This window comes from Amblyomma mixtum, chromosome 9 (assembly GCF_055824585.1).
Source record: "Amblyomma mixtum isolate Tamu chromosome 9, ASM5582458v1, whole genome shotgun sequence".
NCBI classification, from domain to species: Eukaryota; Metazoa; Arthropoda; class Arachnida; order Ixodida; family Ixodidae; genus Amblyomma; species Amblyomma mixtum.
The window spans coordinates 49399117-49543295 of NC_143020.1; the positions used below are offsets into that span (position 1 = coordinate 49399117).

Sequence of the window (144179 nt, forward strand, 5' to 3'; positions counted from 1 at the left end):
AATCCTGAAAACTAATATCACTTAAGATGTATTTCGTGTTGTACGGTTTTCGCCCGTGTATTTATCGATAACGCATGAATTGAGAGCAGGTAAAAATATGACCTTGTTAATGTCGTCCGTAACTCGCAAAACGCTGGTGATATGACGCACCTTATTTTATTAGTTCTAATTAAATGCTGCGCAGAATGGCGAACTTTGCCAGCGGTCGGGTTCAAGCTGCGATGTCTGTAAATTCGTGACGCGAGAAACTGGTCTCTGGTACGTTAAGGAAGCCCACTTGGCAGTGGAAATGTCTGAGTAGTGGACAGATTTCTAACGAGGCTTAACGCGACAACACTTTCTTAGCAGCTCCGCAGGTTAACGCAAGAGAAGTGTTCTGGTTCTTGGGTCTCAAATACAAATAAATACATGAACCGGTGGAAGGCTTAAACTGATCCTAAACCTTTGTCGGTACATGATGTGCCTGGTAAACGTCGTGCAGTGGCTGTAACGGTTCACCTAGGAACGCTCAACTAAATCTTGCCACATGTTCCTGGCTTAAGCGTTTAGAGCTATAGCTGTTTATTTATTTATTTATTTGAACATACTGCTAGCCTCACATTTGAGGCCGTTGCAGGAAAGGGACACATTACACATTGAAAGCAACAAACTTGAAGTAGGCACGGTCATAAGCAATTTGAACTGATGAGGCAGTAGATGTACATTCTATCTTGGTTTATACAAACGCTAAAAATTGCAATAAGAGGAGTAAATGATAGGTTAGAATATTTAGCACACGAAAACAGAAACAAAAAGCTAAAAAGTGAGTACATATTCAAGAAGCAAATGATAAGACGCATCATCTTTTGACAAATATCAAACAAAGAAACAGACAACGAAATCAAGAAGCAACATAGCGCGCATGCGTCTACTATACAGCATTGCTTGATATGTAAGCGTTGAAAGTTTCGAGTGATGCGCAATTGACAGCATCGCTAGCCAAGCTGTTCCACTCACGGATCGCTTGTGGGAAAAATGAGTATCGGAATATGTCGTTGTGGAATCTGTGTTCACTTAAATGTTTAGCATGTTTTGTTCTGGTGCTACGTGTATTTGATTCCAGTAAGTACTTACTTGTATCGATTTTCATGCAGCCATTAAAAAGAAGGAGAAGAAACTTGAGGCGCAGTAGTCTGGCTCGACTTTGTGTGGTAGGAAGGTTGGCTTGCCTTAATAGTTCTGTAGGTGAGTCATGACGGCGATACTTGTTAAAAATGAATCTAACCGCTTTCCTTTGAACACGCTCCAGTTTTGTTATGTTCTCTTTGCGGAACGGGAACCGACATATTATTCCATACTCCAGTATAGAGCGGACAAGTGACGTGTATGCTAGGCGCTTAGTATCGACTGATGCAGATCTAAGCGAGCGCTTGAGCGAGTAGAGAGCTGCCATTGCTTTATTAGCGATATATGTTACCTGTTTGTTCCATTTTAAGTCTGATGAAATTATGATACCTAGGTATTTATACTCTTGCACGTTCCTTAGCATCCGTCCTTGTAGATAATATGGGAAGTTCATGGGTACTTTCTTATTCGTCACTGTCATACAAACCGTTTTTTCTACGTTAATTCCCATCTGCCATGTTTGACACCATTGTGTTATATTATCAAGCGCACTGTTTAAAGTTCTCTGGTCGTCACGGCAGGTTATTTCTTTGTAGATGATGCAGTCGTCTGCAAACATTCTTATTGTTACGTCAGTGCTATCGTGCAGATCATTGATGAAAAGAAGGAATAGGATTGGTGCTAGAACGGCACCCTGTGGAACGCCAGACAACACATCGCCGCAGTTCGAAGAATGTTCTTTGTAATGTAATATTGCCGTCTACCTGTAAGATAACTTTTCAACCATTTGGTGATCATGTTGTCCCCGAGGTAATGGATAAGTTTCTGGAGGAGCTTAGGATGGGAAACTCGATCGAAGGCTTTGGACAGGTCTAAAAATATGATATCGGTCTGGCCATTTTTATCCATTGTTAGTGCTAGGTCGTGAACTGTCTCAATCAGTTGAGTTATCGTAGACAAACCTTTTCTAAATCCATGCTGGTTAGGAACAATTAAGTTATTTTCTTCAACAAATGATACAATATGCTTGAGAATTAGATGCTCGAGGATTCTGCAGGCCGTACAAGTAAGGGAGATTGGTCGGTAATTTGATGCATTGTGGGGGTCACCTGATTTATGTATAGGAATAACTTTAGCAATTTTCCATTTCTCCGGAACTTCGCCTGTTAGCAATGATTTTGCAAAAATTAGGAGCAAGAACTTTGACATCCATTCCGCGTAACGCCTGAAAAACGCATTTGGTATGTTGTCAGGGCCACTAGGTTTTTTAGGATCTATTTCAAGTATGAGGGAAAAAATGCCCGATTGCGTTAAGATTAAATCGTCCAGTTTTGGTGAGTTGCTCGGAAATATGGGGCACCTTGCACCTGCAATCACGCTTAGCTCCGCTGGCCATCTGAGGGCTCCGCCCACACGGAGGTATACCATCTTCTCTAGCGTATAGTTTATAGAATACAGAATTTATAGACTGCATACTATAATATAGAATATAGTGACGGGTAGCTTATCCAGGGGGTTTTAGAAGGCGTGCCTCGGCCTACATCCGTCGTCTTGGGGTGGTAAACGCGCTCACCTGCGATCACGTGACCACTTGCTGCCCGCCTCCCGATTCTCACGCTTCTCGCACCACTTGCTTATCGGATGGGACGCGTGGTCGTCACACGCGGTCAAACGCTTCGAAACGCCTCTCGGACGCCGCACGAAGTCGGGATCGTGATGTCAGTGCACGTTAAAGATCCCCAGGTGGTCGAAATTATTCCGGAGACCTCCACTACGGCCACTCCTCTTTCTCTCTTTCTTCTTTCACTCCTACCTTCCTCCCTTCCCTTACGGCGCGGTTCAGGTGTCCGCCGAGATATGTGAGACAGATACTGCGCCATTTCCTTTCCTCAATAACCAATTTACCAATTTACCAATTTATTAGCCCGCAAACATGCGGCGACTCGTACACAAGGAGCACACGCTAGGAACGCTGCTCGTAAGAACGCTGCCCGAAAACATCCCATAGTTAATGGCCAACCAGTCATAGACAGTACTTGTATCCCAAGCAGCACTGGTACTCGACCCAATAATGCAAATGAATGGCTTCACTCTGGTCCTTTGTAGGACCAGCCTTCGCAAATATATTTCCAATATTGGACTAATTAGGCGCGCTGCTGGAAAACATGACCTCGCAAAAATATCGACACAGCCCGCAGATGCAGCGCACCTCTCGCAAATTTTAGATTTTTACGCGTCATAGCGTAAATTTTGTCAGTTTGATTTTTTTATTGCGAAAGCAATACCACTCCCAAGAACGGCTTTTCGCGTAGCGGCGGCCACTTGGCACGTTTGACCTTTACAACGACCCCTGACGTCATACCATGCCTAGTGACGCCACAGCGTGACGACATACCAGGAGCGAGAGACGGGCTACCAACTCGGCTCGTCGGGTAACGGCGGCCGCTTGGCACGGCGCGCCGTGCTCTTCCCACTAGAGGCGCTGCATATGCAGTATAAAACACCTGCTTTTGCCACCTACCAGGCTTATCCTAAGCTGAGCCCCCGCCAAGTCTTTATCTAATAAAGACGCTTGATCGTCATCTTCCCAAACGATCTCTAGAGCTTTGTATGGGGCCAAGCGAGGATCAGTGAACGACGCTGCGCGGCGTTGTGCCTGTCGCTAAGCGAGTTGGCGGTCGTCCTTGTCGAATGCTTACAAGTACGTTATCGGAGCGAACGGTGTTGTGTTGTTGAGCTTCGCGCTAAGTGGTGAAGGGATGAATGGACGGCTTCTGAGGAGCACTTCATGGACGTAGCAACTGCGAACGTAAAGCGCGTTTTCCGCACAGGTATCGCGAGACCGCGAATCTTCGTTCCTTGCGGGATATTGTTGATACTAGACGTTGTGGAGAGCAGCTTTGGTTTGTCGTTTGACGGCGTAAATTATTTCTCTGCGCAGTCGGCGTGTCGAGACTGTCCTCGTATTTTCGCCGCAGTCGAGCCGTTGCGGAGGTCCTTCATTCCACGGTTCTTATCTTACAACAAGTATGCGACTTGTTTACGTCGTCGCTTGGCTTTGACTCGCAGGCATCAAGGTCGGTAAGCAAGCAGAGCTCTCTTTAGTGGCGGTGATTGTGTCGCCATTCGAATGCCTGTTTCCCGGCGACAACTTGGCTAAGAATGTCTCCATCACGTAAAGGTTCTTCACCCATGTTGAGAAAATAAGAGGAAACGAAAACAGATGAGAGATACACTGAACAATGGATCACCAAAAAGCGTGCAGGGTAGGGGTGTGCGAATATCAAATTTTTCGAATACGAATCGAATACGAATACTTGGTTCCGAATATCGAATCGAATATCGAATAATCAAGGACAGACGCATTTAACCACTACAAAACATTTATTTGAGCACCCAAGAACATCACAGTTCAACTATCAGTGATGAAATGAGCACAAAAGGTGTGTGTGGCTGCACAAAAAGTATCAAAGTCTCGAACATTGTTTTTAGAAGAGTAGAAATATCATAGAAGATGGCTGGTACACGGCATTGATCAAGGCTAGCTTGCCATAAGCACAAAAGCGCGTTGCTAGGATGAACATAAAAGGTTGTCGTGAAGGAAAACCGGCTGCTCCACATGGTCAGGCAGAAGTAGTTCCCTTCTAGCTGAAACGACTTCTCCAGCCACAGAAAATGCCCTCTCAATCGGCACTGAACTGGCTCGTATTGCGAGGTATTTCGTGCACAGCTCTCACTATACCAGCTTCGCAGGTATAGCCACAAAGAAGCTCACCAGTGCAGTCAGCTACTGCATGGCCCAACGTTACTCATTGCTCTGGGCGCCGCCATGTTGTTATGCCTCTGTCGATAGGACTTGCGGACCGAAATGAACGCCGGTGCTCGCAATAGAATATTCGGCTGGATCGGAATATTCGCGTCGTGTCGAATATTCGAAACAACACGAATACTTGGACTTCGAATCGAATACGAATACTAAAAATATAATATTCGAATTATATTCGAAAATTTCGAATATTCGCACACCCCTAGTGCAGGGCTAAAGTGAACTCCAAAACGTCCAGCGTCATTGTTCTGCAGGCTCTTTTGTAGTAGGGTTGATTATAAAAGGCGTCGCATTACGGGGCGCTTACGACAAAAAAAAAACAAAAAAAACATAAGAAAATTCTTGCTGCTGCCAAAAGCAATAGCTGTGTGCTTCCACATTAAGCCTCGAGAGCACAGGGAACGCGTACTGCAGAGTTTCAGAGTAGTGATGCGTACCTACGCGCCGTTTTGACGATCGATAAGACAGTCTCTGGGCGCTGCTTCGGGAACATCTCTACTTACTGCTCCACGACAGCGCTCTACGGGGAACGCTGGAACATAATGTGGATGATTCCGATTTCGTCCTTGTTTATTGCAACAATGCCCTAAACGCTGAACATTGTAACTAGTCTCAGTCTACTAGCTTTCCATCTCATTTTGGAAAGAGAAATTCTGATTGTTCAAATGACGGTTACGTTGTCTGGCTGCGAACTCTATTAACAGAAGACTGACTTCTTTCTCATCAATTTTTTACTGCCGATATTCTCACTGTGCCAATTTACATTTTCATCCCAACTACCCATGACCTCTTTCTGACATCCGATTTCGATTTCCCTGCATTCAATCCTAATCCCCCTTTTACCGCAGGATATCAAGGGAGTCTTCCAGTACCCGCTTCCAGCAGGGGTTTCGTGATAGCTTTCTGCCGTAAAGTTTTATTTTGAATGCTTGAGCATTACTGGGGACATATCGCGGAGAAAGGGGTGGATGATTAAACAAAATACCCATAACCTGTTTCCGACATCCCATTCCGGTTTCCCCACAGTCAGTCCCAATCCACCTTTTACCGTAGGATATCAAGGGAGCCTTCCAGGACCCGTTTCCAGCGGTTGTTCCGGGATAGCTTTTCTGCCGTATTGTTTTATTTTTAATGCCTAAGCAATACTTTCTTTCTTTCTTTCTTTCTTTCCTTCTTTCTTTCTTTCTTTCTTTCTTTCTTTCTTTCTTTCTTTCTTTCTTTCTTTCTTTCTTTCTTTCTTTCTTTCTTTCTTTCTTTCTTTCTTTCTTTCTTTCTTTCTTTCTTCTTTCTTTCTTTCTTTCTTTCTTACTTTCTTTCTTTCTTTCTTTCTTTCTTTCTTTCTTTCTTTCTTTCCTTCTTTCTTTCTTCCTTTCTTTCTTTCCTTCTTCCTTTCTTTCTTTATTTGAGACAATTTGCTACAAATTGGCTCAGGAGGCAATAGCAAAAGGCCCGGATGGGGCTTGATTAGGCTATGCCCCCCTGACAGCACAGGCAGCACAAGGACATGTCGCGGAGAAAGTGGCGGATGAGTAAATAGAGTGAAGCCTTAGGATTGAATCTCTGCCTACTAGATTCAGATCAAAATCAAATCAAGTCAAATCAATAGATTCTGAGCAATGTGCCCACTATGGCAGGTTGCAGTTAAATTAATGATTGGTTGCAAGTTGCCCGGAAAGAGAAACATAATGCTCACAAGCTCCGCCGATGACAGCACCTGCCATCGCATAGCAGTGGCACATTGCGCCACGATTGATATGAGAACTCCAACGGATCTGTGAACGTAGAGTAGAGAATGACCGATGTCGCGGAGTTAAAAGCAGATGACGATAACAAAACTCCAAGAATAAAAATAAAAGAAATTACAATGAAATCGCTGCGTGGTCAATAAGCCTAGTTCATAACGGTGACCGCTCACGCATTTTTTTATTTTTTTATTATTTATTTATTTAATACTGCAGAGTCGCTCGACTCCAAGCAGGCATGAGCACGGGCATGAGCACAGATACAAATAAAAAACACAAGATATGCACAAACTTCATGCAAGAGCAAACGATAATGCGAAAAAAGAAACCAAAAAGACATGGGTTTCACATAGAAAAGGCTCTCAAATTATCAACAAAGGTTTCCACATTTGGGCTGTTCACTACGCACTTCGGCAATTCATTCCACTCTGCTATTGATTTGAAAAAAAAAATGAGTGTTTTACTGTGTTAGAGTATGCACGAAATTCTTGCAGCATTTTTCCATGGTTATAACGCGTACTTGCTCGTGAAACAGGAGTAATATAATCATGGGTGTTTATTCTAATCAGATTATTATATATTAGGAACAAAAATTTCAATCTTGCTTCAGTGCGCCTTGTCTGAAGAGATTCCAGGCCAATAGAATTGGCTTACGCGTCATGTCGCCCAAGCGAACGCCATTGAGTTTTTTACCTTCGGGTGTACGAATTTTCCGCATGCCTCCTCTTGGAAGGATTCACCTATTTTCGCTATTTGTTGAACACTCCTATTCTTAGTGATATGGGAAGATGCAATTTTATTCTTTTTTCTTTTTACAACAATTCAGCATAACAATATTGATGGGCTTAGTCTTCAAAACGATTGACTCAGTGAGCTGACTATTAGCCAACAATTCTGGCCAAAAATATTTCTGAACGGGAACTAGTTTATGAACGCAATTTTTTTCATATATTGCAATATTTCACTATAACAGTCAAAATAACTGCACACCTCCTGTCGGCAGCTTGCATTTTTTTGCTATTAACGTTTTTGTTATCGTCAAAAAGCGTTGCCCATTTCTTTTCTATGGCAGCCTTAACTGCGCAGTACCAACGATGGAAACGCTATAAAAGAAGGATTTTTATAGACATCGGGTGAATGGAGCATTACCTTCAATATTTCACCTTCAAAATTTGTGTCCATAAATGCTGTACATGTTCTCGCAAGTTTGTACGTACATACACAACTTTCACGGCTATCTCTTCCTGTTTCGTGAAGTTTTCTTTCTGCTGATCACGCTGTCAGTGAGTGATGGGAATCCACAAGGCTTCTGCTCAACGGTCAAGTGCGAGGGGACCCCTGACAGCTCCTTTCTTCTTGTCTGCAGGTTCGACAGACAACACCTGGCCCTCGCCGATTTTTTGGCGGGCACAAACTTTCCTCTTCTACTTTGGAGAGGTGCGTACCTGGAAGCGAGTCCACTTCGATATCTAGAGGCGGTTGCCCGATTCCAAATTTGAGCTCCGCTTCCAACGAAGCGGTTCGGAAAACTTTCCGTCCACTCAGCGCGCGAAATGTTTGCCCTCGGGTGCTGATACAAGGCTCCTACCCGGTCTTTGCCATGTGTCTAAAAAGAGCTACTGACTTGTTTTATCTTCTCCTTTCTGTTCGTTCTGCAGCACGGATAACAGACTTAATAAAATAAGCTTGTACCAACCTGTGGATTCCTTGTCATATTAGTTGTTTCATTTTCACAAGCAGGCTGCACAAATGCAACGATGAACGTGCTTGTTTTGTAAAGGTTTACTGTTCTTTCGACGAAGAGGAAATGGAAGGGCTCGGACACGGCAGTTCTTATGCTAAAAATGGCATAAGACTGCAAAATAAGAGAGTGAAAATATGTCTTGAAAGCACAAACATTACTGTATGTAAATATTGGAGCAGGCTTGCACGCCTTACCGGAACCTGCCCGTAAGGGCCGCTCGGCAGAACGCTGATGCTGAATATTTTGAGCCTGGAGTGCAGGCATGTCGCTGTAGTTTGTTAGGGGTGAAGGTCATATCTAGTGCCTTTAGATGCCACCGCATCCAGTTATACGTCAGACATAGAGTTTCTTACTATTACCTAAAGGGAGAGCTGGCAACCCGTCTATGGGAGTTTGCATGGAGGTCCCCCGAGACCACTTCAGCCACCATGGGCGCTCAAAGCATCATGGGGCGGTGAGCTACCGACTGCAGAACTACAACTTTTGGGCGAAAAATAATAGAAAAATAAAGCTGTTCGATAACTACGAATGTCCTAACATTCAATATCCTGTCCGTAAATGGCAACAAACGAGCAGAATAGAAAAGCATTTAAGTGCAAAGTTTCCCCAAAATAAGAGGTGGCTAGCTTTCCTATTGACCAAGTAATGAACACTACAAAAACTAATATTCCATAATTGACAGGCGCATTTTTAAAAGTAAATATGTTATTTAAAAAAATGTTGTTGCTTAGATATCTTAGGAGGTTTTTCAATATTTCGGAAGAGTGAAACCTTTTATTGGCGTCGTGTGTCGTTGCGTTTTTACTACTATGGCTTTTGCACACTGCGTTCGCGCGAAAGTCGTCTGCGCACACAAGAACAGCGCTTTCGGAATGAAACATTTCAGTTGTGCCACTCCGTGTTCCCGACAAAACACGACTGTCCCGCAACAAGTAGCTCACCGTCCCGTGATGCTTTGAGCGTCCATGGTGGCTGAAGGGCAGCGCCGCCAGCTTTCCCTCTAGGTAATAGTAAGAAGCTCTATGACGTCAGAAATAGTGAAAAAATGAAAACAATCATAAGGACCCCTGAGTACAATATCTGTTGGCGATGCGTTAGCATTACACGCTGTTGATGACTTTACATCGAGTTTTGTGCGATTCGTGCACGGTTGTGTTTTGCGGACCCCTGCACGCCTACCTGTACCTAAGCAGACATCTCTTCGGGTCATCGTGCTGGTGGTAGACGTCTCTCCGCAGGTGTCTCCGTGTGGCGACACGGACGTAGAGTCCTCGCTTCCTGTCTGGCGATGTCACTTCCGGTCTAGTGACGTCCATTTCCGCCAGCCAATCCGCGAATTTTATGACTCATGACATGGTTTTTTTCTGATGAGGCTTCTAATGCACTTCCGGTTTATGACGTCAATTTCCACCAGAAAAACAGCGAATTTTATGACCGAAGACATCATTTTTTCTGATGAAGCTTCTAATGCATCAATAAAATCTTGCCCAAACAGGGAGCACGCGCCCTGATACGGACAGGGCAGGAAGGTTAAGTACCCCAGAACTTGCTTGGAAGCAGGGGGGGGGGGGGGGATGAAGTTACCCGTGACGATATCAGACCAAATTCAATAGGTTTGAACTATACAAGAAATCGGCAGGCGTGGTGCGCGCTGCCTGTGAACATGGCACTTTCTCTTACTCCTTCGCCAACACAAGTGGCATTTGATGCTTAAGTGCGTGCAAAGTGATAACTATGCCTTTGCTGCACGGTACGGGCGCACATCTTTAGAGTTACTTTGCAGACACTAAATGCACTGCATGGCCACTGATGGTCTACACTAGCAAGTGCGCCAACTCATGACGTATCATATTGGTGGTGTGCACCTTTATAAACTTTCGCCATGATGTTGTCAGCTTGTAGCGAACGAGTCTGCAAGGCAACTCAGAAGGTTTGCGAGCTTAGTCCTGTGCTATACGAACCGAGCTATGATTCTGCACGCACTTGGCCGCCAGACGCCATTAGCGTTGAGGCAGGGGTAAAATATTGCCATCTTCCCTCATGTTATGGCTGGTGGATCACCTGGCTTTGGTTGCTTAGGCGCAAGGTCTACTCGACGCTTGATACTGTCTTGAATGACGTCTTATGCTTCCCATGACGTCTTATGCTGATAGTTACGGCGCATTACTAATGAAAGGCAGTCCCGCCGCGGTGGCTCAGTGGTTACGGCGCTCGGCTGCTGACCCGAAAGACGCGGGTTCGATCCCGGCCGCGGCGGTCCACTTTCGTTGGAGGCGAAATTCTAGAGGTCCGTGTACTGTGTGATGCCAGTGCAGTTTAAGGAACCCCCGGAGGGCGATATTTCCGGAGCCCTCCACTACGGCGTCCTGAGTTGCTTCGGGACGTCAAACCCCAATAAACCAACCAAACCAATAAAAGGCATTTTATTTTCTTCAAATTTAAACAGCGCTAACTTTTCAGATGTATACACAGATAGGCATGACAGGACGGGTGACAGAAAAGAAAATGCATCACCAACTAGCCCCGCAGCGTGTTTTACCAAGAAATAAAAGGCAGTGCAGCTTTGTTAAAAACATAAAACATATAGTCGAAGTAGTTTGATTTTAATTAGAGGCTGTACTGTCTGGTGCCTATTTTTGAACATTCGGCGGACTTGTTGGGGCTGAGTGGTTAGGGCGCTCGGCCATTGAACCGGAGCTCCGGGTTTTGAACCTGGCTACAGCGGCCGCGTTTCGATATAGGCAGTACGCAAAAGGCGCCCGCGTGCTGTGCGATGTCGGTGCACGTTAAAGAACCCCAGCTGGACGAAATTATCCCGGACACCTCCACTACGGCACCTCTTTTTCTCTTTCTTCTTTTACTCCCTCCTTCTTCCTTTCCCTTACGGCGTGGTTCAGGTGTCCACAGAGATATGTGAGACAGTTACTGCGCCATTTCCTTTCCTCAGAAACCAATTTTACAATTTCGGTGCTTATTCAGAAGGTAGTTTTGGTAATTTTTCGCCGAATAATATCTTCTACCGGTCACATATTGTTTTATATAATGTAGTATTCCTGTGCGGTAAAATGGCAATTTTATAGGCACCAGCTGAAGATTTATAAGTAATCAACACACATATGCTCGTAGATACAGCTTCGCTTCCCGAAGGGAATAATATCCGCATGTAAAAACCATTAGAAGTTACATAGAACCATTAGAGAAACGCAAAGTGAAATTTATTTTTAAAAGCTTAGCTGTCATTTTATTGTTCGGCTGTTGATCTGGGTCCACCATGCTCTGTGTTGGTTGTTTGGCTGGCCTCAAATAAAATTGCGCATACCCACTACGGGGGAGGGGCCAAGACACAGGCGGTGAACTGATGGAAACAGGAGCATTTATAGAGGAAAGGGAGTAGTAAGAGGGTATAGGCTGACAGATTGGACGACGCAACGACAGGTGGTGGTTGTGAGAAAGTTTAATATTCAAAGAGAGTTTGAGGGTCAAAAAGCCCTGCTGCATGGTCGGTATCCTTAGTTCGGGACACCGCACGACGAGGCCCCGTCTCGCGCCCACTTTACTAGAGCCCTTTGGGACTCCAGTGTGGAGCAGTTCAAGAGGGCAGTCTCCCATGCCTCTCGGGTGGGGGTGGGGGAAGGGGGAAGGTGAGGATTCTGAGTACATGCCCACACCATGTGAAAGATATCGCAGATCTCTCCACAGTGCGGGCAGCGCCCATCTGTGTTCGGATCGAAGTGTTTTGCTATGGCAGGAGAGAGAAGAGTTCCTGTCGGCCAGCGCCGCAGAGTTCGCTCCTCCGCCTTACTCAGCCCCTTGGCAGGTACTGGGTAGAGACGGTGGCTGTCGCAATAATGAATTAGGATTTCTCGGAACCGCAGAAGCGGTTTATGAGCTTCTGAGCCAGGAGAGCTAGGATGAGGAGCCCGGTGTGTGAGCGCTCGGGCGGCTGCATCAGCGGCCTCATTGCCTCGTAGACTCTGGTGGCCAGGAGCCCAGACCACTTTGGTACGAGTTGGATCGGCGGGAGCGCGTCTTGGAATTTGGGAGGCAAGAGGTGATATTTCGCCTGCAAGATAATGTTCACAGGCCCGACGAGAGTCTGTGATAACCGTTCTCGATTTTGGATCTGCGGCAGCGAGAGCTATTGCGACTTCCTCAGCTCGTGTTGAATTTGGGGCCCGAAAAGATAGCCCATCGACATTCATTCCCCGGTGGACTACGGCAGCCGTGAAGAATTCCGTGGGCGACGGCCCTGTGATGTCCACGTAGTAGACGCCCTCTTTATATCCATACTGCCGCTCAAGAGTGCGAACCCGCGCTTGTCGTCTGCCTTCATGTGAAGCCATGTCCATGTTACGCGGGAGCGGAGCGACCAAGAGCATGTGGCGCCACAGCACCGGGATGTTCTCCGTCCCCTCTGGTATGCATGTGTGTTGGATGTGTAAGCGGTTTAGGAGGCGGCGCCCAGGAACCGTCTGCGATAGCCGCGTAGATTGGTTCACGAGGTGGGCCTCCCGCAACTCCTGATAGGAGTTTACCACTGCCAACGCCTTCAGTTTGGCGTTGGAGGTAGCCACCGGGAGGTCCAGTGCTTGCTTTGTTGCCTTCGTGATGATGGCGTCAATGCGCTCGTCTTGTTGTTTGGTGGTGCGTAGGTACGGCACGGCGTAGAGGATCCGGCTGGTCACGAAGGCATGGGCGAGCCGTAGCGCGTCCCTGCCCCGCAGACCACCCCGCTTGTTGGAAACACGGTGGATCATGCGCCCTACCTGTTCACCTATGCTCTTGAGTTTCGCTATAGTAGAGTGCGGCTTAAGTTTGTTATTGATGAACAGACCCAGGATCCGGAGCTCTGCTACTTCTCTGATTGGACCGCCCGATAGAGATATGTGTAGAGACGTGTTGTCCTTGTGGTTTGTCCTGACGTGTAGAAGCTCTGATTTGGCGGGAGCACATTGGAGACCACAGTCGGCAGCATATGCATCGACTATGGAGGCGGCCTGCTCAAGGTGGTCCTCCATCTCCCCAAGGCTTCCCTCGGTGGTCCAGATTGTAATATCGTATGCGTAGAGTGCGTGTTTTATGCCCTCCACCTGAGCCAGTCGGCCGGGCAGGTGCATCATGGCGTTGTTGAAAAGGAGCGGTGATGACACCGCCCCCTGTGGTGTACCTCGTGTACCCATAGAATACGGTCCTTATTCCTCGTCCTCGATCCGGAGGAGTGCTTGACGCGCAGAGAGGAAGTCTCTGACATATGCGAAGACCTTCGCCCCGCTGTTAGTGGTGTTCAAGTTAGAGAGTATGATGCCATGTTTAACATTGTCAAACGCCCCCTTAAGATCGAGGGCGAGAATGGCCTTGTCGTTTTGTTGCATGGCTGTGGGTCGATTTATGTCCCTGTGTAGTTGGAGTAGGACATCCTGTGCAGACATCTGCGGGCGGAAGCCGAACATAGTGTCTGCAAAGAGGCCCTTACCCTCCATGTATGGAGAGAGGCGATCCCGAACCATCGTCTCCATGAGCTTTCCCACACACGAGGTCAATGAGATGGGTCTCAAGTTGTCCGTAGTCACGGATTTACCTGCTTTGGGGATGAACGTTACAAGCGATGTTTTCCATTCGAGTGGGAGTAAACACCCATCCCAGATCTGATTTATGTATTGTAGCAAATGGAGGTATGCAGAGTCGGAGAGGTTCGCCAACATTTTCACTGTTATGCGATCCCGACCCGGTGCCCCAGCTCGGCGCATTTTAGCCAGGGCCGCCTTAAGGTCATGCAACTCAAAAGGGGCGTCTAAATACTGATTTGGCTTGCCGGAGTACGTGTACTCGGGGACCTGTTAGCTGGGAGATCGAAGGCGGGACGATGGCTTAATGTGGTGGTGGTGGTGAAAAATATTTATGGGCAATTAAATTTTTACAGAAAGGTGATTGGGGTAGGACCCTATTGGCCCTTTCCCTTACAATACTAGGTGGAGCCCCTATTCCGGTGCCCCATTGGCAAGCAACGCCGCCCGCGTCCGTTGAACCAAGGCCTTTTGGCTCTTCAGGTCTTGACAGTCGAGCAGGGCCGCCTCCCAGTCCTCTCTGGTGGGGTTGGGGGGTATAGATGGGTTTGATTGACACGCCCAAACCATGTGGAAGGTGTCAGCCACCTCCCCACAGAACTGGCACGCGCCATCAAAGGTTGTATTGAAATGTTTAAGTACCGCCGGGCACAGTACAGTGTTAGTAAGAATTTTGATGAGGAGGCGCTCGTCAGCGCGATCCAGACCCTTTCAAGGGGCCGGGTGGCGCCGGTGCTCCTCCTTGTAGTAATCGGTGATTTGTTTCAATGTAAGGGCCAGATTGTCTGATTGGAAGTACCCTCCCAAGGACAGGGAGATAGCTCGGGGAGAGAGTGCGCGGGCGGCCTGATCGGCCTGTTCGTTTCTCCGGAGTCCGTGGTGACCGGGGGCCAAAATCAGGTTGCGTGGAGTTGGATCTTCGCATCGACAGCTATATTCCAGTATGCGCCAGGCAAGCGGGGGAGCCCAGCCCAACTCATAGTTCCGACAGGCCCCTCGCGAGTCGGTGATGATGTGTTTTGACTTGGGATTCGTGAGAGCCAGAGCAATGCTTCGAGAAGCCCACTTAGTCAACCAATACACGCGTCTTGCACAGACTACGTCCGGTCGCCGCCTCTTGGACCGGCTACACATCAAACATGACTACCACATTGAGGAAAGGGAGAGAGTGCCAAAACACTGGAGACGCGCCCTCCGGGTCCGACCCCTTCCCCGCAACATGTCCAGAGAAGACCATAGCGGTCGTCGCCAGGCGCGCGCGGAAGCGTTGGCGTGATACTATGGTAACCAACAACACGTGTATTAAGTGGACGTTGCCGGCCCACACCAGGGGGGGGGGGGGTGGTACACGGCCGCAGTCGTACACAACACAGACACAGTTAACGGGCTCACTTTCAAAGCCTACAGCGCAACACACGCGGAGGAGATTGATGTGCAAATTGGAATGCAACGCATGTAATGGTTCAACTTTGCACTGACTGAAAGAGAGAAAAAATAATCGGTTAAGCGCACAGCGGGTCATCAAGTGGCCTGCGTGCTGACAGCAGCGATGGAACTGCCGCTGAACTATTGCCGTAGACAGAAACAGTCCTTCGTGATGCTTATGCACGACGCTTATACATGCTGTACAGCAACCTACTTAACCTATTAACTGCCCTTAGCGGATGATAGCAGTGAGCGACACTAGTCTAGCGGGCTACCTTGACGAAGAGCGGAGCATTCCATTCACCAGTGGCATATAAGGTTTGGAAGTTTTGAATTGAAGTTTATTTTCTTGCATTTCAACAGAAAGAGGGAGACGAGGCAAAAGGCCAATGGGCTTGACGAGGTCCCGGCACCTGAAGTAGGGGCAGCGGCGTGCAGTACATACAAAAAATATCCAAGCATGATAACATTATGACAACAAAATACAAAGAATTCGTGACATTATGTACACAAAACGAGATGGAGAAGCACTGTATTAGAAAGTGTGGCCGCGGTATATAATACACAGGAGATATAGTCTATATAATATAATATAATATAATATAATATAATATAATATAATATAATATAATATAATATAATATAATATAATATAATATAATATAATATAATATAATATAATATAATATAATATAATATAATATAATATAATATAATATAATACAGAAATGCAATGGCATAACAAAAATGCAAGAAACACTGCATGCATTAAAGACAACGTCAGCGGAACACAATATGCACAGTAATTATACAAAAAAAGGTGCACAAGCACTGCACGGAAAACATAAACCATGCAAACATTGAATATTTGAATATTTTTTTAGAAGGTAATGAAGAAATGCCTGAAGACACACAACTGTGCCATTAAATTCAACGGTGACACCGTCTCACCACCGCCCATGGCTTCCATGCAGTTAAACAGGAAGTTTTGTTCTTCTCTTCTGCTGTCGCTATTCAGCCGAACCCCAAAGACAATTGACGAGTAGAGAATTTGTTCACATCTATGTGCGATTGCCATACACCAATTTCTAGGACAGGGTGTGGCCTGTTGACACGGCACCTGTGTCTGTTTTCTCCTGTTGTATCCCTGCCTCCAATGCGCCTCCTCGAAAGCCTCTCTTCCCCTAGTAGTCCCCATCGTCCTCATCGTTGTCTCCCCTGCAGACGACAATGCAAGTACTATCAGCGTCAAATGAAATGCGAACAAAACAACTCAAACGCAAGCACAAAAAATCAAGCATATTAGAGGCTGGAGATGAAATACAGGCGTGGGCTGTTAACATTTCAGAAGAGCGGTCTCTTCAGCTTCGATGGGAAAATCAACTGCTCATGTATTTTGCCTCCCTAGTATAATATCTGAGAGTTGTGCTGTTCGCGTTTCAATTGACTTGTTCGCGTTTCAATTGACGCTGATAGTACGTCAAATTACTGGAAAGCCGTGGCCGTTACACACATTTGCCTCGCTTCGCAAACAGGCTTGCCCCGTTGGGGATGGATGTGGGAGTGTAGTAGTGAAAACATTTATTTTTTTTTCAAAAGGAAGAGTTAGGGAGTAGGGGGATGGGGATAGATAGATGTGGAGCTTCAGTGGTCGGTCTTCCCTAGTCCAGGATCCCGTTGGCCTCCGCCGCTGCCTTGGCCCTCGTCACCAGCATAAGCTGTGTGCTCGGGTCGGAGTCAGCCAGGAGGGCCTCCCACTGCTCTAGACTAGAGCTATTTACCTTTGGTAGTAAAGGGCTTTTTTCGCAGCCCCAGGTGGCGTGGTACGTTGTGGCGTAGCCCCCACACCACACGCACTCTTTCGCGTATCTGTTCGGCCACATTTTGTGATACATGGCTCTGCTTGGGTAGGTGTCTGTTTGTAGTCGTCTGAGCGTGGTGGCCTGCTCTCTGTCGAGGATATCCGCCGGAGCCGAGTACTTCTTGCGCGCTCCCAACAACGCCTTCATTGCCTCCCGTAAGATTCTGGCGTGCTGAAGGGTTCGACCGGCAAACCCGCCCTCCGGTTCGTGAACCCTCGGACAACGGTGTCTGCCATTAGATTTCCCTCAACCCCAGTGTCAGGGACCCAAATGATGGTGTGTTGAATGCTTGTGTTGTTTGATCCATGTCTGTGTTGTTTTTGTTCGAAGAGGATACTCGCGGCTTTTCGGCCGATACTTCCATCTCTGTATGCCCTCGCTGCAGCCTGAGAATCCGTCGCTATCCAGTAACTCAGTCCCTGCCGATTGGCTTCAGTCAGGGCTAGAGCTATGGCGATCTCTTCCGCTGCTTGTGTTGTCCTTGTGGGAGGATCAGGCACCCCTTTCGAGGGCGGCACTCTTTCTCGCAATCCTCGTCGCTTCTCTGCTGCTGGCCGTCCGACCGGCGCCGGCTTGCCGAGTGCGTCACAATTCCGAACAATCTTGCGGCACGTAGCGGCTTAAACATATGGCCTGCAGGTGTACACAAACACATGCACAGCCCTCTTTCTGCCCGCTGTCGGGAGCGACGACGGCCCACGCATGATACATACCCTGTTATTGTATGGTTTGGGTGAGCATAACTTGTAATCAGTAGCCGACAAACTGTGGACCCTAGGTCAAGAATTGTCATATTTTTCTGTTAAAGCCGAAATTAAAAAGCTCAATTCGGCCTACTTTCATCGTTTTTTGTAAAATTTAAATCGGAATCTAGAACGACTAAGTTCAGCAAGGCGGAAATTTGGGCGAATTGGTAAGTAATCATGAATTTGTTCACAGCGCAAGTGCGTCATTTGTCACCGTCAGTACCCTGCGAGTTGGGGGTGGTTATCAGGTCCCCTTTTCATGCGGTGCCATGCACTATACATTGGCCAAACTGGCAGGTGTGTCAATAAGCGTCTATTGGAGCATGAGAATACAAGAAAAAATGACCCCCTTTCAAACACAGGCGCCCACTGCAGGAACTGCCAATGCAAGCATGTGATAGATCACGCAGAAAGGAGAGAAAAAGGTGACCCCCTTGCCCAGTCCACGTTTCTATGCAAGGAGTGCAAATGCGTATCCGATTATAAGGACACGCGCATCCTATTCCGACACAGCGATAAAGTCACACGCGAGATAATGGAGGCATTTTATATTCACCAGAAAGGTACTTTGTGTATCAGCAGCCATATGATTGCTTTATTCGAGAGGGAATTGAGGTATCTAAACTCCAACGTGCCTTCCAGATAACTTCTGTGTTCTTGATAAGTGTTTTAATGTTTGTATATATACGCCTTTCGTTCTTCAATAAAAAAACTAGTTGACAGTCAGCGCTTGTTTGTGTCACTCTTACGCCTCCTGTTCCGTTCTTGTTGCGCTGTGAACAAAATCATGAACGACTAAGTATAAGCTTTGTAGTGAATGTTTTGCACTACCCGTTCAAGCCTTGAGCTCAAGAGGAAAAAGAGGAGAGGACTAGATAAATTTGTAAAGCAGATGAATAAAAGCGAGCCACGCAGCAAAGCCCAGAGACAAACCTGGAGAATCTTAAAACACAAAAAGAAACTCCTCAAAGGACGAGGCACAGGAAAGAAGCACACGGGACGAGCGTCTCGTCCTTTGCATAGTTTTTTACGCTTAAGACAACTGGCTCCCCACCGCACTCTTCCGGAAACGAGGTGAGCTGCATGATAACCCTTTGTTGCCGATATTGGGAAGGAATCAAAGAAAAAAAAGAGCACTTCTTATCTACTTATATAAAAAATGTCAGAATTTATTTAGCGCCGCTAAAATTTGAAAAGACACTTCAACAATTAGCACCACTTAGCATTCGGTACATTTTTAGTATCTAGTCTGAGTTGTGTAATAGAACAAACCGAAAGCCCAGGGACAGCACAGCAGTTTTCATCAAACAAATGTCTTCCTAATTTTCCCCCAAAAGTTGCTCCCTGGAGTGGCTGACATGATTTCTCCTAAATAAAATTTTTTTTTGCTACTGCTTAGAAAATTAGAGACGAAGAGCTCTTGGACGCACGCTGAAAATCTTACCTTCACGCCTACAATTTGTTCCTACATCTTGCTCACAGCGACGGCAAACACTTTGGCAGGGAACCGCTCGCTGCTGAGAACATGTTGACATCATACTTTGTATGCAAGCTCGATTTAGTAACGAAGGCACGGAGTGCAAACGGTTTGTCACGAATTCGCGACAATGAACATTGAATGGTTTAAACAAAGGCTGTAAATTCAAACAAAGGCAGTACATAAAAAAGAAAAGAGAACATTCACACAAAGACGAATGAATGACACAGGGATCCACTCATGCACAATGCATGGGTTTTCGAGGTGTTTGGAGAGAACACACCTCAGCTGAACGCTTGCGTCTTTTTGTCCGCTAACAAGCGCAATCCTTCGAAAATTTGCGAGGTGAATGATCTCTTGTGTGCACTGTGTGGAACGACTGTGACATTGGAACGCCTATCTGTCGTTCCCTTAGGTTCTTTGAAAGCATGTCTTACGTATGTCTTATTCCTGTACAGCATGACTGTGCGCGACCTCCTTGCAGGATCTCTGGTCACCCGACTTACGTTCGGGGCTATGTTTGATGTAATCAACTGTACAGGCTTAAGCACTCATCCGTGATATAGTTGGGTGTAATATTTTTCAGTTTTAGTCATTTTTCATCCAATGACCTTTAACGCCCAATATTTGTATTGTTTTGTTCAACGGCACGGAAGAGACATGACCCTAGCACACAGAATGTTCCTTGGCACTCATTCATTCATTCTCTCCAGCATCTATATCCCGATGAGTACATCACCATTTAAGCCATTAGTACTGCCTTCAGAAGATAATGCGTACACAGTGATTAAAAGCTTCTAGTTTACAGATGAAACAACCTATTAACATTGTAACCCATTATGTTGGTTGACTGCCTTTGAGCTCTTGTGCACTACGTCTTAATGTGAAGGCTTAATACACAGCGCAAGCGGTACAGATTTTTTTTTTTTTCAGGTACTGCAGTATGAGCCCTCCAGCGTAGATACTCGAGCGATGCAACTGTCACGTCGGCCGACTCGGAACTGGAGCGACCTTTGGGAGAGTCGCGACCTGTCTACGTGACACAGTTGTACGGCACGATGACGTAGAAACTCGATACGAGAGTGGACGAGAAGGATGGAGAGTAGAATGTTGCCTGCACTCAGTGCTAGTCTCGTAAAGAGTGCCGTCCGAGGGCCTCCTGTTGCAAGGAAAGAGTGTGGCTGCACTGCCGGGGCCCAGTTCTCGTCAGAGGTCCGGCGGAGCGTTCCGCGCGCTGGTTTTCACCGGTTCCCTCCTAGCCATATCTTCGTCCCCTTATCTCCGACGCCAACACTTCTCGCACATTCCGCGGCGATCTGTCAACACTTTCTTTCAGCTACGGACATCCCTGAGCGACGAGTGCCTGGGGCGAGTCCCCCCACCCTCTCTCTTTTTTTCTGAAGGGGAAGAGGCGATGGGAGCTGATAGAAAAAGCACGTGGAGCACCTACTCGAGTTCTTCTCTCACCATCCTGTCCTCTTGACCCTCGCTGCGCTCGCGTGCTTCTTCGTCGACGGCAGCTATAAAACCCCCCGCACGAGTCTCAGTTCCTCGTCCATTCAAGCCGCAGATAGGCCGGCGGTTCTGGGGTCCGTTGAGACAGGCAAGAGATCGAGCGTGTCCGCGGGCTTGTTCCTGCTCCCGTGAATCGCAGGTTGCAGGCAGTCTTCAGCGCTGTTCGCGACACCTGATGAAAGAGGCAGTCTCATGAGCTCCCATTCTTCTACACGCTGGGGTTACTTCCTGCATCTGCCTTTTGTTCTGCTAAAAGGACAGCTATCAGTCCAAGCAGCAGACATCTTGCGACATGCGTACGTCACAAGGCTCTCAGAATGACTGCAATAGTTCCCTTCACTATAGTTCCGTTCTCCACAGCACGTTTTAAGAAGAGCCAGGAGTATCTCCGGAGGAGACAAGAGCTGCCAATTCTAGCGTTTACGAGGGTTATAGAACACAAAAATAGAGGCCCTTTGCTGTGAACTGCCGGAATGCATGTTCTGCATAACTTCCTGGTCAGTGCTTGCTGGCTTGCAGTGTGATTAACAGCGGGATACGAGGACTCTGAACTCCGCAGAGGGAGACATTCTTTAGCTTTCGCACTGATCCTACAAGAACTGCTCCTGCGATTGCGTTTGAATTTCCCGGAACGCGTGAGCTAGAGGCCTACTAGGTCGCGTCCGTTGAGCTCTTACAACACTTCCTTTTTAACCGACCATCTCAGTAGATACAGACATCCGCGCGAAAAGACAGGAGATGGAAGTGGCCGAAGACTGACGTCATTGGAGACGTCACGGAAAAAAAGAAAATGACGCCATCATCGCGTACGCGCGAACGTGTGTGCCGTTGTAGAGTATTCTCGAAGACTTGTATCGAGCATCGCGCCGCTCCCGCTGGTCGCCGCCTCTTCCCCGGCTGTCACAGCCGCCATGCCCCGAGAGGCAAACCGCGTTCAAGAGCCCCTGCAGCCGCCGCTGCATCAACAAACAAACCGGCCCACCGGGTGAGGAGCGCCCAAACGCGAGCAGCGACGTAGCAGCACCCGAATCGGCGCAGCAGCAGCAGCAGTCTGCCCGCTTCTTCCAGCACCGACGCATCAGCGGCGTTGTTAACGACGACGCAGTTGGAAGACTTCTTCTACTCTTAGGACTCCCCATTCGAAGACACCTCCGGCCGCCGAGCACCTTTAGTGTTGCTTTAGCGGGTAGCGTGGTGTGCGCGTGTGTTGGGTGTTGTCGAGACGGGTGGCGAGGAACCGGCGTTTGTTTTGGCTGCGAGCCTCGGGTGTTCGTGCGTCGGACGAGACACGAACGCTTTCCCCGGTGGAGGGTAAGGGGACCCGGGACACGGGGTGCACTTTCCCGCCGTCTACCGCCCAGGACTCAGACCGCGTGTTGTGCGCCGAGTGAGACGACGTGCGTTTGTGTGCGCACGTGAGTTTTTCTGTCGCCGCAGGAGAGACTTGATTCTTTGCCGCTACCTCCGCCGTAGCTCAAGGACTGCCTGTAGTTTCGTGATCGTCTTCGAATGAAGCAACCTGACGGCAACCCGGCTACCGACGCCGGCATGGGTCGCCGATTGTCGACCGGCGCCGTGCTGCTGATCGTTGGATATGTGGCATCGATGCTTGCACAAGGTGAGATTGAGTTCTCGTAGTAACTTTCCCTTTTTATTTTCTTATCTGGGAGGAATTACGAAGCTTTGACATGGGCTACAGACCAGAGAGACCGCGCGAAACGTGAGCGTAGCCCCGTAACAAGCAGTAATCAGAGCATTCAGATGAAGATGGGCGAATAATAGAATAACGTGTTCAGATAACAACGCATGAAATTGTCCCCGTTTCCGACATCTCATTTAGTTCCACTGTACGCTCAACTGGTAGCTGATACCTACTGGAGCAAACTACAGTTCTTCAGCCTCAGAACAGGACTGGCTACGAGCTTTGTCTGGGGTAGAGAGACATCGATGCTGTCTGTAGTATTTACCACGTTTGCGGTGCAAGTGAAAGACGACTCCGGGTCAGTCTTCAGTGATTGTTTTCTTGTACTATTTTGCAATAATTTTTCCAGAATAGCACCTTATCATTTGTCTCAAACTTTGCCTCAAAGGAAGGTTAGTATGAAGTAAATATTCAGCGCCATTTTAAGCTGATGCATTGTAGCACACTTAGCTGTCTGTCTTCGGCAGTAAGCGTACTCCCTAGCTGCAACATTGTTTTCGTCGTTTGCAAGGAAGCCATGCGCAAACGACAGTCACGTAACAGAAGTGATATTCTGACTTTATAACGGTGTATTCAAAATAATTTTTGAATGGTTAATTAGGTAAAAGCATTAACTTCTAGACAATTGCGCCCAGTTCTGAAGGATTTGATATTTGGTCTCTGACTGATAAACTTAATTCTTGTGTCTTAGATCATGAAAAGGGATGTTGTTAGAACGTTCTATGCTTTTTACCGACCAGCACAGCTAATCGGCTCAATATTGGAAATGTATTGGCGAATGCCGTTCCTACAAAGGGCCGGCGTAAAAGCATTCATTTGCAATATTGTGCCGTTTACCTCTGCTGCTTGGGTTCCAGCATTTTTTATTAATTTTGCTTCAGAAAACCATGAATGCTTCGGCGCTCGTAGAAACGGTTCACTTTAGGTGTATTTTTTCTCTCGGTGAAATCACGATCTCCGAGAATTGAGCAATGGAAAGCTTTGACCATGCTTTCCTACGCAGTGTTTTATAGTACTGAACACACTGCTATATTTTCACTTAAGTGATGAATGTACCCGGTGTTTCTGAGCTGGTGTCCGCAGTGCTACAATATGAAGGGGTTTCAAAGCGGCGACTAACGTGCATTACTTTATCCATGATATTACAAATCATCTCGGCCTGAAATCAATCAATCAATCAATCAATCAATCAATCAATCAATCAATCAATCAATCAATCAATCAATCAATCAATCAATCAATCAATCAATCAATCAATCAATCAATCAATCAATCAATCAATCAATCAATCAATCAATCAATCAATCAATCAATCAATTAACGCTTGCAAGACAGATGTTTAATGTGGTCCTCAAGAAGCAATAGACTCCAAAAACCCCGAAAATTTCAGAAACCTGCGCAGAGTGTTCTTTGTTAACCTAAAAAAACGAAATGTTGCGTTTTCTGTTCAAGGGTACGCGGCTTGTCGCGGTATACACGAACCTGGTGTGGGAGATATATAGCGCTTGCGGGATTGGGTGTTTCATTAATATTTAGATTTACAGCGATAGCTCTTGATACGATGGTCTTCAGGAGTGCGTGGCCGCTGTCCGCATTGTAAAGGGGGGAGAGCAGGGCCACCAGTTGTGACAGCACACCTGCCTCACTTTACCTTCGTCACCTTTAACATGGGAACGCGTTTACCCATTATCACGTGACCACTCCGTACGCGCAGCCAGTGCACTCCGTTGAGCACGTACGCATGTCAAAGATGACGAAGGTAAAGCCAGGAAGACGTGCGGAGTGGTGTGCTGGTGTGCGTGGTCGTAAGATGCCTCGAGACACCTCTTGAAAAAGCATCCAGAAATTCGTCACATCCTTCGTCGTGGGTTTAGACTGTACTTCGCCAATCGTCTTTGCTGCCTACTCCTATGCCAACCTCATGAAGTACAAGCAGTTTGTAGTCGATGCAGCATAAGAGGGCTTCAGTATTAAACAATTCAGACCTAGTTGACTATACCACTAAAGAAGTACAGCGATTTGAGGTTTGTACGAAGTTTGGAAGCGATTGGGCCCACACGACACGCATTGCCCTTATGACGAAGCAGGCAGAATAAGGTGGCAAGAAACAGAACGGCGCAGAGCCAGCGCTAGCAAAATTGGCTAAACGCAATAACACGTACCAGAGTCCGCGCAAGCGTAGGACGGTTTGAACCCATGGAGTCCACGCTTGGGACATGCCACTGTAATGCGCTGGTCGATAACATCCGCAAGTTTGTGGCCACACATTTCATAGGTAGCGAGCGCACAGTGGGTGGGAAGCGGCCTTACAGTGAAGGAAAGGACTAGCGAAGGGGGTGAGGGGGCCAGAGATGACTTGCACATTCCAGCCGGTGACCCGGAGCTTGTTTTCTTGCTTCGCGAACCGAAAAAACATGCTTCAGTCTGTGATCTGGATTCGAATCCTAAGTACCGCCTGCGGATCAGGAGGAACTCGATCGCAGCGGATCGTGCCGTCTTGTTCAGTGCAGCCCGACGCGCTCCTTCGGTTCCACTGTCAGTTCGAATTTCCCGTCACCGCGACGGATTTTGTGGTTGTTCGCAGATTCAGGGTTCTGCCCCTCTTCGCCGACTAGAATACGGTAGTAAAAGAAATGACGAAGTTGGCGCCAGCTGTCGCTGAATTTCACGATGTACAGGGTCGGTCAAAAGTTTCCAGGCCACAGGGTCTGCTTTAGAGCGCTATAGATGGGCAGCTACGACACCCCTGGAGCCAAAAATCTCTGTAGAGGATAGCAGAAGTACCATTCTCATCTCTGAGAACCTTGATGTTTTTGATGCTATCGTAAGTGGCAGTATACGCCGCTTGAAAGCAGTCCCTGTGTCCTGGGAACTTTTGACCGACCCTGTACTTATAAGGAGCGCGAACATTGTCAGTTTTGCAGGGATTGCTATATCTGCGACATCCCCCGACACGCACGAGAAAATTTGTCCGCGATCCCTCGATCACCCCCCCTGCCGACGACACGTCCCTCGTGCTACCGTTGTCATGTCTTCGACTGAGGCGCGCACCCATCCGTGATCGCCAACGGTAGCTTTTCCTTGCGATCAAGTTTGCACCGCGTGCCTGACGCATCGTCTAACTTTTGTTGTCACTGGGTAGGACGCACGGTCGTAAGATAATGCCAAACGCTTCGAAACGCTTTTCGGACGCTCTTCGCAGATGAATGGGCGTTCTACGTAGCTAGGTAGGGTTCTACGTAAGGGTTCTACATAGGGGTTCTACGTAGGGTTCTACGGAGGGTTCTACGTAAGGGTTCTACGTAAGGGTTTTACGTGGGGGTTCTACGTAAGAAAAAGTGCGGTACCGCTCTTACGGTGATTGGACGGACACCTGGACTGCACTGGGAAGGGAGGCACTAATGAAGGTACGAAAAAAGGCAGATTATAAAAAGGAACAGGCAACTTTTACGCTAGAATTTCCTGAGCTTTGTGAGAGCAAGTGGAGCATGGTGTAAGCGTTGTCAATTTTTTTTCTCTGCACTATTGGGGAAGAAAACAACCCTCATAACTTCAAGGAAGCCTCATTACTTGGAGGTGACATTCCTTTGAATCGTTCCGTAGAGCCCTTGTATAATGGAGTGTCGGGTGCGGGAATTCCCACAACTGACCACAAAACATTTGCGTTGTATCTCATATCTGAAAGTAGGTGATCACATGTGTTACTTTGCAGGAGCTCCATGGCCCACTCTAGGACGGGTCATGGATGGTGCTTGCCGCGATATTTGAATCGGTCTCGAACGTTGCAGGCGTGTTTGGCACGGTCTTGGTCCGATTTTATTCCTTGCTGTTAGCGACGTGTTCGGCTTCCTTCTTGAGTTCACGTGCGGCCGCATGAAGTTGCTGTTGCTGATCAATGAAGCGGTTCTGTGCATCGGCTTCCATCAAACCCTATCAAACCCTATCAAACAGTGCCGCAGCCAAGCATGTGGACGTGCAGGATAATCGTATGAGACATGCATGGTGGCGGATGACGATGATAATGATCAAAGCCGTTCCGCTCTCTGTGACTGAGTGTCGCACAGAGCGAGTATCGTACCCCGAAATAATGGACACACTCTTTTAAGCGACGGCTTTGGCTGTTTTCAGCAGCGAGGTGCGCGTAGCCGCACTCATTGTGGTCCCTTCACGAAGTGCATGGAGGTACCTTTTAAAACTCCTTCGAGCCCAGCGGCGGTGGCCGAGTGGTCGAGTCAGTCGAGCCGGTTGACAGTTTGTACTGTAGTCGATTGAAACCTAGCTTTGGCGACCTTGGAGATTGAATTTTTTGTAGGACGTTATGCCTAACAGCCGCTTGACATGGTCGTATAGAAGACCCTCAACCAGCTGTCGACTTAATGTCAGGTTGAGAGCTACGACTCGAGAAGCTTCAACAGGCATTGGGTCCACATTCTAGAACGGAGCAGAGCAAAACTAGATAGAGATTTCGAGGAACTTCGAGTGATACCTGCGGACGCTCTACGATGAGGAATTTTTTTATGCTAGGAATTTTGTCATGCTGAGAAACAAAATATCTGAGAAATCATTGTTCTGAGAAATGTACCCTGCTTTGGAGATATAAGAGGAGCCCGGCTACAAAAAAACAGCAGCGTATAAATCGCGACCACGGTCTGCTGAAAAAAGCGCGCGAATCCTGCTATAGCTTATCAAAACAACTCAGCTGATGTCAGGTCAGGACAGCAGCTTGGGCATGTTGGTTATTCATTTTTGACGGAACAGCGCAAAACACCGGGACAAGAGACAAGCGATGTCAGGTGCCTTGAATAACCTGTTTTGTAGCTCTTTTAAGTTAAACTTGCGAACGAACTCTGAACAAATGGGAAGACACGGGTGGCTACGGAAGCTCCGGAAGCGCTTGATATGAGATTTTAAAACACCTCGATGGCGACAGAGTTTGATAAATAGTATATAGCGCGCGCACGGCTCCGAGTTAACTCATGACTGAGAACCTCAAAAACACTCAAAAGTGAGAATGAGCCGGCTATTCTGCATCTGTCTTTTTTTTTAAACAGTGTGAATCTCTTCAGTACTCACCGATTCTTGTTATTGTGTAAAACGCCGCATTCAAATCGCATAAAGCGCAAGGTGCCAGAACGCTCTCGCCATCGCGTTCTCGGTCTTAACAAGCAGGACTGTACATTTCCAGAAAAGTAGACCTGGTAGGATAGGTTAACACTGTAATCGTGACTTGAAAGCTGTTTTTACAGTTGTGCTGTAGTTTTCGAAGCACGCTGTGGCAGGAGCAAGCAGGCAAAGAAGCCATAACATGTGCTACTTTTCAGAAGGTAACTACCACATAATCATCATCGTCATCAGCCTGACTACGCCCACTATCCATGTCTATCCAATTAACCATGTCCTTCGCCAGTTGCGGCCACCGTATTCTCACAAATTTCTTAATCTCATCCGCCCACCTAACATTCCGCCTCCTACTACGCTTGCCTTCTCTTGGAATCCACTCATGGTTTATGGTTTATGGGGTTTAACGTCCCAAAGCGACTCAGACTATGAGGGACGCCGTAGTGGAGGGCTCCGGAAATTTCGACCACCTAGGGTTCTTTAACGTGCCCTGACATCGCACAGTACACGGGTCTCTAGAATTTCTCCTCCAAAGAAATTCTAGCTGCCGCGGCCGGGGTCGAACCCGCGTCTTTTGGATCAGCAGCCGAGCACCATAACCACTGAGCCACCGCGGCGGCTACCCTTCCGCTCATCCACTCAGTTACCCTTAAAGGTGCACTGACGAGGAATCTAAACTCGTATTTTTACCGCGGAAACTCGATCTACACGTTCCGAGCGTTCTTCGAAACTCCGAATTATTGCCGTGTGCGGCCCATTTCTCTAATTTAAATCCAATGAAACGTCCCGGCTCCCGCCTTTTTTTTTTTTTGATTCCCCGCAGACGGTGGGAGGCGTCAACCAACCTTTCCACCAGTCCCGTGGCGGCTTGTTGCTCTGCCATCGGCGGAGTGATACGTAGTGATCGGCGAAAACAACGAGTGCACGCGTATTTTTATTTCCGTGTGCCTAATTTGCAGCTATGTGGTCTCTGGATCTATTTATTCGCGGAAACATAAAAAAAAACGAAATAAAAGCGAAAGCAACGCCGCCACGCGATTGCATGAAAGGCACTCCATGCGTTGGTAGACTCCTCCCACCGTCTGAGGGGAATTCAAAAAAAGGTCGGGATCCGGATGTTAATCTGATTTAAATTAGTGAAATCGGCTGCACAGGGCAATAATTCGAAGTTTCTAAGAATGCTGGGAACGTGTAGATCGAGTTCCCGCGGCAAAAAGACGAGTTCAGATTCCTCTTCAGTGCACCGTTAAGGACCCCTTCGCATTATATGCCCTGCCCAAGCCCACTTCCTCTTGATTTCAACTAGGATGCCATTAACCCGCGTTTGTTCTCTTACCCACTCCGCTCGCTTCCGATCTCTCAACTTTACACCTATCATTTTTCTTTCCATATACCGGGCCCTTATATTTCTGCTATACCATCTTTATCTCGCAGTTATTTTATATTCACTTTCATTTAAATAATGAATGGTGCAGATAATGTGGTACTGTGTCCATAAGAAGCTTGATTTACACAACAAGTTTTAAAGAAAAAAAAAGGAGAGAGGCAAAAAAAAAATGCAGAAGAGGCACATTGTGCCGACCGCTGTTGCGGGGTCTTTCGGCCATGCAAAAACTCTACTAACCACAATCTTCAGAGCTGCTTTTAATTCCATTACGCACGTGAGTACATAACAGGCGAATGCAGGTCTCTAAGGACTTGGACCGAAATGCATTGCTTTCAAGGCGGGCGATTTCTTTATACCTGTAGCCAACACGACTGCTTATGGCTCGTGTTAATCTGCGTCGATCAAAAACGTCGCTCCGAAATTCTATAGGGCCCGCCATGAGAACTTCCTTTGAGACTTCTTGCACTAATAAATTGATTTATTTGAAATGATTCTATAACCATTATGAGAGCTTGCAACATTGTTTGCTTTGTCTATCCACAAGGCTAGTGTCGTCCGAAACAAAAACACTCCGAGCCGATGGTAATATATATCGCTCACTGTAGAAATCTAGGCGTTGAATAGGTTCGCCTTTTGCTTCATACCAGTGTCGTGACCAGCTTTAGTAGGATCGGCTAATGAGTGTCCAAAGCCAGTTAATAGCAGCTTACCGAAAGAAAGATGCAGAGATGTTTATGTGGACTTTGAAAGGGCAAGCATGATATTTTTCCTTAGTACAGTTGCCTTCATAAAGACTCTGCAGCAGCTCTACCGCTTATCAACTTCTCCTTTGATTGGAATGTACTGTAGAGCAACGCATGATGAAAACGCTCTCACTCATACGCGTGGACATGATCTAACATAAATGAAGCCACACTTTAAAGTCAAATTTGCTTTTGTTCGCAGAAATAATACACCATTTTTCGCTCTAAACGTGCTTAGAGCAGCGTTCGTACTTCGATATACACCAGGTCATTATATATAGAGACAAGAGACCGGTGGTTATAATTGATATTGCAGAATACTGAAACGTTCAAGAATTCTCACCGTCTGAAAGCCGGGTATACAGAGAACGGTGTGGCTAAGCGGCTTTCTGGCTTATAGGTAACAGCGCTTTGCCTGCACCATCAGGCCAATACTAGACTGAACTGTGCCGTCCAAAGATAGTATTGCTTCATCTTGCTAATTTTGCTCGCGACAGTGATCTCGGCCCTGTTCGCCAACGCTAACCTCACGTAAATGACACTTTTGGCACCAGGAGCCCCGGGGTTTCCCGGCCCGTGGTTCTCGGAAAACAAGAAAGGTGACATCTCGGTTCCTAAAACAAAACCTACCCGCGGTTCGGTGGGATCGAGTTTTCCGGGACTCAGCGCTTTGCCAGAGAGAGGGGAGACACCGAGCAGACGACACTTCCAAGGACACTTGCTCCGAAGCCCGCCGTCTTGGTCGCACCAGACGATGGAAAAACAAACAAACGGTCTAGCGGTAGCGAGGAGCGACCGTTGACAGAAGCGCGTCTCTGTGCGTGGTGCGGGTCACGTGCTCCAAAGTGTCGCTCTCAAACGCCACGCTACCACTGCCTCGCCCGGAGCTGGCCAAGTCAGCGCCAAGCAACAAGTAACAAACCTTTTAAGCTTCGATGCAGACGCGTAAAGGGGGCAAAGCCATCGTCTCTACGCCTCGTCGGCGGACTTGGCAGCCGAGCCAAAGAAAAGACGCGGGGCCGAACGACGCGTCTTCACTCAACGAGAACTGCGTTGCGAAAAAGAACGCAGTGAACAGGAGTCGTTGTAGGTCCGTTGAGCCGTGTGAGGAGCCGCTCGTCAGTAGACGAAAATAGACACCCCCGTCCCCCCTCTCTGCCGAGCGGACGGGAGACCGAACTCTGGTCGGTTCAAAGAGCGTGGCACCACATCACAAATCACTGCGAGGTGTCGCTAAACCCTGGGGGCTCCTTCTACGAAGCGAGAGACTGCACGCCTCCTGCTGCCAGTTGCGCTTGTAACTGGCGTGGAAAAGTGCCCAGTCGGTCTCTTCTTTGTTCAGTAGTTTGTGGCGGGTTTAACCGTGATGTGAAAAAAAATGGACAGGTGATCATGCAAGGTGATTCTAGACATCTGCATTAGCAGTATTGGTTGTACATTTCGCGTTTTCATTGATCACCTGCCCACTGGGTTTTTGAATTTGATTTAGCCGTCACTTTAACGTTCCGCTGCTGTGTGTGCTTCAGGTGGGTGGTGGATTCTGGAAGGTAAAGGCGGGTTGTTTGAATGGAGTAAGGATGAACGCTCGTAAGCAGGAGATGGCCAGAGGTGCCCCCACTGGAAGGTGCCGGGATCTGCCTAGATCCGGAAGAGGTGCCAGGGGAGTCTAGGCTTCACACACAAACGCACTCACACCGTTATCGCTGAATGAGGAGTTTACTACTCACTCCGTAAGCTATTCACTAGATCAGAGTGGATGTTTGGGCGAGTTGGTTGCTCATGATGAAAAAACTGTAGCGCTCGAGACAAGGACACAAAGAAGAGGCATGTGTTGTCGTGTTGGTTGTGTCCTTGTCTCGAGCGCCACTCACTAGGATGAGTAGTATACTAGAATGAGAGTAGAATGAGGAGTATACTACTCACGCCGTAATTTGCGTCACAGAGTCAATGTTGGTTCGTTAGATCTTTGCCGACCCGACGCGAGCTGCGTAAGGTGGTCTGGTGACTGAAAGTAACCTTTGTTGCAGTAGTAGTGGCAAATAATGTTCACACTGCGATTGAGTAAAGCCATCTAGAAAAATTTCTACAAAGTAGCGCATTTGTGCTGTGGCAGCGGCACGAACTCCAGCAGCCATGTACCACGCGAGATGGAACTTGTCCTATTCTCAAGTAACAATCCGCCGGGTAACCTGCTGCGTGAAGTTCAGTCGTGTCTCTTTAGCCGAAGCTGGCATATCCAAGGGATGTCCTGCAAATGTAACGGGCAGTGGCGTAAATGCATCGTGAGGTGCCGTGAAGGCGGTGTTGCGAACACTCATTCGTTATGTGGCTTCGGCTAGAACATGTGGACGAGTTTCCGAAAGTTTCAGCACGTCAAATTCATGATGAGGTCTTTTTAACCTACTAGTTCAGCGTTTGCTTTGCATGTGGTTAAATGGTCGGGGGGATTGAGGAGGCAAAAACATTTGCCAGGGCAGAAAGCGCTCGAATGAAAGGGAGGAGAAAAAGAGGAATGAAGCTGGTCCACTGAATGCGGAGATCGCCCATCAAGAACATATTTAGAGATATAGCAAAGCCATCCCATAAGCAAGACTTGTCGTACCTTGTCGTACTACGCAGGTCTTTCATGCAAGTTCTTTTTGTGCTTAAAAACAAATAAAATAAGGAAAGGAAGCTCCAGAATTAAACAATGCCTGTCCTCGTAAGTAGGTTTTTGAAAATATATACACCAGCTGTCGGCCACTGTGACAAGGTGCTTTTTCACGCTATGGCTTTTATGCTTCGAGACGGGTGTTACTGAAATCTAAGCAACCATATCTCAAAAAGCCCGCGAATAGAATGAGTCAATTTGCAACTAGTTCACTCAAGGACGAATGAAATCTTTGTTCGGCTAGCCTTGCCAAGAGCAGAGACAAATAACGTTCGAGCAGGAAGAACTAGAACTGCGCGTGGCAGTGCAGTCAATCATATTACCGCTGTAGGTTGTCCTCTTTTCAGGGGATTTTAGTTTGTAGGCTCAACATGGACAGCTACGAAGAAAAGCTGATAATATTTTTCGTTTGCAAACATCAAGAAGAAAATAATATATGCATATATGAAAAATACGAAATAGCCTATTCGCCAGCGTGTGATATTGCAAAGAAAATTGTTGACGCAGCTATATCAAGGGGCCATTTCGCTGAACTTAAGTCCTGCCAGTGGTGCACGTGGCTACGCATGGAGGTATACGCTGTAAAAACTAAACTTGAGCATAGCTAGCCTGTTTTAAGGCCCGGCTATCATTTAATGGTTACTGTAACAAGGTACACATGTGGGCTAGTTGGTGTAAATCTGACATAACTTCACCAGCGAAAGTACGAGACACCAGCAGAACACAGGACAACGCTAGACTAACTGAAGTTTAATCGAGAAACGGCCAACCTAGTTCACCAGAAGACGCATGCGTATCAGACATACTAAAAAGAAACAAACAAATACATAAGTGGCAAATCACAATCAAATCGCTTGGTGATTTGCCACTTATGTATTTGTTTGTTTTTAAGTGTGTCTTATACGCATGCGCCTTCTGGTGACCTAGGTTGGCGTTTCTCGATTAAACCTCAGTTGTTAGTCCAGCGTTGTCCTGTGTTCTCCTGGTGTCTCGTACTTTCGTTGGTGAAGTTATGTCAAATGGTTACTGGTTTCTGTTAATTCCAAATCCAAAGCAGTTACTTTCTAGTATTTCAAAAGCGCGTACGGCTAAATGTGGCTTCACTCGCTTAACAAGGCCGATGGAAATGTAAACGCCCTAGACAGGATGGTTGGTGGAAAACAAACGCCCATCTGTTCCCGTTCATTTGGCAGTTTGCCGTTCAGAGCCGCTAGACTGCCATCGGTTGTTTCAATCCTTGCGCGCGTGCGCTGCTGAAGAACATACATGCAAATGCATACACGCTTGTGCATTGTTTGGAGTTTAAGAAACTGGTGATGCTACAGTACTTCCGTCGATACCACTTTGTATTACTTAACGAACACTGAATGTGCAAACAAATTGTCCTGAAGTTATTCTTTACATGAGGTTAAAAATTGTGCACAAAAAAGGGGCAGTTACTTCAAGCAGCGTTCTGGCAGATCCATATTAGCGGCATTGGTTTGTTTTCAGGACGAACATTAGTGAAGGGGGAAAGGATACGCTTTCAGGGTAAACGGCTCATTACGCAATATGTCTGTTATGACTCAAGTCAAGTTCAAGTCAAGTTCAAGTTTATTTCCTTTCTTACAAAGGAGGAGCCGGGACTAAAAGCTGTGGTAACAGCTTGACTGAAGGTTCCAACTCCTTGAGACAGTGGCAGTACAGAAGGAAGGCGAGGGTCACATCATTTACATCAATTAGTAATGCCATGGGTATGCGATGCAGATCCACATTTACGCGAAGCGCGAACACACATGCAAAACGAAAATCGCAATACACACATGTACTCAAAGCAAATGTTATACATAACTAGAATATACAGGATAGATGTGCCAAGCTTTGGACAAAAAAAAATCATGTCTGCTTCTTTCACAGACTGAAATTGTCTCGGCAGTAGTCACGGATATTGTGTTTTGAATTTCTGGTAATATCAAAATTGTCATGAATTAGTTTGTTTAGGAAGACGGGAAGGTTGTAACTTAAGAACTGGTTCATAGAGTAAGTTCTTGGTGTTGGAGTGATCCAAGTTTCTTTGTATCTAGTGTTACGGCAGCTGTTATTTTCTCTCACTTGTCCAAGTACAGTGAAGGGATTATCACGTTGTTGTGAAGAGTATTTATAGCATAATAGAAGCCTGTAAAAGTATAACGCGATGATTAGAAGGATATCATACTTCATAAAGATATTTATTGTGGGGAAAGGGAATGGCACATTTGCTATGGACCGGACAGCTTTTTTCTGCAGCAAATGCAATCTATGAAGATTTGTTACGCCCTGTTGTTACCCAAACCAAGCTGTAGTATTGGATATGAGTTAGTACTAACGCGTTGTAGAGCAACATCTTTACCCTTATTGGAAAAATATGTCTAAAACGACCAAGTATACCTAGAGCTACTCATTAACATACCGCATTTCCTCCACTGTTAGCACGCAGAAAAGCATGATAGCTTCGATCAAAAGTGTCTTGAACGGGAGCTTGCCAGTCTTGCGGCACAATTTGTCGAGTGTGAAACCCCCGCAAAACTCGAAGAGTAAAGCCATCCAAAAACATGACCAGGAATACCAAATGAGCTTCTTAATTGAGGCCTTATTCAGCGTGACAATGTTGCAAAGTTTAAGTGGACACGCCGGCAATAAGAAAAACCTGGCTGAGGATGTCACTGAACTGCCACCTGAAGCACTGAAGCTCCAATTTCATAATACCTAATGACCATCTTAGCTGCACCTGTACAAAGTACACAGCAGCTTCGGCTTGCCGGGAAAGGGCTCCTTAAAAGCTGAAAGAACTGTGAAAACACCATGTAATAGAAGGCACTGCGTATTTTGATTGTATTTTTAACAACACTAAGACGACGATCTCTCTTCAAATAGCCACTGCCGTTGCCGAGGAAAGGCAAAGAAACTTCAAGGTCAGTTCCTTTTCCACTCCCAGAACTTCTCAATAGACTGGCACAAACGAGGACTACTTTAGCTTTCAGCGGAAGCCTCTCCATAATCTCACACAAAAGGTTGCCGTGGAGGCGAGTGACAGTTTTAGGTTTGCAATCGTCACCTTCGCGAAAAGAAGGCTCCAGAAGACAGGGGAGCCTCTGGCTTCGGCACTATACTTCGGGTTCAACTTCGAACTTTCTTTTTTTTTGCTGCTTCCTCTACGCATTTGCGGCTGCTTTAAGCCAGTGCTGTTAACGTCACATTTCGCCATAAATCAGTCAGCGGCTCTGCTGGGCGGTCGTTATGAAAGCAAGCGTTGTTGTCGCAATCAAAATAGGCTGTTGTCAAGTGTATGAGGCAAGCTTTTTACGGCCCACCCTTGGAGCTAAAGAAAGAGCAAGACAGTACTCGTGCGCAGGGTTGCCAAACGTTCGGCAGTAAGCCTCGCCTAGAAGAAGCAGGTTCGCGAAGCAAAGTGCCTCTGCTGACACTCTGTTCGCAGAGGGCACGTGCAGTCGGGCATAAAAGTCTCTGGACCGCGCATTCTACAACCGAAGTCTATAGCTCTGTTTGCAAACTGCCAGATGGAGACCACTCTTCTGGAGATGAAAGGGTAAAAGTTTGACTTTTACCTCCGCAAGTGTGGTCTACAGCCGCCATCTAATAGTAGAGTTATCGGCTTCGTTTGTAGTACACCTGGCCCAAAGACTTTTGTCCCCGACTGAACAGTCGAGAGCAAACATGGAGTGCACTACGCATTGTTACGTGGGAAAAAAGAACTGCGGGAAAGAGAGGCGGAGACGACGAAGAGGCTAAGACGCGCACAAACGCAGCAAGGGGTTGCGACGTTTTTCAGAGTTTTCTCCAAAACAAGGAAAGCCATGGATAGAAACGAGACTATTGTCATGCCTGCGCACTCGGAGCCCTAAATGAATAAAAATAGGTCGGGGGTTAATAATTAGCGAGACACTACATTAACACAGTCATTAACACACTACTTTAGCACACTCAGAAGGCCGCCCACTACTACATCAGCAACTAATTACAAACATTAGCCACAGCTCGTATCCGTACGGACTAACCGTTTGCCGCGAAAATTAGATGTGCGGTTGCTACTATTTTACCCTGCTTATGTTCAGAGTGCCAATAAAACCAGCCACCGCATCGCCTGTGTCGACAGGAGGCACCACAGAAAAGTGGCGTGGCAGTGCAGTTTAATAAAAGGTGACGTGGTGCTCAGAACTTTTGACCCGGTCGGTCCTCATAACCATGTAAAGCCTGCAAAGTCTTGGGCCAACCTTCCTTAAATGTCGAACTTTCTCAGATAAAAATTTTAAATATTGGAATACTGCGCGGTACTGCTATGGAACTATTTAAAGTAATGGTCCATTCTTCCAATGTGTAGCAAAATTTTTTTTTCTACTGTGTTTCCATTGCTCTCATCGAGAAGTTAAGACTGCGATAGAAAAGCAATTGGAAACGCTTTTGCCGATAACAGTACTATTAATAGCAAAAGAATGGATGCCTGTCTACGGGAGGTCTTCAGATATATTGATTGGTACATTGAAATCTTATAATATATATAAAAAAGTCGCGTTCGTGAGCTGGTTCCGGTTAAAAAATTCTTTTTTCCAGAATTGTTGGGTATGATATATGGTGCAGAGAAATTTCTTTACTTTTTTAAAAATGTTTTATGTACAAAATACTGCGGACGCTAGGTCCAAGCAGGGTGAACGAACAAGTCAATCAAACCACAAGAAACGCAACACTTCCAGAGAACAACACAATATAGCAATAATTGTTTAAAACTCATGGGACACTGGTTTAATTAGCTGATTCCAGTCTGTTATTGCGCGTAGAAAGAACGAAAACTTGTGTCTGTTCTAGCGAATATAGGGGTTAGAGAACTGGGATGTAGTTGACAAGTTTTTCCGTTTGGTGCCAGTGTTAAGTATGATGAGGGATCCAAACCAAGTTTGTTACGTAATAAGAGAGAAATAAATTCTAACCTAAGCCTTCTTCTCCGATGTTCAAGTATTTGAAGTGCCCATGACGCTCTATTAAAGAATGACGATGGAACTATTTAGATGATAGCATAGTTTAATTAGATTCTAGAGTACCGTAAAGCAAACGTGAAAGATTCCATTGCAATAGTTTTTGCCTTACGTTTGCAGAGGAAATGGCACCAACAAGGCCTACCGGACCAAATCGCCGGTCTTAGAAGACTTCAAATAAATTTTTGGGAAGCGTTTCACGCCTAGGAATACCAAATATCAGATGAGGGGCCGTGAGGAGGCGCTTTGTCATTCTCATTTTATCCATGAAAGAAAAAGCCTCAAAAGACTGTTGTGCAAACTGTGTGCTATGCTTGAAGTATGGTCTTGACGCTCGCGCTTTTGTTGTCTTTGCAGCGTCGGCGGCGCCATCTAAAACAGACGTTCTGAGCAAAGGCTTTGAGGATGGACGCATAAAGCTCATAGTGAAAGGTGAGAACATTGTCGACAAAACATGACTGCCAGTATGCACTGTCTCCTTGCCGCTTTGATTTCATTGTATAATACATGTACTGTAAGAGAAGCAAGAGTGGTCTTCAACTGAAGGTACAGTCTTTGTCAAAAGTTTAGAGCCCAGGGGGTTCTCTTCTAAGCCTTGCAGTGGGACTCCTGAAGCATTCGTGGCAGCCCTACCCATTGGAGGAGGCAGGACCAGAAATCATCTTTGTCTTCGGGAAATTTGGAGCACTGGAGATGCATTACGAATCACACAGTGTGGCTATGAAGCAAACCCCCTGGGCTCCAAACTTTTGACAAAGGCTGTACCACCGCTGGTGTTAACTTTCACTTTGTGGGCTGCTTTTACCGCGGCTTGTCTGTCCCTAAAAACATTTAAACTATGCCCGACCGTTCGTAAAACCATCGCCATCCTAAATGCTCCCCATGGGAATCATTTGGATATTTTTGGCATGTGAGACTGAGAATACCAACTACAAAAAAAGAATTCATGATTTGAAACCACCTGACGTAAACTGCCAACGTGCGCTGAAAAAATTGCTACATATTTTTACCCTCCCTATGTACGATGTGACTGAGGTTAGGCACAGTGTACCCTCTTCTCTACGACAGCGTACACTGCTGTATATATATACCGCAGATTTGAATCCCATGCTACACAATCGTAGTTGACGCAACATCGCAGGATTATTATTAATCAGACGCGCTATGTTATCGCGGAATGTACCGTCACTGAGTTTTGCAGTGATAGCTTTATGGGGAATTAATTCTTGCCGCCTGCAATGGCTTTTGCTGTGATAGGCAATGCAGCGGTATGTCTGGCCACTGTGGGTACTGTGAGAGCAATGAAGGCATGAACTATTGTGGTAAAGTGAGCAAAAAGACAGGAAAGTGTATTTTTAGCACATTACCAACATAATGTAATATATTACCATCATGCATCAGCAAGAGTAAATTAACGCACCCGGTCTTCTATCTTAATGAACGGGAGCGGGCAAGCTTTAGTTAAGAGGGCCGAGATCGGCACTCTCTAGAATGCGCCGTCATTAGCTGGATAGATACGATGATTTCGAGTACCGTCGTACAGATTACAGTGTCCTAGTAATAATTACGCGCAAAGCTGCCACTTGGGCCCCATTATCTGCAGAACGACATTGTAGGCAGTTATTACTGTAAAAAAAAAAAATCACTTTTTCTCTCACCTCGTGCGAAGAGCGGCAACTACGTCGCGACCCCTCCATGATAGACCGTTAAGATCCTCACCGGGGAGGGCTGCCTGGACCAAGGGACTACACAGCGCCCATTTTCAAGAGCCCCTACTCAGCTGCCCACTTCGATAACATTATCATTGGCCGCAGTGTGAACGCGATAGTTTTCTGTTGCGACATCATGCGCAGCAGAGGGCAGTGTATTTCACACTATTCAGAAATCCGTGGCTATGAAAGATTTGCCTCGAAGAGACTCTACGGTGTTTACTCTTCTATGCTTACGTTGCATTTGCATTACTTTGAAAACACGGCGTGAACATGACATAGCCTGTGAACCTCTGTAAACGTAACACAATCTGATAAAGATAGACTGCTCTTGCTGTGCGTCTACACAAAAGCGCAAGAAGGTAGGAACCTCAGTTTGATGGTTCATCAGTGCCACTTTGGCAAGCGTTGCAAAAATTGCTTCATGGCTCAGGTACGGGCACTTGTTTTAAGGCGAAAGCCTCTAATTCCTCAGCGCTGTCTACAGAAGGTTGTCAGCAGAAGCTTGTCAGCTGAGGTGTCACGCTTTTTCTAGTCAGACCAGAAAAAAAATATCTTCGTGTATGACGGGATTCGAACCACCATCCTTCCGTTCCGCAGCCAAGCGTGCTAATGGCTACGTTACTTCCTGCCAACGCATATGGAGGCTGGAGAGTGTTCGCAGAAAGGCGTCTAATCAAACAGATGCCCACCAAACGCCCTCCAGTGTCTCCAGCATTTCAAATTCACAAAAAATTGTGTACTTAATCAACATCTTGACCAGACATCAGTGGCACAAGCAGCAACACCGTGCTGAAGGCTTTCGCCTCACCGCACTTTAGGTAAACAAAGGGCCCCACTGATTTTTTATTCACTGGATTTCGCCTCTGGCGCAGCGTTCGCGGACGAGCTCGTGTCCGAGCTGTCTTCAATACTGGACAAGAACCAGGTGCAGATGCTGAAGGAGAAACTGGTCAAGCTTCCTGAACACATCCGCGACCATCCCGCCCTGGGCCAGAGACATCTCTGGGTGGGAAAGGGAAAGCCACCCACCTCCAAGGACAGCGACAGGAAAGAGCGTCACGCCTTGGCTGCCAGGTGAGCACCTGGTCGCATTCTGCGCAGGCCTCCGGTCTTACACACTGGTCAATGTGGCATCGCGGAAGTGGCAGTGAGGATACTAACGAGCGGAACAAATAGGTATAGATGAAGGGATGCTTGGATACATGTAGCTGCTGAAAAGAGCTACTACTGGGGCTATTTGGAAATACATACTTACATACAAAACACACACACACACACACACACACACACACACACACACACACACACACACACACACACACACACACACACACACACACACACACACACACACACACACACACACACACACACACACACACACACACACACACACACACACACACACATACATACATACATACATACATACATACAAAACACATCCGTGTTTTTATAGCGCTCACCAATTCCTTCAAGTAAATCATGTAGCTGCTCATTACTGAGCTGGTAGGTAGTTGCGGGGAATTACCACCTAGAAATGTCAGTACACCATCAGTTGTAAGCTATTTGAGTTAATAGAAGGGCACGATTACGCCAGATACTTTAGGCATGAGTTGTATACTAGTGTTTGGCTTAACAACGACAAAGAAGGATTCGGGCTTTCAGCCATATGTTCTCACAATCTGCGCGTGCGAGGAGAGTCCTGCACATGAGAAGATTACACGAACGCGACTGAGGGCGCTCTTGCATATATAACGATAATATTTAGTCGCGTACTATAGCGCCATTGAATTGCAGTGTCTACGCAGTGTTCAAGTCAGAAGAGATCTAGTCCAGCAGATTGCCGTCGTTTTGCAAAAAAATCGCTAATTTATGTCCTGTAAGATCTCCCCAATGGTCTGTTTTAAGGCAGCAACAGGTCACTTCACAAAATTTTTATTTCGGTTCTTAGGGACCCTTAAAAAGCATCTTTTATCGAGACAGAGAGAGAGAGAGAGAGAGGGAGAGAGAGAGAGGGAATGCGTTGATACCTGATGCAGAACTTAGAAAAAAATATAAATTATGTTAATCGTTCACTTCGTACGAGATTTTAGAGGCGCGGAAAAGCCTCGAAAGGAACACTGAGTAATTGAAGTTGGCGAGCATTGGCACACTACGGCATTCCAACGACAAAGAGACCACTGCCCGAAACTGGATATTTCGTAACCTAGAAGAGAAAAAAAAACCGAATTCAGGTGTCGCCATAATCGGCCGATTTGTCAAGCAAAATGCGAGCGTTGACGCCAAATCTTCCGCGCGGATTGCAGAGGCTAAACCAAGAAACATACCAAGAAACAGCCAGAGAACCAAATTTTAGCAAGAATGAAAATTGGATGCAGCTGGGTTGGATGCAGCTGCAGGATTGGGTGCACTTTTAAAAGAGCACTGATAATGAAGTCCTCACGCTTCATCGATTATGAAGAATAATGGGGTACGCCGGCCCTTTGTTTAAAACTTTTCCGTCTGCAATTAGTCGTGGTAATTGTACTCTGCTGTGCGCTGTGGTCTCTTGACAGCCTAGCAGTAATGAGTGAAGACAAAGAGAGAACGAAAAAAATGATTTTGTAGAAAGGAAGTCACGCAATAACTATCTCACATATCTCGGTGGACACCCGAACCGCGTCGTAAGGGAAGGAATAAAGGGGGGAGTGAAAGAAGAAAGGAAGAAAGAGGTGTCGTAGTGGATGTTTCCGGAATAATTTCGGCCACCTGAGGATCTTTAACGTGCACTGACATCGCACAGCACACGGGCGCCATTTGCGTTCCGCCTCCATCGAAACGCGGCCTCCGCGGTCCGGTTTGAACGACGGCTCAGTAGCCGAGCGCTCTAGCCACTGAGCCACCGCGGTGGTTAGAGAAGGGCGCTTTCAGGCGTTTTAAGGCGAAAGCCTTTAATGCCTCATCTTTGTCGACAGAAGGTTGTCAGCAGAAGGATGTCAGCAGAGGTGTCACGCTTTTGGGTTGGTCGAAATGGTTATGACGTCAGAATGCGCGAATTCGCAGTAATGAGGTCACGTACGGATGTCTGACGCCCGTTTTGGAGCAGACGACAACTAATAAAAAATAGTTGTCGTCCGCTCCGACAGGGGGAGTAAGGCATCCGTGGGTGACCACATTACATACCCATTACTGCGAACAGAGCCATGGGTACAGCCGAACTCATCGAAGCAGAGAGAGAGTCGTCCTAAAGAAGGAAAGTCGGCAGTCAAAGTGTGTATTTGTAGTGTATAGCCAAAGAGTTTAGTCAAATAAAGCACTAGTGCAGCACAAACAGTCTCGCAGTCAATGCCAAACAGTGCGCCAGGAAAGGCTTCCGCCTTGCAGTACTTTAGAGAGCCATAGTGCCCCCTGAATTTTTTTATGCCGTGGGGCGCTGCACTGCAACGCAAAGGAAAGCCAGCAGGCAATCATAGCTTCATCCCAGTTGTACTAGTTGATATTTCACCAGAAGATTAGGCGCCAAGTGCTGCGGGAGATACCACAGTTTGCGTCGTTGAAGGGCCTGGAACTTGCTTGAAGCTTGACTATCTTCCCGCCGTGCTCTACGTCACGCAGGCGCAAACTGGCGATGCACAAGCGTGACGGGGCCCTGGTGCTTCCATCTGAGGAGATCTGCCAGACGAGCACCCAGTGGGAACAGCTGAACCGGACGCAGGACTACGATGGCCACGAGGTGGAGATCGTGCAGGACGAGATACAGCAGTACGTCTTCTCGTACCGCTGCGCCACCGCACAGAACCCCTGCACCGCCATCTCTGTGCTGTGAGTAATCCTGGCACCGTCCAATACTGTGTTCACACACGCAAAACATTGTGCTGGCCGTTCCTTTCATGATACGTAATTGAGCAACCTCCGAGTTGTCATATCCTACCTATTCGTTCTGCAACACTATTCCTTTGGTGTATCCTTCGCTGTGTAATAGTTCTAATTACAGCTGTTTTTTTTCTTTTTTCTTTTGGCTTAAGCTATCCGTTGCGAGAAACAGGTGAAGAACTGTTGTCAAGCTGCTTCTGCAGCAGCTTTATGTTCTTGTCTTGCATTTCCTTTAATGAAAGAGATGCTATATAATTTGAATTGAATTGGGCTCTTCCTTAGAAAACTCATAATTAAAATCAGGCCAGAACCTGTGGCCTACTTCTGTAGGCCAGCAGATTGTGGCGCCGGCTGTGAGCTTGGCAACCAGCTGCTGGCGGCGCCGTGCATCTTTCATTTCATCACCGTATATATTCTTGGAAAACTTACTGCAGTTCGTCTGAATGCCGCAAGTGGAGCGACGGTACGTTATCTTCTAAATTTTAGCGCAGTGAGAGTGTCGGATTAAGTGCAAGGTTATGGGAGGTTCGGAACTGAGGTGATCAAAGAGTGCCCGCCATACCAAACTGCGTATTGAATTGAGAGCATTTCACCACTGAGACCTCGACTAAGTGATTCTTCAAACTCTCTTCATCGAAAATACGTGTCCATTTTGGTTCATAATTCCTCAGTGGCGGTTGGTTACCTTCGTCAGTGATGGTTGGTTACTTTTGGGGCTCATGATCAGCTTTATTGGCCTCTACGGAATGGATGATTCATGGCTTAGAGCTGTTTTTGCAGCCTAGTAGAATTAAATTTTTCGCTTTTTACGCTCAAATGCAGATGGCGCATTTTCATCGGAATCCCCAAATGTTACTAGCAAAAGTAATATATACTGTTTGTGACAAATCATTAAAAACTGAAATGTCTGTTGATCCGTCGGTCTGCAACCCAGATGATTACCGTGACGCCAGTGCAGAGAAGAGTGTGGCATGGATAGGAGTGGATTGGGAGAAGGAAGTAAAAGAAACTACGGATAGATCTGAAATGAAGAGGGTGGGAGTAAATGAGAAAAAAATGAAGAAAAACATAAATCTCGGAAAGGAGACGGAGCAATCAGTCCGTGAACATTTTATCTGGAGAAGGTTTAGCTGGCTTAGACTTAATTTGAGCACTAGTGTAATCTTAGCTGAAATGTAGCTGAAACTGTTCGAAACCTCAGATAAAATAAGGTGCCCAATCTGAAGTCAGCCGGTTTTGCTGAAAGGGCTTGCCGCTGTACAACTTTCTTTTTTTTTGTTTCTTCCTTGCAGTTATGACAGCGAATGCACCGAACGCAAAGGCTGGATGTACCTCTACTACCGACCTCTAGAGGGCGAAAACAGAGCTGCGAAGTGGGGCTATGTCTCCGTCAACCATCACTGTGTCTGCAAAGTCACTCCAAAGGGCGCCCACTAGGCAGCGACGTACGCGCAAGCGAAATCGGCAGCTCAAGAGAACAGCGTCACATGCTACGATGCTTGGACAAAACTCGCAGTGCTTGGTCATGCATCGCTCGCTGACGCCTTTAACTGTCATGCTGAGAACCTGTTTGATAAGTGGACAAAACTCGCAGTGCTTAGGCCACGCATCGCTCGCTGACGCCTTTAACTAGCATGCTGAGAACCTGTTTGATAAGTGGAAGACATTTTCGTCAAGAAAAACTGTGAAGCATTTGACTGAATGGCAGGTCGTGTATAGAGAAAGCAACAATGGCACTTGCTCGAGGCTTATAGCAAGGTACACCGTGCCTTGCCTTTAAAGGCACTGACTCATAAAACATACCCAATTAGTCCATCTGCCCGATCTTGAGCTCCACCGAAGTTCTGCGAAAGGTGAGGAGAAGTCGTTAAATGCTCTGCTTTTTGTAGCTAAAGGCAACGCAAAGAAAACACAAATGTGATGTCTGCACTTTTCAACATTTTTTATCCCTAGTGAATCAGCACATTTGCCGGAAGATAGCCGAAAATGAAGTCGCTTTTGATATAGTGGCTGCTGACTCGCAGTTAATAATGCAATTGCAAGGCATTAAGCTTACTATACGCTGGACTGGCTATGGAAAAGTACTTGATGTATTTTTTCGCATACGGATTGTTTTTTTTTTATTCTGTATTATGTACACCGTTGCAAAGTGATGTCCTTCTGAAGACTTTTGTAGGTCTAGTGTTATGTTAGCTAAATAATTTTCTTCGTGTGAGCACATTGCTGTTGCGATCATTGTTGTTTGGAGCTGAAGCTATATCAATGTCATATTTATACTTGCATATAAAAGCCTTGTGTTTCATTCACATTCGTAAGTACAACATTAAACGAATTTGTAAGTGTCTCAGACTTTCAGCAGTATTTCATCAACAAGCCATCGTTCACTTCACAAAATCGTTCACTAAAAAAGTCTCACACCGCATCCATGATCTGACTTCTGTTCACAGTATTATATATATTTTCCTCACTGCTATTCACTTCATCACAATATGCACGATTTTTATGAAATAATTCATCGCATTTATTTCAGCTTCACTGATTCTCATACGCAACCTACATTATGTCGTGTGGTTTCGGGAGTGCAACAGTCGTCGCACTTATTTTTATGCGTCTTACTTTTATGCAGTCTTACTTTTATGCGTGCAATATTTTGCGTGAATGTGTGCTCGCGGTTTGTACATGGATATGAGGTGTTTATATAAAGCGGCAGCAATTTTCAGCCTAATGTCTCTTGCTGTTTCACTGTTTTTTTGTCGATAACATCAATAGAAATGGCGCTTACAACCATCAATTGATATTATTGTACAGTAAGCTTCACGGTTTACAAGAAAGGCCCTGGAGTCCCAAAATGACGTGTGTTAGCAGCTAAACTTGAGTGCCGGTAGCAAATAAAAACACAATATTTGCAGTAGAAACAAAGGTTTATAAAGCATGGACAGCTTGTTTTTTTAGGCACAGGCCATATCACATCAGCTATCAGATAAGACTCAAAGCCTGGTATTCGAGAACTTGATAAAACCTATGTTCGCCATCTGGTTTTGCTGGCTTCACTGCCACCTCTTCTGCTTGTTCCACGGTTCACTGTTTATGCATTCTTACTGCATGCTCAGTTTGGAAACAGGTGAGTGCCACCGAAAACATCGCGCCATTTATCAACGATAAATTCACTATACTCCGAGCTTGTGCACACTTGTACATTGCACAGCCTTTTTAACAGTTACTTAGCAAATTACGAAAGTGTAGTGGAGCCGTACGTGTCGGCGAGGTCAGCAAACGGGAACTTTGCACGTTGGCAACGTTTTATTGCGTAAGCAATACTGCGCCAGGTTTCGAGCCGTCGCGTTGCTCCCGGCGGTGGCCGAGGTCAAACAGATGGAGCGCCGTTGCCATAGCAACTGTTTCTGCCGCGCTCCACCAGGCGGCAGGACCGTCGCTGAGCCGCCGCTGCTGCCCCGCGCCTAGTCGCGTGCTCTCGACGCATGTGTCGGAATGAGGAGAGAGGAGGGAGGAAACGGGAGGGAAACGGGGAATAAATACGCGCTTTCGCCTTGGGCAGTACAGTTGCTGCTTGCTTACGCAACTTGCCTGGTTTAACCAGAGCTAAACCTCAGCTAATTTTTTAAACCATGTGCCAAAAAGAGGCCAGAGATATCTTTAGCATGCTACTAGAGGAAAATGTGAATTCCTATTTGAGGCGAATTCTTGTATCTAAAAGTATCCAATCAGTTGAAGCAGGTGTTTAAAGCGTCCGGACGCGTGGGTGTTAGACCCTTGCCACATGAACTTTTATATTACTCGCTGAGGCAAATGACTGCAGCAATTTTGAGCATTTACACATGCCTCACTGCTACACTGCACTGCAGTAGCCTTAGGAAAAAAACTGTAGGGGGCCCATAAGCTCTGCCCTAAGGGTATGACGCGGCAGCCCAATGCGCAGAGTTTGTAATCCTCGACTTTGCATTCATAGATCCCTGGGAATACTCATACCACTCCTGGCGCAATGGTGCAGCGGCTAAGCGATGTGCCACTGCCCTGCGGTGATAGGTGCTGCCATTGGTGGGGCTTGTGAGAGCTAGTTTCCTCCTCCAAAGCGACCTCTCGTGACCAATAATTAATTTAACGGCCGCCTGCCAGGGACTCTGGCAGGGTCATGAGGATCGTCAGGCGCCATTGGCTGGAAGGGGGTCGTTTGACGGGAAAAAGCCGCTTCGTTGTTGAATTTCATTGGACTGTCGTGATACTTCCCCTATTGTAGTAGTGACGTGTGCTGCGCACCATTTGAAACTCTTGCCAGGAATCGCATGGTGCGAACCGATTGGATTATGACGACTTAAATCGCCAGCTGCAACAACGACGGGACAACCATGGTTAGTTTTAGTGAACATTTGTGTCCTTGTGTATGCCAGCTCATTGCGGGTACACGTTTTTTTTCAAAATGAGCCACATACAGCTTGACAAAAAGCGAAAAAAGAAGCTGTTTGGTGATATGTTTAATATGCTACTTACTTGGTCCATTTAATTTCTGCACTTTTTAAAGGAAAGGTCTGCGGGCAAACATACAGTTGCAGCTTAACTTCACTTAAATTCGATGTCCGGATTTAGCTCATTTCAAGAAAAAACTCAACGTATATAGGAACCGTACTGCACATTAGAATCACTGGAAGTATCTTGGACTTTACAGCTAATATATAGGCTCTCTGCTGGAGCCAGAGTGCTACGTTTGTTCCATATGCGGCGCTCGCAATCACATAGCTCCACATTATTCATGCACTGCAGAAAAGTCAGAACCTCCGCACCAGTTGGTGTTCGACATCTGCCGGACGGCCATCGGCCTAGCTACTGTTCCCGGACCACGTAGGCCCGATTATAAATTTTAATTAACAGGTTGTTTTGAGTACCTAGAACACACAGTTTTAGGAAAAGTTTCCTCATCTTCGAAAATACGTTTGTGACTGCGAATGCTTCGGCAACAAATCGTTCAGGTAGGTCTTCGTGCAGCTAGCACACTGCGAAGAAGCTGTGTCACTCAGTCGAAAAGGATTCTTATAAGAATCAAGCGAGTTCGACTGCACAAAATAAACGGATTGTGTGAGCACTCTTACCGATGCGCCAAGAAGGATCTTACATGTCATAGAGGTGCATTTTTCTCATAACTTGGATGGTTTGGGGTGAAATATGTCCGACCATCGCGCCACTATGTATATACAGTCATTCTACGGGGCATTACCAATCAGGGAAATCTTTCGAACTGCAGGGGCGACCCCCGCGTGACTATATGGAGATATTTTCACTTGTAACTGCGGGAAAACTGCATAATACGGTGGGGTGCAGCGCGGACGCATTCATTGTGAGCGCATACTCTTCGCAGTCGCTGCAAAATCTTGCTTGTAAAACTGTTCCTGGCTCACATCGACTACGTACGACGACCGTAGTAAAATGATGGGATGTACCGAACATCAAGTATTCTTACGATAATACTGAATGTTCACCTCCTAGGTTAAACGTATTGGTTTACCTTAGGTTTACTTATGGCTTTCGTGGTGCATAATAGTTTAGCTGGAAGTCATCGTTAGTCAGGGTGTACTTTTTGTTGTATTACAGTTGTTTCGGCTGGGAATTTCGAAAGCTATTGCCTTTCTTCTCATCCAGTTATGCTTCCTCTACAATTACATGGAAGGGATACAAAGTGCTCGCTACGTAACTATGATCTTCAAATGTTGTGGCAGCGGACAGCTCCCGTCTTGAGCTGGACAGCGACATCAATTGACTCGAGGCAGCCCGATCATCCGGCTATGATCTGGCTACCATATAGATAAATACGGAACACCACGGAGTTTGTCTGGAGTAGCACGCTAGGCTAACAACCAGCAAGAACTCTCCTGTATTCATTAGTCTCTCTCTCTTTCTCCGCAGAGTTTACGTGCGAAGCCGCAAAATCACGAAACAACACGCTGCCTCCCTTGCATGCATTATTTGACGTAAAAAGGTTCACCCGACAAATGTAACCGACGGCGCAATGGATGACACCTGCCGTCCCCGTCCAGGGACAAGATTGGTCTATAGAAGCGTAGCTAACGGCAAGAATAATTCTGAGATTCGATTTCGAGTTATGACAAAAGGAAAAAAAGAAAGAAGAGCTCACACAAACACACTAGTGTACGCTAAGAACGTCAATAGTTTTCTATGAGCTCTAATTGTGATAGCCTCGTCTGGCTATCTGGAAAGCTTTTACATCGGCAAAATGCCACGACAGATGTGTAGAGAATATTGGTGATGTGGTTGAATAGAGTTTGCAACCGATCTTGAAATCAAGACCGCAATACAAGTACACAGACGCAATATCTCTGTAGCAGTGACGTATATGACGGTAATTGTGCGATATGTATTCGTGGCAAAATAAAGACATGCAGAAAGAATGGAAAACAAGGCAAGAGGTGAGCTGGTAGTTGGCTATTATTTGAACACGAATTATTAACGCACAAATAAGACTAGTACAAAACAGACACGACAGCAAGCAGAAGTGTCTGGTTCAAAGCATTCATTAAGTTTTCGCGACAAACTTTTTACACAAATTTTACACGAGTGCTTTAGGCTCAAAGCCTGAAATAGTGACAAACGCACATCACATCAGCGAGACCACTGCAATCGTGCTAAACACAATCACAGTGCTTGTAACTGCTGATATTGAAAATTTTAGTGTAAAATCATGAAACACTTCACAACATCACACATGAGCATAAGTGCAGCGCTCAGCATGTGTGCAGGTACTTCTTTCAACATTTTGGAACAGTGTAAATTAGAGAATTACAAAAATCGCGTTAAAATATTCCTGCTGCTTTTTCGTTGAAATGCTCGTGATTCGAAAAAGAAATTATGATTAAAAAAAGAAAGACAGAAAAAGAAGAAAGAAAAGAAAAATTCCTCGCTGTTATATAAGAGACGGTAATGTAGGAGTTCACATGCAATCATTTCACTGAGACAGAGAAGCGGCGCACGACTAATGTAAAAGTTCACGCTTCAACACTTCCACTGTAAAGGGGCTTCAAAACATTATATCACTTTGCAGCTAATAGCAATACTTCAGCACAAAATATGCTCCAAAAGAGCAGAACGACTTGGTCAAACATGGACAAACATAATTGCGCTTCACACTGATCGTTCACACTGATCCAAGAGTTGCCTCTTGGATCAGTGTGAACGATTGTAATCCAATCAGCTGGGACAAAATCTTTTTTTGATGCTTGTTAACATGATTGAAAAACTGCTGCTTACCCCGTTTTTTGGTGATTTATGTTATGACGTGTAGCTTATATATGTGTGTTCATCGCAATAAAACTTCAGTTGACAGTTTGCGCACGAGAGTTTGTGTCGTCCCTATTTTGTCCCGTCTTTTCAAAAGCGCAATTATGTTTGACCATGTTAACTACCAACTAGCCCAATTTGAAACCCTCTTAATGTTCAGAACGACTATTACATTTCTGTGTTTCAGAAAGAAGCGAATTCATTCCAAGAACACGTGAACTGTGACAAAAGAACCGCTGGGCTTTAAAGGAAAAAAGTATGTACGTGAAATAGAACTTTATCAATAAATAAGGACAAACAGGAGTTTATGATAGTGCTCTATCTGTCCACATAACTTGAGATTTTGCTTATTCGGAAAGCTCATAAATTTAACCCATTAACATCTAAAAGAAAGCAAGTGAGGGTACTCCGCTTTTACATTTCAGAAGAGGCAAACAACAATACATTTTTCTGCGCTCAACATGCAGGCATTAAAAACAGGGCGTACCGTGCTGGCGCGGTGTTTCTGCCACTGCATTTTCAGGCTTGAAGGCTGCAGGTTTCTGGTGGAATGTACAGGTTCAAAGGTAATTGACAAATGACTCCACCCACCCGCGACACTACATTTCCATGTAGGCACAACCAGGGCCCTTTGAAATCTTTTACTGGTCATGTAATTTGTGAATTTTGGCACAGGGACATCAGCTACTGCGAGAGGTTTTATTGTCGACTGAAGGATCGCAAGCTGTATTTATGTCATAAATTACCATCCTGCCCATTAAATAAAAGGGCAGGATGGTTGTTGTCATAAGAGGGCCGTGAAGAAGGCGTTTAATAATGTTCAACGCCACGAAGAAAGTGTTTCTTTAGGTTTAGGGGGGTTTACCGTCCCAAGGGGGTTCCGTGTATAAGGGACGCCGTAGTGTAGGGTTGCGGATAATTTCGTCCACCTGGGGTTCTTTAACGTGCACTGACATCACACAGTGCATAGACCCGTAGCAATTTGCCTCCACAGCAACACGACCGCCGCGGTCGGGATCAAACCCGCGTTCTTGGGGCCAGCAGTCGAGTACCATAACCACTGAGCCACCGCGGTGGCTCGAAGTGTTTCTTTAATAATGTTAAACGCCGCGAAAGAAGCGCTACTTTATTAGTGTTAAGCGTATATTAAACTGCAGTTAGGCAATAACGCTCTTCAGATATTTTTCATTCAGACAATGGAGTCTGCTTGGGAGTGTTATACATGATAAAACATGAATCGCCTCTGAGGACAGGAGAATTTTTAACTGTTCCGATCTCTTTCTGAATAAAAGCTCATGCCCTCTGATTAACACTGCGCCGCAATGCGGTCACGCCTGGGGGTATAAGAAGCAGATACATAGCGTTACGCATAAGTCAATGACCGGTAGAATGGTATAAAAAAAAATCCAGGCACATCGCACAAGCGGACATAAAACACTCCTCAGGTGCAAGCGAATAAAGAACAACGTGGTTCGGCAGTTTAGTATGCGCCTCTTTTCCTGGCATTCAGTACGCTCAGGTGAAAATAAAGAGACCATATTTTCACTGTACGCAGCTCAACACAAGGCACGGCGTGTGTATGCATGGCTTGTGATTTTTTTCATGCCTTCGTAAGTATAACAAAGTCATATGGACAGAGACTGCTTCTAAAATTTTCCGTCATCTACGTAGGAAAACATTTGTTCTCGAGCACAAAAACCAGTCAAGGAGTTAGGGCGATTAGCACATGAGACAATTCAATGAATTCTTTATCATGTCACTGGGGTTGCTGTTGCCCAAGAGGGCCGAAAATTAGGTAGCCAAAAATCGCTGCTGTAGAACTCTACTGCCACAATGCATTGATTTTATAGTGGGAGCCAATTGGGACAGTCAAAGTGATAGCCCGTGTAATTGTTCAGAAAGATATGACACATCTTATTATATACCATTAGCACAGAAGTTTTGAGAAGGAGTGGGACATGCATACATGAACGTTTTTTAGTAGATTTAAATCACCCTCGGTTGCATGCTGATTTTGCAATATTTCTTAAATACATCGTTACATGTTTTCAAATCAGTGCTACCGCTTTATAAACTTCATATTAAAGAAACAACAAGGAGTTTATCCGTGCGCCTCAAAAAACTTATCTGCCCTCGACCAGATGCTCGTAAGAGCGAAATAACGTATACACTAGACAAAAACAAACAAACATGAGAAACTGGAGTAAGTACAGATGAGTTCATGATCGAGGAGAAGGTGCGTCGCTTGGCCCATGTCATAAGCTACAATGATTGCGGCACTCCTGGTTTCAACGCTGTTTATATTTGTTGAAACATCATAACACAACGTAAGATGCCTTAGGCCGCATTGGGGTAGTTACGGTAAGCAAACAACATCAATACATGGTGCCGTAAGCACGTGTCCCTCTGGGTAAACTGCAAATACGCATATAACATGAATACAAAGTGGAATCCCAACCGGTGTACATAGAACATGCGAGAGCTAGCTGCTTCATATACTTGGTCCACGTAAGTGATCCATTGGCGTAAAGTTCCGTGAAACGATTTTGCTTTATGCTATTTGAAAAAGTCATTCACGTAGCACTGATAAGGTCGGGACTAGGACGGCGACGACAGATTCTGCTCCGAGTAAAGAGTTGTCGTTTCGTCACTGGTAGACACCCAAGTGCTCCGTTCTGAAAGACCTGCAAAATAGCAAATATATAGATTAGGGTTAATTCTTTCGTCAAACAGCGTCACGAGAGAGGACACAGAGAAGCAGACGAGACGAGCGTGGGCTTTCAGGTGGTGTTTACGGAAATAATGAACATTACCTTCATATCATCCCCGACAACGCTCATGCGAAAAAAAAAGTGGTAGGGTTTTAACGTAGTTAAATATAGTAGACGTGCGAAAGCGAGGGACATCTCAAGGTCCCCTCTCATTGGCTACTGCTGGCACGACACTCCTCCGAACTTTCCCGAGCTTCCTCCGATTGGCTCCCGTTTGCGCGACGCTCGTCCGAACTTCCCCGAGCTTACTTTAGTTTACTCCGAGGCTCCGTATAAAATTTTAGTTTGAATCGTGTTAAATAGTGCTTCCGTACTAAAATTAAGATAATTTAGCGCGGTTAGGCCGAAGGTAAATTAGGTACGCTAGCACTTCGGTTTTCACTCTGGTTTCGGTTCGAGGCTCGCCTTTCAAGGTTGCAAGGCTTGAGACAAAAATCGCCGAAGTCAGAACTAACCCCAGCCTTAAGAGTTTGATGACATAATGTTTGATGTTCGTGTTTTAACTATGTTCCCTATTCATTCCATTTTTATTTCTGTTTCCGCCACCATCTGATATATTCGAGACAATATTTTTTTTGTATGCATCATTCTCAATATTTGCCACCTTTGCTTTGAAATTTTTCGTTATTTCTGTTCTATTTCTTGTATCTTTAGCTCAAGTTTGTGTGATTTGGATTTGGTTTTGCCCTTCCCCTCACTAATTTACAACTGTGCATTGAGGCTATATATATGCCTCATATATGCCCATATATGCGGAATTGACCATTCCTTACTTAAAATTCATAGAAAGAGCGCTGAGAGTACTCAAACTACTCCTGGCGCAGTGGTGCTCTGGTTCAGCAATGCGCTCTTCCCTGCGATGGTAGGTGCTACTATCCGCGAGGCTTGTGAAACCCAAATTGCTCTTTCCGAGCAAACTTTTGCGACCAGTCATTAATGGAACTGACGTGGCATAGTATGCGGTTTGCTTATACTCCGGTAGCTAGACAGAGAGGCAGTGGCCAAATAGACAGTGGTCAAGATTAGTCAAACAGACAGTGGCGAAATTGGTACCGCGGGCGACGAAGGTCGGACAGCAGCCGGAGAGGCGCCAGCGACGATGCCATCTTAGACGAGGTTCTTGCTTCGAAGGCAGTGCAGCGGTGATAGTGAAGGAAGGGTCAGCGCTAGCAGACACCGCCTCCGCGTGAGAATTGCAACCAATGACGGCTCTCGCCGAATCGTTTAACTAGGCTGCAGCCTCGTTTAGCCTCTAATGTTTTATCTATTGCCTTGAAACGAGAAGGATTGTGACTACTGACTTGCCCAGTGCCGTCCTTGTCAATTACTGCGTGCCGAAGAGGTACTTCTAGAGGTCTTCTGGGTCACGATTGGCTGGGCAGTCTCCAGTCCGGCGATGACGTCTTGTTCCACAATGTGTTCCCGCTTGATCCTTTGTTGCACCGACCGGGGAACGTCCGGAATCAAAGCGGCCACAAGCCCCGTTATGAAGAACACCACGTGCTGCGTAATACAGGTGCAAAGTGATGGCCCATAATTTGAAACAACGAATAATACTCAGACAGTGGGAACAGGTGCAGCTGCTGGAAATTCGTTATGACACATTGCTTACCTCTGGCTAGTTGAGGCGCTACGGCACCAATAAGTTCCTAATGGAATTAAACAGCGGGTACCATAGTATTTCTTAGCCTGCACAGGATTAGAGCTTCACGGGAGACATAACTGCCGCACTACACTGCTGGAAAGCAAAAACTAGAATGTGGCCTGAAGACTTTTGAGAGAGGGTGTAGATGCTAGAACACGCTTTGCAACAACCATAAGCGCAGTGCACTGCCAGCACATAGTTCCTGCCTTTTGCTGTCAGCTTTTATGAAGCGCGGTTGGTTTGTAAGTTATTACTTCGTGTAACCACCAGTATCATAACAAGCAATTCTGGACAAAAGCATTTTGCAATAGGAAAGAGTTTATGAACGCAGTTTTTTCTTATGCATTAAGGAAATTTCACTATAACAGTCAGTATATCCTCAAATCTCTCCTCGGCAGGCTTGTAAGGTTTTGCTATTAACGTTTTTGCTATCGTCAAAAACGTTCCCCATTGGTTTTATACGGCAGTCTGTACTCTATGCGAGCGACCGAAAAACATTAACTGACAGATTTTACTGCGATTCAGAAGAATGGACCATTGCATTCAATATTTCCATAACAGTAGCTTGCAATATTTCAATATTAAAAATTTTTGTCCAAGAAAGCTGTACTTGGCACTCTTCGACAGATTATCAGGAATATCGTGCTAAATAGATTTCGTGCTCCCCAGCACACTCTTCGACAAGTTATCGTAAATAGATTTCGCGCTCCCCAACAGGCGCACAACAGATGTGCGCCCACCATTCCGTAGTTACAATATTATTGAATGAATTTAGCATTGATTTATTTATCTATTTATTATACCTCAAGGCACAGTAGTAAATTAGTGGGGGGAAGGGCAAAAGCAAATGCAAATCACACAAACTTGAGCTAAAGATGCAAGATATAGAGCAGAAATAACGAAAACTTTCAAAGCAAAGGTGGCAAACAATGAGAATGATGCATACAAAAAAATATTGTCTCGGATGTGTCAGATGATCACGGAAATAGAAACAAAAATGCAATGAATAGGGAACACAGTTAAAACACAAAAGAAACATGCCAATTGTCACGACAAGCTAGTAAACAAAAGTGTGAACATAATTTTTAAAGTGTTTGGTGCAGTTATGCTATAAAGAGATATGCAGTAGAAATGAAAGTTTGGCACGGATGTGACGATTGCCCACTGAGATCCAACGGCATTTCATATTTTGTTCTACTCACGCCTACTGGGTATGCTGCAATATTTCTTCGGGTAAACAAGGAAGTCGCTTCCAAGAAAGGTGCGTACCTCGAAAACGACGACAAAGAAGAGCCTGGCAGCGAATATGTGCCAGTAGGTGAGAGTCAGCTGGTACTCCTTGTCGGAGCCAGGGGGCTCCCGGTAGTCGAGGTACCTGCGGCATCAAACACACGTTAACTTGAATGATTAAAAGAAAGTACACGCCTTCTAGGGTGAAAGCACTGCTCCAGACATAAAAATCATAGCAAAAACCTTGTCTTGTCTTGTTACGAGCTCCAAACTAACCTGATCTTACCCGAGGTACTCGGGTAAGCTCAGGTTAGTTCGCAGGATGATCGTGCAAGATTTAGTCAGTGGGTGGCAGGTGGCAGTTAAATCAATGATTGGTTGCGAGAAGTAGCTCGGGAAGCACAACAGTGGTCGCACTATTCCTACCCTACCCTACCCTACCCTACCCTACCCTAACCTACCCCACCCTACCCTACCCTACAATCCTTAAGAGAATTTGTTGCTGGGCTAGTTGGTTTTGGTTCATTCTGAATTATTAAGAGGGTAAAGACGAAGGTAGAAAAACACAGGACGAGGTGTTTTATGCGAAGCATATTACTAGAGCTACACTACAGCCGGTCGAGCGCGGCGGTGGAGCTACCATTGACCTTTAGCGTGACCACGTGACACCACGTGCAACATGACGTCACAGCAGAGGAGAGATGAGCTGCCGGCTCGCGCGGTCGGCCGCGGCGGTGGAGGCTCCACATCAGAGGCGCGGCGGCTGACCACATGACAACATGACGTCACAGCAGAGGAGAGATGGGCTGCCGGCTCGCGCGGTCGGCCGCGGCGGTGGAGGCTCCACATCAGAGGCACTGCAGCTGACCACGTGATGCTACAGCAGCGGTATAAAGCTGAGCATGCCTCGCTCTCCGGGCACTTACGAGGCGGCCAGGTGTTGGGATGCCGCCTAGAAGCAGGGATGATTTGAACGAGAAGCGAAAGCTTCAGCGTGCCACAGAGACCGATGAAGAGCGGGATGAACGTCAACCAAGGAAAGCCATGTATTACCAAGCCTAGCCATCAATATGCTTCGCATCTGACGGCTTAACCTTAGCTAAGCCTCAGCCATTTTTCTACCTTTTCCTGTTTTTGCGCCCTAAATAATTCAGAATGAACCAAAACCAACTAGCCCAGCAACAAATTCTCTTAAGGATTATACGGTAGGGTAGGGTATGGTGGGGTAGGGTAGGGTATTGGTCGCACTATCCCTACCCTACCCTACCTTCCCCACCCTACCCTACCCTACAGTCCTTAAGATAATTTGTTGCTGGGCTAGTTGGTTGTGGTTCATTCTGCATTATTAAGAAGGTAAAGACCGGACGAAGGTAGAAAAACACAGGACGAGGTGCCTTGTCCTGTGTTTTTCTACCTTAGTCCTGTTTTTGCACCCTAGATAATTCAGAATGAACCTACAGTCCTTACCCTCCAATCTTTAGTGGGTGCACTGCTTAACCACTGCGCTGGTTGTGGTGGGAGGACTCGCCGTGATATATGAATGTTAATTAGAGAATCGCCAATTCTGCCTATGAACACATGCTGCCTATGAAGAATGAACACATACTTTCGCACGTAGGGGTTCCAGAGCGGAAGGGCCTTAATCAGGGTTGCTTGTAAACGTAAGCAAAATGTTAAGGTCAGAGTGCTTTATTACACATGTATCAGCATGCCGGTAGTTTCACAAGGACAAAGCGTATGCGCATGAGCATAATTAGGAGATCCAGTTCACGTTTTAGCGCCGGAGTCGATGAGTGTGCTCATGCTCTATTTTGTTCGCAGCCTGAATTAGGTTTAGGACAGAGCTCAAGAAGCAGAATTCGGTAACATATTTTTTATTTGAAAAAAAAAAAAAACCCTTTGTTGTAATCTAGAAGAGGGTTAACGGGGTGATTACTCCAGGCACTTGAAAGGAGGGGAGGAGGAGGGGCCCGGTGGCGCTCACTTGATGCGGAGCGTCGAAAAATACGCCTGACGCAGCCCATCTCGTCTGGCCAGATACTAGCGCATGACGTCGGATTAGCAAGAAAGCGGTGGCTGACGCGAGCCAATACGAGCGCAGTAAGCCCGCTTTTCTTCTAATTTGACTCACTGCACCAGCCGCCATTACCGACGAGGTGTGAATTAATTTGGACACGGTACTGTGCTAATCTCCAGAAATGAATGTTTTGTCAAACATAAACTGTAGCTTTTTTGAGAAGACATACCTAATATCGCTTCGAAATGGCCGTGCTTAGGCCCCGAGGAATAGGTATAGAAGGAAAACGTACCGCTGGCAACCGCGGCTTAACTACACACTCTAAACAGAAACTAGTAAAAAAGGAGTTATCTGTCGTCTAGTACACTCCCTTATACAAAAGGGAGTAATAAGGGAGTAATGACTCATTGACGTCCACCCCAGGGCAGCCATACGGCTACAAAGGAAAGCTATACAGCTTTACAACTATACAGCTACAGGAGGAGAAAGCTGTATAGCTTTCCTTTGTAGCCGTATGGCTGCGCTCAGGTGGACGTCAATGAGTGATTACTCCCTTATTACAAATCTACTCCACCTTGCGGGATTCCCCTAACATTTGACGAACACTGTTTCCACTTCGAGTTATTGATCAATTCGCTCTCGCCCTACCATAAGCTTGCCGCCCCGGTTAGCTAAATTGGTAGAGCGACTGCTCTGGTGAAGCGGTGGTCTCGGGTTCGAACCCCGGACCAGGACGTATTTTTCTTTAACTGAGAAGTTTCCGAGAAAGCTGTATAGCTTTAATGCCTTTATAGCAGTATGGGTGCGCTCGGGTGGATGTCAGTGAGTTACACCCTTGTTACAAATCTACTCCACCTTGGGGGATTCCCCTAAACATTTGACCAACAAAAGGCAATGTGCTAGAGGAGAGCTTACTCCCTTTTTAGTCCCGTATGGTGTATTTGTGTATACGGTGTAATGTCCCACAATATATGATTTAAGATTTTAGAGGACGCAAATTCCTGTGGAGACCTTTACGTTCACACTGCGTTTAATGTAACGTTGTCGAAATGAACACTTTCAAAATATTAAAGGAAACAGCCAGTGTGCCTGCTCTTGTAGACGGCCTTGATCAGCGTTATTTGACACTTTTTGACCGCATTTGCACTGCCGTCGAGGGATGCGCGGTAATGTTCATTACTTCTTGCTGCATGAAGCCAAACAGAGCAAACAGCGGTCGCCCCATTCATTGCAGTGGCGTTTTCTGCCGCAGGAACTTTGCCGTAAAGATCGTCGAATATAGTACGGCTCTGAGGCAGTTTTACAAGCGGAAGGCATTGCACGCAGCAAAAAATTAAGGGGAGCACTTTGTTGACCTAAAGTGCGGTGAGGTGGAAGCGCGGTGTTGCAGCTTGTGTAACTATGTGTGGTTAAGATGTTAAAACTCGCCTCTAAGAGTGGAACGCGACAGCGTCTTGCAACGCTGCCAGGAAGTCCACAGAACGCCATCGCCCGTTCGGCTCTACGCCTTGCTCGTCGTTAAGTTGGTTTTTGAGGAAAGGAAATGCATCTGTCTCGCATGTCTCGGTGGTCACTTGAACCTCGCCGTAAGGGAAGGGAGGAAGATGGGAGTAAACTAAGACGCCGTATTAGCTAGACGCGCCTTTGTTCATTCCCAAACCATCGAGCTGGCATGGTGGAGTGGTTAGTGCGCTCGTCTCGCACTCCGGAGACCCTGGTTCGATTCCCCAACTCGGCCAATTTCCTACTCGGTTTTATTTATTTATCTGGTCTGAATTAGAGTATGCCAAAATTAGAGTATGCATCATCCATCTGGCACCCATGGCAATCGTATCTCACCATCGAATTGGAATCAATCCAAAATCGTGCAGCTCGGTTCATCACTTCATGTTACTCAAGAGAAGCCAGTGTCACCGCCCTCAAGCAGTCCCTCCGTCTCTCAACACTGGAATCACGCCGCGTCGTTTCCCGCCTATGCTTACTTCATACATTTTATCATAACACAAGATCACGGCAAGCTCTATTAACCGCCCCTCTACGAACGTCCTCCCTGCTTAGTCACGGTAACCCGATAGCACGCATCAGTGGCCACACGTCAGCTTACAACAACTCATTTTTCCCCAACGCAATAGCACTATGGAATTCACTGCCTAACGACATCGCTGCATGCACTGATCACAAAACATTCCACGAGAAAATAAAAATTCACCTCACATAAATCTTGATCACTTCTGCGCTCTTTGTAGCGAGTATTGCTTGACATATCTTTATTAAATGATGTATCACCTGCTGGGAAACCCTGATATGACTGCAACCCCTTTTATGTTTGTTTGTATGTTTGTTCTTTTTATTGTTATGCATGTTCCCATCATCGCCGTTGGAAACCAATATGCCCCCCCTTATGTAATGCCTTCGGGCCTTTAAGGGATCAATAAATGAAATGAAATGAAATGAATAGAAATGTTAATTACGTGAATTGGTTAAAACTCAGTTCCACGTACTTAGAGCATCACTATACCATCCCTTTAATTGGTTGCGTGGTTACTAGCCAATGTACAATTGACCCCGTTTGAAATTCGCGCACTGTGACGTCGCGACCATTTCGACCAATTGAAAAGCGTGACATTTCTGTCGACAACTCCTGCTTACAACGATGAGGCATTAAAGGCTTCCGCCTTAATACGTCCGCTCTTGAGGGCGTCAGGCATGCGCTCAGGCTTACGTTGAACCTAACCTGCACTCGCGAACGATGACGCCGTCCAGCGTAGCGTTGTCCGGACGTGTCTCGTCATCGTAGTCGCTCGTATCGAAGGAGGACAGGGTGAAGTTGACGAATCCGCGGAGGCTGTGCTCACCGCTGTGTACCATGCGGTACAGCATCCGAGGGATGAAGTCACTCGTGTACGCAATTAGGAACGCCTGCGAACGTTAAACACCCCTTATAAAAAAGTTTTAGTCAGTGTATAGAGTGTCTATAGACTGCTGTCTATAAAGTCTATAGATTGTCTATAGACAGATCCTAGACAACAGTCTATACGCAATACAAATGCCATAGACAGTCTATAGACAATCTATAGTTTTATGGCCATACACTTTTAGTAGACTTTTGTCTATAGACAGTCTATAGACTATGAATAGACAAAAAGCAATATCTACAGGAAGTCAATAGAGTCAATAAGAAGTCTATAGACTGTATATAGACCATTTTTATAAGATAACACTGTCCGATCTTGCGCAAAGTGAATAAATCTAAAACAGAAATCTAGGATAGTTGGTTGGGGTTCACTATAAACGTAAGACTAGCTAGTGCTTAAGACGTGGAAATAGAAAAGAATCAGACAGGACGAGCGCTAAATATAAACTGAAACATCAACTGAGACAGAAATAGCAATAGCGCTACACGAAGACGTACACAAGAAAGGCTGACATAGGACATGCGCTAACTTCATCTGAGTTTATTTACTGCAAAGCCAGCAAATATATAGAAAATTTAAGGCATGCGCAAAAAACCTGTACAACAGGCATCAACAAAACCGTTCAAGATATGATATCTCAGTATTGAAAAGGCGGACAGAAGTATCACTTACGCAATCTAATCCCTAATTTCTTTGGAGGAGAAATTCTAGAGGCTCGTGTACTGTGCGATGTCAGTGCACGTTAAAGAACCCCAGGTGGTCGAAATTTCCGGAGCCCTCCACTACGGCGTCTCTCATAGCCTTAGTCGCTTTGGGACGTTAAACCCCATAAACCAACCATCTTCTTAATGTAGAATGCTTCCAAAAGCTCCCGCGCCTTCATATCTCCACTCTTGCCCAGAATCTTTATCTCCCGAAGCCGTGGCTCACACTTCTTGCATTGCTGACATCTTTTTTGCCCCGGCTCACGTTCTGCCGCACGATTACGCACCATCTAGCCCAAATTGACGTTCTTCTAAACCAAGCCGCCGCGGTGGCTTAGTGGCTATGGTGCTCGGCTGCTGGCCCGAAAGACGCGGGTTCGATCCCGGCCGCGGCGGCTGAATTTCTTTGGAGGAGAAATTCGAGGCCCGTGTACTGTGCGATGTCAGTGCACGTTAAAGAACCCCAGGTGGTCGAAATTTCCGGAGCCCTCCACTACGGCGTCTCTCATAGCCTTAGTCGCTTTGGGACGTTAAACCCCATAAACCAACCATCTTCTTAATGTAGAATGCTTCCAAAAGCTCCCGCGCCTTCATATCTCCACTCTTGCCCAGAATCTTTATCTCCCGAAGCCGTGGCTCACACTTCTTGCATTGCTGACATCTTTTTTGCCCCGGCTCACGTTCTGCCGCACGATTACGCACCATCTAGCCCAAATTGACGTTCTTCTAAACCAAGCCGCCGCGGTGGCTTAGTGGCTATGGTGCTCGGCTGCTGGCCCGAAAGACGCGGGTTCGATCCCGGCCGCGGCGGCTGAATTTCTTTGGAGGAGAAATTCGAGGCCCGTGTACTGTGCGATGTCAGTGCACGTTAAAGAACCCCAGGTGGTCGAAATTTCCGGAGCCCTCCACTACGGCGTCTCTCGTAGCCTTAGTCGCTTTGGGACGTTAAACCCCATAAACCAACCATCTTCTTAATGTAGAATGCTTCCAAAAGCTCCCGCGCCTTCATATCTCCACTCTTGCCCAGAATCTTTATCTCCCGAAGCCGTGGCTCACACTTCTTGCATTGCTGACATCTTTTTTTCCCCGGCTCACGTTCTGCCGCACGATTACGCACCATCTAGCCCAAATTGACGTTCTTCTAAACCAAGCCGCCGCGGTGGCTTAGTGGCTATGGTGCTCGGCTGCTGGCCCGAAAGACGCGGGTTCGATCCCGGCCGCGGCGGCTGAATTTCTTTGGAGGAGAAATTCGAGGCCCGTGTACTGTGCGATGTCAGTGCACGTTAAAGAACCCCAGGTGGTCGAAATTTCCGGAGCCCTCCACTACGGCGTCTCTCGTAGCCTTAGTCGCTTTGGGACGTTAAACCCCATAAACCAACCATCTTCTTAATGTAGAATGCTTCCAAAAGCTCCCGCTCCTTCATATCTCCACTCTTGCCCAGAATCTTTATCTCCCGAAGCCGTGGCTCACACTTCTTGCATTGCTGACATCTTTTTTGCCCCGGCTCACGTTCTGCCGCACGATTACGCACCATCTAGCCCAAATTGACGTTCTTCTAAACCAAGCCGCCGCGGTGGCTTAGTGGCTATGGTGCTCGGCTGCTGGCCCGAAAGACGCGGGTTCGATCCCGGCCGCGGCGGCTGAATTTCTTTGGAGGAGAAATTCGAGGCCCGTGTACTGTGTGATGTCAGTGCACGTTAAAGAACCCCAGGTGGTCGAAATTTCCGGAGCCCTCCACTACGGCGTCTCTCATAGCCTTAGTCGCTTTGGGACGTTAAACCCCATAAACCAACCATCTTCTTAATGTAGAATGCTTCCAAAAGCTCCCGCGCCTTCATATCTCCACTCTTGCCCAGAATCTTTATCTCCCGAAGCCGTGGCTCACACTTCTTGCATTGCTGACATCTTTTTTGCCCCGGCTCACGTTCTGCCGCACGATTACGCACCATCTAGCCCAAATTGACGTTCTTCTAAACCAAGCCGCCGCGGTGGCTTAGTGGCTATGGTGCTCGGCTGCTGGCCCGAAAGACGCGGGTTCGATCCCGGCCGCGGCGGCTGAATTTCTTTGGAGGAGAAATTCGAGGCCCGTGTACTGTGCGATGTCAGTGCACGTTAAAGAACCCCAGGTGGTCGAAATTTCCGGAGCCCTCCACTACGGCGTCTCTCGTAGCCTTAGTCGCTTTGGGACGTTAAACCCCATAAACCAACCATCTTCTTAATGTAGAATGCTTCCAAAAGCTCCCGCGCCTTCATATCTCCACTCTTGCCCAGAATCTTTATCTCCCGAAGCCGTGGCTCACACTTCTTGCATTGCTGACATCTTTTTTGCCCCGGCTCACGTTCTGCCGCACGATTACGCACCATCTAGCCCAAATTGACGTTCTTCTAAACCAAGCCGCCGCGGTGGCTTAGTGGCTATGGTGCTCGGCTGCTGGCCCGAAAGACGCGGGTTCGATCCCGGCCGCGGCGGCTGAATTTCTTTGGAGGAGAAATTCGAGGCCCGTGTACTGTGCGATGTCAGTGCACGTTAAAGAACCCCAGGTGGTCGAAATTTCCGGAGCCCTCCACTACGGCGTCTCTCGTAGCCTTAGTCGCTTTGGGACGTTAAACCCCATAAAACCAACCAACCAAACCATCTTCTAAACCATCAACTGAGATATGCGAGGCCTTCCACATTTGAAAGCAAGATCAGAAGTGTGTCAGCAAACCGTCTGTGGCCTTGTCGCAAAAAGAAGTTTTATATCGTGGAAACAGTCTGCCACGCGTCTAATAATGGTGACTTATCTTTTTATAGGATTTTTTTTCGGTGCTGCGCGCCAATCACCCACCCCAAATGTATTTATGTTTGTTCTGTCGAATCTAAAATTCAGTTGATGTTTAGCGCTTGTCCTGTCTGATTCTTTGCTATATCCACGTCTTAAGCGCTGGTCTTAATTTTATAAAGAAATTAATACACCAATTAAATAAATTGTAATACGTGCGGTTCAAACGCCCTGAAGTGACACGCTGTTTTCGTGGTCTCCGCATTAATTTAGACCACCAGAGGTTCCTATACGTTCGATGCTGTCGTACAGCGCGCATGCCCGCTTATATTTCGCCTCCACGGAAATACCGCAGCCGCGGCCGGGATTGAAACTATGGTCTTGAATTATCCAAAAGAAGTATTAGTATAGCATGATATATACGAGTTAATGTCCCGAATGCGCACATCGCCTATGAGACACCGTAGTGGAGGGCTTCAAATAGTTTGCACAACGTATGGTTCTTTAACTTGCACCGGCATAGCACAACATCCAGGCGCTGCATACCGCCTTCACATGAATGCGGCCACCACGGCCGTATTCGATCGCTCGTCCTAAGGCTTCATCACACACACACACAAAAAAAGCAAAGTAAGTACTGAATTGTACTGAAACAAGTACTGGGCTCAGTAAACAAAGTAACGAATGGACAAGATAGGATGGATAACTCAGTAGATGAATCTAGTGAAATCTGCTACCTAATTCTGTGAGCATTGTTTCTGAGCATAATTTTCTGAGCTTCAACAACTCTGCTCTTATCTGATTCTCACCAACTGCCTTCCACCTTTGCGTTGCTTTTAAAGCTTTATTTCCTTTCTCCTTAGCTACCGCCGACATGTCCCACTACTCTACACTACTGCTTCTCTCATTATCGTCTTGATTACTCCAGGAGGGTTGAAAACAGTTTAGAAGTCATCGCCTACATTGACAATCTTATTCCTTTTGCTAATGACATTGCCCTCCATGTTTCTTAGCGCATGCATATAATTTTATCATATCCTAGTTTCTACCTGACGGCTTTCATACTACCTCCGTTCTGTACACCATGCTGGGGTCTCTCCATATTATACTTCCTTAAGTCGGTAACCTTTCGGTTATTTATGACCTGTGATAGCTGACCAGTTTTATTCTGTACGCTGATTTGGGGCTTTCGGGCTTTGACGCTTCTCCTTCAGCATTTTATCTCCTGACCAAGCTTACCGGTACCCTGTCGATAAATCCTAGCGCCAACTTCTGTTGCTCAGTTCGCTTTGATATCTGCGAGATTACTGGTCGTCTGTTGAGCACTACCGCAGCACCCCTCTGTTAAAGCCAAATATCTGCTTTTCAGGGAGATTCTCAATTTGTGTACTTTCTCTCTTGCCAGCAACTATTTCATAGGCTTCTTTCTTAGTAGTTTCTTCCGTCCCCTCTTCAAGTATAGGCTGATCCGAGGCCTATGTCTACAGTATGTCTTCATCACTCACTACACACCAACACGTCTACTACAAGACATCGGCTCTTGCTTCCTACAATACACAAAAATTATGGCTGACAAACGTTTCAATTGACGGGTCCTTATTTGTGGAATAGTCTTGACTATAATGTTCAAGTTTCACCCACACTTCATGCCTTTAAAAAACAATTAAAACATTTTCTACTAAATTCAACCTAGTCTACATTCTTTAGTGCTTTGGTTTGTATTTTTTTTCTAATTATAACATGTTTATTTGACGTTTTCACTAGTATCCAGTGCCTACTGCTGTAACATGCTTATGGCTATATAGATGCGTTATTTGTTGTTGTCGTCTACATAATGAGTAATAGCTCATAGTGGTCGGGACCCTTAAACAAATTTTGTTGGGTCCCTGAAGTTGTGTGTTTGTATTTGATGTTTTATGCTAAAAATACTTTCTTTCTTTCTTACTATCCTTTGCTTACTACACCATACTTTACCGGGCACATCCACACCCCGCACGATGACAGGGTAAGTGCGCAGCATACAGCCCATTTCATTTAAGTGCTTAATTAGAACTTATAGCATAACCACCGCGTTGGATCAGTGGTTATGGCGCTCGGCTACTGACCCGAAAGACGCGGATTCGATGCCGGCCATGGCGGTCGAATCTCGATGGAGGCGAAACGGTAGAGACCCGTGTACTGTGCGATGTCAGTGCACATTGAAGAACCCCAGGTGGTCGAAATTTCCGGAGCCCTTCACTAAGGCGTACCCGATAACCTGAATCGCATTGGGACACTAAACTACCATAAATCAAACCTGAACTTGTATGTGGGCAAGCTGGTGCATGGTTTTGGTAATAAGAAGGCACAACAAAAAAAAAGACATACTAGAGATGGACAGGCCGACGTGGTCGACGATTTAAGCGAGGTCGACGATTTAAGTCTGGCTATTAGGCCTATTTTACGTCCACTTCGGGTTCTCCTGATTGCTCAAGAAGGAATTTATGATCTGTAAATTGTCTCATTCTTGAAATTCCACTAATAACTCCCCTTGCTGCTCCTAGAACCTATTCTACACTCATCAACTTCAGGGTGTCCAGCCTTTTTTGCCTATCTGAGCACTGAAATCATCCACCAGTACAGTACGTTGTGTGTTTACTTACCCGTTTGCCGATTCTACGTTTTCATAGAAGCATGCGACTTTGTGGTCATCATTACTGGATGTATACGCGTAGGCTTGTACCACCTTCATTTTGTACCTCTTATTATTCTTAAATGCGATAACTGCCACCCTCTCGTGCATGCTATAAAACTTCTCTGTGTTGCCAGCTATACGGACATTCATTAGAAACCTCGCAGCTAATTCTCGTCTGTCCGCTGAACCACAAGCACGGTACATGCCAACCCATTGGCACTGTCTTTTAGCATTCCCTTTAATACTCGCTAGTTCCTCGAACAACACAGTCAGACCAGCCTCACTGTATAAGGTTAGGGTTAAACGTTCCCAGGTTCATTTTCCAACGGCGGCTTGGATGGATTCAGAGATTCTTAGCGCCCTCTGTTGCGTCACAGGTCTGAACACCACCCTGATGAGGCACTGGGAACTGAGGGCTGGGGTTTTTAGTGTATCCATAAAGAAGGTGGTGGCCACGCTCTACACAAGGGTTGCCGAATACTGTTCTGATGAGGCAGTGCGTTGTCAGGTTTGGCCACTGGGATCGGGCCGCACCCGAGGTCTGGTTATTAAATTCTATAGACATGTTTTCTTTAGCCGATGGAGAGTGCTCGGCAACGAGATTCGATCCACGGTACCCTTGCATATGAAGCGAATGCTGTGCCTCTATAGTCGGATACAACTTAAGTCTGCAGTGAAGCTCCGCCCACATTCAGCCTCCGTGCACAGAATTCCTCCACGACGAAAAAGTAGTCCGCTGCTTAAACATTTCTTGTTACTTAAACAAGAAGCTTATCACAATAAAAAAATTATGAGCTCTAGAATTTTGATACGTAGATTGTTTGATAAAGTGAATTAAAAACCTGACTTCGTTTACTGTTGCGATTAGCCAGCGGAGTAATAAAGACGCCGGGGACCGCGGCCCAGTGTTAGTAACTGCTGTTTTTTTAAGTTGTATCCTACCATAATAAGCCAATGCTGCGCCGTTTGAATTATGCCATCGCGAGTCTTTAAATCATCACTTGAATTATAGTTTAGGAAATAATTGGTCAACATTACACATTGAGATTTCATAGCAAGGACTTACATTGCATATGACAGCGAAAACGGAGACGCCCTTGAGAATCACCTGCCAAGCACCTGCAGATGCGACAAAGGAAGGAAAGCGATAAGAACACAGTGGCAGTAGCTAACTGGGTGTACCCTCTTTGCGAAAAGTAACCGATCAACAGGTTTTTGCTTCTCAACCGTATAATGGAGCCTTTACGGCACCCCTAAAGACCAAAAGGTGTCAGACTCTCAGGACAAGGGTTCACCTTACTTTGCACAGATTCGGCGATTAAGGGCTGCCATAGGTGCTTCGCTTGGACGCTTAGAAACAAACCATAGTTGCCGGGCTACTTTTGGCAAAGACTGTACATGATTTCAAGGAGAGGCGATGTTTTTGGTCCGCTAGGCTTAAAAACAAGGCAAACCGATGATACTCTATCTGTAGGAATGCGAATACTTTATCTTGCAATTACGCTATGTTGACGTAAAACGTATAGTATCTAGATATTCAGTGTTGTCCCACGTGCATTTTCACTAGCCTTAATACGAGAGCAAAAGGAGACAAACACACCTTCTTGCACAACATATTCCACTGTCGCGCTAAGACATGCAGTTTCTGAGACGGTGGCTAAACTTAAAAGGATCGACTAACGATGATCATTTTTTTGGCGCAAGGCTATCTGTGCGCAAAGAACGCCATGCCATACGTTTTTTCTTCTACTCAAGGTACCTACTTATCAGATACCTATTTATCAAGTATTTAACCCTAAAGGAGCCGTTCACCAGGCAGGGGAAAGCTTGTACCCCTTTTATGCCCGGTGGGTACTCGGAGTTACTGGGGATCGAACCCTGCACCTCCCGCATGCGAGGTGGAGGCTCAAACGACTAGGCCATCGCTGCGGTTAAAAGGAGTGAACTTCCGATTGCAATTCTTCAGGAAGAAATGGCTGAAACTTAAATTGCTCATGACGTCACTGATAAGGTGCACTACTAATAACGCGCGTACATATTGCGGGAAGTGCAGCAAAGATTTAGCATGGGCGTATGCTGTGGCTCACCAATGTTGGGCACCCTCTCAGCGAGGGGCCTGCGCATCTGCGACGTGTACTTGTAGGCATCCAGGCGGATCTCCACGATGTTGTTGAGCAGCGCGAAGAGCGGCGCCAGAGGGAAAGCGGCCACAAACAGGGTGACGAAGCCGAACTGAATCGCTGCAGGTGGGAAGAATTGTTTATGTTTATGGGGGTCTAACGTCCCAAAGCGACTCAGGCTATGAGGGACGTCGAAGTGAAGGGCTCCGGAATTTTGATTTAACGTGCACTGACATCGAACCGGTTCTTTAACGTGCACTGACATCGCACGGTACACGGGCTTCCAGCATTTCACCTCCATCGAAATTCGACCATCGTGGTCGGGATCAAACCTTCGCCTTTCGGTTCAGCAGCCGAGCACCATAACCACTGAGCCAGCGCGGCGGAGGTGGCAAGAAATGACACGCCTGATATTCAAATACTGAAGCAAAAACTGTAGGCAATTTTGCATAGCCTTTGAAAACTCTATCAAGTAGCGCTTTTATTTGGGCTAATTTGAATATGTTCCTAAATTAGACAGTATACACCAAGAGCCAGGGCGCAGTCTACGCAAACATAGGGCTGCAGTCTGCAATCGATTGAAGTTTACTCTATACCACGCATTATTAGACATGTAATATGATAGCCTATTTTTTTATTCTGATGAAGGGGAGGTGTGCGGGAAAAAAAGCTGGAAATTCAGCTCGACCAGTTCTGTTCCCCGCAACACAAGTACAGAAAAATTAACTCTTGGCAGAGGAACAGTTAACTAATAAACTAGGATTGTTGAAAGATGACATTTAAACGGTATTCAGAACAACTTAATCCAAAAAATTGGCTGTGGTTTAACTATGGTTAAACCTGGAGTGAAGCGAGAAGAGGGCAAATACGGGCTGGTTGGTATATGTTTTAGGAATTGGAAAAACAGCGCAATCAAAGACGAGACACAAGAGAAGGACAAAACACAGCGCTGGTGTTTTGTCCTTCTCTTGTGTCTCGTCTTTGATTGCGCTGTTTTTCAAATTCGTAAGGCGCGAGAACTCCGCCGAGCCGCCTATTTATACAGCTGCGACACCTCTTCCCCTCTCACCCTCTCCACTCGACACAGCGCATGCGCACAGCTGTCGCAGCTCGGATTCACCGGCGCGCCGCGCCGCCGGCAGCAGCAGCTGCTCTGCACCACGTGACCACCCGGCTCAAGGCCCCGGCGCCGCCACGGAGCTCGATGGGTGCCACGCCGAAGGCTCGAAGAGCAGGCGTAGTGCAGCTCTCGCTACAAAAAGGGTCGGAGGAAAGAAACGAGGTGCGCGCACCCATCTCAAGGTATTCGTCGAAGAGAGACAGCGTGTGCCACGGAGCCAGCACGTAGTCGGTTTCCCAGCGAGGCACGCAGCTCCTTCGGTCTCCGCTGTCTCGCTTGATGCGGTCCCGCCGCCAGGAACGCCACCAGTTCATGACCAGTCTGCGGTGATTTGAAGGAACAGAGAGAGAGAGAGAGACTCTTTAATGAAATACAGAGAATTTAGCCGGCGTTTAAAAATCGCTGGCATGCTACTCTGCGTAGGGAGGGGAATTTGGGAGATAAAGACACAAGAAGAGCAGCGCGGAAGAGGTAAAAGAAAAAAAGAAGAATATAAAATGCGGCCATGAAATGGGTACTAAGGATGCAATGGCGAGTATTGATGTAACCGATGGAATGATGGAGTGCATAGTCCGACAAATGGGCTGCCGAAGTGCACTGCATGAAGAATGCATGAAGGTAACGTGCAAGTGAATTTAAAGCTTATCGAGATGTCCAATGTCTTTTAAATATGTAGAAAGAAAGTTCATTGCAAGTCTCTGTTGCCTGAAGCAGGCTAAGGGACCTAAAACTTTGTCCATTGTTAGGGGCACTGGGCAGAGCTTCTGCATGCAATGTTCATAGTACGCACGCTCGTTAGCATACGCAGGACACTCAAGCAGGATATGTTCCACAGTTTCTATCGAGGCACAGTAGAGTATAGCCCCAGCGGGACGCCGCAGGACAGCTAGTTTTGAGTTCATGCCAGCTTTACAAACAACTCCTAGGCAGTTGTTACTACTGTTGAAAAAACTGGTTCTCGCTATCTTGATTTGTGAACAGAAGGGTTACTTATTGTCAGACATAATAGGCCAAATTTTCTAAAAACAAAACGCTACATAAGAGCCCTTAGTTCATATTGAGAGGCCATACGATTTTGAACTATCCTGAAGAAGAATATTAGTGACGCTAAAGGTCGAGTCTTGGATTTAAGCACATCGCAAGGACAATTCGTTTCGGCATGGCATCGGCCTGGGTGTCCGGAAATGCAACAGTAAATTATGGTTTGTCTCACTGATAGGCTCACAATAGCCTTATTATCCTTAATAACTCTGCTTCAGGAGCCAGGAAGATCTCTCCTCAAGCTATCCCAAGCTATCGCGCAAATGCGAAAGCCAAAGGTCAGGTTGGGAATGATAGCCGAAATCGCGGAGTCAAGGAAAAGAAAATTATAAAGTGGATTGAACAATATAGAATAGAGGGTAAACTGTTTAACGAAGAATGCAGAGCGAAGATAGCTCGATGTAGTGATGACGCTAAACTATTTACAATAACAATGGAAGAAAACATTTAAGCAGGAATAATAAAGGATGATTGATGATTTTTTAGAGCAATTGAGCCGCAAATGACCTGCATAAAAAGAAAAACAAGCAGGGATGAAATCACAGCGGTACTGCTAGTGACACCAGGAACAGGTCACCCCTAAACAATCTCAGTTTTTGCGTTTTTGCTTCAGCACGGTTTTTATGTTTTTACCCTTGCTCAGTTTTTGCGTGCTTTGTGGGGTTTACCTTGCTGCTTGCTTAGACCGGCCTTGCTGACAGGTGGTGAACTGTTACATTTCAGATTTTACTGTTTGCACTTTCTTATCCTCGCGTTGTTTTTGCCAATCGAGCTGTGGTTTTAACACTCATCATTCCTCTTGCCATGCTGTCGTTTTCTGCTCTATGAGTACAAAAAGAAATTAAATCAAAGAGACAGAACGTTAGACGATGCAAGGAGCAAGATGGATTCTCACGGTTGTCCAATTTCCTGGATGTTGTTGATTACTTGCTTGCCCACCATTACAATGGCCAGCTGGACGCACACTTCGTATAGGCAGCCACCTTCGCACTAAAAATAAGGACAAAAAAGGCTTTGTATTACTGCCTTGGACACACTACATGGAAGTGTGAGGCAGGAGCACTTTGCTTGAAAGCGTTGATCTTCAAGGGAATAGTGGACACACGACCATTCAGCGAGTGTGCTGGTACTTGGTATTGTCTTCTAGGAAGAAGGCCGAAAACAAAAAAATGTCATGATTGGCCGTGTGACACGTATGTCGTAGAGCTCAGAGTAAACATTTGTAAAGACATGCGCGTATAAGGCTCGCAAACGGCTCCGCTTTCGGGCATGTGTCCTCGTGTGGGCCGGTCAGAGCATCGCAGACGCTGTCTGGCCTTGTGTATTCGATGCTAGATCATGGCTGTTCAAGTTGTGACTTTAATACTATCACATTAATTACTCAAGAAACACAGCCACTGCTAAAGCTATCAAACACCACTGAGATGGAATAGCCTGTGTATGGGGCCTTCCCTCTTTAAACGCTCGCTTATTGTCATTAGTTGAAAAGACATAGTCACAGAATAGTGTGCATCTGTCATGAGCTGACAATGAGCGAAACGAAGACCTTCGATTTCTATGCGAAAAGTGCTTTTATTCTGAGCTTACCCTCGCGCAAGCTCGCTTTAAACTACACAATAGACACCTTTAGCATACCGTGTACCGCGTTACCGTTACCGTTATCGGAGTACCGGGAGCCCACCGGCGGTGAGTACGCGCTGATTGGTTCCGACGTTGCGGGCGGTAGCATAGCTGCCGGCTATGTGGCGCCATCTGGCGCCGTGAAGACAATTTGCGCATGCGCATTGGCTGAGCGCAGGCTCCCGGTACTCCGGTACCGGTAACGGTAATACGGCACATGGTATGCTATAGGTGTCTAATGTCTGGGTTTACTTACTTTACTTACCAGACTAAAACAGCAGAGAGTTCAAAGATAACTTATGACATTAGGTCAGATTGTCTGTCCGCTGCTTAATGCGGTCTTTCTCTGAGCAAGGGAAAGAGTGTGGCTTTTTATGGACGTACCTTGTCCAAACTGTACCCAAACAAAGTTCCTTCCTTGCCTGGATGTCCGGAGAACCTGTGTAAAGGAAGCACATAGAATATGACAGCTTGTACAGTTCAATGTTCCCCAGTTCGTTTTGATGGTTGCAACGTGACCTTTTGTTCGTATTACAAAAGTTCTTAACGAACTCAAACTAAGGCAGAATGAAACTTTTCTGAGCGCTAAATTAAAGCACGGGGTAGTGCTCAGTAAAGGGACCTTTTACGCTGTGACTCTATGCTGATTGCTGATCACACGTACGTGTATATTGAAACTACGAACTGCATCGAAGTTTGTTCAACTGCAAGATATGGTGATAACCAGGCTTCTGCTTTGATCCATTATAGTGTGGTCTTGCTTTGAAAAACGCAAGCCTGATTTAACAAAGGCCACATGGCAGGCTGTGCTTCTCCGTAGTAAATTCTCTGCTCTTTTACATTGTTTGTAGAATGAGTGCAGCGAATAATCAGGAAAACTATAATACACTGGGGAAACAAATTGTCATAACATACGTGCGCGAGCTTACCTTCCTTTAAAGAACGCGATGTATATCAGTGAAGAATAGGTGTTGAGGAACGTGAACAGGAACATCTTGAATGTGAAGCTGTCCTCGTATTCTCGTTGCGTCCTTGGGCGCTCTGAAAGAAAAGTAAGATGGTAGAATAAAAAAGAACAATGTTTTTGAATAGAAGCACAATATTTGACAAAATTTCACTCCTTGCTGTAGCAATGGCGCAGCAGGATCAACGTCCACGATGGTATAAAACATTCATTTGAACAGTTTAAGGAACAAAACGCTGAGGCAAATTTTAGGAGGTTGACAATTATCGTTCGCATCAGGAGGGGCTTAAATTATAAAATAAACCTGCCGTGGTGTTATTTGCTGTGGCTTCTTCCTGCTGACCACCAATGCGCAAACTGGAACCCAGTAGCAGCGGTTGCATTTCAATGGAGGCGAAATGTGAAATTCTCCTATACTAAGATTTTATAAGTGAACAAAATTGCATCCCTCCACTAAAGTGCGCATTATAGCTGACGTTCGGCATGGTGGTACGAATTTTATAAATTATGCATCACTAAAGCTTTCGTACTTACACACAAGTCTACGTAAACTCGCCTTAGTGAAGATCTCTAAAAAGTATTATTTGTCGCTGAAAGATGATTACTGCTTTTACGGGCTATGGTCGTCAAATCAGGTGTTCAGAAGGGCTGCAGCGGTCTTCAAGTTTGCGCTGCGCGAATAACAGATATGCGCGAATATATTGTTTCAATGTTTTGCTGCCTATTTAGGGAATGTTGTTGACTTATAGCCGCCGGAACATGGTTTCCTATTTTGTGTTGGTTCCGCGAAGCAAATTATCTTGCTATCGTTGCCTGGACGCGATTAGATTGTTCCGAACGATCACAATCACAAGCAAACAACTCCAATGCTTTAGGACTGTTCGCTACAATGTAGGCGCGTTATCTCGAAAGTATCGACCCAAGTTTAAAGTAAAGCAAGGCACACAAAGACAGTTATCCTCTTTCCGAAGACATCGCAGTAAATTTTCGTCATCATCGCCGCCGTACTTTTTTCCTTCTCCTGTTAGAACGACCAGCCCAACAAATAGTTTTGATATCTTATCCAGCTCGCCTGTCATTGTTTACTCCTTTTTCAACGCCCGTCGTCACTGCAGCGTGGCAATATTAACACGTCAGAAGAATGAGAGAGTGAGCAAATTCCCGAAAGAGAAATGCATACCGATGTCAGTCAGTCGCGTGGCTATCCTGCTGTAGACCTGCGCGGGGTAGAACAGTAATACAGATAAGAAAAGTTGTGTTGCAGAGAGTCAACAGAAATGATAAGAGTTCAAAGGGTGCTGGTACCCTGTTCATGAGCAAGATGATGACGAGGTTGAGCATCGAGGCAGTGACAGCCGTGGTAACATGTGCCAGTGCACGCCAGTTCTGGTCCCGTGACAACAGCGCAACCAGGATGATGCGGTAGGCGATTATGCCGAACACCGTGCATATCACCAGGCACAGCTGCAAGCAACCAACCTTATCATTGCATCTAACGCTCGGTGGTGTTAACGGCTAGCGGTGACTTTTAAGAGAGCGTTCATTGTGCGAATCACTCACGGGTATCTTATATAGCGAATAATGCGCACTTTATTAATCTACGACTGGATCGATGACTTCGAGGCCGTGCCACTTTGCACTCCGATAATGCCTAGGACAACTTTATTCCAGAGGCTGGCCGCGATCATCGACTAGTGGCTCGACGGCCTGCCCCTTTGGAAGCACCGCTAATACCGGCGTTCGAAGGTAAAAAAAAGCGCTGACTGTCCAGTCCCTGCCAGCGTTGCGGCTTCCTTGTGAGCATACCGACTGTCTGAAGGTTTGAAGGTTTATTAAAACGAAATACAAATGAGTTGTAAGTTTCATAAAAAAGTTAGTACAGTAGGAGGTCCCAAAGTGAAAACTGTCAGGGGGACCTCCCATCAGGAATACATAAGGAAAGTGCATAATTTTGGCAGAGGAGCTATAAAAGTATACAATCAAGTTAAAACCTATTATTGTAATTTGCGGCAATGAATAAGTTATACAATAGTTAGCGGGCATAATTTAACAAAAAAGGCATAAAATAGCAGAACATAAGAGCAATAGAAAGAACACAAAAAGACATCAGATAACAATGGGCATTGAATAAATGCAGATATAATACACAGGCGGAGAAAAAAAAAAGAGGTTCCAGAAGATTAACAATATGACCGTTTGCTGTCAGAGTGGGGAACAGAAAATAAGATGAAGGCAACCTTAAGCATGGCATCAAGCTGAATGGGTTGATAGGAGATGTTTTTTTAGTAAAGTGTAGAAAGCGGGCTGCGAACGTGCGGATTTGATTGCTAGTGGTAATGAATTCCAGGTTTTGATGGCGGAGAAAAAAGCAGTTTGTTTTCCATAATTTGTGTTCACTTTTGGTAGAAGCATATTGTTTTGTTCAGATAATCTAGTGTTATTGCTATTAGAAAGGAAAGAAACGAGATACTTCCACTTAGCGCTTCACTGTATTGTACCAGCTGGAATCGCCGCTTGCAGCAGCTTTGGCGGGCTAGTTGGTTAAGCACCCTGAATCAAACAGCGCGAAATCAAGCACAAGAGACGTGAAAACAGAAGAACACAGTTAAGCATCGTAAAGCACAACAAGAGCGCTGTGTTCGTCTGTTAATTCCCTCGTCTCTTGTGCTTGTCTCTGTTCGCGCGTTTGATACAGGATGCTTTATTACTGTTGCGGCAGCTGACCCTCTCGAGTGCGTGATGTAGGTTTCTAAACGATACGAAGGAGTAACGCACTTTTTTATTCGCTGTTTTAGTAGGGCCCATTGTTAGCAGACCGCTCCCTTCTAATTGCGCAGTACACAAATTGTGAGGCACTAGCCTCATAATTTGAAGCTTTTTGTATGCATTCATGTCTTCAGTGCCATAGAAAACAAACGAAAAGATACAACACTTCCTGAAAAGCAGGTAAATTGACATAAAGTGGCAAGTTTCTTGAAGCAGTGCGTAAAAAAAAAAAAAGGAGTCGTGCCATATCGCGCAAAATTAAATTACCGCAAGGAGAGGCGGCTGGGAGTCGAACCAAAGCTGTTGTAACGCATCCAAAGCGGTTGTCATCTCATTACGCAGCAGAGCCGACTAGCAAAACTGCTCATGACCACCAAGACATGTATGATCATGCTGGGCCTACTCGCTGCCGGCGATAGAGCTCCAGTCGCGGTTTCTGCTTGAGGTGGCTGGTAATCACGCCTGAGCCTATTTGGTCTAGAACATTCTTGAGAGGTCACCGGGTTCAGTGCTTGTCCCGTGCTTCCATGCCCCGCACTACTGTTACTAAGAACATCTCTTTTTTCCATTTTCAAGAAAAAGTCATACTGCTTGCGAAGACTGAAAGCGTACATGTGTTACGGAATGACAGCTCGATACGGACACAAAAAATAGGGAGTAGGAGATATTGGGCCACGCTTCTTTCTCTGATTCGTCTGTCAATAAAATAGTTTCTTAAAATATGCGCTTATTGTTAATGTTGTTTAGTTTGCCGCCTCTAAGAGCATTGAGTAATTGAAAAGGGGACATGGGTCTCCTATTGTATTTCCCCTTCCATGCCATTCGCTAAGCAGAGTGAACATTATTTGCTTGATGACGCATCGTTTAAAGGGCGAACGGTGATGACCTCCTTGAACTGCCCTACTCGTCACTTACCATGAATAAAACGACAGAGTTGGCCCCGGATATTCTTATGATCTTCTCCCACAAAGGCACATAAGGCTCGTACCTCTGAAAAAAAAAAATACAAGGGTTGCTTTTGGACGTTTGCGTGCGGTATGCTCGCAGACGTGGCGAATTACTCGTACGCCAAATACAGGATTTGGAGAAAAATCAATTGAAAAGAGTATTTTAAATGCAACAAGAAAATGAAAGATGCCGCCTTCGATAGTAGTTTCTATTATTACTGAGATTTTCATGGGGTCAAATATCAGAAGACCGTCTTGTGAGTGAGTTGTCTGCAGATGAAAAAAAAAGTAGATTTTATTAGAGATCTTTTAAAAGTGTTAGAATTGAACAAAATGCACAGGATGAAGAAGCAGAGCCGATAAGAGGTCGCCGGCTCCCGAGCTTTTACACAGGTAGTAGAAAACCTTTAACTCCACCCCTCCACTAATAAAAGAGAACAACTTTTCTTTTTGTATTTTTTGTAATGAAAAATACTGGTCTTACCATAGTAACTGGGTTCAGCTTGTATACAGTGGCCTTGGCTTCATACTCTGGATTCACCACATCCTGGATTGTTTCAAAGGAAACGAAAACAAAAATAGTCTGGAGGTTGAATAGAAACGATGTGACAGCTGAAAAACGAATTGGAAAGGCTAGCTATGTGTACCCTGATATTACGGTAGACCACAGGGCGATTGGTTTATGCGAGGTCGTCGTTCAGTGTACGTGCTGTTAAGGAAGAAATGCGGAGATCATCAAGTTAACTGTTGTCGTTTGCTCCGCAGTGCTCCTGGCCCGCAATAGCGGCATATCTGCCCGATGACCGCCTTATCCAAGAATTATTATTGCTATAGTAAAAAAAAATTCTGAGCTATTGGTTGCGGCGACCACCTACAAAGACGGACAACAGAAAAATTGGCCGTTATGTTGCCAAGCCTCAGTTTGGTGAACTTGCAACCTTACCTCAATGACTTCATAAAGTTATTACGTCTTTCAGAACCTCGATGCTTATTGTTGCGCATCGAATAATTTGTAATAAAGAGGGACATAGTGATAAAAAACTTTTGCCTATCTAACCACAGCGTGGTGCTTTGGATTGATTGTTTTACTAGTCCTCCATGCTTAGGCATTTTCAGGGAATGTTGTTTTATTTAGTGAACCTTAATTAATTATCATCATCGTCATCATCAGCCTGACTACGCTCACTGCAGGGCAAAGGACTCTCGAATACATCTCCAATTAACCCTGTCCTTTGCCAGCTGCGGCCACCTTATCCCCGCAGACTTCCTTATCTCACCACCCACCTAATAGTCTGCCGCCTCCTGCATGCCTGCCTTCTCCTGATAACCAGATCGTTAAACTTAATGATTATCGGCTGAACCCTAATTTATCTGCCATAATTCTAAACAGTATACATTGCAGTTGGCATTCCAACTGCCTATGTTTATACTATACCGCTCTATGCCCCTCAAGCAGCAAAATTTACTTAGGGTTTATAAGCATTTAGTAAAGATATGCCTATTGTGCAGCGTTATCAGAAAACTACTCGGTGTTTGTAGCAATGTTGCGCATCACTTACTTTATCTTTCTACACTTGAGTTCAATCTGGCTTGAATATTTCACTTTAGATTTAGCGGCCCTGGTGCACACCGCGCGGAGCATTGATCATGGTAGCTTTTAGTCAAATGTTTAGGGGAATCCCCCAAGGTGGAGTAGATTTGTAATAAGGGAGTAATTACTCATTGACATCCACCCGAGCGAGGCCATACGGCTACAAAGGAAAGCTATACAGCTTTCTCAGAAACTTCGCAGTTAAAGAAAAATTCGCCCTGGTGCGGGGTTCGAACCCGGGACCACTGCTTCACTGGAGCAGTCGCTCTACCAAGCTAACCAGCTTATGGTAGGGCGAGAGCGAAATTATCGACAACTCGAAGTGGGAATAGTGTTGGTCAAATGTTCAGGGGAATCCCCCAAGGTGGAATAGATTTGTAGTTTCTAGTTTCGGAGAAAGCTGTAAAGCTTCCCTCTGTAGCCGTATGGCTGCGCTTGGGTGGACGCCAATGAGTAATTACTCCCTTATTACATGGCAGCTTTTAGTGCCCGAAACACGGGAGTCATCGTTCTGGCAACCGGAGTTTTTAGCGCCACTCCGGAGGAATGTGAATGAAGCGGCAGAACTGACCGGTTTCCTTGTTGGAGAGGGGCGAGCGTTTGCGGCAAACAACGTTGGGAAAAAACAAGGTAAAAACTTGCTGCTTATTGTTTTTATTTATTTATTTATTTGAACATACTGCAGGCCCTTTTCGGGCCCATGCAGGAGTGTTTACAATGCATCATTGATCAAACAGAGTAAAAACAAAAATTCAAAAATACAGAGATGTTTTCTGGCCCAAACACAAAACACAATTGTTGTGGATTTTACGAAGAGAAGACCATCGATACCGTTGCACTTGTAACCAACCGCTCTCTTGCGGCTTCCAGAACGTTAGTGGTGGTGGTGTGAGAAGGACAGCCTCAGACTTATATAGAGTAGCTAAAGAAATTTAGTTTACCAAATATGGGAACAGGTGAAAACTCGGAACGCTTAATGTAGGCAGTCAGCGACTCGGTGTTTTTTTATATTTATTGTTTTAATGCGGTAGGCGACAAGATGATTAGAACTACGAAAAACGCACGAAAATGTGAAATCATATTATAGGCGCGAAGTTCAAGCAGAACTGAGAATGTGGTTAGTTGAGAAATTATTGAATGACGTACAGAGACTTCTCGTTCTTCCATTTCTGCTTCCATTTCTGCAATCTCTAACGAGCTGCTAAGGCTATTCGCGTTGAAAAGGTGTTTACAGGTCTTTACAAGAAATGATTCTGGTCTCAACAGGGGCACACTGCCATTAAAGGAAACATTGAATGCGTGGATTGTCGTCTGCACTTTGCGCGTATTTTTAAAATCTAACCATCTACCCGCTAGCCGCCCACCAAGTCCATCTGAGTTTCATCGGTCTGCTAGCTGCGCATCACACAAACAATAACATTTCTTTCAAGTGGCACTTCAGATACTTCTTGCTGAGTCGAGTTGCCCCTTTCGTGTTCTACTCTCAAAAACAAAAAGAAATCGCAAAGGGCCACAGACCCTATGATAACATAAGCCGACGAACATTTTGTACAAGTCTGCGAAATGCCGGTTTCGCAAAAAGCCCACAAAAGGCTATCGCACAGGCTTCATCAAGGGCTGTACAATACAGCCATTTTTTTGAATAGGCACTTTTGCGCACTAAGTGTGATAAGCTTAAAAGACTATGCAGAATTTAGGCTACAATTCATGTGAACGGGAGCAAAGGTTCATCCAGTAACTTGCATGCTACAAAAGTGAGTGAGCGTACAAGCCGGCGGGTTATGATACCAACTTGTGAACAATCAGACCTCCAAGATGAGCAACAGGCCGTGGGTCCTGGTAAATATCGTAATAAAGCATTGCTTCTTTTGTAGAGCAGCGTGTCCCAAGTGTCCTTCTTATGGATTTATAATCTTACTTGCATTATTACTCCAAAGCGTTGATCACGCTTGCAAAGCTAAAATCATCAATGCCTGCGTACCCCCGCCCTCTCAATATGACCAGTGGTATTGAGAGCAACTTTCGATACATACTTGGGCAGACTGCCATCCCCGTATGCGTGGAAAATGAAGAAGAAAGTGTTGCTGAAACTAGGCGAAAGGTTGGGAAAGGGAGGCAGAGAAAACTAAAAACGAGCACGACAACAAGAGTCGAGCGCGGCCGCGCGTTTTTAAAGGTGCAGTGAAGAGGAATCTGAACTCGTCTTTTTGCCGCGGGAACTCATTCCACACGTTCCGAGCATTCTTAGAAACTTTGATTTATTGCCCTGTGTGGCCGATTTCCCTAATTAATTCGAATTAACATCCGGTTCCCGCCTTTTTCTTTAATTCTCCCCCGTATGGTGGGCGGAGTCGGCCAACGCGTGGAGTGCCTTTCACCCAGTCCCGTGGCGGCTTTGCTTTCGCTTTATTTAGTTTTTTAGGTTTCTGTGAATAAATAGTTTCATTCGCAGATAATATAGCTGCAAAATAAGCCCGCAGAAATAATAATACGCGTGGACTATTTGCTACTACAAATTACTACCTATTACTCCGCCGATGGCAGAGCGGCAAGCCCCCATGGAGCTGGCTGAAAGGCGCTCCACGCGTTGGTCGACTCTGACCACCGTACGTGGAGAATTCAAACAAAAAAAAAAGGCGGGAGCTGGACGTTAATTCGATTTAATCAGGAAAATCGACCACACAGGGCAATAAGTCGAAGTTTCTAAGAATGCTCGGAACGTGCAGATTGAGTTCCCGCGGAAAAAAGACAAGTTCAGATTCCTCATCAGTGCACCTTTAAGCGTAGTTTTGACACTTCCAAGGAGTACCGACATTGTAAACCATGAAGCAGACCTCTCGCAACGATTTATTCGTAACGCGAAAGCAGACACCATTTACCGCACATGAAAAACAGTCCAGAAATAGAAGTTAATTGAAATTTTTAGTGAACAATACAAAATAAAACTCAGGAACATATACAGGGTGTTTCACCTAAGACTTTCTGCAATTTTTAAAAATAAGCTATTTGAATTAGATGCGCGCTTTTTCCGGCATAGCATTGTCAGTGGTGTAGTACATCATAATACAGCCAGGACGTGCTAACTAGCAGGCTTGTTAACCAATATTTAATAGTTAACTTTTAAACTATTACCGTTGGGCTCCTTAATTATTGAGAGGCATGTAGCCCACCGTAAGTGATGTCCATATCCGTTTTTAGAATTTCGAGAACGCGATTATTCTCGGCGCTGTGGCCCAACAAATTTTGGCTATTTCGACGAGTTACGTGCACTGGAGAGGTTGCTTTGCCTGCAAGCTTCTCAAACCACATGTATTTTGGCGCGATGTAGGCGAAATTTGTTGGGCCACAGCGCCGAGGATAATCGCGTTCTCGAAATTCTAAAAACGGATATGGACATCACTTACGGTGGGCTACCTGCCTCTCAAAATTAAGGAGCCCAACGGTAATAGTTTAAAAGTTAACTATTAAATATTGGTTAACAAGCCTGCTAGTTAGCACGTCTTGACTGTATTATGATGTACTACACCACTGACAATGCTATGCCGGAAAAAGCGCGCATCTCATTCAAATAGCTTATTTTTAAAAATTCAGGGGGCACTTTGACTGTCTAAAGTGCGTAGAGGCGAAAGCGTTTTCCGCACCACTTTCAGTGCTTCTGTGGCACTGGTGGCGTCACATATAATTGAGTACTAATTACTAAGTGATTACAAATCATTAATTAATGCTTAATTACTGATTAATGCCTGAATACTAATTAACTGCAAATTAAGCTTAAGCTTAAGCTTCGCCTTTAGGAGTGGAACGCGACAGCGTGTTGTAGCGCTGCCAGGGAGTCCACGGAACGCCACCACCCGTTCGGCGCGATGCCTTGCCGTTTCAACGCAACGGTTTTTGAGGAAAGGAAATGGCGCAGTAAATCTCTGTCATCTCGGTGGACACCTGAACCGCACCGTAGAGGAACGGAGGAAGTGGGAGTGAAAGAAGAAAGACGAAGATGTCCCGTAATGAAGAAAATGAAAATTGTATTTGAGGAAAGAAAATTACGCAGTAACTGTCTCACATATCTCGGTGGACACCCGTCAAAATTCACGGGAGGAGGGGGGGGTGCACTTTTTTGACCTAAATTGTGGTCAGAGAGAGAGAGAGAAACAACTTTATTGCCATAGATTGGCGGGATTTACGGCAGGTGGGCTTGGTGTGGCCCCCAGGTGGGGGCGACTTCCTGGGCCCACGAAATGAGTGCCAGTTGGATGCTCTTGTCTGGCCTTCTGAGGAGTTGGTTCCATCCGTCTTCGGAGGGAGCTGGCAGTAAGGTTCGAGGGGGCGGATTTCAACCGCAACCCCAGAGGATGTGAGCCTGGGTGGCGATTTCTCCCTGGTAACAATTTTGGCAGACGGGGTCGTATTCCCCGTCTGTGATGAGTGAAAGTCTAGAATGGCTAAGGATGGAGTGTGTCTGCAACCTGCGGAGCAAGGTGGCTTGCGCTCGATTCAAGTCGGGGTGTGGAGGCGGGAACTGGCGTCTCATCTCTCTGTAGAGGTTGGTAATTTCGGCAAAGGTCTGGGGAGCCTCGGCAAGAGCGTCTGGGTCCGTGGGGCCGGCCGCCCGGTTGGTTAGTCCTCGGGCTAGTCGGTCGACCCCTTCGTTTCCAGTGGTCACTGATGTGTGGTTAAGATGTTAAGCTTCGCCTCTAAGAGTGGAACGCGAGAGCGTCTTGCAACGCTGCCAGGGAGTCCATAGAACGCCATCGCCCATTCGGTTCTACGCCTCGCTCGTCGGTAAATTAGTTTTTGAGGAAAGGAAATGTATTTCTCTCTCATATCTCGGTGGACACCTAAACCTCGCCGGAAGGGAAGGGAGAAGGATGGCAGTGAGCGAAGACACCGTATTCACTAGACGTGCCTTTGTTCATTCCAAACCATCGAGCTGGCATGGCGGAGTGGATAGCATGCTCGTCTCGCACTCCGAAGACCGGGGTTCGATTCCCGAGCTCGACCAATTTCTTGCTAGGTTTTATTTATTTATATGGCCTGATTAGAGAAGTTAATTAGGCTAATTGGGTAATTAAGCAATTAACTAAGCTCAGTCCCACTTACTTGGAGCATCACTATATGGTCCCTTCAATTGGTTGCATGGTTACTAGCCAAAGTACAATTGGCCCCGTTTATGGTTTAGGGGGTTTAACGTCCCAAAGCGACTGAGGCTATGAGAGACGCCGTAGTGAAGGGCTCCGGAAATTTCGACCACCTGGGGTTCTTTAACGTGCACTGACATCGCACAGTACACGGGCCTCTAGAATTTCTCCTCCAAAGAAATTCTAGCCGCCGCGGCCGGGATCGAACCCGCGTCTTTCGGGTCAGCAGCCGAGCACCATAGCCACTGAGCCACCGCGGCGGCAATTGGCCCCGTTTGAAATTGGAGCACTGCGACGTCACGACCGTTTCGACCAACTGAAAAGCGTGACATTCTCTGTCGACAACTGCTGCTTACAACGATGAGACATTAAAAGCTTTCGCCTTAAAAATTGCATAAAGTCTTAGGTGAAACACCCTGTATATATCCCAAGCAGGACAGGTAATCGGCTGAATATTGGAAATGTATTGGCAAAGGCGGGTACTATAAATGACACCAGTGAAACCTATCATTTACAATATTGCGCTGATTATCTGTGCTGCTAAAAACATTCCTTAATTATAAAGTTAAGAGCTCTTGCGGCCACTCATTAGCAGAAGGAATAACTCTACACGATGACGCACAGAACCCATCAAAACAACGTACAAGGAAGTAAGCTTTATCAAGCGTGCACCGCCTGAGCGGTAAAGTGTCGACCCTACGTGACTGCGCATGGGGCATTTATTTTGGCTGGGTTATCAAGAGCAAATATTACTTCTTTTTATTACTGTTGCTTTCATGTCCGCGACGGTTTGTCAAAAGCAACTCGCGGGACCAATCGATGATACCGCTGCTTTTAGCCAGTAATTTTGCTGGTCCGTGACAGTTCGCTGAACTCGCCTAATACTGTAGAATGGGAACGGCCCGGCCCTCTCGTTATCAGCCTCTTCGCCACCCGCAGCTCCACGCGCACGCGTTGCCATTCCGGCGCTCCGGTGCTCCGTCATGTGTGCTGATCTTTTTTACTCGCGACAGTACTTTGCAATGTACTATGGAGCTCTGTACCATTGGTCAGGCTGCATCGTTTTTAGTACTCTTCAGCTGGCTGCAGGCAACTTCAAAATGGATCAACAACCCTTCATTAATTATTTTACTTCACTCTATGCTCAACGTGCCGCACTTTCGTATTTTTGCTGAAAGCAAAACTGAGTTATTCAAGAGCGCGCAACCCTGGGAAGCTTTGAGGATCGTTGCTCCAATCCTTTAAATGTGTGTAAAATTCAACTACCTGCGATGCTACGGTTAACTTACTTCATTACTATGACATTTAAATGCGACACAACACAGAAGAATGCCCGAATGGAAGGCAGTTCTGCCGGAAGCTATTGTTCGATGAAAGAACCAAAATAGCACGAGTTTTCCTTAGGCTCTCAAAATCACAATTTTTACTTCGTGTGTATTACATGACTTATCGTGCCAATATTTTTTCCGGCGGTGTTATACAATTTCAGCGCACCAGTATTACTATCAGGTCATACTGCTGTGGCACCACGAGGACAGGAACGGAGACAGAGTGACGAAAACACAAGTGCTCACTAACAACTGACAAATTTATTAAAATCACAAAATATATAGACAAAACCAACGGTTACATGCACAGTCAGAACAAGGTTACAAAGGTGACAGGTGTTGTCGCAAGTCTGTCTCCGTCCCTGTCCTCGTGGTGCCACAGCAGTATGAATTCGTACCAACTCGCCCAATTCTCAACCCTTTTGAACTTTACTATCAGCTGCAACAACAGTTTCGCTGCAGCTTGCATGTTGTAACTATGTAATAAACAAACTTTGTTACCAGCTCAGCATGATAAAAGTGTGGGAGCATGGTAAGGGTATGCCCGAGTGTTTTGCAGGCTCCTGACGTCGACAGAATCCGCATTTTTCAGAAGAAATGGCGCCCTCTGGGGAGCGGAGGAAATTCTTCTGCTACGGGTTGAAAACAAACGCACGCGGGAGACACAGGTGTGATCTGGTTCAGCGAGGAAGCAGCTGTGCCTGCGAAGAGGCAAGGGCGTGCTTGACAGCTACCGCCATCTGTCGCATGCGCCTGTCACTATCATGAACTGCGCATGCGCAGTAGGAGTTGCCGGTTTTCGACAAGTGGAGCTGGAGGCAGATGCGCGCATGCGCAAAGCGTCCGTATGCAAAAAGCCGGATTCTGAAGGAGCAAAGGCGTTCTGCTATCGCAGTCGACGAGACTGGACAGTAGCAACAAGAGCGACACGTCAGTGATATGCAGGTGTGTTTGATTGCAAGCCCCACCTGTGTGAAGTTTTGGTTTTTGCTTATTTATCGATTCGGTGCTTCACACTTGAAAAGCACTAACACTGCGCTATTCTTGACTTATGGGCGTTTCCAGTGTAGTGGTCTCACCGTGAGCGAGTCGATGTCAGCCAGGTTCCACTCCCACCCCAAAACGCACTGTCGCCTCTTCCAAAGCTCGATAAAGATGGTGGCTGTGCGAAGTATAAAAAGATTCATCAGATGATTTCTAGCATACGTCCTAATGCGACAACATTCAGGTTGTAGTCATGCAGCTTCCGCTTTTTCCGAAATTTCCTGATTGGTCGAGAGACGTGACTTTGTGACGCCGTCACAACCTGCCTTATTGGGTCATCCTGTTTGGTAGAGGCCACGTGATTCTGTGACGTAGTCACACACTGCCCATGGCCGGAGGCTACCTGGCCAACAGATTATGAGCATCATGTTCACCGTGGCAAGTGGTACCCAATATGTGGAAGTTGGCTTACGAAAAAAAATTCCACAGGACCTCAAAATTTTGGAAGCCGGCCCTACTCAGAAAATGAAGTAAGGTGTTTTTTTTTCTGGATTTGTGCGAGAATTAAGATAGATTAGTGGGTCGAAGGGTCGGATGGAAAGTAGTAAAACATTCTAGAATGTGATGACTCAAGCATACCATATAAAAGCAATGGAATCGGTTCTAACATGAGTTTTGGTGGGACAATCGCAAGAACACAAGACATTCACTGCAAACACCATTCCGGGCAACCGGAAGGTTTTTCTTTCGTTCTTTAAAAGTATTTTTTATAGCATCCTTAATCAAGTTTTTAAAATTTACGTTTTTGTTTTAATTTTGATATATTATGTTCCATGAAGCATTTCTGAATGTTCTTTTAACTAATCAATTTGACGACCAGCAAACATGATTATTGAGAACGAAATCACTGGAAATTACAACCTTTATAGTATCAGTGTGCATATAAGCAAAGAGACGTTGCATACGGACGGCATACTTTCCTGTTTTCTGCTGTGCATGAATTTAGCTATGCATTTACCGTCCTCACGGCATTAATAAACCCACATATTTTAGTAGCTCTTGCCGCTGCAGCTAGTGAAAAGACTTGTTATGCTTTGTGCGTAGAGCAACACACACACACGCACTGCAAGAACTTCTTTGCACGCTATAAGGCGGTAAAGCTGAGGAGAATAGTGGTCGGCACACTTACCCCACAGGGCCATGAATATTGAGAATCCAACGGTGGCCGGGTTATCAAACATGTACACGATCTGGGGCGTAAATGAGAAAGATGCTTACGCGGGTAGAGAACTATCGCGTGCGGCAAATCGTTGTTTGTTTCTTTGCTAGATGACGGCTCTACCTGTGATGAAAGATGCAGCTGGCTTTCAAGACAACGACGGCACTCTATTTTATTGCAACGACTCAGAAAGAGAGGCTAACACCCTCTATGGGTTATGGCCCTTTCGTTCATTCAGTTAAGCGGACACTGACCTCAACAGCACCATGAAGCTTGGTTTTCTCTCATGGGAAAATATAGTAGGAAATGAAACTTGACGCTCAAAAAAACACTGGTGTGGGTGAGTGTGAACATTTGTGGGACCTTTCACCAGTCCGTGACGCTAGAAGTGAGCTAGTTTTCTACGAAGAAAAAATTTAGACTGTTGTGCCTTTATTGCTTTGCTCTCCAAATAAACCATGGGTATTTATGAATAATTGTGAAATCGCATGGCAGGTTTTAAGGTTTCGGCAAGTTATCTTTACAGAACGTCTAACCCATTGGAGTGGGGAAGCAGAGAATTGGTAGCGAAGAAAATAGCACTGGAAAACAAGGCATGGCCGGTTGGCTGCCATGATTTTAGGAAAGAGGGAAAAAACAAAGGATGGGTAAGAAGAGAGAAGGAACAAAACTTAAGTAAAGCGCTTGCACATATAATGTTGCACCAAAAGTGAACAAGGAATTTTTGGTTCCACAGAGTTAAGGTATTCTAGGAGTAAAGGAACGTCTTGTGGGCTATGGAACGGTTAGATTACATTTGAAGAATCATGGCCTCCAAGAACATTCATTTTCAGCTGGCTAAAAGCCATCCACAGACACTTAGGCGGGGTGTTGCAAGGACGATATAGGCAAAGGATATCGGGAACATACTGCTCACATTCACAAGTTCCGCGAGACACCTGTGTTTTGTTCGACTCGGATATGAATACGCCCTACAGTATTAACACACTCACAGGCAGCTCTAAAATACCTGCCTCTCATGTGAATGAGAATAGCGCCGAATGATATTTGTAAACTAGAAGTAGCTATAGACAAACAACAGCCTCGACGATGGTTCAAAGGGTTATGACAAGGAGTGCTTAGTTGCGAAAGGATTCATCACTAAATAGCACCTACATAATTGTGTACTTTGCTGTGCGAACGCAAAGCTCACTTGCCTTGCTGAAGGTACACTTGGTGTAAAGGTAATCGTAAGTGCAGCGTTTCTTGCAGCCCGGGCAGAGGACAAAGTTGCCGGCAATGTCAGGATCACAGGTCTCGGCCCTTGCAAGAGGACAAGGAAAACGATCAAATTTGACCAATCAGTAAATCAGCTAATTTTCAAAATTACCAAATCAGCGCATATTCAAAATTCTAAAAACTGATATGCATTTTATTTACGGCGGGCTACATGTCTTTCAGCAATTAAGGAGCCCAACAGAAATAGTTCGAAAGTCAACTATTCAACATTAGTTAACCAGCCTGCTCTTAGCACGTCATAGCTGTATTCTGATGTAGTACACCCTTGGCAATTATATGGCGAGAAAAGCGTTCTTCTAACTGAAAACGCCTGTTTTTTAAAAATTGTGGCAAGGCTTTGGTGAAACATCCTGCATAACCAACCAAAAGAAGTCCTGCTGTCCATTTCGGGTACAGCATATAGATATATAATGATGAGAAAGGGTTTCGTAACAATTTGCTGCGGCAAATTGAAATTACCGGGCCTAACCCGCTGTGTTGAGCAGCGCCCCAAATACGCGCAATACTTTTCCCGTGTCAAGCAGAGCCCGCAAGGAGCGTTCCTCAGGACGATTATTCGGCTTTGCCGCGGGAAAGTTGTGTAGCCGGTGCGACCTTGTACGCCAAAACTCACGCAACTAGGATGTGCGCCCCGTTGAACGATGCCAGGCAGCTCAGTGCACACGGACCTCTGCGAGTCGCCATTGACACCAAGGACATCACAGTTCCCCTCATCTCCAACCCCATCCGTGAACACTGCGCACTGTTTCTCAGGTGCGGTGTGCAGTTCAGCTTAGTTTTCGCTACCTGGCCCTGTGGTTTAACCATTTAGCAGTATGTTTCACCTACTTGGTGGTAGCGACGTCCAGCTGGCTTCACAAGGACAAGATAACAGCGGCGTAGAAAGAATGCGCACGGCGATTTACCCTGACGGCCGCAATGATCAAGAAATCAGAGATGGTTTTTGCTGTACCCATTCTTAACGCCCCAAAGCAACTCAGGCAAAGGACGCAAGGGACGCTGTAGTGAAGGGCTCCGGAATAATTTCGACCACCTGGGGTTCTTTAACGTGTACTGACATCGCACAGCACACAGGCCTCTAGAATTTCGCATCCATCGAAATTCGGCGGCCGCGGCCGGGATCGAACCCGCGTCTCTCGGGTCAGCAGCCGAGCGCGATAACCACTGAGCCACCGCGGCGGGGCGTTGGTGGTGTTGGTCGAACTTTTATATTTTTTTCCGAAAATTATCACAAGGTGTTTGAACAAACAGTATAGGAAAATATCATGGTTTGGTTTTGGTTTACGAGGTTTAGCGTCAGTAAAGGACTCGGGCTATCAGAGTTGCCATAGTGGAGGGCTTCGGACGATCTTAATCACCTAGGGTTCTTTAATGCGCACTGACACTGCACATTACACGCACGTCTAGCATTTCGCTTCCACCGAAATGCGACCGCCGTGGCAGAGATCGAATGTGAATCGCGCGGGTAAGCAGCCGAGCATCATAACCACTGAGCCATGGCGACGGCTAGGGTAAAAGCGATTGTCCATCACATGTGTAGCGGCTTGCGACCTGTCTGAGGGGTTCGTAAATGAGCCCCAGTTAATTGAAAAAGTTTCTTGTGCAAAAATTCCTCAATACGAAACGCATAATTGCAGAAAATGAAACCATTTCAAATGATATTATCAACTTCGAAAGCTTTAAGCAGCCTTTCTCTCTACCATGTAATCCAAAGACCCGTGTTGCGCACAGTTTATCTGCTTTTCAGAAAAACCTGGCTCCGAATTTCATGCACTTCATTACTACGTAAGAATGCAATGAAATAGAAAAAAAAAATAGTTTATGTACGGCAGCATGTTGTATTAGGCAAAATTAAGTAAGAGTTGTAAACTCGTGATAGCCAACGATGTAAATTATGATGGCCATCATTGCTAGCAACGCAAGAGCATGTAAATGCTTTAGATCGTCACGCACTGAATATACTGCAGTGCGAAATATTTCACCTAACATATTAAGCATACAAGTGAATTGAAAAGAGGCACTCTTTATGGCGTACATGGCGGGAGCCATCATCCACAGAAACCAAGAATCATAGTAGATTTTTTTTAATTTGCGGTTTCTCATCAGTGGGAGATTAATAAAAGTAGAAGAAAAATGTTTTTTCTTCTGCTTTCATTAGTCTCCCACAGATGAAAAACTACGATAAAAAAAAACCTCCCCTATGCTCCTTGGTTTCGGTAGCTGTTGGGTTCCGTCATTTTCCCTTAACACAGTCACTTACATTAGTAAAGCATAAAGTTACCAGTTACAAGCTACAGTTTGACGAAGGCTGATGTTGTTGGAGTATTGGAAGAGTAGGTCGTGCATAGTGGACACATCCAAATAATGGGCTGCAGAGAAACACAGAGCAGACTCCTGGCAGATGATACGAAGCTGTCCCCAGTGTGGTAACCTACGCTGGGCTTTCCAGTCACGATGCTTATTATTGTCTAAGTGCAGTAGTCCAAAGCTTTGAAGGAATGATCAGTTCTTATGATCTTACAATTGAGACCTTCTGAACTGAATCATAACACCGTAACTCTTCCACAAAGAAACCATTACTCAGTTGATCCGCAGTAGTTCAGAGCGTGATTAATCAAAGTTTTAGGATTTCAGAGTGTGCTCCTGGATACTGAAGTTAGACTTGCAGCACTTCATATTGCTAAAGAATAACAAGAACTTTTCTCCTCATCTTTTCAAACCCTCCTAATACGAATTCTGCTACTAGGTCACCGACAGGTTGCGCAGCAGCAAATACGGAGGGCTCAAAACTTACGAAGAAAACTGTACTTCCTAATCTCCCTGATTTAAATCGCACTACTTTCACCTTGATATTTATGTCAGTCATTAGCAGAAAGAAGAAAGAATCGTCTTTATTTTCTCTCTCAAGGAGAAAAGGGGGTGACGGGTAAAAGCCGCATAACTGCGTCTTGACAAAGCCGGGCCCCCTCTATGTACAGTTCGGCAGTAGTGCTGGTACACATTATACAGGATTCAATTTCACACTTCACCTCACAGGCTTAAAATTTGCTCCCTACAGAACAAAAACACTCCAAATGACAGCACATGCAGTTTGAAATACATTCGAAACACAATTCTAAAACACATCAGGCTTTAAACATAAAAATTTCAAACACACTCAGATTGAAACACCTTCAGTTTAATAATTTTAAGTTTTGGAAATCCTGAAAAACGTAACATTAGCGGTAGTAGAAATTAGAAGACATTTTACGGCAAAAACAAAGAATCAATAAAAAAATAAAAGGCACCAAGAAACACAAAGCACAAAACACAATCATACGAGAGAATCATGTGATGTTGGCTCTAAGGAAATGTGCATGTAGCGCTCGCATCGACAACTTTTCTGGGTAGGTATCGATGAGCGCAAGGCTATATGCTTTAAGCGCAGGACAAATATGCTACGAAAGTGGATCGTATTTTTCCTTCTGTACAGGTTTAGACGCGGTCTGCTCGTCAACGAAAATCCCCTTTCCGTCTACTCACGTCGGTGTGTTCGTGGCCATCTCGAAGATGCCGTACAGCGTTGTCATGACTCCCACTACGGCTGGCAGAAACAGCATAGAGGTGTAGAATCCCAGCCAGGCAAAGTACAAACCTGTCTTCTCACCGAAGTAGCGCCTGCGAATTGTGAACCTCTAGATAGAGCGGCAAACTTCTGGCCTTTGATAGCGAATTAATCTTCACAAGAGTAGCACCTTCAAGCTTTGTGTAATATTTGTTCTTATAGTCATGGGCGTTTGGGAATTTTATAACGGAGAAGAAGAGACAGTTCTTGAAAATTATCTAGAGATGACTGGTTGACTATGCGCTTAACATGATACTCCTGACTAAGAGGACCAAGCAGATTACGTACACGCACACAGCGTCCTCACAACCCTGAGTCACAAAATATAGGCATCGCGTCTGTGCCTGAGAAAGCACTTGCTTAGAGTTCAGATTTCGCGGTCGTCAAGATTGCAGTTTCTGGATAAAAAAAAAAGTAATAGGAGAGGAAAGATCTGATTTGCAGGCAAAAACAACTAACAAAAGGAAGAAAATATTGTAAGCTGTGGCTTCGCAGAAAAAAATGCTCATAAATAAATGACAAAAGTGTTCAAAATAACCATTATAGTACTGTAGCTACTCTGCACCCGCTCAGAATTTTGTTTTGTTCAGTGGAATTCCTGGAACAATAATTGAGACTAAAATTGCCTACGTGTGCCTCGGGGAAGCCAAACTATTCATTTAAAAGAATATGTTTTCACGTTAAAAGCAGGCCTTAGCGTGTTATTATTAGGTGCATCGACAGTATATTAGCCTGCACAACAAGCAGTGTTTGAAGCGTGAAATATTAAGGGGCACGAAATACTAGCCTGATGAGAACAAGTGGTTGCTCCTTGTACCACGCAGCAGGACGGGCCCATTCGCTGTATAGTAACTGCAATAGGAAATAAAATATCATTTGGAATATATATGGTCCGTGCAGCAGTCGTTCACTGCCTGTTCGAATCAGAGCAGTTAGTATGCCAAGTTGAAGCCATTTATGATCAAACCATTATACCCTCCGCTCAGTGGGAGCCTCCGTAAGGGGGTCGAATGGTCCCCTGCCGCAAGGGCCCTGCGCGGAGAAGTCGAAGATAAAAAAGTGAATAACTAAAAAAATGAATGAGTTTTGAGTTGTACTTGTTGAAATAGATTTTCAATTATGGAACTTATCACACATTAAAATGCAGCTGTGTGCTGTCGTGTGGGCAAAAGAGGCTTATAAAGCTTTCTCATATCTTAGCACTTGAAATAAGATTCGTAGCTCGAATGAAAACTTCTGCAGTTTAAATTTTTGCTCAGTTTGATCTCGCCCCTCACAGTAGAAAGTCGTCCTGGTTTGCTAAGTTGGTAGGGGCTGCAGTCGTGGTTTTGAGGTCCGGAGAAGTCTTCTTAATGTAGAAAACAGCGTGAAAGACGGCAAAGAGAGAAGAAGCAACACACACAGCGCTTACAGCACTGACGAGTCAGCGCTGTGTGTATTGTTTTCTTTTCTCTGTCCCGTGTTTCACGCGGTTTTCGGAATTAATCATGAACCAACTGGCCCAACAAACCTCTGTTTTGTAGTTGCCTTCAAATGCAGAGATCTGGAAGAATTACGTGGCTGTCTTTTGTAGCCTTTTGCAGACGCTGTAACTAGTGTTAACGATTTATTATTTAACAAGGGCAATACGCTGGGCATGCAGTTTGTGTTTCATGACAGGTACGTCAGCAAAACAAATGATGCACGTAAGAAAGTCACACGCGACGATCGGTACCCTTCGTGCCCATCCCCACATTTTATTTTCTTCTGCTTGTTATCTAAACATCGAATAAAAAACAACTTTTTTCTGGACGGAACACGAGTATTCGCGAACTAAAGACTGTTGAGCCATCGGTTGCTAAGCGTTCCGGAAGTTTTCGGGAAAACTCACTGAGCAAGGCACTTTGAACGTGCTGTTAACTTGTGGAAACTAGAGACTTATGTCCATCTATCATTCAAGTGGCAGTGAACGTAAAAGAAGAATCGCAGCTAGTTGTGGACACTTACATCATGCAATGGGTAGGCTGCCAGGTAGACCTGTTCGTTCAGGAGCCTGTAAATGCCTGAAAAGGTAAAGGAGACGAACGCGAGTGTTTCAGTGTTTTACGGACCCGAAATCGCTCTGACGCACATGGGACGCTTAATTGGATTAAGCACATGGAAAGGTTAGTTTAGCTTCTTGAGAACGCTACTGAGCAGAGTTTTGTGATAGCAGTTGCCGTTTAGTGAAGTTGCAGTAGGTCTTTCCGAAACTAAGATAAATCGACCATGCTCTCAGCGTTACTCTATTCTGACTACTGCATAAACATATAAGTACTCCTTTTGCATTTTTTATCGCTACTACATTTATGACGAAACCTGTAACGCTGAAAAACGGATGCAACGCAGAGGACAACACAGGCGCCATTTTTTTTTACAAAATTGCATTGCACCTGCTTATACCACGGCAAGTCAGTATCTACCTCACCGCTTAACTTACGCTCATCACATCAAAAAAAACTTTCTCTTTGCTCCTCAGTTTTCTAATGTGTCTACTTCAATCAATCAATCAATCAATCAATCAATCAATCAATCAATCAATCAATCAATCAATCAATCAATCAATCAATCAATCAATCAATCAATCAATCAATCAATCAATCAATCAATCAATCAATCAATCAATCAATCAATCAATCAATCAATCAATCAATCAATCAATCACCTTTATTTCCTTTGAGAAGGAGGAGTACGGGACTAAAAGCTCTGAGAGCTTGACGAGGTCCCGACCCCTTACTAGTTGGCAAACAGCAAGATGACGGCCAGTCATACATCAAAGTTACAAAAAGATACAAGTATCAAAGACACACTGAAAGTGGCAAACACAAAAGAAACACAAAAAAATGTCAGTACAAATAATTAACAGTATAAACAGAAGATGTCGCGAAAAAAAAATGAAATTATTTTAGTCCTGCAAAAAAACAAGTTGGCAAAAGTGTTTGACGATGTCGTTTCGGTTACAGGTAGGATCAAACTCCACATGGTTTAGTAAATTTAGCAATGAGCGCAACGTGTAAGATAAAGATTGTTCCTCGTAGGATGTCCTAGGGGTGGGTACGAACCATATTTCTTTGTATCTGGTTTGACGATCACTTGTGTTCACCTGTAGTCTTGCAAGACGAATTGCATAATCCATATGAAGTTTAACGAAAGCTTTATAGCGTACAATCAACCTATAATTGTATAAACAAAACACAGGAAGAATATCAAACTTTGAAAAAAGAGGCTTCGTGGAGAAAGTGTAATGTACATCAGCAATATAACGCACGGCTCTTTTCTGCAGTAAATGTAGCCTGCGCAAATTGGTCACACCAGTTGTGCCCCACACCATGTTACTGTACTGCAGTACTGCATCTAGTACAACCATACTAGATAATTGCTTTTAACTCCTGTTTATGAATTTGTATTAATTGAAAATTGGACTTCAATCACCTGGCTTGCCCTCCTCACAGTTTTGGCTACCAAACAGCTACGCTGATTACGTCCATGTTGGTAAGTTAAACATTCACAACAAAAAAATTAAAATAGGCCGCCCCATATCCTTAGGAGTTCAGATGAGCAGAATAGACAGCCGGGTAACTCTCTATTCTTTCACGATGGTATTAGCAGCACACAAAGACGAGAGGATATAACGCATGAAAGCAATGACTCGCAACTGTTTCAAAGAATTTGTTTAATATTTTGATTACGGCTTATATCTCGTGGCATCATATTTCTGTACGCTCTTGGAGTATTTGAACAAAATAAAGGCCTAAGTTAAGCTTTACTCACCTTTTTGTCGATCATTGTCATCGTACGTCGTCCGCATAAGGACTTCCCACGCAATCCGGCTCCTAATCGCTTGCGAGAAAACCGTGTCTTTATTTTGTATTATGTACCTGCGCATACAAAGCACGATGACTGAAAATAAATCTGAGCCAACTGCACTTCTATGAGTATTGTATTGCTATTGTATTGGGCTGTGTTGGGTTTAATGGCAAATAGGCAGCTAAAGCCATCAAGCGCCAAGCTCGAGGTATAATATTGTATTGTTATCTTAAACGTAACGTCTTAAAAGTATGGTGAATTCATTTTAGTTAGCTACATTACGGGTTAGGAACATACAAGCTTGAATTATTTGTAGTTGCAGTGGTGATGTTTGCGTGGGTAGAAAAATCAGCCGTGAGAAACTTAGAAAGCACGGAGTCGTTGGTGATTGCATTTTGTTGCCCTTTCTTCGACAAAATTCACTTGTAAGCCACTAAGCGCATCTGATTTCACGTCCTTGAAGGTGACAGAAAATTTTCATTGATACATATTGCGTCAGAAAAATGGACATTAAAAGCTTCTGCGTGTACTGTTACGATTAACCCGTCCCTTGTCATTTGTGAACCTAGGTGGTGATGATGTCAGAAGAAAATACAGTCACGTGAGCTAGTTGCGACACACGATGTAACACACGGCGAGCACGGACACACAGCGTACAATAAACAACGAGCAAATGCGGTGCTTTTGCCATCACGTACGTTGCATCGGTGACACACACACACATCTATGCAACTACAACAAGCGACACACACAAAAGGTACACTATGTCTATTGAAGGCTGGACTAACTACGTGATAGGTGGGTAATACGTGGGTACCATGGAGGAAAGGCCGTGGGGATTATGGCGGGAGTGCTACAGCTACTACCTGAAGCAGGTGACACGTCAGCCATTTTCCTGGTAACTTCGCAGCCAAAACATTGCATTTCGAACTCGCTTTAGTAGAACTTGGAACAATTGGAATTCTACTGCTTGAATTTAGTGCCTAATTGGTTCCAACTGTGTTTCTCATTACTGCCAATTCACTAACGGGGCTTCTCTCAAGGAAATGAGCTCAATGATATCTTTATCGTGGCTCGTGCTGCGCCACTCACATTAGACTACATAAGGTTTCTGACAACTGGAATCTTTTGAACGGTCGGATCCTGCTATTGAGAATTTGATCTGAATAAATTTGTAGCGTGCAAGAGTTCGAAAGAACTAAAAACAGTAGCGATTTTAATACCTTTTCTGAACGCACAGTGAAGTTACCTGAAGGTATAGGAGAGAAATGCTAAAGCAAATTTCTCGATAATGTGAACAACAAGCACCTCAAAGTAGCTTTTGTTTTTTGCTTATGGTGAGAAAGATGGAAAGGCGCCGATTGTGCGGAAAAGCACAACGTGTGTAGCGCGCTGCAGGGAGTGATACAATCCCCAAGTGCTCAGTTATAGAACATTTGAAAGAACTGAACTAAATGTTTTGCGCTAGACAATTGCTAAATCACTAAAAGAAACATTCAAACAAACTGCAGCGGGTCGTGCGCTAGAAGAGGGACAGCTGCGAAAGCCGACGTCCCTGTTGTTTTTGGTGGTTTGTGGAACGTGGAATTTAATAGGCTTAAAATAGAGGGAAAGACCTAATGGAGTAACTATCGTCATGGGCATCAGAAAGATTGCAGTGTTGCACTATTTCAAGATAAGTTCCGACATCTAATTGAGCCAAACATTACGGGAAGCGACTTTACCGCTCTTACTAAAAAGGTAACATAAGGGGAGATATTTTTTTCAGCAAATCCTCCATAACCTCAAAGGCGGAATCACTCAGCGAGTATTACAGGCCGTTTTAAGCCTAACATGGCGTCGTGGCACCTGCTCCATCGCATGCGTGCACGTGAAGCTCGACGCACTTACGACTGGGTCTCTTCCTCATCGTCGCTGCGCGACCAATGAGTATGCACGTAGACCAGCGTCACCGGAAAGTGGCAGTGGAAAGGAGGAAGCGTTACTCACCCGAAACTACGCAATGAGGCGCATTATTTGGCACAGTTCCACTAAGTTTGTATCGGTGCTAGCCGCAAGAGCAATTTGAGAACTCCTGCATTAATGAAACCTAAGCAGCCGCACAGTGTTACTGAAAGGTTCGGAGTCTGCTAGAGAGCCACAGTAAAATACTACAAAGCTCTCCTGTTATTGCCACTACTACAGCCGGACATTGTGAAAAGGGTAAAGGAAGCAGTCCAGCAGGAAATAACTGAAGGCGAAGAAAAAAACACATCAAATTTAACACACGCTCTTTGTTACTTTGAATCTTTCTGCTGAAATTACTATTGACTTCGAGGCACTTTTGGCGCTATGAAATGCTCGAATGAGTTGCATTTAGCATGAACAGCTGTTTTCAGTCTGAGAGTGTTAATAACGTTTTGGTTTTGCATATTTATGTATATGTTGTGAGTTCTTAAAAGACAGAGGACACTCCTCTAAGAATCAAATACGCCGCAAGGTCATAAATAGGAAACCAAAGCAACATAGATAACTTGATTAATCGGTGCATAGTAAAGAACGCACTGACATACAGGGACATGCTTGTAAGTAAGTAACGGATGAAGTTGCTGGTTGTATTGCTTTTTATGAATTCAGATTCTGTTCGATCTGTAATGCAGTTGTTTAACCATTTCTTTTCCTGCGCTACTCGTGGAGAAGAAAAATTGGAAATCAAAATATATCGTGGTCATAAAAAAATTAATATATCGTGAATTCCTGTTTGAAATGAAGCGGTGGGACTCGGCCTGATCGCTTTAATTTAATGAATGCAAATAAAAAACTTAATTAATACAAATGCAAACGGTACATCAAATCCACAAAATTATTCGTGGCTTTCACTTTGGGCAATCCTTTCAATCTTATCTGCAAACAAATTCTAAATATTTGGTTTGGTTTGGCGAACAACGAACAATTTACGACATTAAGGGAAAAGCCATTCTTTACATTCACCTACTGCTGGCAAAGTAATTACAGGAAGCTTTAGAGTTTAGCTTAGTTGCATTTCTTTTACTATTCCTAAACGATAATAGAGATGCAATAACAACAGTGCGCATTCATTAAGGCCTGCACAGTCGAATCGTAGCGGTTCGTTGCAGCTTATACGCGTAAGACCATCATTATCGTAATTACCGTCATCATCAACATGGCTTGCCCACTGCAGAACAAAAGCCTACTGTGTATTTCTTCGATTAAACCTGTCCACCCGCCTCATTCCCGCAAACTTCTTTATCATATCTGCCAACCCAACGTTAGATCAATCATTTTCCTTTCCATAGCTCACTGCGAAGTCTTGAATTTAAACTCAACAATTTTCGTTTCCTCTACGATTCTACCCCGTACGTGAATGCCAAAGACATATGCAGGTGAGCACGGTATTATTGAAGGTGTAATTCCTGCGTGGGTGTCATGCCTGATGTATACTTTTTCAAAATTACTAGAGGACAAGCTGGCGCCAACGTCTATGCGAGTTTCTTGAAGGGAAGCTGCATAGGTTTTAGAAATCAACGAGCTTAAGAGGGTCGGACATGTGAAACTTGCAGGTAAAGCATGCGAAGTCTTTTTGGGCTAGCACTGGAAATAGTGAAGTAACCACCAATTAAAATCCGGGCGCCCTTCAAGCTTCTCCGCAGCGCACAACGCCAAGTTGGGGGCGCATGATGACGTCATCGAAGGTATCGGTACATTTCCAACGCAAAAACGCCTGCTTTGAAGGAAAGAAAACAGCGCCACCGAAGGCGAACCCCGCCGATAGTTGTTTGGCAGCGTCTAACGCGTCAGGGCAGGGTTTGGCTGACGACAGCGCTAATTTAAATTCATGCCTTCCGTGACGTCACGCTGAGTTTTCCTGCACTCCTCCGGTGCATTGAGGAGAAGCGCAAAATTCAATCGTCGATTACGTCACTATTTTAAATGCTAGTGCAAAAACACTCGGCATGCTTTACCTACAGCCTATATAAATTTGAATCCTTGAATATCGCGACATTCTTAAAAGAGTGATGCAGCTGCCCTTTAAAGAACAGTTCATACAACTTGGGAATGCCGGGAATACGAGGTAGCTAAACCAAGACGCTGTCCTAAGTGTCATTTCATTCCAAGAAAAGAGTGTCAGTGGTTCCGGATAACGCTGATCTCATTCCTCACAACGAACTTAAACACTGTTTGGCCTCTATGTGTTATGTGCGCGCCTGAAAAAACTATACCAGAGGCGAAAAAATATCGAAAGGCTTTCTGCGTGCTTCCTCGTTAAAGTGGTCACAAATGTTTTTGACATAGCTTCCGAAAAAAAACTTGTTTTTTCTTCTGATTGTGCATGCGAACTTGAGGTACTTACATATGCTCTCGGTGACGAACAAATTCGGCGTTGAAGTACTGCTTTTCGTCGGGTATGAGCTCCTTGTTGTAGGGAAACGGGGTCCACATCTTGGTCCACAGCACCTCCAGAGCATTGGGCTTGCTTTCGTTTTCAATCTCGGTGGATTCGTCTTCCAGCTGTGGAAACCAGAAGCGCGTCAACAGTCGACTCACACGTCAGTTCAAGTAAATCGAAACAGCTGAACTATCGATAGGTTCAGGTGTTCACCGACTTAATAACTTAAAGGTGCACTGAAGAGGAATCTGAACTTGTCTTTTTGCCGCGGGAACTCGATCTACACGTTCCGAGCTTTCTTAGAAACCTCGATTTATTGCTCTGTGTGGCCGTTTTCCCTAATCAAATCGAATTAACGTCCTGATCCCGCCTTTTTTTTTTAATTCTCCCTCGTACGGTGGGCGGAGTCGACCAACGCGTGGAGCGCTTTTCACTCAGTCCCGTGGAAGCTTGCCGCTCTGCCATCGGCGGAGTAATACGTAGTAGTCCGTAGTAGCAAATAGTCCGCGCGTATTTTTATTTCTTCGGGCTTAATATGCGGCTATATTATCTGCGAATGAAACTATTTATTCATGGAAACCTAAAAACAAAATAAAGCGAAAGCAAAGCCTCCACGGGACTGGATGAAAGGCGCTCGACGCGTTGGTCGACTCCGCCCACCGTACGAGGGAGAATTAAAAAAAAAGGCGGGAGCCGGACGTTAATTCGATTTAATTGGGGAAATCGGCCACACAGGGGGCAATAAGTCACTGTTTCTAAGAATGCTAGGAACGTGTAGATCGAGTTCCCGCGGCAAAAAGACAAGTTCAGAATCCTCGTCAGTGCACCTGTAATAACAATGGTGGGAACAGCACACGCGCGCAAATAATAACTTTACCTAGCCTGCGCATTTAGAAATCTTGGCCGGAATAACCTGAAGCACTGAAGCAACCAGAGGGGTCGTAAACAACTTGCGATGCTGGTGACAGAATTTTCTGCGCAAGATTTTTATCGGAAAGTTGCAAAATGAAAAGCCTATAATTACAAGAAAAAAAGTAACTAGCAACAATAAGATCTAGCGCGTGCAGCTTGCAGACTTACTTAGGTATACCGGAGGAAACGAACGCACGCACGAACGCACGCACGCACGCACGAACGCACGCACGCACATACCCCCCCCCCCCCCCCGCACACACACATTTGTTTCAGAAGTCATACAAGTCGAGTTGCTGCTACTTTTGGGGCTGCAGTCATACGTTGTGCCTCTCATGATTTGTGAACACCGTCAGGTTTGCGAGCATTTACACATGCTGTGCAGGACGGCTCAACTTTTATTATTCATAAATGCATGCGTTGAAGAGTGCTTCGCTCAGAATTGCACATCCCCGGTGAAGTCTCCAGACCACCCGGTTTGCTTTTCAGTCCCGCGGTGGAGCACTTACGGCTTCCGTGAAGCTTTAAATTTTTGTAGGGTAAGAACCATCGTCCTCACCTTTAGAGACTTGTCTGGCCGTATGGGCGCCGTTAGAGCTTCACTATACGGCTGAAAATGAAACCACGTGGTCCACAGACTTCTGACAAAGAGTGCCGCTGATATGCTACGTGTGCGATAATCATTCCCTCTCTTTTTGGCGCCATAGACGGTGAATCACGGATTGATAGCTTCGCTTTCTATATAAAAAACTTGTAGTAGCACTGTTTGTAGTTGCGTTAGCACCATTTCTAGATCGCGCGTATTTTTCGGGAAAAGGGATCAAAGCAACGTTTGCAGCGATCAGCCACCGGTCTCTGTTACCTGCAGGTTAGTAACAGGCCATAAAGCATTATAGTGCCACTAGAGCGGAGTTAAGCTCCATTGTGTTTCAAGCACCGGCCTCTCTGGCCAATGTAAGATCTGCATCAGGAAGGTAGGGTTGGTAGCGGCCTGTTGAAACAAAACCAGTTTTTAGACATACATCCCCTGCGATTGAGGTAAAATTAGTTGCATCGCAAGTTTTTATATAAACAATGGTGCCCTACAGCTGGTACGCATGGTATGTGGGGTCCTGAAGCTGCGTATGACCAGTGACAGACGCCGTAATGTAAATCTCCGGAAGAATTTAGACCGACTGGGATTCTTCAGCGTGCAGTGACATCGAACAATACGTGGGAGGTTTTACATTTCGTGTGGATCGAATTACGGCGGCTGTTACCAAGATATTATACCGTGTCTTCGGGTTCAGAGCAGGGCCTCATAACTACGTCTTCAATAGAAAGCAGCAGTGCTAGCTCATATGTTACACTAACTCTAATAACACTGGATGAAATAGGATAGTGAACTTTTCTTTGTGCATGAAACTTACGAATAATGATTTGCCAACTCCTACATATATCCCTTCGCCGAGAGTGTGACGATGCGGCATCATGTGTGTGGATGACAATCACTGTGCAGACGATGTCGTTCAAGTAAGCATGATTATTTAAGCTACGCTTACCAGCAGTCTTCAAATCATCTGTGTTGACATTTGCAGAGTACTAAGCATCCCTTATAACAAGATCAATTAAAAAGCATATTCGTTTCATACACTGCGATGGTGCATGTTTGCGGGACCCCAATTCCTTTCGAGGATACAGTGTTGACTTTCACCGATCTTTAGTATGTAGCAAAGGCAAATGGTGCGAGTTCTGATGCGTTCCTGTTTCCATGGCGACAGAAAGGTCGCCATCGACGTTGCACTATAGAGCGAATGCTCAGGGGCCTTCGAAATTGAAGTATTAACGATTTAACGTAAGATACTTTAGGTAGGTCATTAACGATTTAACATTAACTGCCATCAAGCTAATTTCTTGGTATAGTTATACGCCTAGATTTCGAGACGAGCACGGAAATTAACCAAATAAAAACATTGTATTCCAGTCATGAAATAGGCAATTAATGTTTAGAAAGAACTACATCCAGGATAACTCAATTATCACTTTGAGTGGGCGCCTATTCCCCTCTATACAGCGCTGTTACGGGCCATTCTCTGCTCAACAGGACGTCTCTTGTTTATGTTTGGAGTTTTAACGCTATAGGATTGGTCGTCCCATTACGAGAACAGTCGGCAACTTGTGTTAGTGTGTGTACTCGCAGATAGTACAGAAAATCCCAGCGATGGCAAAAAAAAATACAATAAGGTCATAAAGCGGCCCTAGGACGCACATAGAATGCCGAACACCGCTATTTCAATGTGGCGACCTGAATATGCCGCCAGTTTTGCCGACAACATTCGTGTCAAAACTGTTGCGCAACTGTTTGTCGTACACAGTTATGGGGGGTGTGATACGTTTTTTTTTCATTGCATGTAGCTTACATGTGCTAGTCAAGTTGCAGGCTAGCTTGTGACAGCGATTGAACCGGCGGCATATGCACCTTCAATTGTTTACCTCCCTAGACTCTTTACCTTTTTCCTTAAGGCGCAGTCGAGCTGTGAATCGAGATGTGAAACAGTTACTGCGCCATTTTCTGTCGTGAAAAACCAATTTTTATATGAAAGTTGTGATTCGTTGTACAGCGTTCCGTGTGGTGTCGTACACACACGCGTGTGTGTAGGTAGTGTGCGTATGGGTGGGTTAATAAGGACAGTAAGGCTTCGGCGTTCCTACACGTCAGCGGGCTCAAGTGTCTTTGCCGAATTTTTTGGTTTCTTGGAAGTGTACTTTGCTCAATCACATGGGTAAATTGGAACAGCCCGTCCAGCCCGCGTTTCTAGTTGGAGCCAGGAATTCCAAGTTATACTGCATTTGCCTAGCTAAACGTTGGCTGGTATTACATGAATGCGGGGTCAAAATAACAAATTCTTATCTGTGAGTTTTGTTAGGAAATAAAAATCAAGCCTGACCGCGCGCGTGCATGCCCTGAATTTGTATTCAATCAATCAATCAATCAATCAATCAATCAATCAATCAATCAATCAATCAATCAATCAATCAATCAATCAATCAATCAATCAATCAATCAATCAATCAATCAATCAATCAATCAATCAATCAATCAATCAATCAATCAATCAATCAATCAATCAATCAATCAATGACGTTTATTTTCACATCAAGGATGTGAGGACCGGGGACAAAAAGCCTATAGAGGCTTGACGGAGGTCCCCGCCCCCTACAGCAACTACATTGTGCACAAAACCGCACAATCACACAACGCTACAGTACATGTTATGCCTGTGACATATTTTATGCCTGTGACATGCATGATGTGCCGTCGAAATACATTCGGCATATCTAAACATCAGACTTGCTTCGTCGTACTCAACATGAAGACGCGATACTCTGTGACAAAGTGCAGCTGCTAAAAACTTATTGATCAGCAGTGCACAAAGAGGCTTTTAGTGCGCAAAGTGGGCAGTGCTGGGGTGTACGCGTTGTGAGCAGGAGCAGTGCTTGCAGTTCACAGTGTGCAAGAGTTGGGAAGAGTCACCTACCCAAGCCGAAGTATTTCGGGGTCTCCTGGACGCTGTGCCAACGTTCGGCTAATTGCAGCATGGAGCAAGAGATGGCGTTGGAACAGATACACTCAACGCGCGCTGTAACGGCTGATGCAGCAGCGAATAACATTAAACACTAAAAAGTGCTTGTTGCGCATACTAAAATACCAAGCGCTATTGACTTCCTGCTGCTACACCTACGGCGTAAGCAATGCGTTATTCGCAACAAGCTTATAAAGATCGTGTGCTGAGAAATTACGCTACCGAGGAGTTGCCTAGAATCTAAAGAGAAGTGATGCAAGATGAGAACAGCACAGCAGCTGCAATGTCCGGGGAGCTGATGAACATCAAATACTTGACAAAGGCATGGTCATGCCGCTACAATATATTGTTGCCAACCATAAATGATTTCTAGCTTTCAATGATCTTCCTTTGCGGACTCAAATATAATCAACGGTGGTTTCTGTAAAAGCGGGCGGGCGTAATCTAGCTGCGTGTCAGCTACGCTTTTATTACGGCATTAAGGCTGTTTTGAATGTGGAAATAGAATTTTACATGGCCACAAAATACCATGGCACGGAGCTTAAGCTTGCATGCTCTTGTAAGCCACAGGCCACCAATGAGAAAAAAAAAAAATGAGTGGTACGTGTAATTTCATATCAACTGCTGTAGCCATCCAGGTACCGAGATGAAGCCATTAAGACCAAAGAGCCGTATTTTTTGATAACAGAGCCCTCACGAGGTGAACATTTTCACCACTCTGGCGTGAACTCATCGTGCTTTGTAATGAAGTGTGATGAAACTGTGTTTGTCTCAAATGACCAAATGAAGACTATTAAACGACATGGACATCACAATGATGTGTAACTTTAGCACCAGTCACAAACTATCGTCACGGTACTTTGCAGTCGTGGAAAGGTCCGTGTATTGTTAGTTCCATATGCAATGCACAAATTTATTATTGCACTTGTTTTAACTGCGAATGCGAGAACAATGTAGCCATAATTAATGCAGAGTCATGTTCTCTTTCGGACTAGGGTGAGAAAATGACTTAAATAAAAGGGTACATGAATTGGTTGAAAAAAGTTGGTATTCAGTAAATGAATTCGGTACGTATTATTTTACTTGTTATTGACTCGCAATAGCGAACTGAGATACGAATAAAAGGGAGAACACCATAGGCGTGCACATCTGGCTTTTGCCAACAATTTAATCGCGCCTTCGAGTTCTTCACTCTGTACACAAGTGCCAGAGTATGATAAAGCAATGTAAATGTTATCTGGTATACATTCATTCAGTGCGCTACAGTCATTAGTTCACCAATAAATATAAAATATATTTTTTATCGAATAGTTAGGAACTTGCTGCTATTCTCGGCTTTCTGATGTTTCATTAAATAATAAAACTGCGGCAAATGTATATCTTGTACTCACGAATTTCATGTCCGGGAGGATCGGTTTCTCACCCTTGACAACGGTCACCGTCGGGAATGAGACCGGTTTGCCTCTTTTCTGAAAGAAAAAAAAAAGTGCCTGCATGTATCGGTCAGGAAGCAGCACACATTAAACTATGCCATTTTTGCCAGCGGTTCCTTAAAAATTTGGGTTATTATGAACAAAGCAGTGTAACGAAGCAAACTCACAAAAATCGTTACGAAAGCGATCGGAAAGGTGTAACGTTACCCAAGAAAAAGTTAGGGTGTCGAATAGCTACCCAACCTGCAGTCTTTGCTTTCTGCAGCGTCACATGACTAACGGTGCTGAAATGAGTGACACGTGATGACTCTGCTTTTTTCTCAATCTTCACCTTGAATATTTTCCTAGTGTTTGGCGACGTTATCGTCGTGAAAAATCCCGGATTCGATGAATGCGACCTCATACTATAAATGGTGCTTTCTCTAATTCATGGGGAAGTGCACTAACTAATGTGCGAGCCAACCTAGCAAAAAAAATAGAGCTTACACGCTCTCTTCACGGCACGTTCTCCAATTTTTGAGCTCGGTTGGCTCTACCCGTAGTTGATGGTCGCGACAAAAATTACTGGCTAAACAAGACAGAAGCCAACAGCCACAGAAACCAAGGGGCACAGGGGATTTTGTTTTTAAATTTATTTATTTATTTTGTGCTGTTGATCAATTTAGAATATTACTGAATATGTCATCGCTTAAAGCTAATCCGAACCCACGACCTCCGAATTACGCGTCCGGTGCTCTACCTCTGAGCTACGGCGACGGCTGTCAAACCTTCTGCTTTCTGGGGTATTTATATTTACAAGTAACCTAACCTTGAGAGTGTTCATCAGCGCCACCCACGTTCCTAAGCGGCGGACGTAGAACGTCCTGAGTTACCGCAGGTGTGACGTAGAACGTCATCGAACGGAGAGGGTGGAAGCTGTGTGAGAACCCTCTTATGCTTCCTATGGCATCAAGGCTGCCAGAATCGAGGCCCTCGCTAAGCAATTAAGCAAACAAGGAAGGGGAATGAGGGGCTCATTGTAAATATGACAGAAGCCAACAGCCAGAGAAACCAAGGGGCACAGGGGATTTTTTTTTAAATTTATTTATTTATTTTGTGCTGTTGATCAATTTAGAATATTACTGAATATGTCATCGCTTAAAGCTAATTGATTAGAAAAGCAGGAGACAAGGTTACATCTGACAAGAAGGTCCTAAAATAAAAAAAAAACAAAACCATGAGGCGGATTTTCTTTGACACACACACGCACACACGCGCACGCACGCACACACACACACACACACGCACACACACACACACACACACACACACACACAGACGCACGCGCGCACGCGCGCGCCTTAAAGCGTTGGTACTAACAGAACAGGTTTCGGCAACGCAGGTGAAAAGAGCAAGACGTCGCAGCATGTGCGAGGGCAGCTCGAATGCGCAGCTGGAATGCGCAGCACGCTATAAGCTCGCGTCCCTCCGCAAGAATCGAAACTGCTGATCGCAGTGCACGCTTCATGTGATAAGCGAGTTTGTATTTTGACTCTCTAGCTAGCATCTTGTAAGGACAAAACAGCGCTTCTCGAACGGTACATGTGGACCGATTGTTCTCAAACCTACGACGTCACGGAAGCGTATTGGAGACTCGTAAGAAAAATAGGCTGGCAAAATAAACTGCACCAGGACTAACTAACAGAACAACCTGAGTAGAAAGTTGGGTGTAATGACCGAAGATAATACAGTTTACGGTGAACGACAAGAACAGCAAGCGCAGGTACTAACTGGCGCGAGGAAAGCAACTACTGCTTGCGTGCTGCACCCTGAGTGCTTCTCACCTTCACGCCACAGTGGACACCTTATTAAGCATGTAGTGTGCCGTGTTACCGTTACTGGAGTACCGATAGCCCGCCGAACGACAGTGCGCTCGCGCTGATTGGCCCCGATACGGCAGGCGCACGCGCAGCTGCCACAGCTGCCGGGTACCTGGCGCCATCTGGCGCCTTTAAGGCGACCTAAACATGCGCACTTGCAGCAGGCGGCCTTCTGGCACTCCGGTAAGGGTAATACGGTACTCAGTAAGCTCTCGCGCCGCGCCAGCTCAGTAGGGTGGCCAGGTTTGGCTACTTTGCGCCAAATTGGCTACTTTTAAGACCATTTGGCGACAAAATTTGAACTTGGCTACTGTTCTGGTTACTTTTCCTACACCTTCCCTCACTAGAGAAATTCCTCGCCCGCTTCCGTGCATCTGTCCCATGATGTTCACGTATTTCCTTTCATTTGATTAGCGATGCTTTTTGTACACTTTTGAAATCGAAGTTAGGACTGTGTAATGGACCTCTTTTTCCGCGAATGGTCCATGCATCTTTGGTTGAGTGCGTCGTAGTGTCATACGCGAACACCATTATTCTGCGGTGCCAACCCTTTTGTTAAAATGTTACTGTAATCATGTCGTAGACATAAAATACTTATGGCTCCTGAGTTCACGTAATGCTCACCGGACATATTCACTCAGGCGAGTCTCCGAAACTCCGCCTCCACTATGCAATGCTGATGTGAAGGTTTCCTTAGAACCAGCAATAAGAAATGTCCCATCTCCATTCACTCAATGCGCCTTGGGTAAATAGGGACGTGAATTGCTACTTAGCTGATATACCATGTTTCCTCAGTGGACTACAGGTTCAAAGCACGTTAATCGGCCGCACATGCCAGCCCGACATCCAACTGGATGATGCTGAGAATTAGAGTCGTGGTTAGAATTTTTCACGGCAAATATGGTTTCGTTTTAGCCAACTAATAGGGAACGAGGAAGAGCAAACGATTATGAAACGCGATGAAGAAGGCACTTCGTATGGCTGAAAAGCAACCTATGTGACCTGAAAAAAATTTGACCAAGGCTGTGATTTCTATGCCTCAGTACATATGAACTGCATGCGGCGATCAGTCTATTTTTGCAATATAAAGCTGAAAAAAAAAATCACGGAAGAGAAATAGAAAAAGAAATGGGCGCAGCAAATGACATCCTTCATTATAAAGCTGTAAAGAAATTTCACGCAAAAAAACAATGCCACGTCTGTCATATATATATTAAAATTTTCATGGCTGTGGCTTAGAAACACCAATTATTTCTCCCCTGAAAAGAACAAAAACTGTTCTGGTTATTTTTCCCACACCTTCACTCACTAGAGAAATTCCTCGCCTGCTTCCGTGCTTCTGTCCCATGATGTTCACGTATTTCCTTTCATTTGATTAGCGATGCTCTTATACTTCAATGTTTTTCGCATCCACTGTTACCCTGGGTCCTACAGGAATTATAATTTTCTTGCGACTTTATGCTTCGGGTGATGGTTTTCTGCAACCTTGGCGCTATATTAGACTACTTTTGACGCTTCGGCGGCACGTTGGCTACTTCTTCGCTACTTTTGTGATTTTTGTGGCTCTTTTTTGAATTTAGGACCTGGCAACCCTGCAGCTCAGTTCTCTTCCGGCGTTTGAGGCGGAAAGACGTGTGTAATGTGGACTCGCGCTCCTTCCACCTGGACTGTGGATGGCGAAGACCCTCAGGCTGCAGCCCGTCGCGCTAGGCTACCGCAGCAACAAGCTCCCTCTAAGCTACACGACGCCGAGGAGCCGACGGTACACAACGCTGCAAAGTTGTCGCATATTTTTCGCATCGCGTTGTATGTTCGCCTGTGAATAATTTGTGAAGAGAGTGCTCTGCAGTCAGAATGGTACGTGAATGGTTGAGAAACAATGCAGGTTTCGCTATCTCACTCCGCATAATTCTTCACTTACCCATTCTCTAGAAGCAGGTTTGAGCGATAGGAATACACGTTTACACCCGGATGTTGTGACGCAGACGATATGTTGATAAGCGAACGTACCTTGATAGGCATACGGAGGTGGAGCTTTTCGGCGTACTTTATCAGCACGTTCCAAGGCGCATGAATCTTGAGGAAGTTGGTCTTTCCGTCGCGAGAAGTCTGCGTTGTAGTCAGCAAGATGACAGAGTAAAACAAATATTAAGAACGTTACCAGGAGCACATAAAAATACGCGGCGCTCCCTTTCCATCAGTAATGAACCTTCTTTTTTCTTTCTTAGCATACGGAGGGGTCACTTCACTTGCACATGAACATAGCGCTACTTTCCTCGGAATTGTGGATGAAGCCTGGTAAATAGCTACAGAAGCACTTGTGAGCTGCATTAGATGGTCAAACATACCTTCAGCTGTGCACTCATGGCTGAATGTGGTTCATAATTTCCACAAGGAAATGTTGCGCTCGAAAAGCATCGTTTAATCCCACCGGTATAGTACACTCTTCAATAGGAATGCGCTTCAATGGGGGCTAAAATAGAGGAAGTTGTTTTCTAGCGCACTCTCTTTTATAAAAAGGAGGACGCTAGAGGACAGCTTGCTCCCTTTTTACTCATTTCTGTTTACACTATATAGAACGGAGCTAACTCTGTTTAAACCATCGGTGTGCTGCGTACTATCGGGGACAAAAGTGGTAGTACTCCACGCGGCGGGAGCCGGAGCCGCGGAAAACTGCGTTGCAACGCCATCTATAGGCGGCATCTGGGATGGCAACAGCCAATGCGTGACCTTTATTATCAACAGGCATGTTGCTTGGCTCATTTCAATGTTTCGTGCTTTAGCTCGCCAAAATGCCGCAGTTTTCTGTTGCCCTGGCTCCCGCCGCGTGGAGTATACCACTTTTGTCCCCGATAGTACGTGTCTGCGAGAGGAAATGCTGTCAGCTCTATGGACGAGCAGAAACATCTATCAAAACTATTTGTCTAGGACTCGAGGTATGCAGATAACCTCCCGGTCATAAAACTTCACACAGGATATCCTTCACCGCAGGTGACCTTAGGCACCAGAATTTTTTCTACATTCACACGTGTTCACCTTCAGTACGACAACGCTCTTTGTTTTCTTTGATGCCCACATTTCGAACGTTGCAAGTGATTACAAGGGTTGCCCGCGCCTATTTTGAGTAAGCAGAATGCGTGTACGCGATGTTCTATGATCGCACCTTCATGCAAGTCAAAATTCGGGGCCTTAAAGCCTAAGCTTACAAAGACGGACTCATATCGTCGTTATCGTTAGCCAGTTGAAGCCTAGCAATGTTAAGGCTCATTTCTTCATTTAGAAGAAAGCCTTGTCATGTGTCAGCCCCGAATATCCTACCCAGAAAATGTTTAGTGACACCAGAACCCCGTGGTTTTCTGTTGGATCAGGCAATGCTGCAGTGCCGTCGAGATCGGCTTGTTACCACAATAGACTATTGGTTTTGGGGTTCCCAAATTACATTACCCACTTGAGTCGATTTTCTCCCCATGATTTCAACTAGGGTACCATAATTCTGAGTTTCATCTTTAACGAGTTCTCTGACCATTGTCCTCTATGCTGTTTTGTTTTTAAGAGAGCTGAAGGGTACATGGAAAGACAAATGGTGGTACTTATATTACACAAGACAACTGGTGCTTGTTAACAGAATGCACAGTGCAACCGCTCAAGCAGACAAGGACACAGTCGAGAAGTAAATGAAAAAGGGCAATACGCAGACTTGACTTCAATTTCTTGCCTGTATCCGCGCTAGCTTGAGGAGATGCGCTACGCAACCTACTTATTATTAGCCAATTAAGCCACCTGTCGGTGTTAATGATGCTTGTTGTTAACTATGCTTGTTACAATTTGACAAACCCTGACGGTCGCTTAATGTATTAAGCATCTGACTCGTATGCCGGAGTTGAAGGGTTCGATCCCCAATTTTGTAGGTACGTTGCAGTTTTTGAGTGGGTACAAGCTTTCCACAGCCTGTTTCTTGGAATATTTGGCGTAAAATTCTTGGAGAAATGAGTCGTTGACCTCAAGTCGAGCATACAAGTGGCGCTCTCAGGCAGAGCTCTTCCTGAGCCATTAAGATGAAACATTCAACCACATCATTTAAGTTACTCTAACTTCGGGGTGCGTCAGTGGCTCGGTGCAGGAATATTGTTCTTCCACCGAGGTCACTCGACGCTTGAGTGAGAAGTGCGTGCCATTTAGAGTTACCGCGACCTGTACGTGCGCTAATCACCTCACCGTTGAGTCCTCGAGTTCCAGATCGAGGCCTTCTTTGATGAGGTTGTCCTCAAAGACGCGGCGGTAGTTTTCGGAGACACTGTCGTCGTGCTTCTGGTAAGCGAGCACGAAGTCGATTCGTCTCTTGCCATCCTGGAAGTACAGGGTCCGCAGCTGGTCGTCCAAGGCTCGACGTGGTGCTACGACCCCAACATGCCTCGTAGGTGCTGTGGCTGCGCCGTCCTCGCCACCCATCGCCTCGCCGGCCGCATGGTTTCTTGGGCTTCCGGATGCAGCGCCACCAGCACCGGTGCCGACATTCTGCGAAGCCACGTTCTCCCGCTTTATGGAGGCGAGAGCATGCTCCGGGGGAAAAAAAGATGTCGTTCATCTTTTGCAAGTATGGAGAGGGTATTCCTCACTACTTTTCGCCCGGCCATCCCACCAACGCGCAAGACAGGAACCGTTTGCAGTCAGCAGAACTGTACCACGACTTTGCGAAGGTTTCTTTTACATGTATCCTTTGTGAAAAATGCAGAGGCCAAGTGGTTTGCTCTTAAGTGGCGCAATGGGGCTTTGTAGCGCCCCTGAAAGTCTCAAGCTGGTGAGCGTTCTCTCATCTGCGGGTGTTTTTGGATGCTGACGGCACATAAGAACCAAGATTCTTGAGCAAACCCGGATCCTCTCATATTTTTGAAAAGGCTGTGCAGCGTGTATCTCACTGAAGTGATACAGCCATTGCTACAATGAACCCGAACACACAAAAGGAGCATTTACTATTTTATTACATTAAAAGTGGTGATATCCATGCAAAACACATTCTAAACAATCAGTCACTTTCCTGTAAAAGTAGTCGTGCACTTTTCGCAGCGTTTATACCGTTTATAGGATGTCTGCGACGTAGCATCAAACGTCGCAATCGATTTATTAATTAATTTCTTGATTTGCGATTTATTCATGGCTCACAGGGTATTTGAAAGGGGAGTGGTAGATCAAATGTCAAAAATAAATAGGTTACTGAAAGAGATAACGCTTACGTCAAAAGAAAAACAGTACACGATTGCGACAGAATTAAAAAAAAGAACTGGAACAGAAGCATCCGTTGGAAAAGCAAAAGACGAGAATTTACACAAATACAAGTAACAAAAAGAGCAGATTCATAGAAAGAAAATTGGACAAACATTGCAAATAAACTCAGAAAATATGAAGAAATAACACTCGTAACAGTACACACATTGAACACAGTTATTGGGGATGGTGCAGAAAGGTATGAATATAACAGTGTGGATGGCAACAAGGAAGTGAAATACTTAAAACCAAAACAAAGTGAACCAAGTTTATGTTTAAGAGAAGTGAATAAAAGTTCATTGAAGAGGATAGAATATATTGATAACGTCTTAAATTCATCACGGTCATTCGCAAGCGCAACACATGGTTGTAAGTGGTTCCACTAAAACGATGTCTATGGAAGGAAAGAATTAATCCAGTATGCTGTAGGCATCGGAATACACGAACTTCGCATGAGTTATCTATGCGGAATAAAACGTACGTTGGCGGCGTGATCAATAAAACTCTGAGAATGGAATTCATGTTGCAAATCACCGAAGCGGTGGCCTTATGGTAGAGCATCCGCCTCACATTCTGGTGGTACTGGGTTCGAGTCCCCGCCGCCTGGTGCACACCGGTATTATAATGGGCACAAGATTTCCCTGGCAGGGTGGTCAACTTTTTCTGGGGGAAATGCCTGGGAAAAGGGCCTTGGACCAAACCGCACCCATTAGAAAACCGGTGGGTACTCGGCGTCACTGGGAATTCAACCCATGGGGATGCTTCGCATGCAGGACCACTCGACCATCGCTTCGATTAAAGGGCCACAAGTGGGCTTCTACTGAACGAGGTGGATTTAGGGTTGCTTGACGTTGGAACAAACCACTGGCCCGTCAATGCAATGGCTTAGTCCATGACACTTTTCCCAAGCAGTTCGCCCCAGAAAATCCCAGCCCCAGGCCGGGGAAATCTTCTACCCATTAGACAACTGGTGGGCACCCGGCGGCGGTGCGGATCGAACCCACCTCCTCCCGAATGCGAAGCGGATGCTCGACCAAATGCCAAGTCACCTGCATGCTACTTTTTTCAGCAGACGAAATATGTTGAATGTCTGTGACCCTGCACACACGAACATAGTTATGAACGATAAAACTTGCTGTTCGATTTCGTACGGCTTCGAAGGAGTCAATAAGATAACTATTAAAAGAGTCCCATACTGATCAATTCGTGCTAAAAGGTACAGACGCACGAAAACACAAATGGACGAAGCGCGTACTTTAAACTAGTTTACTTCACAAAACGTGTCGCTTTTATACAGAGCGGGATGGCAAAAATGATCTACAAACCAGATAATTAATTTGCATCTGAAAGGCTGCCTTCACCTTCCTGTCTATAATCTGGCCAGTGACCTTAACCAGTCTAATTCTTTATCTTCGAGAGCTATTGACGGTGTGCTGACGCAGTTTATCTCCCGCCCCCGCCACCGCCCCCGCCCTTGAAGATTCCCATACTTCCCATAATGTTCAGGTGAAGTGTGACGATGGTTGCAGGCAAACTGGAACATCGTATTGATCCGCACTATCATGTGCATTTTGTTAACAAAAATAATGCAGGGGCATGAACGACAAAGGAACCACGCGGACACGTACAACTGTACGCCGTACAATTGCGAGTGCAGCGCTATCTCAGCACCCTGTCTGTTTCTTGAGCAGTTCATACACCTGCACTACTTCTGTATAAAAATTGCTGAGCCTAAATGAAGACGTGTCACAATACTCAGACACCTTCATTGGTCTTAATCTGGCACTACCATGAAGCTATAGGGACTGGTAGATTAAACACATACAACTCTTGGGCAAAATCATTTTTGAGCTGGAAGCCATTTATGAACGCAGTTTTTTCATATAATGTAAGCCATCACTATGAGAATCATTAAACCAGCAAATCACCCAACGGTGCTCTTGGTTTTATTTTTCTTCTATTTATTCTATGGTCCCAAGCTTCTTTAATGCTTTTCTATGGCAGTCTTAACTGTTCGATGCGACAGATGGAAACAAGTTAAAATAATGAGTTTGCTACATATCAGAACATTGTGCTATTGCATTCAATATTTACATAGGCGTACCTTACCATTTCCTTATTTTCAAAATTTTGTCTGAGAATGTTGGACATGTAATCATTTTGAGTGCACATGCACATAGAACTTTTTTTTTTGAGAGGGAGAGAGAGAAACATTTTATTTTCTTTCGACTGAAAGTGGAAGACAAGGCAAAAGGCATGGAGCCTGACAAGGCCTCGTCTCCCGTCTTAAATTCGCAGAGGGCAGCTCATATCCAGGTTTTCCTCCTGTTGAAACGGTATACATAATGACAGAATAATATAAAATACATATAAACACAGAATGATGGTTATAGATTAGACAACTTCCGCGGTGAAACAACAGAAAAACTTAGGTTTCGCGACAACACATTTTTGTGAAGACATGAATTAGCGTTTGTGATGGATGACACTGACAGAAAACCGGGCAAAATTTACAAAAACTAAAGGTTTGCATGCGCCTTATGGGTACCTATATGTATAAATTAACTTCAGTGACCTGTAAAAATTATTTATAAGTTGAATTGAATGACTTAAATGCTAGATTTTCATCGAAGTCGTCCGTTTTAAAAGGTGCATTCATTGGTGCACGTTTGACCATTTAGAAACTAGATTAGAACAAGCGAAGGGCGTTTAAACGTTGGAACAAGAACTCACGCTTTTCTAAGCTGCAAGTGTTGGCTCCCCCAATGAAGAAGGCAGAAAATCAAATTTTTTACAACCCACACTACTGGGCTCTGCAGCTGACATGTGGTAACATCCGGTAGTGCTGGGGCTTGCTTTCCGCGAATGTGTGGGACCTTCGAAGGGCGGAATCAGCTTATCACAAGCGCAACAGAAGGAAGCGACTCTTCACGTCTGAGATGACGCATCCGCCATCATTTTCTGGAAGCTTGCGGAGGCAAAACGTGAACGTAAGGGAGGGTGCGTGACCTTCGAAGAACGCTTCCACCTACTCGCAAATAGAATTTTAGAAGTGGTCTCTGTTGTGGGAAGTCGTTAAAGGGCAGTTAATATCAGCCTGTGCGTTGAGTGCCACATGGTCAGGTTTGCATTCAGCCGAGAGGCACAGGCGCCAATGAGCCTCTCAGAGAAAAAGGAAGCTCGGTATCGGCTACCACGGTAGACGTATGCGTGTTCATCATGTTGAGAAAAAATGAATACTTAGGCAGACGCGTATTGCCAGAGAGAGATATCGTGAAGAAATATGCAGCGCAGCGATGACACTGACATATAGCATAGGCAATCAGCGCTATGACATACTTGCTGCGGCGTAGTTGCGTTATTGAGCGAGTGGGTATTTCGCGAAATGGTGCTTCGCCAGCGGAACCTAGAGAGCAGCTTTCAGAACTAGAAAGCAGGCTAGCTGAACGTGTATTTGCATTGATGGCAGTATCTTATGCAGTGCATAAGAAAAAGCACTCGGTTAAAGAGGAGCATATGGATTCGTATGTTCGTTCTGCCTCTGTTTGCTATTGATGTGTCTGTTGATGTGGTACGCACACCACTTCCTTATCTAGTTGTCCACGAAGTCGTATTGGCATCGAGTGCCCGTCGGAATTCGTCGGTGCCTTCTTTACCTAGATCTCCCATGGGGCCGCTGAGAGCTTAGGCAGAGCACAATAGCCACGGCAGCGTAGTTTGGTTCTGGCGAGTGCTAAACAGTATGGAGGCGGTGATGCTCCTGCAAATTAAGACCATCTGACTGCACCAACATGGTCTAGATTGGGTCTTGTCGTAGCGGGGCGCTGGTCCTAGGAGATTTTAATTTAAGGCTACAACACTGACAGATATGCGGCATGCAAGAAATGCTGCTGGAAAACACAGTACAGACGGTATTTTTCTGAAATGCTCGATTTCAGAAATGGACGGCGAACAAACATTGGAAAAACACTGTCGCTTGACTGCGTTTCTACAACAACGCAAATACGCAAGAAATCTTCACTCATTGCTCAAGATAGACTTTTATCTGCAGGTCCACCAGTTTTGTGAGTGGATAGTATGGATATATATCAGACGGAGACAAGAAACAGACACTAGGAGTTCGAAAGGCCATTTGTTAACCTTCTATTCATGACCGATTGATGATAGCTGTAACAGTGGCAATAAAGTGAAATAATAAGAATTATTTCTCTGAAATGTTGCAATAGCTCTCTTGCGGCCCCCACCGATCTAGTCTCTCAGTCTGACTCAGAAAATATCTAAGCTCTAACCTAACCGGTCGTTTATACTGTGAAGGTTTCACGCAGCATGAGAATATGTTGCACGGTTTCCCCGTCCTCAGTTTGACCCCCAAAATTCAAGGAGATACTTTGTTGACCTAAAGTGTGGTGAGGCGAAAGCCTTAAGCGCGGTGTTGCTGCTTTTGTCACTGATGTGTGGTTAAGGTGTTAAGCTTCGCCTCTGAGCGTGGAACGCGACAGCGTCTTGCAACGCTGCCAGGGAGTCCACAGAACGCCATCGCCCGTTCGGCTCTACACCTTGTTCGTCGGTAAACTGGTTTTTGAAGAAAAGAAATGTATCTGTCTCGCATATATCAGTGGACACCTGAACCTCGCCGTAAGGGAAGAGAGGAAGATGGGAGGGAACGAAGACACCGTATTCATTAGACGCGCCTTTGTTCATTCCAAACCATCGAGCCGCCGCGGTGGCTCAGTGGCTATGGTGCTCGGCTGCTGACCCAAAAGACGCGGGTTCGATCCCGGCCGTGGCGGCTAGAATTTCTTTGGAGGAGAAATTCTAGAGGCCCGTGTGCTGTGCGATGTCAGTGCACGTTAAAGAACCCCAGGTGGTCCAAATTTCCGGAGCCCTTCACTACGGCGTCTCTCATAGCCTTAGTCGCTTTGGGACGTTAAACCCCACAAAACCAAACCAAACCATCGAGCTGGCATGGCGGGGTGGTAGCGTGCTCGTCTCTCACTCCGGAGACCCTGGTTCGATTCCCCAACTCGACCAATTTCCTACTCGTTTTATTTATTTATCTGGTCTGACTGGAAATTAGGCTAAATTGTTAATTAACTAATTACCTAAACTCAGTCCCACATGGAGTATCACTATACCATCACTTTAATTGGTTGCATGGTTACTAGCCAAAGTACAATGGGCCTCGTTTGAAATTCGCGCACAGTGACGTCAGGACAATTTCGACCAATTGAAAAGCGTGACATTTCTGTCGACAACTCTTGCTTACAACGATGAGGCATTAACGGCTTCCGCTTTATTGTTCAAACACTTCTTCCTCCACAGCAAACAACGTTACATGAAACAGGTGCGATGTTTGCATAGGCGGTACCAAAGCCTCTCCGAACAGCTTCCAGTAACCACCGCCGCCGCGGTGGCTCAGTGGCTATGGTGCTCGGCTGCCGGCCCGAAAGACGCGGGTTAGATCCCGGCCGCGGCGGCTGAATTTCTTTGGAGGAGAAATTCGAGGCCCGTGTACTGTGCGATGTCAGTGCACGTTAAAGAACCCCAGGTGGTCGAAATTTGCGGAGCCCTCCACTACGGCGTCTCTCATAGCCTTAGTCGCTTTGGGACGTTAAACCCCATAAACCAACCAATCCAGTTACTACCATCTTGAGGTAGTTATTCAAGGTAACTTTCCAGGGCCGTCACCTTGGTATTCTCCGCTGCACTTAAGTTGAATAGTTGTCGATTGTGCGCGTGATGGTCATCGTAGGCGGCAAAATTAATGTGAAACTCTTCACCATGGCGCACTACACCGCACACTGTGTTGGCTTAGCACGTGAAGCTCCTCGATCATCACACTTCAAATCTGAATGCGTAGTTTCGATAGAACTCGAGATATGGTGCGTCAGTGGCAGTGAATTGAGTAGATTTAGGCCAAGGTGATGATTTGATTTATATGGGTGCACGGAAAGCTCGGTCAGACAGCGCCATGGCTCAGTTGAGTTTGTACTTGTTATGATGGTTATGCTTGTAAACTGTGCTTCTAAAAAGGACCCTTTGCACAAACTGGGGTATAAGGTAAGCAATCAAAAACAATGACAGATGACGCGAATGGAAAAATTGCCTCCTCAGAAACCTCATTACACAGCCCATACTTTCACAAGGGTACGCAAACTGGGGGCACGCGTCACGGGTTCAGTCATGTCCTGAGCAGCCGCGGTGGTTCAGTGGTTACGGCGCTCGGCTGCTGACATGAAAGTCATGCGTACGATCTTGGCGGCGGCAGTTTCATTTAGACGGAGGCGAAACGCCGGTAGCATGCGTGCTGTGTGGTGTCAGTGCACAATAAAGAACCCCAGGTGGGCGAAATTATTCGGAGACCTCCACTACGGCGTCCTTATATAATAACCCTAGCCACTTTGCGACGTTAAACCCCATAAAACCACAAAACCAAACCAGTCAAGTCCTCAGCTCCGACGACAGACCGATGTTAGTAATGGAAAGGTTCACGCATATAAAAATGATTAACAAGAAATTGCACAGACAAGTCTATCAAATTAAAAAGATAAAAATTACGAGGAACTTTAGCGGCTAAACTGGTGAAAGGCGAAAGCCTGAGTGCTGCATTCTGCTACGCGATTGTTCACTGCACATTTTGTTGGTACATTAATTAACTGCCAATTAATGACGCTTAAGCTTCGCCTTTAGGAGTGGAACGCGACAGCGTGTTGTAGCGCTGCCACGTAGTCCATAGAACGCCACCACCTGTTCGGCGCGGTGCGTTGCCCATCGAACGCAACGCTTTTTGAGGAAAGGAAATGGTCTGTAATTCTCTGTCATCTCGGTGGACACCTGAGCCGCACCGTACAGGAAGGGAGGAAGTGTGAGTGAAAGAAGAAAGAGGGGCCGTAATGAACAAAATGAAAATTGTATTTGAGGAAAGGAAATTACTCATTAACTGTCTCACATATCTCAGTAGACACAAGTCGAAAATTGTATTTGAGGAAAGGAAGTTGCGCAGTAACTGTCTCACATATTTCGGTGGACACCCGTCAAATTTTGCGCGCGGTGACATCACCACCGACAACTTGGTCAATCTGAAACGCGGACAAATACGCCTTGCTCGTCGGTGAATTGGTTTTTGAGGAAAGGAAATGTATCTGTGTCTCATATCTCGGTGGACAACTAAACCTCGCTGTAACGGGAAGGGAGGAAGATGGGAGTGAACGAAGACACCGTATTCACTAGACGCACCTTTGTTCATTCCAAACCATCGAGGTGGCATGGCGGAGTGGTAGCGTGCTCGACCAATACCTCCTAGAAAGACTTCTTTCTAGGAGGTATTGGCTCGACTCGCACTCCGGAGACCGGGGTTCGATACCCAATCTCGGCAAATTTCTAACTTGGCTTTATTTATTTATCTGGTCTGACTAGAAAGGTTTGACTAATTAGTTAAGTAGGGAATTAATTAAACTCAGTTAAACTTACTTGGAGCATCACTAAACGATCCCTTTAATTGGTTGCATGGTTAGTAGCCAAAGTACAATTGGCCCCGTTTGAAATTCGCGCACTGTGACGTCACGACCGTTTCGACCAATTGAAAAGCGTGACATTTCTGTCGACAGCTGATGAGGCATTAAAGGCTTCCGCCTTAAAACTGTACTAAAGCTGCACATTGAACATTCTCCTGTACATTCTCTTGGAAAGAATGGTAGTAGTGGGATGTCCCGGTAGAATTTAAGGTGCACAGATGGGTTGATTTGTTATTTTGCCGTCTTCCGTGCTTGTCCCAGCGCACCAGCCAAAAAGGACCGGAAGAGACACTGCTTGTTTTGTTTCCGCTGCTACATTTTTCCACTTCGGACACGGCTAGTTCGCTGATTTAACGACAACGCCGACCCCGCGTCTCAAGGCGGAGTGCTCCGCGGTTGCCTATCTCAGCAGAAGACGCGGCGGGCGTACGCCAGTGCGGCGTGGACCGTCGAACCGTGGGCGATGCAGACAGGCGCACAGGCAGAAAAGAAGAAACCATGAACGGGAAGTGGCCTGATGGCAGAGTATTGATAGGAAGACACCAGTGCGTGCTTTGGTTTGATGCAACCGCTTTCGAAATTGGCTTCCTGATTTGAGGGGAGACTCAGCGTAGAAAAAAAAAATTGAAGGTTTACTTGTAGCCGAGTGTAGATGTAAGCATGAAATGTTTGGAATAATGGAGTAACATTGTATAGAAGGGGTTATAGATGGTTATAGGTGCATTAGCTAGATATAGTCCAGGTCATGCTACGACACACCACATCACGGCATTCGCATTCGCTTTCGAGTGAACGACAGAGGCCTACAGCCAAACATATGCATAATAGCCGAAGCGCCGCTTAGGAGCTCCCGCCCCGGATCACCCCCAATTCTAGTGGTACCACTCTTTCTTTTTATGAACGCCCCGCCTCTCATCATTTGCGAAAGACGAGTAAAGCCATGATGACGAGGCAGAATCGCTGTAGCACACAACGTTACATTGCTCTCAGTGGCAACCAAATCTTCACCTGACAGCAGTACCTTCAAAAATTGGCAGTGGCGTAGCTCGGCTACGCCTGGTTATACGTAGCATAAGCGAGCGCAACAACGAGGCAAGCGGTGTGACGTCATACCAAACGGCGGCAGCGGCTCTGCGGCGAGACGCGTGGTGTGACATCATGCTAGATGGCGCGGCAAGCGCGCGGCATCCGCCAGCTGCGGCGGTTGCTAGGCAACGGCTTAAGGTCAGTCTCTCTGCCTCCTCTGAGCACCGCCACAGCGAAATCGCAAGTTAGTGGCCAATGTAGCTTTCGCTACAAAAATCTGCACCATACGCTTCCTCTCCTGGCGTGCCGGCAACTTAAGCGGGCTCCAAACTGATAACCGTCCTGATATAAGGTTTAAGAAAGTTTACTTCGTGTTCTATCTTCGCCTCGCCGCGGTTCGCAGACGATGATAGCCCGAGTTTGTTGTGAACGGCAGCTAAAATCACTCCGTGCATAAAAAGTGTAACGGCTGATCTAGCGAGAGTGGAGGCTGGAGCCGGGAACGTCGCCGGAAGAGGCCGGAGTGAGAGAGAGAGAGAAATGGGCGGAAAGGCAGGGAGATTAACCAGGCGATTCCCAGTTAGCTACCCTACACTTGGGGAGGGGAACAAAGGGGAAAAAAGGAAAAGGAGCGGCAATGAAATGAGTTTTCCAAGTATCCAGCGACCACTATGTCAGGGGGACAGAGGGCGCGCACTGAAAACTTAAAGATTATAAACGGGAATAAACCCCGAGTCCCTTAAGAATCTCAGGAGCGCTTTCACCGCTTTCCTTTGTGAGGAAGGTTGTGTCCAAGGCCCCAGAATGCTGGACTCTGTTAGAGGCCGGAGTAAACCCTGCAAGCCGGTTCTAACCAAATCGTTGGTTTCTGCGGCTAAGACTAGTAATACCGCCAAGAAGGAAGAAGGAAGTAATAAGACGTGCGGGACGGATATCACCCCGGCAGTGCAGCCCGATCAGCGACCCCAAGTTCAGCGGTCAACCTGGAGGCCTCGCAACGACGAGCCAGGAAACGCAAGAGCTCGCCCAAGCAGCATAGGCAATCGACCTAATGATAAAAATGGATGGTTTCACAGTTGTGGTATGGAGACCGCGGCCTTTGCCAATACGTTTCCAGTATAGGGTCAATTACCTATGCTGCGTGGGCGCGACAACCATCGACAGGAGCAAAGTCCAGCCACCGCGGAAAGAAGCCGTCCGACGCACCTGGTGGACTAGTCGCCGAACTCTGCTCCTGTCTCGACAGTAAATAAACCACCGTTATTTCAATTTCACGAGTATTGCCTCTCTTTATCCCACCTTCCAATGTGGAAGGTGGTTTTGAGACATTTGGACGCGGTCATCGCGGAGGCTTCCGACCCCTCTTGGACCGCTTCACTGGAAAGTGGCGTTTAGACATTCCCGGAGAATGTCGTTTTCTATTGCTTCCCTGTCAAGAAAAACTTCAGAAAAACGTGCCGTACAGCTAAGATCTCGTTGCGAATCAGGCGGAGCATGAGCATATGGTGCGTCTTTACTTCACAGCAGATATTTAACCGGCAACTAACAGCCGCCTTGATGGTACATTTAGTTGCGGAGGTTTAGGACGAGAAAGGCACTAAAGAGAGAGCTAGCGGAAAACAAAAGAAATATGCCAAAAATAAAACTGACAGACTTGAAACTGCAGTGGCCATTAGGATCATAGCAGGGAGTCTTAAGGCCCGCCTCGGTAGTTTGGACGATTTCTTTCCTTCTTTCTGAACACGGAAACAACTCTCTCCGCAAGAAAAAAATGCCGATACGATGGCGGTATTTTTTATTCCTGCGGAAGCCAGTGTTTGTAAGGTCAGTAAGAAAGCATTATCCACTACCCGTAGAAGCCACGTGGTCAAAGATTCGAAATGCGACCAAACTGGTTACATTTGTCCATGAGTTTTTTTTAAAATTTATTTAATGTTTTGGCGCCAGTGCTAAAGGAAGTTTCTCACTTTTGTAGCTTTGCACGCATATGTGCCAGCATAGAGTTTCTTCGATTTCTCCCCGGCACTCTACATCACCGATCTATCTCTACCAGACATCACGTGCAGTGTGGCGCCGGCAGCAGCACGTGCGTGCTGTGTTCAATCATCGTGCAGTCTGTGCGACATTAGGTCGATATGTTGCAGTGCAAACGAGAACTGTTTGCGGTGCAAATGGCCTTCTCTGTTTCATGCTTTTTTTGCAGGTGTGTATAAAAACACATAGGGTCCAAGATCATATCAAGAACGGCTAGCTTTATTAAGAAAACGGATCGTCGCGTTCTGTAGAAAGTGACTTCGTTCTGAACAAACAATAATGCATACGCTGGCACGTAGTGAACTGTGTTCTGAAGATTACATTTGTTCGATTTTGTTTTACTTAAGTTGTTCGTCTTGTTCTAGGCCGGGTGCAGGGAAGACATCAATTTCGCTCAGGCACGGTAAGGGGTGTTGCGAAAATGTTTAAACATACAGGCTGACCTATCATACACAACCATGAAAAATGCAAGTTGATCAGTTCGAAGCCGTCGATATTTATGTCAGCAATATGTGGAAGGTCTCGCGGCTCTTCACAATTCAATTTAGATGTGTCACGAAACTTGATCGATGATGATTCACATGGGGAGTACATGAGACGAGTTGAATTTAATGGGAGAATAGGTCATGAGATGTTTGAACTGAATATAAAGTAGTGCAATCAAAGGGGACGGAACACGCAAGAGCTGATGCACTGCGGTACTAGGGAACTGTGGCGACCTCACCTAGGGCTGGTGCTTTCCAGGCGGCGACCGTCCAAACATAATCGAAATTAATCAAAAACGACTCTACAAAACTTAAGAATTGCATATCGGTATTAGGGCGTTAACATCAGTCGTATACATCCGCGCAAATACAGAGGACACTGTGTTTCATCGAGCATCCTTTGATTTGTCCTTTGCTCAATAGGAATAAATGGGTTGCACGCCTGGCACATTTGTCGTCATGAGGAAGTGTCGTCATGAGGAAAGTGTATACGGGTCAACCGAATTACGCTGGTACACTTGGCGTTACTTCAACTGCATGCTCGAGAGAACCGCAGTAACAAGCAGTCTAAGCTGGCTATGTAAATATGAAACCAAGGAATGATCTTTGTGTGCTCAGAGAGACGGAGTTTTGCAGCTGATAGTAACGTTGAATAAACTGGCAACGTCGCATCGCGCTAGGTGCGGGAGACGAACAGGCCGGTTTGTGGACTGCGCCACGCTCTATGTGCATAGGCCGCGCTCTAGAGATCTAAGAGATTCCTCCTAAGCCCTCTTCCCCTCTTACCGTTTATATGCTATAAATTAAATTGCTCTCTCCTCTTTTCCTCGGCCTCGTTCTCCCGCAGGAGAGCGTAAAGTGTGCAGGAGTGCAGCGTAACGAGAGTGAAACGCCGACTCTATCGCGGCATTTGGATGGATTTGACATACGCCGGGAATGCCGCGATGACGTCATGCGCCCACTGTTTTTGTGCGCTCTCCACCTCCTGTCTCTTCCGCTCAGCGAGGCGCCTTTGTGCACACTTGCACCTTTCCCTATCGCTATTCCTAGACAAGATTTGGTCAACTTGTCACCTATCGATTACCCTGCTGAACAAAATGGCGCGATGAGTGGCGCCCACGGAAGCGGCAGCGCTCAACCGGTACCTCTAGATTATGTAATGTCGCTGTTTTTGTGTGTGTATATATATATATATATATATATATATATATATATATATATATATATATGGTGCTCGGCTGCTGACCCGAAAGAAGCGGGTTCGATCCCGGCCGCGGAGGTCGAATTTTGATGGAGGCGAAATTCTAGAGGCCCGTGTGTGCACGTCAAAGAACCCCAGGCGGTCGAAATTTCCGGAGCCCTTAACTACGTCGTCCCTCATAGCCTAATCCGTCTTGGGACTTTAGACCCCATAAACCATATGTACTAACTCAAAATGATGGAAAAAAACAGCGAGAGTGTGCCAAAATAAAACACATTGGGGACAAACACTATTTAGGACACAGTGCCACTGCAACTGATTAGCTGTGAACGCAACGAAGATAAAAGTACAGTACTTGGAAGTCCAAGAGAAATTTGCCGCCGGTATATGACCTGCCACAGTTAATAGTACTCCCACCCTGACACGCGACAGCCATAGCACGTATCTTGATATTATTTATTTATTTATTTGGAGCATTCTGTAGGCCCAGTTAAGGGTCCTGGCAGGAGGAGCACATTAAGCACAATACAAAAAGTACAAAACAAAAGTTGTATATTAGAGGACAGTGAATGGACGGCCGGGGAAATTAGTGGCCGAAAGCCAATTAGGGGCGTATATGAAAAAGCCGTGTCATACATTTTTACGAAGCCAGCGCCATTGTTGCAACGCCACAACATCGACGAAGTCGACAATGCCGTTCTATTGGCAGCTTGCAATGTAGCGTCCTGTTTAGGCAGGTGTAACAAGCGTGGCATTTAATTTCCCTCCGTTGTCGAAAAGGTGCAACCGCAAACGAATAATAATAAAAAAAAGAATTCAATAAACCAACGTTCCCAAACTATGCATAATGCTCCGAATCATGCCACATCTCTCCCAACGACGACGATGGGGACAGACACGCACAACAAGGGCCTATTGGTGACGGCCCGGTGAGGCGCCATTGAAGAGGAGCAGTGTAGCCGCTCCGATCGATTTCGATGCGTGTCTACGGCCCATTTGTCGCATCACCTTGCTGCAAGCGTGTAGGCGGAAGCATAGCCGTTGAACTGCATTGCTGCTGCGTCTGGTTCGAGGTTGGCGGGTTGTATTATGGGGATCCGGCATTATCTCCCGTGTTCTATTTATAATAAAACTTCTTTTAGCATTCCTTTGTAGTTCTGTGCAACACGCCATTCTCGACACGCTTGACACGTGTCGTAATTTGTTCTCTGAGTGCCACCATGCGGCGGTCCATTCGCCGAATGCAGTCGAAATGGCCACTCACGACTCTCCGGCCGTGCTCGGTCAGATTTGTAATGCACTGTTAAGAAGAGCGCAGGGACATACAATCAGGGCGAGGTACTGAAAAAAAAAAAACATGACGGCCATTAAGCATGAAAGGAAGTTAGCTTGCATTCTTCGGAAACTAAAAAGAAAGTTGTTCCGAAACCTTGTCGACCCTGAAGCGGAACGCGACGGCGACCATGAAGCTTTTGCTTTACTTTTGCTTTATGGGGGTTTAACGTGCCAAAGCGACTCAGGCTCTAAGGCACGCCGTAGTGAAGGGTTCCGGAAATTTATACCACCTAGGTTTCTTTAAAGTGCACTGGCATCACACAGTACATGGGCCTCTAGCATTTGGCCGCCATCGAAATGCGACCGCCGCGGCCGGGATCGAACCCGGGTCTTTCGGGACAGCAGCCGAGTGCATTGACCACTGAGCCACCGGGGAGGCAAAAAAAATGTGTGCTAAACAAAACAGCTGGTATTTGCAGCGCGTCCAATGATTAGTTCCAATTATGCACACCACAACGCGTTCACTTGGAGCCCGTTTAACATGTATGTACAAAGGGCCAAATCAGGCAATAAAGGAAAAAGTAGATTTTGAGACGGATGCATTGCGTGCCTGCCTGGCACGCAGAAGCCCTGGGTTCGAACCCCAATTCAGGCGAACGTATTTTTTTTGTTTAAAACATCTAGAAATATCTACGTTATGTTGCTGAGGCTTTGCTGTCAATCAGAGTTCACGGCGACGGCTTTTCGATCAAACGAGCATAATACGCTGTCGCATAAAAAACTTGACGCCGGGGCTACGCTTTATGACTTGAGAACTGGGCGCACTCACGTAAATCTACGGTATCAGTACGCTAAAGAAGAATAAATTTTAGGTGCTATGTGCTTGCAGAGAACCGGGTGAAGTATGAAATTCTTACGCGTGCACGACGGCGCTTGGCTCTTTGAAACTGTACGACGGCAAAGGCGACACAGGTTCGCATGCTGAAATGGCTTACGAAGAAGCTTGAACGGCGCTTCCTTCGCCGACGTCCCATCGCCTTCGCCGGTGCTTTCACAGTTGGGATTTAGTCACTGCCGACGGAAGCTGCACTGGTTCAGAGTTTTCTTGATTCTACCTCAGACGTTTACTTCACCGATTCTTCTTCTTCTTCTTCTTCACCTCTTTATAATGGCACATTCTTCATCCTCTTAAGAATGGCTCACACACAAATGGGGGGGTTTCGCCAAGGTGTAGAGGCATAAAAAAGGAAATTTCCATAGGCAATTATGACAAAATACGGGAGCCAAGCATGAATTTTGAAAAACGTATCAATGAAAAACGACAGAAGAATATGTCAAGTTAAATAACAAAGAACATTTCGGTGAAAAACAATGAAAAACGACAGAAGAATATATGCAGTTAAATAACAAAGAACATTTCGGTGAAAAAAAACTGAGAATTTTAAGAGTTAGCAAATCAACCCACCAAATGCAATTACGTAATCATGGAGAATCCCACAAATTGAACCCAATGCAAATCCTTTGGCACTCGCACCGAATGATAATAACACTGACAGAGATAACGGGAACCCTAACCTGGAGAGAGGGACCTCCAGGTAAATCTATCTCTGAAGAACGAACTTTGTACAGTCGAGAAGGAAATGGTCTACGCGTCATTGAAGCCTTACGCAGCCTGTTTTTGCACGAATGGACGTTCCAATCATATGCTAAGTGGTGATAATCAGTGGTATTCAGTAAGAGATCGCGTAACCTGGCTGATATGCGTTGGAACCGCTGAAACCTGGAAATCGCCAGCAGTTTGAAATTCGGGACGGGATATGAGACTGACCCGTCAAGAGCTGACCTTGCTAAGTAATCAGCCACTTCGTTTAAATGAATGCCTGTATGGCCAGAAACCCAGACAAAACGGACCCCCTTTAAATTAGACCGGGCAAAAAATCAGAGGAAACGGCTCAAAAAATCTTTTTGGGAAGTTTCAAGGGAGACTAGAACTGACAAACAATCAGCCAGGATACATGACCTGGAATTTTGTGCAGGGCCATTACAAGAGACAAAAATTTCGCAAAGAATATAGGAATATAATCTTGGATGCGGACAGATTAGTTCAATGCCAAATATTGCGAAAAGACGCCAGCTGCAGCTTTTGGCAGCTGACGGAGGTATCGGTAGAAAGCTTCATATGACGGGGTTATTCCGCTATATGGTCAGAAAGAATACCATTTAAAATGTTTGTAGGCATGTGTTTCGTATTAAATGGGAAGATTTGGTCAAAATAAAATTCCACTGCTGCCTGAGTGTCGTCAACCCACTGCAAAGAACTGAGATCAACACCATTCGGTGTTAAAAGGTTCTGCGTTAAGGTAATTTGTGGCATTTGACAACGTGGCCAATGATGAGAAAAGAATAAGGCCGGCTGACACACAGAAATAGGAGTACTGACATCAGTCATCGGGTATAACGAACTGAGGAAAGTGCGCTCCGTGAGTATTTGAAAACGGGAAATTAGATGAGGGATACTGGCTTCGAGATAAAACAGGGCGTTTGAAACTGATTTTGGGAGACCAAGGCAGAGACGTTGTTGTTGCCTTGGTGGCATGGCACACACCCACGACGGGGGATTGGCCAGGGTTCAGTGAGGAGAGCCAAAAGAAGGTAAATTGGAGCCAAATTAATGGTTTAACTTTGAATGCCAAGCTAATGATTTAACTTTGGGTACTAACAGGTCGATATAGCAAAGCAGAGGCTTGTTATCTCGTTTCACCCTGGTGCACAATTTTCTGGCCGAGTTTCTCGGTGTATACATATATAAAAGAAAGTTCCAACCGGCTCAGTTTGTCCTATTTGTTCAGTCGCATCTATAACCAGTGTATAGGTATGCCTTTTCGTCTTTGTCGCCCATCAGCCTCGCATTGTGACAACGCTGACGCTAACAAAATTTACGTGACAACAGCAGCACTGCGAATAGATGAAAGTGAAACTCTGTGACCGCATCACCGATTCTAGCGAGCACATTCGGACACTTTGAGATTGCTTTTTCCCTGATTCTTTCGAGTAGAATAAAAATTAAGATAAGTGAAACGCGACAGCAGGAGCCACAGGTGTGCCTAATGTCGAATGTTTGTGAGGTGGTTGAAAGTAGCATTCTCTCTTTCAAATAGACATCCGTGAAAGTTAAAAAAATCACCCTCTATAATAACTTAAACAACAGGCTAACTTGTACAATGGCAACAAAGGAAGAAAAAGGTGTAAGCTTACACTAAGGCACAATGATACCCAACAATTCTGGAGAAAAAATATTTTGGATCTGGAAGCCATTTATGAACGCAATTTTTTCATATAATGTGAGTTTTCACTATAACCATCATTACATCAGCGGATCGACCGACGGCAGTGTTTCACTTTTTTTTCTATAAATGTTTTTGGTATCGCCAAAAGCATTCCCGTTTGATTTTCTAAGGCAGTCTAAACTGTTCGATGCGATCGATGGAAATACTTGAAAAGAAACATTTTGCCGCTTATCAGAAGAATGAGCCATTGCCTTCAGTATTCGCATAAGAATATCTTATAATTTTAAATTTTCTAAATTTTTGTCCGACAAAATTGGACATGTAAAAGTAAATCTACAAAGTGGACAGAACACAAAAATCGTGCAATAACCGTACGGTACGTCATGAACAAGCTTTTGAGATATATGGATTCGCGTGAAAAAAAAAATGATTCTGTTGCCTGACTGGTCATTTAGCTGGCATTTCCCAGACTGTGTAGCAGGCTTGTTTCTTGTGTTTGAATAGTTTTGTGGACATGCTTTGCTGGATCGCATAGAAATATATATTTTTTTCCGGGAACGCACATTCCGCTAACTTTTGACCGTTACTGTGCATGAGTGATATTGTACCTATGTACCTATACGTACCTATGTTCTTTGACACATAGCCTAGTAAGCTGTGGGGCAATAAAAAAGGTTGCGTTTGTTTTAGTTTTAAATGAGTGCTGAATAGCTGAGGGGGTCTTTGGATGTTTATCTGGAACACTAGAAGTAAATTGTTATGTTATATAGTTTGTTCGCCCAAATGAATTTATGTAATTGTCAAGTCTGAAGTTTCCACATCTATTTACATGGCGTAAATATAAAAAAAACTTACTGATCAAGATTAGCTATGTTAAAAACATGGATCAATGTGTGGTTAACTTTTCCACATATTGTTTTTTTTAATAAAAAATTGTTATTTATTTCGGAGATTATTTTTGGCTTGAGTATTGCGATTGCTGCCACAAATACTGGTACCAGTTGTGTCTTCCTCGTATACTGTGTAGTGCGTAGTGCGCTGGCAAAATTATACGCCACGTACCCACTGTACTATCGGGGACAAAAGTGGTATACTCCGCGCGGCGGGAGCCGGAGAAACGGAAAACTGCGTTGCAACGGCATCTACAGGCGGCATCTGGGATTGAGACAGCCAATGCGTGACCTTCATTATCAGCAGGCATGTCGCTTGGCTCTTTTCAATGTTTTGTGCTTTAGCTTGCCAAAATGTCGCAGTTTTCTGTTGCTCCGGCTCCCACCGCGTGGAGTATACCACTTTTGTCGATGACAGTACATTCCGTTCAATACTCAGTATAGAGATTTAGCAGAGCGCGATACGCTTCACCACGCCACCAGTGCACACGTTCACATTGTTCCCAACGCAGCAGGCTTGCACACGTGCATGGATGCATGTACAGGGTCAATCCCACTTAGAGGGAACAGGGCTCCGCGTGGCCACGTACTTGCGAAGTGCCATTGCATCTAACCCGTCCATGAATCAAGGCACAGTGGCGCAAGAGAAGAGGGAGTTCGACGGGGTGCTTCGTGTCATCTCCCCCTTTGCACGGGTTTGCCACCGACTTGGTCGCAATAGTGCTCCGCGTGTGCGCAGCCACGCGGAGCCGTGTTCCGTCTAAGTGTGATTGACCCTGTACTACGTATCATTGTTGGAAGCATCCGCTTAGAAACATGGTGGTGGCAGTTGTGAAAATTCTCGGTACTTCTTTTTCTTTACATTTCTCTAACCACTCGATCCAACTTTACGGCATTATCCATAAACTTACCATTTTGTTTAAATACACATTTTCTTGATTTGCGCGTTTGACCATTTTTAATCTCGAACTTTACCTTGACTTCAAAGGCCTGCTCGTGACCCGCCAATCTTGCAATCGGTATTTAGTAACGCCTGCAGCCGTAACGTCTAACATGCAGAAAACCAAAGTAATGTTCAGCAAACTCGCAAAGGAAGAGCAGTTCACAACTGGTAGCGAGGGGCTGGAAGTGGTAAGGGAATACTTGTACTTATGGCAGGCACTGGCTGCTGACCTGGGTGATGAGAGAGAAATAACTAGAAGAAAAACATTGAAGTGGAGCGCATATGGCAGGTTCTCTCAGATCATACATGACAGTTTACCAGTATTCCTCAACAGAAAAGTATATAACTGCTTTATCTTACCGTCACTCACCCATGGGGCAGAAACGTGGAGGCAAACGAAAAGGGTTCAGCTTTAGTTATGGACAACGCAGCGAGCTATGGGAAGAAAAATGAAGGGTGTAACGTAAAAAGACCGGAAGCGGGCGGAGTGGGTGAGGGAACAAACGCGGTGTAATGAAATCCTAGTCGAAATCAAGTGGAAGAAATGGGCTTGAGTAGGGCGTGTGATGCGAAGGCAGGATAACCGCTGGTACTTAAGGGTAACGAAGTGGATTCCAAGAGAAGGCAAACGTAGCAGGGGGCGGCAGAAAGTTAGGTGGGCGGATGAGATTGAGAAGTTTGCGGGGATACGGTGGCCACAGCTGGCAAAGGACAGAGTTAATTGGAGAGACATGGGAGAGGCCTTCGCTGTGCAGTGGGCGTAGTCATGCTGCTGCTGATGATGATAACGACAGCAGATTTATTCCTATTATCTTTTAGGGCTTAACGAAGAGTTACTGCATTGATAGTGGAATATATACTGTCATATTCTAGAAGAAAATGGTAAATCGTTCAACACTCACTGCGTAACGGATTTAACACACATTGGACATGTGCTTTCTGAAGATGTCATGTGATGGCGCCAGATGGCGCCTTCAGGCCGATCTGCTCATGTGCAGTGGCTTCCACGGGAGGGGTTTGCGCTCTCGCTACGGTAGATTTCTCTAGTACGTTGAACACAAACGTACGATTCACTTTAAAAATGTAATGTTTTAAAAAGTAATAACCTGCACGATTATCACACTTTGCCAGCAGGCATCTCAAAAAACGGGAAAGAAGCAATGTAAGCTGGGAAGTCTTTGTTTTCTCATACTTGAAGAAATTCACAGCTGCATGAGAATAGGGTACGCTCACACTCCCGGACAATGTCGCGATATTTGTACAAATTATGAGGAAAGTTGTAAAGTCCTTGACTTCGAGCGAAGCCGGCATAGCATACGACCGCTACAGCCGGCGAATAATATGCATTGTGAACGTTGTCAGGAAACTTTAAACCTCCACCTTCACTTGATTGGAATGACGCCGTCGATCTACGTTCCCAAAGAAAGTTTTATGCTTTATTCATTCCCAACTGACTTATCACAAAATAGGTGCGCCATACTGCAGTGTGTACATCATTAAAGTCTCTTTCCCTCCCTCCTTCATCTACGTTGAAGGGCGCTGTATCGCAGGGCATTGCAGTAAAGATCTTTTCGCTCATCCGACAGTGACCGTCACTTCCTATAGTACGGAAAGACATAGAAAATTTGAATTGTTTCCTTTTGCAGAGAATAAATGGGTTGGTAAGCAGCCATGTCCATGTTTCTCGGACAAAAATTTTAAAAATTGTGAATTTGTAAGGTACTGCTGAAGTACCTGCTGCCAAATCTTCCTTTCAAAGTGCTTCCATCGGCCTCACCGAACAGTTAAGACGGCCATAGAAAGGCAGTGGGGAACTCTTTTGACGATAGAAAATACATTAAAAGAAGAAAAAAAGACTGCCACCGGTAGATCTACGGATGCATTGATTTTTATGTTGAAATCTTCCATTATAAGAAAAAAAATACGCTCATAAACGGTTAGCCGCTCAAAAACGCTTTTGTCCATAATTGCTGGGTATGATGGTGTGGTATAGCATTGTATGGAATAGGATGTGCGGTTTCACGGTCCGAAGCTGCCACTAGGCTATCGTAGATGACGTAGTGGAGGCCTACTGAATAAGTTCCAGTGCCGGCGGTTCCTAAACGCGCACTGTGATTGGTTGGTTGGTTGGCCTCGGTCGTACAAAAACACAGGCGTTTTGTACTTCGTTTTCGTTCAGATGCTTCACCTCGGCCGGAATTCGATGTTGTGACCTTCGACTAACGAACCTAACGCCATAGCCAGCGACTTAAAGGTGCACTGAAGAGGAATTTCAACTCGTATTTTTGCAGCTTGAACTCGATCTTCACGCTCCCCGCATTCTTAGAAACTTAGATTTAGTGCCCTGCACGGCCGATTTCCCTAATTAAATCGGATTAACGTTCAGCTCCCGCTTTTTTTTTTAATTGCCCGCATGGGGTGGGAAGAGTCGACCAATGCATGGAGTGCTTTTCAGGCAGTCACGTGGTGTCTTTGCTTTCCTTTTATTTTGTTTCTTTTCGGTTTCCCAGAATCAATAGATCTAGTCAGTGACTACGTAGCTGCAAATTAGGCCCACGGAAATAACAATACGCGTGGACTCTTTGCTTTCGCCGATCACTGCATATCACTCCGCCGATGGCAGAGCTGCAAGCCACCATGGGACTGGGTGAATTGTTGGTCGACTCCGCCCACCGTACCGGGAGAATTAAAAAAAAAGGCGGGAGCCTGACGTTAATCCGATTTAAATTAGGGAAATCGGCCGCACGGGGCATTAATTCGAAGTTTCCGAAAACGCTCGGATAGTGTAGACCGAGTTCCAGCGGTAAAATACGAGTTCATATTCCTCTTCAGTGCGCCTTTAAGGCGACCGTTGGCTGATATCTGGTATTTTTTAATCGTGTGACAAAAATGGCAGTAACCTTGAATAAGTGGCTCTGAAAACAGGTAGAAAACGATGCACACTTAATGTGCGTTATGTGAAGCGGAACAGTCTGCTATCTGAAAGACACACAAATCGACATATTGGTGTTCGATAAACAAAACACCAATGCTGGCGAGCGGCTGGCAGTGAAGATGAGGTTCGTGGTGGCTGTCATGAGAAACATGGGGCGAGGAATTTATTCTTTTTATCGTCGTGCCCAGGAAAGTCGAGCTCGACAGCTGTTTATGCCCTGCATACTTCGATCACGAATCTCTCGACATAACGTTCATACAATCCTCGACCTTCTTCTGTGGCTGAACGAGACGCTTTTAGGGTAATGATAGCAGAATGATCGATTGACTGTGTCTGGGTGCGTACCTTATATAGCATGATTTCCTCAATGTCAAAGCCGCGCATAATATTGGCCGGCACGCCCCTATTAAGAGGACGCTGCTGCCATTTCCGGTAGCTATAGGACAGTGCGGGGCTCAGTACATTACAGTAGCGGTAAGTAAACTATTTAATAGGGATTTGACGTACTTTAAGAGTATAACAAGTTTCAAAAATATAGAAGATATAGTTTTTTTTTTCAAAACAGAAGAAGGAATAAAGCATGCTTAAACAAACTATTAAATAAGTGTTCATGAAAGTGTAGTTTATAAGGCCATGAAGGGAAAAAACTGCTCCATGCGTTGCAATCTATATATTAGGAGATCGGTTATAAAATCTCCCAATAATATTGTAAATAGGAATAACCCCTTTCTCCTTATATGTGTTTAGCTCTCCAATTAGCGGCATTGCATTCTGGGGTACGGTGCAGTCGTGTCTGCATGCCGATGCATAAGAACAATGGCGTTAGTTTTCGCACATGGACCTTTCATTCCAGGCGTCGCGCTATCAAACATGCGGCGGTTTTCGACAAAAAAGGAACTACTGACAGGTAAGCACTTTGCCTCCAACGAAGAGGTCATCATTTCAGTCCAGCGACGGAATCTTCAAAATCCGCTCTCCTTCCTTTAACTATATTAAAGATATGTGCATCTCGGCCAACGAGCTCACTACTTCAGACGCATAAACTCATAAAGGGTGCCACTTTCAGTGCAATGAAATTTCGCGAATATTTATTTCTTGTTTATGTTGCGCGGCCATTCTGGACTCTGTGAAACGAAGCCCTATTAATAAAGGGACAATCAGTCATTAGCAGCCGCCCAAGCTCATCCATACGGCTACAAGGGAGAGCTATGCAGCTTTCATAGAACCCTAGTAGTTGAACAAAAATCCGTCCTGGTCCGAGGTCCTAACCCGGCACCACAGCCTCTCCGGGCCGTCTCCTTACCAACTGAGCTATGCAGCAAGGCTAGCAGACGGCAGTGCTACGCCGAATCAATCAACAGTCCGAAGCGGGGAGAGTGTTCGTTCAATGTCTTGTAGGGAATCCCGTAAAGTGGAGTAAACTACTCATTAGCGTCCTTCCAAGCGTGACCATTTTTGTAAAGGTGTCCCGGCTTCGAAAGATGCTTTTCCCGCGTTTTCTAATCCTCTTCACATATTTTTACATAAAATGGTGTCAGGAAAGAAAAAGTTTGTGTTTTTCAGAATGAAAAAGACGAAAAGGCGGATTTTGGCATTCTCTATGGTGCCTGCCACTATAAGAACTCGCTGCAGTCCGTCCGATGTCTTCGGTCGTAAAGGGGCTGGGCGTGGACCGCTTCTCGTCATGTGCAAAGCTGTCAGACTCTCTACTTCTTGCCCGACCGGTATTAAATGTGTTCCACTTTCGGAATGGCTCGTGTTGTTTATATGAGATACAGCCGGCTTGGGTCGTATCGTTAAGGGTAAAGACAGTGCTGAATGCAAGAAAAGTGCGCTTTTCTTTCTTTGCTTCATTTTTTGCAGTCCAGATCTTACTTTAAACTACAAATGGTGCCAGCCGTTATTTCGGCATCCACACAGCATATCGACACTGCGACGTGTACACCTTTTGTTTCTTTCCCTAGCTGCCCACATGAAAGATAGAACTCATGGATTTTTAGGCATTATGCCATGAATTTTACTACTACGATAAGAGAGGCAAATTAGTGCTTGAAGTTGAAGTTTGTATGCAAAAATGGTACCTTTGTGTGCTAAAGAAAAGCGCAGGTAATTGAAAGAGCTCCAATTATTTAGTTACGAAAAAAAAATTAAGGTACGCAGGAGTTCTCTTCAACGTTTTAAGCAGGAATGAAAAAAGTAGCACCCCAGAAGACGATGGCGTTTGCCGAGACGAGCGAAATTATATTTTTGCAAGGGCACTCACATGCATACCGTAAGAGATGGTTGAAGATAGTAGTGTGACAGTAGCGAGACAACAACAACAAGAGCAGAGGTGCAACATAGGTATTTGTGCAATTTCTGTGAAAAAAAAAAACGCAGCACCGGCAACATAATCACTGCGGAAGATTTGCTTGCGCCTGTAGTTGATTGTCTGGATATGGTTATGTTTCGTTCACATCTGGTAACGTTGGTGACGATGATATTTAATATATTGCATATAGTAGCTTTGCAAAGTAAAGTGATGTATCGATTTCCCTACCCATATAATTGATGGTTGATTGGCCGATAAGGGCTTAACGTTCCAAAACTACTCCGGCTATGAGGGGCGCCGTAGTGGAGGGCTCCAGAAAATTCGACCACCTGGGGTTCTTTAACGTGCACTGACATCGCACAGCACACGGGCCTCTAGAATTTCGCCTCCATCGAAACTCAACCTCCGTGGTCGGGACAGAACCTGAGACCCAGAAGACGCGGGGTCTATTTCGCTGCTGTCTAGCTCTATGTACCCCCTTTGTCAACAGTAACCGAGCAACAGGTTTTTGCTTCTCAACCGTATAATGGAGCCTTTACGGCATCCCTAAAGACCGAAAGGTGTTAGAAAGTGAGGACAAGGGCTCACCTTACTTTACACAGATTCAAAGCTTAATGGCTGCCGCAAGTGCTTTATTACGCGGCTAAGAGACAAACCAGCTGTGCCCGGTTACTTTTGACTAAGACTATACGTTTTATGGTTTAGGGGGGTTTAACGTCTCCAAGCGACTCAGGCTATGGGGGGACGTCGTAGTGAAGGGCTGCGGGAATTTCGACCACATGGGGTACTTTACCGTGCAATAACATTGCACAGTATACGGGCCTCCAGAATTTTGTATTCGTCGAAATTCGACGGCCACGATTGGGATCACACCCGCGTCTTTGGGCTAATCACCCAAGCGCCATAGCCACTGACCCACCGCGCCGGCTTGTCTAGCTCTGTGTTTGAACATAATATATATCATGCGATCAACCATGGATTTGCACCATTATTCAATATGCATTTACAGCTACTAACTGCTGGGTGAAATTAATTAGCCTTAATTAGTTAATTGTAATTAAACCAGAATATTGCCTATATCAGTCAGTCATATACCGCTAGAAAACTTATGAAAAGTGCGAATGCACTGTTCTAGTTAGTGACCCGAATTAATAAGTGTTAATTAGGTAACTGCAATTAAAGCCAAAACCAATCATAACAACAGAGCCAACTCGATTTTAACTAGGTTTAACAGAGTTTAACCATTGTCAATTGTTCAACCTTTTCTGACCCAGGCGTTAATGAACCACGCCGATAGGAGATCATAAATGAACCGCGGGCTTGCGCTTATCGTCTGGTGCAGGTCATAAATCTGCTCTTCACTGTAACGGCATGTCGGTCCACAAACGCAGAAAAAGCGAAGTAGTGAACGGGCCCTTTGATTTTCGTGTGTTGTCTGGATTATAAAAGATGTGCCATGTTTTCGAAAGTCATAAAGCCGAAGTTTCCTAGCAGCCTTCATTAATTACAATGTAAACAATGCAAAGTTTGGTGCCCGTCACTAGGGTCTCAAAGAAAAGCGCACCAAGGGAAAAAACAAGTTACTTCCGTTTCTCGATCGTACAGCCAGAAACACAACAAAGGCGTATAAGCTCATGCGCGACTTCACGTGAAACGATCGAAGCTCTTCAAAGCGAAAGCACATTACATCTGTGAATTTTACCACACGAAGCACAATTGTGCATTCTTCATGGCCACCGTATTCGTTGCAGTGCAGTTATTGCAACCTGCGGATGCATCGAATCTCAAACTAACAGACTGCGCAGCTGGATCACTACACCGCATGCGAACGAAACATCAATGAAAACGAAACTTAAAAATCAAGAAATACAATTCGTACAACTTTCACGAAACCAGTCAATCCGAAGGTGCCACGGCTTCCCGGCATGCCTCAGACGTTTTTGTTGCATGAAGTGCAGGGCTGCCAGCCTTCTTTATAGTTAATATTTTGCGCTTGCCAAACACGCCAAAACAAACGCATTTGTTGCCTAACGAAGCATTTTGTCGTAGGCACTCCAGCTTTCCGGAACGCAAACTTGCAGCCACCTCGTTTCGAGCCGTATCTGTCTAAATGCCAGATGCCATCTGTACACACTCCGGTGTTCCTTAAGAAGCATGGTGAGGGCAGTACACCGTCATTTAAGAAAGATAAAGGTCATGTGGCGCTAATAAGTATTCGTCGTAATCAGGCATGCAAAGAGCACTGCGGCTTAAATGGTTCTACCGTGACGTCCAGTTACGCGTGCTAGCTGCAGCCACCATATCTGAGGAAATTTCCTAATGTTAACCTTCCATGTAACCCTTTCGCCACCATCTCCACTTGCCCTTTTCTCTGAACCGAGGCCACCAGTGGCTGCCCATATCAATCTTCACCGTAGGCTTGCAGCGCTATCTTGCAGCATGTTTCCGTAGGTCAACCGTACTCTTGTTAGCGGAAGCAAGCTCTTTTCTTTGGTCTTTCTTTGTAGTTGTTTGTTTGTAGCATTGTTTGCGGCATCTCTTGGGCTCATTTCGCGCAGCACGGGGCAAACCTGTCGTCTCATCATGTGTCGGCATGTTTGCGGTTGCGCTGACAACTACGAGCCCGCCACGCGATGCGAGGCCGGTACACAGTTGCCATGGCAATACGAGGAAGCGACCTTTTCCTACCGTGCCACTGGTTGCCAGAATGTACACAGTGGAAACGTCTCGAACTGAGCTGTTCACGTGATCGCTTAAGCTACTCACGTGATGAAGGCGAGAGCTTGATTGATTTTGATTTATTGGGGTTTAATGTTCCAAAGCGACTCAGGCTATGAGGGACGCCATAGTGGAGGGCTCCGGAAATTTCGACCACCTGGGGTTCATTATCGTGCACTGACATCGCACTGTTCACGGGCCTCTGGATTTTCGCCTCCATCGAAATTCAGCCGCCGCGTCCGGGATTGAACCCGCGTAAGGCGAGAAGCGAAGACTGCCTGAACGTAAAGTATGAACGTAAAGTATAGAATGAGCAATTCCGCTTATTTAGACATTAACCTATTATCACTATCCGAACACCTTTCATCCGTGAACAATGGATACGGATACGGGAACCGGAGTGAAATCCAAGTGCCAGCTTACCAAATTCTCATTTGTCCTAAAATCGACTTTAAAATTTGTTCTTATTTTTAGGCACCATTCTAGACACCAGACCCTCTGGTGTCGATGCTAACATAGACATTGACTTCATAAAAAATATCGGTGCGCCAAGCTTTCTGCAGCGTTTTGACAGACGCCAGCAAGGCGAGCTATAAAGGAGCTCAGGTGCTAAAGCTCCTGGCCATATGCGTCCGCCCATGCGCCAAAGAAGTGGTGAACTTTGGTCATCTTGCTCATAGCAGGGCTAAACTTACAAACGAAAAGCGCGAAAACACCTGCTCTGCAGGGAACCACTGACGCAAGTCGTTTCACCACATTTCCTCGACCACGTCAAACCGTAATCCTCACCACGTCAGAAGCCCAAGCTCTCAACGTTAGGAAGCCACCACCACTTCATTTCGTAGCATTATGATAATCATTACTAGGGTTGTTACCAATTATATTTTTGTGTGCTGTTACATTTCTCTGTCCAGCTGAGATTATTCCGTAACGTCTGGCGGCTTCGTGCTACGCAAACGTTTTCCACGCATAGTGTTCGCTCTCAGAGTTCGAAGACGTGACTTTGTCCGTTGATCGCAAAAAAGAAGATGAAAAATTTCAGTGTATATGGTTCCGAATCATGTTTCTGAGAATAGTAGAATAGTGTGTCATCAATAGAACAAGAGGCGTTCGCGTTATGCGCAGTCGCTGCTTCGTCGCTGCCCGAACTAATCGTTCCTCCAGGTCTTTGGTAGAATGGCGTGGAGCTCGTCCTTAGCAATGAAATCGCCTGCATCGACGTAAGGTTGGACCAAGATGCGGCAGTCCCAAGCTGGAAACGCGGTGCACCTAGAAAGGAGTCGCCACAGCCTTCAGCGCGCACGGAGACGTGCCGCTGGGCAATCTGAAAACTCTTGTTCGATATCTACGAACTTCTTTGCCCAGTGTTATTTTGGTGTCTTAGAAATGAATTATTCCGTCTGTTGCTTACGCGAAATCGAGGAATCGCATGCACTGTGCCCGCTAGGTCCTGGCCTGGTGTTGGACAAGAAAGAAAGAAAAAAATAAAAAGAAAGAGAAAAGATTATGAAATGGGCAACTTATTAGGCACGCAGAAGTCGCTTGTTTTCGTTTGTCCGTAGAGCTTCGAAACTATTTTAGGGGGTCTTGTGTGCAACAGAAAATGAAGTGAAAGAAGGCTCTTCCTCACTATACGTGGGAACTGAAATTTCGTTAAATGCTGCACTCTAGGATGGCTGGGAATAAAGGGAGCACACGGGTCAGTCCCTCTGGAAATGAAGAGGTTGCTGCAACCGGTAGATCCAAATAAAGGAAGATTACCCTCTTAAATACTAGATAAAAAAACATTCACCAGCCGCAGTTGATATCCAAACGCACTAACTTTTATTTTTGATGATTTATAGTGTTTGAAACACAAGTTTTCACGATTGGATCAGCAGAGTTAACCAAGTACCCAGACAGTCTAATTTTATCCATTTCCGGTTAGGAGCGCATTGCAGGTATTTCCTTTTATGTGGGTCAGGCGTGGTGTTAGAAATATCAAACACGCGCGCAGATTGCGTGCCAAGAGTGAGCTAGAAAAAAACAGTTATCTATATCCTATAATGGGGTCAACAGATGAGGCCTGAGTGTCATTGGCGCCACGTTACGAGCGCTCGAGCTCAGGGTCACCAAAAAACGCCACTGTAAGCGAAAACAGGTGCAAGAACGCTACGGCGGCCTAATAGTTCGCGCATCCGTTGGACACGTAGAAGATGCTCTCTGGCCTGGTGCCGGGCTTCGCTGGAGGGAAGCCGTAAGAAAAACGGTTACCCCAACTCGTGCGATCCAAAACACGTTAGCCGTGGCTCTCTTTGGGCTATCTGACCGTGCGTCGTTTAAAAAAAGAAAGTCATCCGCGTCGGCTTGTACCATAAGTGGACACTTTTGAATATACATGTATTCCAGCTCTTAAAGCATGTTCGTACTCAGGCGATGTCACCTCACTCTTGCGGACTCAGTTTTTTGAGCTCTACAGGGAACAAGGAGTGAATAATCAATAGCTAGGGGCTGCACGAATGCCACTTTCGTGGCAGCGGCTTGGAACATGACAAACGCTGGCACAATGAGGTGGGTTCGATACTTCTGAAGAGAGGAAAAATAGAACATTCGCGACACGCTTTTCGGCTCCAAAAGGAAGTGCCGGCAGTCAACACTCCGTCGCCTTTGTTCTGTTTAGTGTCCACTTCTAAAAAAAGGGCGACTTATCGACCTGGAACCTGCATTGGCGCCGTCGGTTCTATTCAGAATTTAAATGTGATGCCTCTACTTCAAACTCACTTATTCAGACTTTCCTGCCCAAAGGAGTGATCAAAAAATAAAAACTGGACAAAGCAACGAGAAACATTCGCTACAACCACGCTATAACCAGAATTGATTAATCAATGGAGGCGCAAAGATGAGGCCACGAAAATATGCCTCCGGCGGCGGGAAGTGAGTGTCGCCATCGGGAAGAGGAAATGGGAAGTGAGCTTCCGTTATGGCGCTCCAAATGGCCGGACGTCCATGTGGCAACGCTGTCGAACTTGTGGTGCACCCTGGGCTAAGTGCAAGGGAGCCGCGTTTCTTACTAGCGGCGATCGTATGCAATGGTGGCACACTTACTGCGCCATAACGTTAAATGTCGCGATAAGAAACCAGTGGGGCAACATAATGCGAACGGAAGGGGCGGTGATGTCGACGGCAAATGACTTTCCAGAACGTCTGGGGGTGCGTGTATACCGATACGTGTGGTCTTCGGAACTAGGCTATCTGTGCAATTACCCGCGTTCTTCGAGTCTTCCTTGGCAAGGACACTTACCGTTATTTTCTCGAGGCATTGCACAGGAATGAGCGTCTGTCTGTCGCTCTGTTGCGTAATGCTGTGTTAATATTGCAGCATTCATTACCTGTATAGACCATGCAATGATCCTGTCTATTACAC

At 45.6% G+C, this 144179-nt stretch overlaps 2 protein-coding genes across 2 annotated transcripts; one reads left to right on the forward strand and one right to left on the reverse strand.

Moving 5' to 3' along the window:
- The first annotated feature begins 21002 nt into the window (after positions 1-21002).
- Positions 21003-45903, forward strand: LOC149328938 (uncharacterized). Its single transcript, XM_089559978.1, has 5 exons — positions 21003-22623; positions 37969-38043; positions 40196-40397; positions 42921-43127; positions 44471-45903. The coding sequence occupies exons 1-5, from the start codon at positions 22515-22517 to the stop codon at positions 44613-44615; spliced, it is 738 nt and encodes a 245-aa protein (XP_089416104.1). The 5' UTR covers positions 21003-22514; the 3' UTR covers positions 44616-45903.
- A 6476-nt stretch (positions 45904-52379) lies between these two features.
- On the reverse strand, positions 52380-113404 carry LOC149328939 (anoctamin-4). Its single transcript, XM_089562020.1, has 27 exons — positions 113111-113404; positions 110906-111004; positions 106995-107072; positions 101093-101250; positions 98632-98655; positions 96706-96812; positions 94903-94958; positions 93892-93948; positions 93704-93768; positions 92835-92969; positions 89231-89336; positions 88005-88065; positions 86911-86993; positions 78262-78324; positions 77746-77820; positions 75370-75528; positions 75245-75281; positions 74030-74141; positions 73485-73539; positions 72376-72470; positions 70612-70760; positions 69287-69439; positions 68266-68318; positions 60878-61062; positions 56166-56271; positions 54553-54754; positions 52380-53164 (listed from the first exon to the last, which is right to left on the reverse strand). Exons 1-26 carry the CDS (start codon positions 113342-113344, stop codon positions 54572-54574), a joined length of 2688 nt encoding a protein of 895 aa, XP_089418146.1. The 5' UTR covers positions 113345-113404; the 3' UTR covers positions 52380-53164; positions 54553-54571.
- Between the last annotated feature and the right edge of the window lie 30775 nt (positions 113405-144179).

Coding starts and splice junctions, on each gene's coding strand:
- LOC149328938 (XM_089559978.1), top strand. CDS start 22,515: ATGAAGCAACCTGACGGCAACCCGGCTACCGACGCCGGCATGGGTCGC. Junction 40,398..42,920: donor CGTCACGCCTTGGCTGCCAG/GTGAGCACCTGG, acceptor TACGTCACGCAG/GCGCAAACTGGCGATGCACA. Junction 43,128..44,470: donor TGCACCGCCATCTCTGTGCT/GTGAGTAATCCT, acceptor TCTTCCTTGCAG/TTATGACAGCGAATGCACCG.
- LOC149328939 (XM_089562020.1), bottom strand. CDS start 113,344: ATGGGTGGCGAGGACGGCGCAGCCACAGCACCTACGAGGCATGTTGGG. Junction 93,949..94,902: donor CAGCCTACCCATTGCATGAT/GTAAGTGTCCAC, acceptor TTCTCCGCGCAG/GGCCCTTGCGGCAGGGGACC. Junction 92,970..93,703: donor CAACCACTTGTTCTCATCAG/GCTAGTATTTCG, acceptor CACAATTCGCAG/GCGCTACTTCGGTGAGAAGA.